Source organism: Bactrocera oleae, chromosome 5 (assembly GCF_042242935.1).
Source record: "Bactrocera oleae isolate idBacOlea1 chromosome 5, idBacOlea1, whole genome shotgun sequence".
NCBI classification, from domain to species: Eukaryota; Metazoa; Arthropoda; class Insecta; order Diptera; family Tephritidae; genus Bactrocera; species Bactrocera oleae.
In genome coordinates, this window is record NC_091539.1 from 29,198,359 (window position 1) to 29,323,101 (window position 124,743).

The 124,743-nt window shown below is 36.3% G+C and overlaps 5 protein-coding genes, 1 long non-coding RNA gene and 1 pseudogene across 8 annotated transcripts; 3 read left to right on the forward strand and 4 right to left on the reverse strand.

Annotated features, from left to right (window-relative positions):
* Window positions 1–16,983: 16,983 nt before the first annotated feature.
* Rpt3 (26S proteasome regulatory subunit Rpt3) lies at window positions 16,984–18,738 on the reverse strand. The gene is made up of 4 exons (XM_014243483.3): window positions 18,594–18,738; window positions 18,456–18,539; window positions 17,955–18,402; window positions 16,984–17,896 (listed from the first exon to the last, which is right to left on the reverse strand). The coding sequence occupies exons 1-4, from the start codon at window positions 18,615–18,617 to the stop codon at window positions 17,223–17,225; spliced, it is 1,230 nt and encodes a 409-aa protein (XP_014098958.1). The 5' UTR covers window positions 18,618–18,738; the 3' UTR covers window positions 16,984–17,222.
* Window positions 18,739–21,700: 2,962 nt separating this feature from the next.
* Window positions 21,701–51,432, forward strand: LOC106623859 (uncharacterized). Its single transcript, XM_014243484.3, has 4 exons — window positions 21,701–22,202; window positions 37,295–40,164; window positions 43,366–48,136; window positions 49,188–51,432. Exons 2-4 carry the CDS (start codon window positions 37,323–37,325, stop codon window positions 51,331–51,333), a joined length of 9,759 nt encoding a protein of 3,252 aa, XP_014098959.2. The 5' UTR covers window positions 21,701–22,202; window positions 37,295–37,322; the 3' UTR covers window positions 51,334–51,432.
* An 11,617-nt stretch (window positions 51,433–63,049) lies between these two features.
* Tis11 (Tis11 zinc finger protein) lies at window positions 63,050–86,303 on the reverse strand. The gene is made up of 3 exons (XM_014244384.3): window positions 86,109–86,303; window positions 66,371–66,693; window positions 63,050–64,708 (listed from the first exon to the last, which is right to left on the reverse strand). Exons 1-3 carry the CDS (start codon window positions 86,187–86,189, stop codon window positions 63,907–63,909), a joined length of 1,206 nt encoding a protein of 401 aa, XP_014099859.1. The 5' UTR covers window positions 86,190–86,303; the 3' UTR covers window positions 63,050–63,906.
* An 847-nt stretch (window positions 86,304–87,150) lies between these two features.
* Window positions 87,151–90,850, forward strand: LOC118682047 (uncharacterized). Of its 3 annotated transcripts, XR_011396732.1 has the most exons (5): window positions 87,151–87,293; window positions 88,632–88,707; window positions 88,757–89,173; window positions 89,481–89,611; window positions 89,677–90,850. It is a non-coding gene; the product is annotated as an uncharacterized lncRNA (long non-coding RNA). The 3 variants fall into 3 exon arrangements; XR_011396731.1 differs by lacking the exon at window positions 89,677–90,850 and having other exon boundaries at window positions 88,882–89,173; XR_011396730.1 differs by lacking the exons at window positions 87,151–87,293; window positions 89,677–90,850 and having other exon boundaries at window positions 87,306–88,707.
* A 1,419-nt stretch (window positions 90,851–92,269) lies between these two features.
* LOC138857452 (uncharacterized) lies at window positions 92,270–93,315 on the reverse strand (annotated as a pseudogene).
* Window positions 93,316–106,791: 13,476 nt separating this feature from the next.
* On the forward strand, window positions 106,792–108,183 carry LOC138857401 (uncharacterized). The gene has a single exon (XM_070109907.1). The coding sequence runs from the start codon at window positions 106,792–106,794 to the stop codon at window positions 108,181–108,183; it is 1,392 nt and encodes a 463-aa protein (XP_069966008.1).
* Window positions 108,184–114,975: 6,792 nt separating this feature from the next.
* Window positions 114,976–116,828, reverse strand: LOC138857502 (uncharacterized). Its single transcript, XM_070110276.1, has one exon. The coding sequence runs from the start codon at window positions 116,826–116,828 to the stop codon at window positions 115,437–115,439; it is 1,392 nt and encodes a 463-aa protein (XP_069966377.1). The 3' UTR covers window positions 114,976–115,436.
* Window positions 116,829–124,743: the final 7,915 nt, after the last annotated feature.

The window sequence follows — 124,743 nt, forward strand, 5'->3', positions numbered from 1 at the left end:
GCAGAAGGTCTATTCATCATAGGAAATTTTATTCCTCCTAACAAATTTTCTGAATCGGATCCTATATTTAGGGAACTGAAGGAATTGAACACAAATAAAGCTTTGACAACAAGTTTCAATTTTATGATTTCCCGAACATCAGGACATCAAATTTTATTCCATAATGTTCAGAGTCTTCACGCTCACATTATTGATATAAAAAGCGACTGTTTGATGCTATCTTCAGATATTTTATGTTTTGTAGAAACTTGGAGTTATCCTTGCGAAAGTTTTGATATACCAGGATTTACTCCAATTAACGAGCTGAGGATAGATGCACGGAAACAACCAACAGAAATAAACGGGGCATTATAATATATGCAAAGCATTGTATTGCTTGCTCTATAGAATCAAAGGCGGTAAAGAAAATTTATTCAGGCCGCAAAGTTTTAGAACCGGTTTTGTTTAAATGTTTCAATATTAATATTCTGGTTCTATATAGAAATTCAGCTTTCTCTGTCAGACAATTAATTGTAGAACTTCAGGAAGTCCTTACTTCTGAGTTAGGCAATCAAAATATCCTAATTGTTGGAGATTTTAACATTTGTTTAATGTCCACAGGGACTGCAATAAGAAATCTGCTCCAAGAAAAAAACTTTAGTTCCCTGCTTGGTGCAGAATATTCAACTACACCTGCCGGTACACAAATTGATTGGCCATTTTCAAACATGGATCCTTCCCGTGTAAATGCAATTACTTTTGAGACAGTACACAGCTATCATGACAGTATTTGCGTCTCTATTTCGAACTAAAGTTTTCAGACTTAGTGCAATAGTTCTTCATTTTTTTTTCCAAATATAATCGAATTGGAATGGTATAGGAATTTTGACAGTAGTTTTTAAGACAATTTTAAGAAAAATATGTAAATAATCTAATTAAGAAAATTTAAATTATATATATAATTTGTTATTATATATGACATTATTGTATAAATATATGATAGAAATTAAATAGTATAAGGAAAAAAGAAATATAATTTTGGATTTGGATTTCTACAAAAATTTATGTTTAATATTGTAAATATTATATACAAATTAATATAATAATATTATATCATTTTTAAAGTTGTTAATATTTATTATTTTTAAGCTAAACATGTATAATAATATCGATATAATAAATAAAAAATGTTATTCATTGTTCAAAAACGATTTCTTTTCATACTTCTCAATACAGTTGTAATGCATACCATATAAAATCAATTATAAGCGTATACAAAAAGCACAAGAACGATTTCTCATAATTTGAGTAAATTTAGTTTAAAAATTGCTCTAATTATTTTCACTGTGATCGAAAAGTAAATAACTAAGGCAACAGTTCCTTCTTCTAATTATTAAAATATATAAAGAAGCCTCAAACGAATATACCATTTAACTTTGCGAGAGTATAAAATGTTCGTTTACATCCGAACTTAGCCCTTCCTTACTTTTTTCCTCTAAAATGGAATATTCTTAGAATTCCCTTAAGGTTATGTCATCCTCTCTATCTCCTACAGTTACCTTAGGACGTTCATAAGTGATAGTGACGGGCGGGCACACCCAATCAGAGTCAGTACTAGAAGAGCTACGTTTTAGTTCTGACTCTAATCAGAAACATGGAATAGCCCCAGGCAAAAGTTTGAATCTAGAGACGTACTCAGGGTCAAAATGGTTACGACAAATAAATAGAGTATCGAAAGGCGACACGACAATGTTGCAAGCCTCTGCCCAACTCTGACGAACAACGTTCTTTTTAGGGAACTTACAGCGTCGCCTGCCTAGAAACGCAACTGCTAATGCAGCATCTTCTTCGGGGCAGTGGACCCGTCCCCAAATGCCTAGAAGCTTCGTCGTAACCTAATTACATAAAAATTTTATATTCAACACCTGTTCATGTTGTATGTATAAACGTATATAATTACAATAAAATATAAATTTTATATCGTCTTATTTTATTTATTTTATATAATTTTAGCTGACTCGAACTAAAATATATTAGTAAAACTAACAAGTAAGGAAGGGTTAAGTTCGGATGTAACCGAACATTTTATACTCTCGCTAAGTATACCATACTCGTTTTAGATTTCACGCATTTTCACACCGTCGATGAAGATGCTAAAAGCGGACGGACAGACAGTCACCCGGATTTCAACTCGTCATCCTGATCATTTATATATATATAACCCTATATCTAACTCGATTATTTTTAGGTGAACAAAACTATTATACTCAGTAGCAACAAGTTCCGAGAGTATAAAAAAGATAGTAAATAGACGATCTTTGGAGGCTAGTGAAGGCCGGATGGCATAAAATTCCAGCTGTTAGTACTTTACTAAATATTAATGTAACAGTTATTATTCTTTGTCCTTTCTATTGATTATTTCATTAAAAATTACAGTTTTGAATGAGTTTTTAATTTTTTAATTTTGATTTTACACTTAACACTTTTAATTGGTATCTTAATATATACTCCATGGATTGTTTTTTGTTACCAATATAAAAAAAACTGAAAAAACAAAATTTCATGAAATATATTGGTTTAAAAGATATCTATAGTGCTGGCTCTATTTCATCGCACATCACTGTATGAACTTATATTAGACGTATCAGCAAATATACTAATGTTCATATACATAAGTACATATATTAACATATGTACATATATAAACATTAGTATATTTGCTACTAAAATTATACTCTCAATATACATACATGCCTACATACACATCCAACTATATGTATGAAATATATTATATTATATTGCTACCATACTAATATTATATCATAAATTATACACATGTTTCTAATTAAAATAAAGTTTTAAAGTTTTTCTAATCCTAATAAAGTTAAACAAATGTATATTTATATAAACCACTCTATATAATTTTATATTATTGAAAGAAGAAGAACTTACCAAGGTTGAGGGTGAGCGCAGCATGTGCCACCAATCTTCTCACACCCACTGCACTTCTCTCGAACTGTTTAATGCAAACGAATGCATTGTGGGCGGGTAAATCCAGCGGTGGTGAGATTTTGAGGTTTTCCACCTACTTTTGGAGGTCCTCCTCGTTTTTTGGAAAGGAAAACAATCTTTCCGATTCTGCAATACACTCGCGAACGCGACACTTCCTTTTAACTGACATTTTAATTTTTTTTTAGTTTTATACAAATTTATAAACCAACAGCAGAAAAACGGAAACGAATTGATGTACTCGCGTCGAAAATCTTTTTAAACTAAAATTCCGTTGACAATTTCCTTCTTTTCTTTCATTTTGGCGAAATTTCCCCACTAAAACATATATTAACTAGAATTAGAAAAAAATCTAACTACTTACGTTTTGGCGCAATTTCTCCACTAAAACATATATAATATACAAGTACTTTCCAATCAAAAACCACCTGCTTATATTGTAAATACACATGTATTAGCTTCTGTGGTTCGTTTTGGCGGGATTTCCGCACTAAAACATATATTAGAAAAAGTTAGAAAAAAGCACCTGCATGTATGGTAATATATATATATATATATATTATCTTTTCGCTTCATTGGCAGTCTTTCACATATATTTTTCATTTATTAGCATTATTTTTCTCATTTAACACTCAAAATGTTCAATTCTGTTATTTTGCGCTCCGCAGGGATAAAATTCTGGTGAAATCCGCTTATAATTTGTTTGTGGTGAGATCCTCTTAAGTCGGCGAGTAACCCTCCGTCAAGAGGAACATTTTGGCACACCATGAACCTTCTCTGATATACGTTCTCTGCTTGAACTCACAAAAAAAATTTCATCAAAATCGGTCCAGCCGTCTAGGAGGAGTTGAGTGACATACATACGCACAGAAGAAATTTATATATAAAGATAGATAGACTATTTTTAATAGTTCGATTTTAGTTTTGAGCTTTTACATTATACAAAACTATAACTAAAATATTAAATGTGTGAAAAATCGTGTATACATATTGAACAACGGCAACATTGGTCAATTGAAAACAAAAGAGAACAGATTTCTACGATGCCACTATGGACATAACTTTTGGCAAATTTGGTTTGATACGGGCGGTAACTACGGAAGTGCGGAATATCCGTGCCTGTTTCCAGCATTACATAATCAAGTTTATCACACTAACTACTTGTCAAAATTTATTTAAATTGACAGCTTTGCAGTGGACTGCAAGCACATTGATAATCAATAATATTGCAGTTTCAAAATGCTGTCGTTATGGAAAAAACTTAAAATTCTTGAAAGTTTTGCACGAAATACATAGTTTAATGGGAAGATACTGTAGAATGGGAAGAAAGAGTAAAGTTGAGAAATGTCATCTCGTTGGACGAAAACATATATATTCAAAATCGAATTTTTTTCATCTTTACTTTTTGTGTACTATAAGCTATTCGTAAGACACATACATTTCTGCAGAAAGTGATTGATATGCTTATATTTTAATACTAACATATAAATATAACGAGTTGCCACACGGCTTGATTGGAAAAATGTATACCAAGCGACGTTCAAGTTCGTAAAATAGGCAGGTGGTAGTAGAAAACTATGAGGGTATGAACAACATATTTGAGATACGAATTTAATCTTTTTCTATTGGGAGGTACTCGTTTTTATTTTTTGTTGTCGTTTCACTGAGTCAAATGTTGTCATCGTAGTCTTTTCAAGATTTTGTTTCTTCGGTACAAGTATTACGCTGCAGTTAAACGATCAAGAACTTGCTTTCAAGTTGTTCACACAAACTACTTGCCAAGTTTATTTAAAGGCTGCAAGCACCTTGATAATCAATAATAGTTTGAAATTAACAATATAATGTATAGATATATTTATATTTTGATATCAATCCATAAATGTTCTTTGTTTGAAAACTATGTGATCAGCTGTTTAAAATTGATCGTCTACATGCCCCACGACTTGAATGGAAAAATTGATAACAAGACGGCGTTTCAAAAGTGACAGTGTGGTAGTAAAAAGTGTTAGTGTATTGCAACTTGAAAGCAATTGTTGATCGTGTAACGTCCGGTTTACCTCTTTCAGAGATCTTTGGCTTTCTAATAACTCGAGATCATTGTATTAATATACAATGGATTATACAATGCTCGAGATCATGACAGCTATCAGTTATGAAATCTATAAGAAAAACCAGCTGCATAGACGGCGTTCAGACGGGGACTCTTTTGTCGCACATTATCATTATATATTATGCATTTTTGAATTCACATATGCATATTACGTACAAAAAAAGAGGTAATAACATATAAATTTCCGAATATAATCTAAATATTCCTTTGAAACCGAGCATCAATGAAAAGAATTTCATAATGAACGACGTCCCCTCGCCTACGAAAACCGGTTTGGGCGGCAAAAATTATCCTTGTCTGAACATGCACATACCTGGCTCATGACGGTTACGGGTTGACATTGCAGGAATTTTCAAAATTTAAACCGTAAATGGCCATTGTTTGGCTTTGAGACTGGTTTATATATGTGACAAACATAACGTAGATTATGACAGTGTCATTAAGATACGTTGAATAGGACCATTTCTCCATGGCTGATGCGACTGACAATTCGATTTTCTATTGTGACCGTATCATTAATAGAATATATGACCAGCGGTCCAATCGGAGCAAAATTGGTTCTTTCATTTGATTTTGGTAGTTTAGTTCGTAGGCAATCTTTTTTATAAGTTGTATTTAGAATGAAAATTAATTTTAAAATTTGTACACATATCATTTTTTTTTGGTATAACAATAAAGTGCCTAAGACCTCCGCAGTAAGCGAACAAAATGATATCGACGTCAGGTAAATGAAAACTTCACCTTTTGCGACATGTCAATTAACAACTTGACAATAATTTTGTTGTAGCGGTTATCTGATCCCCACTTAGGTAGTAAGGTTTAAGTTTGTTGTCATCGAATTCATCTGATGATGTTCCCAGGAAATGTGCTGTTTCGACGTGGTCGGACTTTTGGGAGAGGGGAGTTAGATGAGTGGGATTAATTGCAACTCGGGCTCTTCATTTTCTACCGGTGGTAGTTTGACTTCAAGTCCGCCAATCATTGGGAAGGAGTCGTACTGTTTTGCATGAACATCCCAAAGCATGCAGGCCTCACTATGTAGTTCTTCGACATGAGCCATCAAGAGGAAACCTGTAATTGTACTGAGAGCAGTATTTTGACACACCTAAAGCTTCTTCGCCTGCGTTTCACTACTTCCAAGCGACTATATGGGTGCAGCGTAGTTGACGACCAGCCGACCAATTGCCTCCTATGTTGTCAACAACGTTTCTTTGTCCTTACGTTTTTACCGAGGAGCTGTTGGCTACTGACTCGAGAATTTTGTTGCGACTTTGTACTTTGGCAGTAATGGCGGCCGTCTGTGGAGTGAAGGAGCAGAAATGTAACGCTTAAAACATAAGAGGGTAGTTGACAGTCGGAATTTTAATCCATCCACTGTGATATCAAGATCCAGTCTGTACTCTTTCGAGTTCTTCGAAAATGTGGTTGCTGTTAATTTAGGTGGGGAGAGTGCCCTTGCAAAAAAGAAGCGAGAAATAATGATAAGATAGCGGTTTAATGTTGAACACATATCATCGATGCCATTGCCCGACGTCAATGTTTTGATGATAAGAAACTTTGATAGATTTGCAACAGATTTGGTAGGCATTTTGGTACTCAGAGATTTTCTCAGGTGGCAACACATGTTTTAACTTTCAACTTAGCACAATCTACTTAATGCAGCGGATAAGTACCTTACACCGTCATATGTTAGAATCTTACTGATTACTATAACCTTTTGTCAAATAGTAAACAAATTATTTGCAAATTGCAAAGATGTAAATTATCCTATTTTTTAAGTTGGACACAGTGTGCAAAATTTTAATAATAAGAAATATCTGTTCAAAAGTTCAGGAGTTTATGATTTATTTAATCTGTTTAAAGGGTACTATGTAGAATGGTAATAATGAACGGCATTTAATTCTTTCTTGAGGTTAGATTAAGTTATAATAATACTTATATAGCTGTCTAGCCATTTTAAATTCGTATATTTTAGCAGAAAAGTTGCAGAAACATTTCCATTGACGGAATCTGAAAATAATAAATAGAAGAATGAATTTTCATTTTGTAGATAAGACGAAATTTTCACAATTTTTGTAAACTTCGAGACTCTATTTCTCCCTCTTTGCTTGACAATTTATACTTCAACAACATAGCGGAGAAAGCAAAGGGTATGTCAATTTTGATTCAGATCATTCAGAAGAGAAAACCTGCGTTGACCTACCTTCGTCCATCTCTTTTGCTGCTGACAACTGTGCTGACAAACTCTCAAAAAACGATTCCCACGCAGCACAAATAACCTCTACTGAACATTGAGTCACTTTCTTTTCTTGTATCTTTATTGTCTCTTCCTCTAATTCCAATTGAAAGACATATTCGTCAACATTAATGTTTTTGGCTTCCATGGCTCTTCGTAACCGTGACTGTAATTTAGACTTTACTTTGTTGCCAAGCCACGTTTTTGCAGTTGTGGAATCTTCAGATCGTTAAACTTGGCCATGTTTATTCTCTCTTTGTGAGTTTATTTGACAATCCCACTTCTGACACCAATTGTAATGGATTTCTCGATAAATCGTCTACCTATAACTCACTCTTGAGTTCGATCACTGAATTGTTAAATAAAAGTCCCAATTTAATAACCATACACTTATCTTTATTTCTAATTTCAACTTAACACTTATTGCTTGTTATTCGAGCTTACAACTTCTTGCTTATGTCTCAATTGCTCTTAACACGACAACACTCTAACTAGAACTGTGTGTGCAGCACAAACTGGCAGCCCATATATAGTAGATCTTTAACAAAACTTCGCCTCTAGAACATTCTGGCTACTACGAATTCGCTGTCTAGTTGCTTCTGGCAATTTATTTTTGATTCAATTTTGTTCTATCATCCGTGTTCGTCACAAATCAATCACACTACGCTGCTAAAAAATATTGAACAATCAATGCCTTCCCCAGCTGAAAATACCGATTCATTAATTCATTAATTATCTAAGCGGTCGTTAATCATTAGTACTATTTTGAGTTCAAATTCATAGATATGAAAGCTAATCAGGAGGTTCCGGTGGTATTCTCTCCCCTCCAACCATTAGAAGGAATTTCAATCACCTCATACCCATATTGAACGATTGACGGTGATATAAAATTCCCCCAATCAATAACCCAAAAACTTTCGGTAATAGCCTTATTTTTTCTAATGATTAAAATTCATCTGCTGAATCCTATTTTTTCAATAAACACAGCCAAATTTACAGCGTGGACAACAACCCGCAGAGTTGCTACCAGTTTCAACTCGATTTATATTCGATTAAGAACTGATGTAGTAAATTAAGACTTTTATTTTGAATGGTACATCGATCTAAATTAGGGCTTTAGTCCAAAAAAGGCCAGTTATTTGATCAATTAACTCGTGTGCGAAAAAACTATTGTGTTTGACAAATAATTATTAACAACTTCATTGGCTCCCTCCCATCGCGGAACAAGAGCATGAACCAGTAAATATTCCGCCAAACCAACTCACCTAACACCCCTTTTTTCACTGGTTGCATACCAGTTTCAACTTGATATATGTACATATATTCGATTAAGAACTAATGTAGTAAATTACGATTTTTATTTTGTATGGTACATCGATCTAAATTAGGGCTTTAATCCAACAAAGGATTTGATCAATTAACTCCTGTGCGAAAATACTATTGTGTTTGACAATTAAATATCAACAACTTCATTGACTACCTCCCATCGCAAAACAGGAGCTTGAGTTGTTGCGTGAAACCAGTAAATATCCCACCAAATCAACTCACCTAACAATATTTTTCTACTGCCCGCACAGCTTTGATTCGGAGTTTGTGTTCGTTGGTTTTATGTCCTTTCCCTAGCGTTTCCAAATTGGATAAGTTGACCGATCGTCCTTATCGTTCTGACATTTTAAATTGTTCTAGTCTTATTTTATTCCTTCGAATATTCATCTACTTTGTCATGACATTTCTGACGAATCTTACCTGTTGAAAATAAAGTTGTATCCATTGTATCCATTTTTTTTCATAATGTTGTATCCATTGCTTCCCTCTTGTTAGGACACCCAATTAAAAAGTGGTTAGGCGTCATGGGTCATCTTCCTCCGATGACAAAGATACTTGAGTGAGCGGCCTCGAGTTATTTCTACTTTCAATGACTATAAGTGCGCTTCCTTTGGTACCTCCTCTTTCAACAGAAGTATTTTTACAATGTGGTAAAGTCGATCCCAGCATCTTCCACAGTTAGAATTGGCTGAGAAATTGAACTGCCAGTGAATATTGGGTGTGGTGACTTCATTAAATATGTGTCAAAAATCTCTCGCTGACTTTTTTGGCTCTCCTTATGCGCATATGAAGTTCGTACCACAGAACTGCAACGAGTAATCCATTTTTCTTCATTTTTTTCGAGTACTGATCCGTTACTCTGGCTGATTCTGTCAGTTTGATTTATGTACTCGAATCGAACGGCAAACAACAAGTTTGAATCAGTACCGATTAGCAATTACATGATTTTCTCATCACCGTTCGTTTTTGTAGGTAATAACCAAAAATTTATCATAGTCATACGTACTCGAATATTTGTACATGTATGTACGCATCGAAACCTTCCAACATGCGTTCATACCCAAGGCTCATACATTTTTACCAGAATATGCGTCACATGTTTTGAATCACTACTACATTACTTGAGTAAATAAGCTACGAGTACACAGCTTACTCCCAGGCATACATTGGTTCGACTCAAGCAAACGTCTCAACGCATTGAGCTGTTATGATTTATGTGATTACCTAAAAATGGATTGTTCATATTGCATTAAATCAGTTGACGCTGGGTTGTCGGCCGATCTCTTCAAATATGATGTCATTGGCTTCACGACCTTAGTTCGTAGCGTATATGTCTGGTTGTGAACGAGTACAAGCCGAAATATCTGCTATCATCAATTAAACAGTCACCGCATTTGCGACTTGGCTCATACGTCACTGTTGACAGTTATAACTTTGAAGTCGTAGATAAGTTCGTCTATATTGGAACCAGTATTAACACTAACTACAATATCAGCCTTAAAACCTAACGCAGAATCACTCTTGCCAACAGGTGCTACTTTTGACTGAGTAGGCAATTGAAAAGTAAAGTCCTCTCTCGACGAAAAAATACCAAACACTACAAGTCCCTCATCATTCCCATCCTGCTATATGGTGCGGAGGCATGGACAATAACAACATCTGATGAGTCGGCCGATGGCATAAGTAGTTCAGCGAAGACTGCGGCTACGCTGGCTAGGTCATATTGTCCGGATGGATGAGAACACTCCAGCAATGAAAGTATTAGATTCAGTACCTGCCGGTGGTAGCAGAGGAAAGGGAAGTCCTCCACTCCGATGGACCTGACTGTATTTGTATCTCGAATTAGCGTCAAACAGCGAAAAAAAAGAAACGATTTTTGTGCTGTTGATAACTCGGCTAAAAACGGGTAAGCGGTGTCTACGCACGTATAGAAAAAAATTTGCAAAATATGCACACTTCAACATTTAATTTAGGCAGTTGCAAAGTATGTTTACTTGCGTTTTCGGGCGATGGACAACAACCCTTCAGCGGCCTGCCGACTCATAGATGCGTTCACTTCCGACCACTTGTCATCAATTCCAGCACCCGACTTCAATCATCAGCGTAATGGAAATTCCCTCAAGTGGTTCGAGATATAGAAGTGAAAGAGTAGAGGGGAGAGACCTCCACTACTTCCACTTCCAATTCTTCTCATCTGGAAAAGTTTACTTCGTATTAATAAGATTTACGACCGCTCAGATAATTCATGGTCCATCTCTCCAGCCCTGCAGGATGCGTAGATTTTTCAATATCTTTTAGTGCCGTTGTATCACTGACGATGTCAAAACTTTTGACAAGTCCTAAGCTACTAAAATGTTCCTCTTTCATTGTGATTTTTAATTAAGGTCATGAGTTATCTGGGCGTTTATGACGCTAAGTGCTGGGGGGGTACTGTGTACCTCACGGAAACCATGTTGATGGCTAGGCTCAGATGGTGTATGAAGGTCGAGAGCAACAGCGCTTTAAATATTTTTACTACTGTGGAAAGGAGAGTTATCGGGCGATAAGACTCCCCCTGGTTTGGCAGATTTCCGTAGTAGAACTACTCATGACGAACCTAGATGCTTAGATAGATAGATGTAGGAGGATGTGCACCGCGACTATTGGTATATTCTGCTCTCTAATTCTTTTCATATTGCTTCATTTAGTTCAAAAGCTCTTATAAAATCTAGGATGCTTGAGGGATTGATGGCTTTAATACGACTGTGCTTCGGCTACATAACACTTAAATGCGGCAGCCTTCCGCATTCCAATGATATGTGCGCCGGCGTCTCGGGCTTTACCTCATTGAAAACATACGTTTCGTCAGAGCTCATTTATATCCTGTGCAGATGTTTGCGCAGTCCACAGTGTCCTGTAAAAGTCCTGTTAGTTTTCTTAAATTAATCTTGCTAAATAAGATGATATATTTAAATCTTTTGGTGTTGTAGTCATCTATTAGTTGCTTTGAGTGTCTAATTCCGTCGCTACTATAGCAATACTTATCTTTTATTTCCTTTTTATTCTGTTTTCGTCCTTCTTTTATCGTGTGAAGGTCTATTGAGAAAAAGGGCTCTGGTCCCGCCGGTGGGGCCGAGGTTGCTTTTGTCGCAAGTTTGACAGCTATTTTACTTCCTTCAATAAGTCCTTAGTATGATTTCTTCACACGTGGAAAAAGTTTTCTTTTGCGAAAGCTCTATAACTTCGTGAAGGGTTGTGAGGTCGAGTAGGGCTTCCAGTGCCATTGTGGTGCATGTTTTCATGCAACCTGTTGTACACGCGAACGCAAGTCTTTGTAGTTTTGCCAGTGCCGTTCTTGCTGAGTTTAGTTTCACTCTTTCCGACCAGGTAATTGCTCCATATCTGATTACCGGCTTTGCCAATATAGTATACATGCAGTGTATTATCTTGGGGGTGCATCCTCATGTCGTTCCAACTATTCTTCTGCATATCATCAGTGACCTTGTCGCTTTACTGATTGCTTGGTCCATGTGCCTTTTCCACATTACTCTAGAGTCGAAAGTAATCCCGAAGTATTATGTTTCGAGAATGGGTTCTATTACGATATTACTTATTAGTATATCTTTCATATTTATTTTATGTTTTCTAATATTACCTATTCCTATATCTTTCATATTTATTTTATGTTTTCTAGTAAATGGCACTATAGCAGTCTTTGCAGGATTGATGCTTAGTCTTGCTTCTGAGCAGCATTTCTTTATTAGTGTGAGCGCTCTCTGTATAATATCGCACATGCCGTTATTTGTCAGAAGGTCTAGCAAAATCAACTACCACTAGGCTCCATAGGATAGGGGATAGTACTCCTCCTTGGTGGCCTCGTCTTGTGGTTCTTATTGGAATGGTTTCACTATCTACTAGCTTTTTTGCTAACCTATTTTTAAACATGAGCTTATCCTGTTCCTAACTAGTTTTTCAACGCATTTCTTACGTGAGTCTATTGCATTCCTTAAAATGTCTGAGAGTTGGAATAACGCTATATTGATTGATCTACATTCTAAATAGGCATATGGCCATGGCCTCTATGTTAAAGGATGTTAAGCTTATTGGCTTGAAGGACTTGGCCATAAGTATGTATGCTCAAGCTATGCTTTCTCTCATGATGTGCACCAGCACGGATATTAGTTGTTGTTCTCCATTCTGTAGGAGAGTCTACTGTACCGGTCTGTAGGTGATTATCTTTTAAGCTAACGACCATGTATCAGTTGTTGAGATTAGTTCTTCACTATGACTGTTTAAGATACTTGCTGTGGATCCTGAAAAGTGTTCTTAAGCAGAGTTATCGCTCGTTCTCTTTCCATCCTCGCGGATGTCATTATATTCCTTGACCGAAGTCATGCTGGACTTCTCTCTCTCTTTTCATCCTCGTGGAGGTTATTATATTCCTTGACCGAAATCATTATTGGCCTCGTGGTGCAAATGTTCAACCAAAGACATCAAGAGGCCTCCTGTAATAGTCCGGAGTGCAGTATTTTGACTCGTCTGAAGCCCACAACGTTTCTTTGTCTTTTTGCCATGCTGGCTAGAGACTTAAGGATTTTGTTGCGGCTCTGTACTTTGGCAGTTGTCGTATGAAGGAGCACATGCTGTCGAATGTAACACCTAAAATCTTAGTGTTATTGACAGTCCGAAGAGTTTAGAGTCTTGACCTCGAAACCATCTCTTCAGTCCTGGAGGGAGCGTTGATTGCTCTATGTCCTCAAGTAGCATTGTATGATTGAATGTGTCCAAAGCTCTTGACAAGTCCAACACTACGAGGTCCTCTCACAGAGTGACTTTTGGTTTAGGCCATGAACTATCTGGACGTTTATGTCGCTAAGTGCTAAGAAACTATGTTAATGGTCTGCTAGAATCGGGTCACCCCGAGGAAGCATGGCCTTCGAATTAAATTTCCACCTGGTCGTCGTGTTTAATCGGATTTGACAAGGACTTGACAGTAGACCAAAGCTTACTCACACCGGTGAAGAGGTTACAAGACTTCAGGTGTTCTTCCCATTTTAACCACTTATGCTGATTCACAATTTTCCGAATCTTCGCATTGAGATCCCTTATTTGGAGATCACCTTACATGGCGTAAGGTGTCGTGCTCGCTGCTTCGGCTGGAAAATGTACTTTAGCTCTTTTTAAGTTAACAAAGGTGCGGTTGTATGCAGAGATAAAGTCGGGAGGGTTTTCGGTCAAAATATTATGGACAGATGGTCTAATGCGAGGATTAGCATAGGTCGCCAAGTTATGCTATTTATCAGACCACCACTAGGGATGGTAATATTCGACAAGCTACTGCAGGCGCCCATATTTTAGTGGAAGCTTCGTCATTCATTGTGCAGAATGTCTAATCGTCTATCTGTTCCGCCAGCTCCATCCCCCTACGATCGTTTGAGAGGCATGACTGCCAAAGATTGTGGTGCGCGTTAAAGTCGCCTAGTATCAAACGATTTTCACAACGAAGTAGCGCACCTATGTTCTGGTGATATTCTGCTTGGCAACATGTAACAGAGGGGATGTATATATGGTATTTCGAACATGACATTGCCTGATCGGATAGCTATGCCCTGACATTCAAGTGTAGTATCCCTGCGTCAATCACGCCATCAATGAGACAGTATTGCACGGTGTTGTGCAGAATGAAGGCTAGGCCTCGACAATTATTTCGCTCGCGCTCCTTACGTATTGCGTTGAAACCTGAACAACTCAGAAGATCTGAGCGGCGATTTAACTTGGTTCTTGGCCCGCAGGTATCGATACGCGTTCCCGGCTCATAAATGCAGTTATCTCCTCGATTGTAAAAGTCTAGTTTGTCTCGGGCGTCTAAAAGGGATCCTGGGAGTGAGGGAGTGTCGTGTAGGCGGTGGTTGTTGCAGCTGTAGAACCCGAAAGGGCGTTTATTGCACTGTGGTGTTGTTTGGCGACGCCACTGTAAGGTGTTGCGGGTGCAAACTCTTACAGCACGAGGTACATACGATACACTCCAATCACGCATGGAGCGCAGGCCGGAACATGTCGGGAATTGACACCAGCCGACACCTGAATTGCACTTGACTGATATGACGTTCCGACGTATGGCGGCCTGACGCACGAAACAGAGTGTACGAAGAACCAGGAGTTGGTAAGTGATTCTCGTACGAACATTACAACGGGATGAAGCTTGGGGCGGACTGATCAGACTTGCAGTCATTCTGCCTAAGTTAAATACTTGGGTCTCACACTAGACTCTACCTTGCGGTGGAGCTAACGCTATCCAAAGCCACAAAGGCACTCATGGTGTGCAGACGCCTGGCCGGCAGATCCTGCGGTTGCAAGCCAAGTATCACCAGGTGGCTGTACACCATGATCGTGGGGCCTATTGTTACATATGGAGCGGTGGTCTGGGCATCTAAAGCAGGGCAGACTTCGATAGGTCAGCAATTATCGAAGCTGCAATGACGTGCCTGCATCTGCGCCACTGGCAATGCGCACCTGCCCCACCGCAGCACTTGAGGTAATACTAGAGCTCACACCGCTCCATTTAGTTACTAAACAGACTGCGAAGCATACCATGCTGCTTATGACAGCATAGGGATATGGAAAAGGGAAGTTAATGTCGTCGCAACAACTGAGGGCCTTAGAGGATAACACGCCACTGGTCCTTCTCCCAAGAGACGGTGTAACGAAGAGGGTAAACTTTACGAAAAAGTTTAAAGTTGATCTCGGCAGTAAGGCGGACTGGAGTGATTCCACAATTCCACGACCAACAGCTGAGAGGCAACACACTAACACGAAAACACCGGAAGGAATTGGAGCTGGCATTGCGGGACCGCATACCAAGCTTTCCATACCCATATGTTGTTTTCCGAGCATCTTTCAGGCAGAAGTATTTGCCATAAGTCAGGTTGCAGTAATAAAACTCCAACGCAACTATCGAAATAAGAGTATTGCTATACTCAGCTATAGCCAAGCGGCGCTAAAAGCAATATCGGCCTATGAGACAATCGCTACTAGTGGAGGAGTGCATAGGAAGGCTGAACCGCCCAGAAGCTTGCAACCGTGTACACCTGATCTGGGTGCCGGGGCATAAGGGGTAACCGGTAACGAGTTGGCAGACGAACTTGCCCGCTCTGCTGCTGCTCTAGAATAATGGGGTCAGAACCATGCATTGCGGTGGGGCCTCATACAATAAAGGAGCTGCTCAGCACGGAGGAGAGAGCAAGCAGAGATAGTCACTGGCAACAACCAGCAGGGATGCATCATGCTAAACTGCTACTGGGAGTGTACAATCTAGCCAGGTTCAGAGCTATGATAAACCTCCCCAGAGACAAACTCCGGCTCCTTGTTGCGCTCTACACTGGGCACTGCAGTCTCAAGAAACATCTGTCCAACATGGGCATAGCTCCTTGTGGCTACTGCCGGTTCTGCGAAATGGGGCCGGCTCTCGGTTCCATTTATGTGGACAAGGATCACATTTCCTTAATAGCTCCGTGCAAGAGTCTGGAGTTTGTCAGGATGCTGGGACTTTGGGAATGCATGTGATGGAGAAGAGGGCACAATAGACCATAGGTCGCAGTGAAAAACCTCATATAAATCTATCTATCTATCTAAGGTTACGACTCGTAAGACAAGAATAGAGATCCTGCGCTCGCGGTGGGATATCTCCAAAGATGAAAGATTTTTCAACCTATTTAGTGTGTTGATCAAACGAAATACTTTCGGTTGATTGAAGTTTGGCGTGATTGCGTTTTGATGGAATGCAAAGTTTCGTATAAAGCTAGAACTACATTTTCGAGCAACTCCACAGTACGCACTTCAATTCGTTAAACTGAATCAATGCAAAGTTTAGTCGGATGAATGGTAAGTTCGAGCTACATAAAAATTACAGCAGTACAGCAACTGGGTTGCATATTTGCTGATACTCTGCTGATGTACAAACAAAAATTTAGTGTTGCCGATTATTTGCGTAAATTGAGCGCAAAAAGTGACAGTAGAACGTGATGCTGTTGCAAGGAATTTACGAAGAACGCGATACTTTGACAAATTTACAACACTGCTATGGTGATTGCCATCTCGAGCGCATCCGTATTCATGCTCATGGTTCACGCTTATCTATGTTCACGCTAGCTAGTGCATAATGAGAGTGGAAATACAACTTCCCTGCGTATTCGAATGTCTACGTGCTGGTCGCGTTAACTTTGTAATTTATTGCATAAGAACCATTGTAGAATACAAAAAACGTTTCCACAACAGTCGGGTCTACCTAACCGGAACGGATCCGGATTTTTATCAGGCCAAGTACTGTTAACTCTACAATAACCGCTACAATACAAAACAAAGTAATCATATATTTATTAAGTACATTCCGATTTTACAGTACTTATCAATATCCAGAAGTCTATTTTGTATGAATTTTGTGGTTTTTTACGTTTTATAGACGATAGTTACACACCAGTCATATGATGCAAATCTATTAAACAGCTTCAATAAAAAATTAAAAAAAAAAATTAAAAAGTAGAACAAATTTTAATACACAATTTTTAGAAAATATCTATGAAGTACTTATTTATAAAACTCATGTTCTTGCTCATCTTTTTTTATGTTATTTTTATATCCTTTCTCGAAATCTTTTCCTAAAACTATATATCGATTCTCTCTCACAGCATGCATTCCAGCTTCTTGACATATGGCATTTATATCCGCACCAGATATTTTATCTGGACGTGCCACGAAATCTTCCAAATCAACATCCTCGCTTAAATTCATTTTCGACGTAATTGTTGAAAATATCAATCTCTTTTGTCTTCTGTCTGGTAGTGGAAATTCGATTTTTCTGTCCAAACGGCCAGGACGTAAAAGTGCGGGATCCAATGTATCAGCTCGATTGGTTGCCATAATAACTTTAACATTTGTCGTTTGGTCAAATCCATCCATTTGATTCAACAGCTCCAAAAGAATACGTTGAACCTCCCTATCTGCACCAGTTTGAGCATCAAACCGTTTAGTAGCAATAGCATCGATTTCATCAATGAAAATTATAGCTGGAGCATTTTCCTTTGCCAAACGAAAAACATCTCGTACCATCCTAGGACCTTCTCCAAGATACTTCTGAACGAATTCTGAACCAACAACACGTATGAATGATGCAGTGGTATGGTGTGCTACAGCCTTGGCTAACATAGTTTTCCCACAACCAGGTGGTCCATACATAAGCACTCCACGAGGGGGGTCAATACCTATAAATTATGAATAAAGTTGATTTAATTTGCTATTTTAATTTACATTATTTATTACCAATTTGTTTGTATAACTCGAAGTGCGTCAAAGGTAATTCCACAGCTTCACGTATTTCTTGTTTCTGCATATCCATGCCACCAATATCTGCGTAACTTACGTCTGGCTTTTCATCGGGTTGAAGCATTGAAATAGAACTATCGGCTTCTGGAGGTAGCACGTCTACCAAAGCATTACTGTGTTTATGCAATGCAACCGATGCCGAAGGTTTTAACAATTCTCGATCGATCGTAGATAATATACGAACATAATAATTAGAACCTGTAGTAGAACCTACTATTCCTGTATTCTGGTCAACAGCTTCCAAAAATTGTCCGATAACCAATGGGACCGATTGAATACGTTTAACCTCTTCTTGGGCATGAAGGTATTCTTTCTTTAAGTTCCGTTGTTCGTCCTTAATATATTCTTCTTGTACTTCCAAAAATTCAAGCGTTTTTTGAAGTTTCTAAAGAATTAGTACAAGTAGTTATTAAAAATTTTCGCACATTATTTTTTTACCTTATATCGGACATATAAATCATCTATGTCAAGTTCATCTAAGGAACTATGCGCATCCTTTAACTTGAAGTCAAGTATATCCTCCTTAAAATTTGTAAATTATTAAAATTAAAATAAACAAATATAGAATATATTTACCTTTTCTGGAATAAGTACATCCATTTTTCAGCTCAAAAATTATTAAACGCACAATATGAAAAATTGTAATGAAAATGACTGGGTAAAATTTTATAGCCTTGCCATTTCGATTTGTACTAAATGATGATGCCATACTCAAAATATTATTGAAAGTACATCTGTTATACAGATATTTTTGATTGCGTACTTAATATGACAAACCATTTAACGATTTAACTCTGTTCAATATTTCAACGATCCAATGTGAGTAAAATCGAATAGAACGAATCTGAGTTCATATTAATGTTCCTGTAATTTTACTATGACTTCAGATTATGGATATCAGTTATGGTTAGCAAGCAGTCAGTCTATCCTAATATTCAAACATGATATTAGTTTACTGCCAAAAATATGCCATGCTCACATTTTATTTATTAGTTTGTAATCAAAAAAAAACCACTAACAAGTAAGGAAGGGCTTAGTTCGGATGTAACCGAACATTTTATACTCTCGCAAAGTCAAATGGTATACTCGTTTGAGATTTCTTTGTGGATTGACTGATATTTTCGGTAGAAGGTCAACTATAGGCACTGGGGTCAACATATTTAGTACTTAGGGGCTTAAACAGTTTTGGTTCGATTTAGACAATTTTTGGCCACATACTTTAAACGTATTATTAACGCAAAGTTTTACCCCGATATAATCATTGTTGCTTGATATGCATAGTGGAAAGTGAAAGAATCAGATGGCATTGAAAATGGTGTTTTATGGGAAATAGACCACGCCTATTTAGTCCGATTTCGCCCAATTTCGCACATAGAAATATGAAAAGAACGTTATGCACCGAATTTGGTTGAAATAGGTTAAGCAGATCCCAAGATATGGGTTTTCACCTAAAAGTGGGCGGTGCCACGCCCACTGACTAATTTTGAACGCGGTTCGTATAAAGTCATCTCATACAATCCCAGAGATAAAATTTAATGTGTCTGGCGTGCTTGGTTTATCGCGCTTTTAGCATTTTTTAACAGTACCGTTATATGGGGAGTGGGCGGGCTTGTCACCCGATTTCACCCATTTTCACACCGTCAATAGAAGTGCTAAAAACATTTTTTCCCAGTGAATTTGATTATTATATCTTTAGCGGTTTAGGAGATATGCACATTTAACTTATTAGGGGCGGGACCACGCCACTTTCTAAACAATTTTTCAACTTCAAATGCCCCTTCCTAATGTGATCCTGTATACCAAATAAAGTTTTTACTCAAGTTATAGCTTGCACGGACAGACAGTCACCTGGATTTCAACTCGTCTCTTCCTCCTGATCATTTATATATATATAACTCTATATCTAAGTCGATTAGATTTAGGTGATACAAACAACCGATAGGTGAAAAAAACGATTATACTCTGTAGTATAAATATGTACGAGACTGTTCAGGAAAAATATTTCTATTGTCGTCAACCAAATTTGAAATGATTTTAATTTAACGACAGCGACAACTAAAAGCCTGCGTCCGTGAAGTCGTTATGTTTTCTATAGAACTGTGCCCATTAGAACGAGTGTATTTTAATATTTGACAGATGCTTCTTGTCGCTTATCGTCGTCTATGTGCTTAGCGCCTGCTGCCCTGAAGTCGTGCTAATTTCTAAATAACTGTGCCCATAAAAACGAGTGTATTTTAATATTTGACAGATGCAGCTTGTCGCTTGTCGCCGTCTGTGTGTTTTATACAGAAGTTTCTATTCAGTTACACCATCAAGAAATTGCTTTCAAATTGCGAAACACTTACACTTTTCTACAATACTACACACTCTCACTTTTAGAACTTGAAAGTCGTCTTGATATCAATTTTCTCATTTAAGTCGAGTAGCAAGTTGACGATCAAGTTCAAACAGCTGATCACATAGTTTTGCACAAGGATTTGGAAACAAATCACATGCAACTGTCAGGAATATGAATATTTCATTATTTTCATCGATTGATATCAAAATTAAGTATATCAATTCCATTATATTATAAATTTCGTACAAAATTTTAAGTAGTTTCCATAACAACGGCATCTTGAAATTATTATTGATTATCAAGTTGCTTGCAGCCTACGTTACGACTGTCAATTTTGACAAATACAATAGTTTGTGTGATCAACTTGAAAACAATTTCTTGACTCACACTTTTCGAACTTGAAAAACCTCGAAAAACATCAATTTCATCTAATTAGAATTTTTGTAGCAACAATGCGCAAATCGTGGAATGTTGTGGAATCCAAAAGAGATTTGCGTAGTTATCAGAATTGAAAACCAATTCTGATTTTCAATGGTGTGACAGAATCTGATTGAATTTTCGTCTCTTCGAACATATATATGATTTACTAAAGTTTACAATGAGTTCCGCTATTTTAGCTTATATTTTATTGGAAGAAAATAGCAACGAAAAAATTAAAAGGAAGATATTAAAAGATCACAGTAATCCACTTGATGCATCAGGGGAGTCGTATGTGAAATTTGGCTTGAATGTTTTGTATGGTTGTATACATGCTTACTTTACAGATTTATATCAATAAGACTGAATAAAGACGCATTTTGTTGTTGAATTACGTTTATTACGTTTTGTAAATCCTCTTCAAATGTCTGGATTTTTCCATAAACTCAATAGTTATGACATTTTGTGTTTTATTCTTATGCTTTCGCTAATAGAAATAGAGATGAATTAAATCGTAACAATAATATAAATTAATTTCTTAACATTCATATGAAATCTGTCTGCGACTATCCTCTTGTTTTGTTTCTGATAACAAAACCGATAAAATTGGTTTTCGTGACACGCAAAACCAATACAATTTCTGTTTCGAACGTCAAACCAATAATATTATATCTGAGTTCATGGCACCTACTACATTTTTTTTATCGGTTTAAATTCTAATTCCGACAACTATCATATTCTACAACACCCCTGAATAAATGAATTATTTGCCAATTTAGTTTTGTTTTTAATATTAAAACGATGTCAGATTCATAAATTTCCCAATTGGATTTCTGTTTCGAATAAGATCGAATGAATATATATGATATAAGGATAAGACTTTTTCTAGGTAAAGTAAATGTTGTTGGCAACACTGTTACAAGTCGACATTTTGACGAAGTTTAACTCGTTCGATTTTTACACCTTGAGTACATAAATATTTTCTATGCAATACAATAAATGTATTCCAATAAAATAATGAATTTAATTACATTTCGGGTAGAATTGTGAGAGTATAAGTATTACAGAATGTATGAAATGTATTGTTTTTGATATAGAAGCCTTAATTACTAAAGGCTGGAACTGACTTACGTCCGTGTACTGCGGTAGGCTTCGCCGTCGCTCGCTGTGTTCGGTCGCCACTGTTCTCGCTCCCACAGCTACTACATTGCCATATCCTTTGTGTTTTGCGTGCTTGTTACGCATCGATTTGGGCTAAACGTTAGATACCACCTAACAATATTTAGGGTGTAGTGTTTTGCTATTAAATGTTATTTATGCTCGCTAAAATGTGAGAAATTTTGCGAAAGTTATAAATTAAAACTTAAAAATGCGGCGACATATCCAAGAAAAAAACTAGATTTTATTATCATCTAGGCTATTGTTTACTGGTGAGTTCTTTCTATATAGTAATACACGTTGTATAATACATAGTATTAGCAATTGCACATGCAAAAGTGGTATGTACATTTAAAATTTTCCAACGATAATAAGATCGATCAAAACCTTTTAAAAAAAGTTTAACTATTCAAACTTTATTCAAAAATACACCATTACCATTCATAAAAAAATGTTAAAGGAGTGAAGTGGATCAAAGAATAATTAAAAGAAAGTGTAATTTACAATTACTTCATTTGATTGTATTATACACACATAAGGAAAATCAGCTCTGTAGACAATGTTTTGATACATTGGAAGTAATTCTCAATTAAAACATACTATACGGCGTCAAATAAATATTAAGATCTGAGAGGACTCGAATGGTATTCGGTTACTGGAGTTTCAATCTCACATGTTGCAATGCTTTTTTTTCCTTCAACTCACCTCAAAACTTATTGAACGCACAAAATTTAGAAATGTGTATATTTAGTATGAAAAAAAGTAATTTTTATGACAATTTCCACCTTAATGCATATATTTTATAAATTAAAAAAAAAAAATATGGTTAATGTATAGTTTGTCCACCAATTAAGGAGGCCTCATAAATGGAATTTTTCTTTAAACGTTTTAATTTGACGCGAATATTACAAATCTATGAGCGGAAAGTGAAGCCGCCAGTGCTGAAAGGAGTTTGACGCGATTGAATTATGAACACCCCGGTTTGGACCGACCAGGGTTATTTTTTTGAAGCGCAGGCGAAGGCCGCCAGTGCGGAAAGGAGTTCGACGATCTCCAAAATTCGTCCATACCATCAAATCGCGGCGCAAAAGAAATTGTGGCAGTTACATATCTTCATTATTTTTTTTTTTTCACAAAAAAATGTTTAACTCGCTGAAGTGGTTATTACAGCTAAGTGATCTGAATTCTTCAGAATTTTGCTACCACAACAACAACAACAACAACAAGTGACTATGTGCAAAGTTCGTTAAATATATTTGTAAAAATATACATAAATTATTGAAAAAAATTACTTTCCGTTCACTGGCTTGTAATGTTCGAGTAAAAATAACCCGATTTACAAAAAAAAATAATTTATATAGGTATTAATAATAATTTTTGAGGCCTCCTTAGTGGGGGGACCTAACTATACATTTACCAAATATGTTATACCTATACAGTGTATCACAAAAATAAGTATGCAGCGTGGTTATCTGTTTTGTCATGCGAAAAAAAAACCTTAAAACTAATATCATTAACCAATTTCTTTTTATATTTTCAATTATTTCATATATTTATATGTCTCCAATAACAAAAAACCCAAACTTAAAGTAATAATTTTTCAAAATACAGAAAAGAATGTTCCAATAGCTTAAAATTACGTCACTAAAGATTGTATGCACTAAAAATAAATTGCGAAAAAAAAGGTTTATTTTTGAGCTTTGATGGACGGTTAATATTTCGTTGGATAGCCTGTGGATATTTTAATTGCACTCAACTTGGATGGCATGGACTTCACCAGCTTTTGGGTTACTAAAGGTGGAATCTTGCTCCATTCTTGGATTAACGCAGCTTTCAAAGATTCTTTGCTGGTTATTTGGTGTCTTCTGATTTTTCTTTCTAAATAATCCCAATCCTCAATAGGGTTGACATCAGGAGATTGGGCTGGTGTTTTTAATTATTTGGGAGTTTTATAAAGAAGCCGTTCCTTAACAATGCGAGCGGTGTTTTGGATCATTGTCGTATTGGAATACAAATGATCCTTCAAGTCCCAATCTAGCCGCACTTTCGGTCAAATTTGCTTTTAAAACGTTAAGGTTCATTGTATGCTCAATGAACACAAGATTACCTACTCCAGATGCTGCCATACATCCCCACACCATGAGCGACCCACCACCATGTTTTACCGTGGCAGTCGTATTCCGTGGATCAAGCTCATTATTCACTTTTTCATGTCCATCCGAGCCAGAAATATTGTATTTACTTTCGTCCGAGAAAATAACAGAATTCCAGAAATGTTCGTCTTTATTTTCGTGCTCTTTCACAAACTTCAATCTTTTTTGTCTGTTAATGTTGTTTATGAATGGGTTTTTACGGACATTACGACCATGGTAGCCAGCATCATACAGTACTCGACGAATAGTTAGGGGATTGCAGGTTTTACCAATCTTGTTTTCAATCTCTGTACTCACTTTTGGTGCACTCTTCTTTGGGTACATACTGAAATGGTGAATTGCATACATACTTATGTGACATGATTTTTGGTTTTTACTGAGAAAATCCAACGGTTCTTAATAACGGGAAACGTGAATGACATCGATCTATCATACTCAAGAAGGCGTAATTGTTATTGTAAAAAACACGAAAAGAGTTATTTTTATCTTGCAATTGATATGACTTTTTTTATGTATACATATTTAATTAAAAACGAATATATGAATGCTATAAAAAAATTCAATTTACATATTCTGAACCATTGAATATTTTGAGGTTCGGCTTTAGTATACAATTCCACAATTTCAGGGTATGGTTGGATAGAGGAGATTCTCCAAATTAGGAATACTGGAAACTTATAGTTTTCGAGATTTAGTTTTTGAGATTTATTGTTCTTTTATATTATGCACTTATTATTTACTAAGACTTCACTACATTGTTTATACATATTTAATTTATATCAATTATTTTAATATTTGCTTTAAATAAGCATTTTACTTTTTACACAATTTTTGTTATATGCACAATAACAAGAGTTTAGGTTGACAAATAATAAGTTTTTTCATATCTACATATTTTGCAAACGAATCAAAATGAATAAAAAAGAGGATTATACAAATACATGAACCATAATCCCTTCGTTCCCTTCTCTTGGATAAATCCCGGTTTTGGATCGTCCAGTAAATAGTAGGACGATAAAGGTATAAGGACCACCCGGTGTAGGATCGGCCAGGGTTATTTTTCTGAAGCGCAGCCGAAGGCCACCAATACAAAAAAGAAATCTAACCGAAAAAAGTAATGTTAAAGAGTATATGGCTACACTTATTATTATTTTTCAACATGGATCTCTTTTGTTATTGTGCATATAACTATATGTGTAAAAAGTAAAATGCTTATTTAAAGCAAATATTAAAGGAATTGGTATAAATTAAATACCAACCATACCTATTTTAAACCTGAGCCGTAATGGTTAACATTTTTAAGGAATCTACCAAGATAAATAAATGCAAAATGCTTACATTAGGTGTTATTTTTATTGCCATAAATTAAATATTTGTACAATTGCGTTATCCATCTGCATTTAGTGATATGAGTTTATGCTTCTTAAAGTAATATTGGGTAAATGTTAGAATAGCATCCCCTATTAATGAATTTGAAAAAAAATTTAACATTTATTTAAAATTATTTTTGTATTATTTAATGCAAAACAAATGCGTAGAAAAAAATAAGTGAAATTTTGGAGGAATATAAAAGTAACAATATAAGTTTAAAATTCATTATTAATCGCACTTTAAATAGTTGAATTTTTTAGCTTTAAATGCAAATACATATCTCAACAAGTAAGGAAGTTCTAAGTTCGGGTGTAACCGAACATTTTATACTCTCGCAACTTGCAAGGGACATTACTTCAAATATTGTCAAAATTTTATATTAAAGTAAGTATTGATCCGATTCAACCCATTTTTGACACAAATACATACTATTATCCAGAGTTTAATTTATTAATTTTATTATATGAATTTCAATTATATATCTTACACATTGACCGATATTTTCGCTAAAAAGTCAACTGGGGTCCACATATTAAGTACCTAGGAGCTTAAATAGTTTTGGTTCGATTTAGACAATTTTTAGTCACAAGGTGGCATACTTTAAACGCGTTATTCACGCAAAGTTTTACCCCGATACAATCATTGTTGCTTGCTTTGCATAGTGGAAAGTGAAAGAATCAGATGGAATTTGAAATGGTGTTATATGGGAAATAGGCGTGGTTGTAATTCGATTTCGCCCATTTTCGCACTATAACATAGAAATATATAATATGTACCGAATTTGGTTGAAATTGGTTAAGCAGATCTTAAGATATAGGTAGGCGCGTTCGAGATGGCAATCACGACAGCAGTGTTGATATTTGTCAAAGTATCACGTTCTGCGTGAATTTTTGGCAACACTTTCAACAGCATAACGTTCTGCTGTCTTTTTTTGCACGCAATTTATGCAAATAATCGGCAACACTAAATTTTTGTCTACACATCACCAGAGTATCAGAAAATATGCAACACAGTAGCTGTACTGCTGCAATTATATCGTAGCTCGAACGCACCCGTATTCACCTAAAAGTGGGCGGTGCCACGCCCACTGTCTAATTTTGAAGTCGGTTCCTATAAAGTCATCTCATACCATCCCAGAGATAAAATTTAATGTCTCTGGCGCGTTTAGTGCTTGATTTATCGCGCTTTTAGAAGTTTTCACACTGTCGATAGAGGTGCTAAAAACATTTGTTCTCAATGAATTTTGTTATTATAGCTTTAGCGGTTTAAGAGATATGCACATTAAATCGATTGGGACAAATGATGATGTCGCTTCCTAATGTGATCCTGTATACCAAATAACAGTCTTGTATCTTATTGTGAAGCTTAGTTATGGCAATTTGTTTGTTTTTGATTAATGGCGTTTTGTGGGCGTCCCAGTGGTTCGATTACGCCTATTATACTCTGTAGCAACAGGTTGCAGGAGTATAAAAATCATAAGTCGCGGCAACTATATACTACATATAGTATGTTCTTAATTTGCGCTTAAGTACTTGATTTATAATTGATTACTTACTTTGACATCTGGCGTCTACAAAATTCTATTCCTCTAAAAGCATCCACCACCATTTTAAATTACCTAATTAAATTTTTACGCATAATATTAATTAAATAATATGCTGGTGGCATATTAACTGACAATATTATCAAACCCATTATGGTAGTAATCCAACATATTATAAAATATTGTCTTAATTTTGTTTAGATATCTTCTACCAAATCAATTCGAGGCGCGGGTATCAATAACATATATTGAGGGCGTGTGGCTCTAGACCAATTTTACCGTTTCTCTGTTAGTTGGGTTTATGTAATCGGTACGGACTCGAATTTTTATCCGGCCAAGGACACTCAACTTGTCATAATTCCTCCATTATTAATTTATTAATACAGGGAAGCTTTCTGACGCTACAACAATAACATCAACAACCGATTTCCTTTATATTCAGTGGTAATGGTTAAGAAATTTTGTCCATTTAAGTTCAATAAAATATAACACACATTGACCGCAATAAACGGTTTTTAATGTACACATACCCAAAGGGCCAGATTTCAACCATTTTCGCCACCAAACTATAGTCTATGATAGATGATACGTTCACTTTTTGGTTAAGAAGCCTTATATATTTACCGATATGTTAGCATTTCCAGCAAAAAATATACCACGGATGGCAAAATTAAAAGTTTATAAACAAATGTTTTAATATTTGGGTACTTTTAGTGCTGGCTTTTCATTGTTATTTTAATTTAATAGTTGCGATCTTTCAAGGTTTTCCCTACCTACACCTACAAGCAACTAATTTAATTTGTTTTTGAAGTTTTGAAGTTCTAGTCGAAAATTAATATTTAAACAAAATTAATTAAGCTTAATTCCAAAATAAAAATTGCACCCTTTTGTTTTTGCTGCGTGGTCTTCAAAAAAATATAATATTTGCTGTAATTATTAAGTAGTGATAGTTTGAGCTCGTCATGGGTGCAGTCGATAGGATGGAATACGAATCCACGAATTACAATATTTTTGGAACACGTATTATATATTATATGTTGAAGATAGATAAATTGTGATTAAAAAAAATGGAAACGGGAAAAGGTAACGGAAGCTCAGAAAGCTTACTACTACTACTAGTACCCTACTACTATTACAATACTACTACTCCTACTACACTAATACTTCTACTACACTGCTACTAATACAAATACTACGAAGTAAGTAAGTAAGTACTTCGTAATATTTTTTTCGTTTACTAAACACTTGTTCTTTATTATTTTTATACTCTTGCAACATGTTGCTACAGAGTATAATAGTTTTATTCACCTAACGGTTGTTTGTATCACCTAAAACTAATCGAGTTAGATATAGGGATTGTATATATAATTGTTTAGGATGAAGAGTCGAGTTGAAATCCGGGTGACTGTCTGTCCGTCCGTTCGTCTGTGCATGCTGTAACTTAAGTAAAAATTGAGATATCTGTATGAAACTTGGTACACCGACTACTGTCACGCCCACACAACGCCATTAATCAAAAACAAATAAATTGCCATAACTAAGCTCCACAATAAGATACAACTCTGTTATTTGGTATATAGGATCACATTAGGGAGGGGCATCTGCAGTTAAATTTTTTTTTTATAAAGTGGGCGTGGTCCCACCGCTAATAAGTTTATTGTGCATATCTCCTAAACCACTAAAGCTATAATAACAAAATTCATTGAGGATAAATTTTTCCACTTCTATCGACAGTGTGAAAATGGTCGAAATCGGGTGACAACCCCGCCCACTCCCCATATAACGGTACTGTTAAAAACTACTAAAAGCGCGATAAATCAAACACTAAACACGCAGGAGACATTACATTTTATCCCTGGGATGGTATGAGATGTCTTTATAGGAACCGCTTTTAAAATTAGACAGTCGGCGTGGCACCGCCCACTTTTAGGTGGAAACCCATATCTTGCGATCTGCTTAACCGATTTCAACCAAATTCGGTACATAACATTCTTCTTATATTTCTATGTTATAGTGCGAAAATGGACGAAATCCGAATACAACCACGCCTACTGCCTATATAACACAGTTTTAGATTCTATTTGATTCTTTCACTTTTAATATAAAATGTTGCCAACACCTGAAGTCATTTCCCGGGATTTCATGACCCTTGCAAGTTGCGAGAGTATAAAATGTTCGGTTACACCCGAACTTGGAACTTCCTTACTTGTTTCACATGTTATCGCTCGGAATCTAGAATTCAACTAGTCTCGTCAGAATGATAAATTAGAAATATATAATTTTATAACTATCTCGATTAGTTTTATGTGTTGCAAACAACCACATTATACTCTGTGCAACATATTGCGAGAGTATAAAATCCGCGAAATCTACATGTTAATACACATATTTACTGTTTTCCGGCGACATGCCTGTCTCAATTATTTAGAAAAGGCGTAATTATGTATGTTGCTTGAATGACATGAATAAAAACAACAAATCCAAATTTGTTTGCTGCAAATCTATCAAAAATCGTAGGTTTATTCATGTGATCTGAAATGTTACCAAATTGTATAGTCTGTCAACTTTCGAAAAAAATTGTACATATGTATACCCGCCAGAAAAAGTCTGCGTACACTTATCCCTTTTTTTTTGTTAAAAATAACTTTTATATACTAAATTTTAGAGCATAATCATATGCTATATTACTAGTATATTGCATAATCTCATAGCATTTAAAGCAATGAAAATCTGACACCATAGTTTTAAAAAGAAAAGGCTGCGTACAAGTAGTAAAATGGGGATATTCCCTACGTAATAACCAAACGTAAAAAGGGCGGAAAAGTGATAGTAATACTTGTTTTCGTAAAAGTAGTAATTTTAAAAGATTTGGTTATTAAATTTAGAAGATGGAATCTCGCCTAAAAGAGAAGAAATAAGCTTCTCTGAAAGGGAAATAATGGTTAAATTTTTCGAAGAAGGAATACATTCTTTCATACAAAGATTAATAAAAAAATTACAAACATACTGGCGTTTTGTATCTCGGCGCCTCCAGGGCGGCAAAAAATACTAGCACAGCGTGAATCTCGTAACGTTTTGTAAAGTGTGAAGCAAAACCATCGAATTACTGCATCCAGAATTGATCAAAATGGTAAGAAATCCTCTGCATCCCTCTGCACTGACACCATTCGATTCGCAAAATTAAAAAGGAGGCTTTATGGTCAAGTCGAACACCCCGGGAGTTTTGGTAGAAAGTTAAGAATGATTTTATGGCGAAAAAACGGACACGACACTCGATAAGGAAATATTGATGCGTACTGTGAGGAACGGTGGTGAAAAAGCAATGATATGGGCGTGCATAGCTGGTAATTATGTAAACCAAATGAATTTATAGAATCCACCATGGTTAAATATGCATACCTTAACCGTTCCCACGACAGTCGGGTCTACGTAACCGGAAAGGACCCGGATTTTTATCCAGCCAAGAACTGTATACTCGGCAGAATTACTACAACAACAACATGCATACCTTAATATCTTAAAAATAAATTTGAATCAAAGAGCGGAAAAATTTGGAACATTGTCTTGGATGCGACTTTTATTTTCTACAGGATAACTACCCGAATCATACAGCAGACATAGTTGAGATTTATCTACTCTACAACGTTCCCAAGCAGCTTCAAACACCACCTGATTTTAATCCCAAAAAGCGCATATGAGATTCACTGGGACGTAAAATCCGCCAACACACAATTACCTCAATATATATGCTCAAGGATGTACTTATATCCCTTCCATAGAAACCTCTAAGCTTGTCTATTCCATGCCAAAACCCTTAGGGGAAGTTTTAAAACGTTGAGAATATCAGACTTCCTATTAAATTTTAAGAATAATTCGTAGGAAGACTTATGTACCTTGTACGCAGACATTTTCTAATGGATTTTCTATTCGTCCGTATGTGTTGTTTTTATAAGATATACGAACACAATATAAATTAATAAACTAAATATTGCAATTTATTGCAATATCTAAATAAACAATTCAATCGACCCAAAACATTCCCACAGACAATTGGGACCCTGCATAATATGTACATAAATGGCAAGCATTGGCAAAACGTTTTACACCTAAAGATAGCAGATGCCAACTGCAACACCCCGCTCAAATAGATATACTAGTATGCAGCGACCTAATACCGGTAATAATTGTTGAAGGTTTTGAAAAAAGTTTAACTACCCTTTATAAAATACTATATTCGGTTAGATTCTAAGTGGACTAGTTACAGAACCAGTTTCCACATCAACAACTCAACTTGACTAAAATTCAAAAGAATACCATAATTCACAATTAAGGGAATTTAATTAAGACCCCAGAAAATCAGTATTGTGAAGATTTCTTCAAAGCCGGAACTACTAGAACAAAAAATGGTACAAATATATGTAATTTAATCAAATCACATGAATATGGTATATTTCAAAAAAAAAAAAATGTTGTATCCTACTTTCCTAAAATTTGAAAAGAAATGTACAACAAAAACACTGGGTATCCAATGGAATCCGATATCTGACCACTTTTCATCCACTACTGTCTACTAATATCCGAATTATCCACTATAACAAAGAGGTACATTTTATCCTCTGTGGCAAAATTTCGCTAGGATTTCGCACACGCCACAATGCGATACAGTGACGCATCTAGATTTACAAAAGCAAAGTTCGCTCTTATCGCATCTATCTAAGCGCTTCTCATATGGATTATGATAATCAGTTGTAAAAACCTTAAAAAAAAGTAACTAGAAATTACAAAACTATGACAAACTGACAGCCCTAACCTCAAGGCAGGTTCTCAAAAGGTCTCCCATTCTGGCCATTCTAAATAAGTCGATAATCAATAAATTGTAAATAACCGCCAATAAAATGAATAAATAAAAAGACCGCATATATAATACAATAAAAAGTCGTCAACATGATAAATAAAATGAATATGCAAAATAAGTTACTTATCTCAAGCTTTAATCTATGTACATCAAAATACAAACTACGATTAAAACCAAAATCGCATCTTACAGCTAATATTCGTGCCCTCGGCTGCTCCACCAGCAGCTCGAAGAAATACATATAACTTTTACAGCTAATATGTGTATTACTAGGCACACCTTAATAAAACACACCACACCTGAGAAAACTAACAGGATTAAACCATGCAGGAAGATATCATACCTGTCTTCAACACAATTCTTTGGATTCACCACATTCTTTTCATCAACAGGCCTGAGTGCTACGTCAACACCCGACTACGACAACGATACTGCGCGCTACTCCGGAATCCTTTTTTCGGCCGACATAGCGAACCATATATTATTTTTTCGTTGTCATCTCGATGGACAGCCCCATTCCAAGTCATTTCACTATACTTTATTAATTAAATTAAAAACGTGTGTATGTGTATAATAATATAGTAGTAGAATATTCATTTTACTTAAACATTAATTGCAAAGGTTTGTGTTAATAATAGCATTTTAAACTGCGTCCTTATTTATTCAGAAATGTTACAATTAATTGTTATTATCAAACTTGTTTCCTTTCATGATTAATTAAGTTTTATAACTTTTGTACCTTCTTAGTGATTAACCTTATTTTAAACAAATAGTTCAGGTATTAAAATTTTCAAACGGGCCAACCATATACTCTCAAACTGAAAATAGTTCATTACCAAAGATGACATGATCAAAACAAATTATTTCGTAATATACAAGTAGTTGTCAAAACAGAATTTTTGTTATTTAAAATAATGCAATTTTATGGTGACATTACTGTGAACAACAGGTTATATTTACAGAGTAATAGAATATGTGAAGCTAATAGTTTTATAATCACCTGAAAATTTGATTGCCCCTTCCCTTTTTTCTGTTCTAACAAAGTCTTCATATAAAGCCTTTGCGAGAGTATCATCGTTCGGTTCTGCAATAACATATCACCTTATTTACTTTATTAAAGTTCAATTATTTAAAATTAAGAAATATATCAAAGAATGTCTAAAGTATAACCATTTTTTCTTCATATAATATTAAATTTGAAGGACAAAAAAGTATGGAAACTTAAAGTGTTTGTGGGATGGGCTAAGTTTACTAAAGACTTTGTGTTGTTATTTTATTTTGTTTTGAAGTAATAAAATATGTCAATAATTCTAACATGAATTTTGAACACATGCTTATGATTTGAAATCTATTTTTTTTAATTATAAATTGTTTTGTCTTAACATAATTGAGGCATAAACTATCCTATCTTTTAAGTTGAATCAAATTAGACATATTGTGCTAAATTTTACTAAAATCGGTTCAATAGTTTAGGATTTTACCCCAGACAAGCAACGTGATATGTAATTTTTGTGTATATGGATATGTATATTAAATATACATATTTATATTAAAATCAATACAACAACTAACACAAATCTCAATATTCATCATATTAGTTCTGTGGGAAGTAGTATATCCATAATTTGCATTAACGAATGACATAATGCTAATTAATATATTCTCACTTAATAAATTTAGATAGCTTCTACTGAGGTATAAGAGATATGAACTCAAGCAAAGGGACGAAAATTAACTGAAGGTGCGCATGCCGATAAAGGCCGATTTTATTTATATTCAGCCAGTGGTTAGGAAAGCACTTAATTAAGTGGTTAAAGAGCACTGAATTTTTGTAAATTATCGCACATATTGACCTTGATAAACTGTTTTAAATCAACTGAAAACTCGAAAATAATTTTATTAGGTATTTAAGGACTCCACTCCCACCTCTTATTAGAGGCGGGACCACGCCTATTTTTAAAAAAAAATTTTAACTGCAGATGCCCCTCCCTAATGTGATCCTGTGTACCAAATAACAGTCTTATATCTTATTGCGGAGCTTAGTTAGGGTAATTTATTTGTTTTTGATTAATGGCGTTTTGTGGGCGTGGCAGTGGTCCGATTACGCCCATCTGCAATACCAACCGTCTCACGGTACCCACAAACATGTCTACCAAGTTTCATAAAGATATCTCAATTTTTACTCAAGTTACAGCTTGCACGGACGGACAGACGGACGGACAGACAGTCACCCGGATTTCAACTCGTCTCTTCATCCTGATCATTTATATATACATAGCCCTATATCTAACTCGATTAGTTTTAGGTGATACAAACAACCTTTAGGTGAACAAAACTATTATACTCTGTAGCAACAGGTTGCGAGAGTATAATAAACCTCAAATCAGATATAGATGATACAAACTGAATTAAAGGAATTAAATTTAGTATACCAATTTTGTTCATATTCAGCGCTAACTCATATTATTTTAGAGTCTGCTAGACTCGATTTCACATATTTTCGGCATTAAACTATAGTATATTAAATTTTGATATTGAACCATAATTGAAGTTCGTACAACAAAGAAAGGTGTGTGCGACGTAATATTGTGAGGTGTAATAATAAAAAGCATAACAAACATTATATCTTATTTTCCTGTATCGTTTACTTACAAAATGCCACCCAAAAAAGTAAATACAACACAACAGATTTGTGGTTATAGCTCAGACATAATCCGGGATAAAACGCAGCCAAGTATTCAATGTGCGGCTTGTCGACGTTGGTTTCACTCAAAGTGCACCAACCTTTCATCCGATGAGTTTAAATCCATCGCCAACAGCATTAAGAAAAAAGGAACAGCTTGGAACTGTGACTCATGTGCAAGTGACATTAGTGTTAAGACATGTGATTTATTGGATTCCGATGAGGATGCATCAGATGATCCGCCACCGTCAAAGGATATTGAAACCTTACTCAAGAGAGACTTTGAACGTTTTACAACAAATAATAATGAACGTGAGTTCAGGGACCTAAAAAAATCAGTTCTAAGTGAAATCAAGGACTTAAGAAAAGAGGTAAGCAAACTGTCAGAACAAAACGTCTCGCTATCAAATCAATGTTCTGCCTGGATGACAAACTTACATCAGTTGAAGACAAGCTAAACGTAGATATGACGCTGCCTACCAGCCAGGAAGAGTTTTTCACTGAACTGTCGGAACGAAAACGCCGTGAAACCAACGTGATTGCCCTAAATATTCCTGAGTCTGATAAAACTGCTGGAAAGGACCGTTTAGAGGATGACAGAACAAAGTTAGTCACAGCTTTGCCTCCCAGTCTCAAGGATGAGGCCACTGAACTCAAGTTACGTAGACTGGGTCGTCCTACACCTGGACGTACACGTCCTCTTCACATTACCACCCGCTCAGCAGCCGATGCACTTTCCATTATCAAATACAGACCAACAGACGAAAACTCAGGTTTTATTTTCAAGACTTATCTAACTCCCTCTCAACAACTTCATCTGAAAAATTTGCGTCAAGAGCTTGATTCAATCGTGAAGAGCGGTGATGACAGTAACACAATTAAATATATCCATGGTGTCCCAAGAATCGTTAAAAGAAATTTTTCGTTCGCTCAACGAGCAAGAAGAAAGTATCTTACGTCCACCTGTGCTACCAGAACGTCAGAGGTCTGCGTACAAAACTCTCAACATTTCAAACAGCATTAGCGGCTAACCAGTACGACGTTGTATGTATTTCGGAATCCTGGCTTCACTCCCTACACTAACACGACAATCGATAAAGTTGAAAAGGTGCAGAGTAAATTCTGTCGCTGACCTCTGCTTTTTCTACAAATTAGTCAATAAATCACTGATGCTCATGAGATCCTAACGAAATAGATTACTAAAAACATCGAAATCCAAGAAAAATTATGTTATCCATGGTCCTCAGAATAGACTGGCTAAATTAGTAAATTCACTTCAAGGTGAAATTGATTTCTATGGAGGAACATACGCTGCTTTTACCGAAAACACCAAGAGACACCTGCTCGTCTGAATTACATCTAAATCAAGTCTGAATTACATATTAACTTACAATTATTTGAATAATTTCCAGATATTACACTAATATACCCCAGCTACTTTTGTATAATACTTGAATTCTTTATTATATCTATGTATATTGCCGATTGGCGTTTAAATAAATAAATAAATAAAATATTCAGAATTTCAATTTTACTAATATATTTTACACATTAAAGCAGACCGCAAGTTTGTAATTCTTACAATAGGTATATGGGGTTAATGGGTAGTACTATTTGTGCAAAACTTTATTCCGATGACTTCATTGTTGTTAGATTTGTATAATGTAAAGTAAAAGAATACGATGGAATTTTACATATTGTTATGTAAGATTCCTATTTCGCTCATTTTCACACTGTAAAACAAAGATGTCAGGATAGTGTTGTGTACCAAATTTGAATTTGAAATAGGTGCAGTAGTTTCTGAGATATACGATTTCAAATAACACTCTTTGTCCAATTTTGTCACCGGCTCTTATGATTTTTGTACTTTTCGGGTGAGGGATTTAATGTAGTTGACGCATTTATTTATTGAGTTATCCCACTTTTAGTAGTTTTCAACATAACCGTTAAAGGGGGAGTAGGCGTCGTAGTCATCCCGTTTCACCCAGCGTCACACCGTCTGGGAAGATACCGAAAGGATATAGAGATTAGTGAGATATGAACATTAAACCTATTAGTGGGTGGAGATACACCCACTTTATGAAAATGCGCTTACTGCGATCCGCTGTACCAAAATCCAGTTTTATTTTTGTGGTTGCGAAGGAACACGTGTACACTTTTTGCTTAAGTTATCGAGACAGACGGACGGACAGACGGTCTCCCGGATATCAACTCGTCTGGTCATCCTGATCATTTAAATATGCATAACTATTTTTATCTCGACTAGTTTTAGGTCATACAAACAACAGTTAGGTGAACAAAACTATTACACTCTGTGGCAGCATGTAGCGAGAGTGTAAAAATATATATAAAATTTTTTTTAATTATACTAAACGTTTACAAGTTTATAAGACTTACAAAAAACTGTTTTGTATACAAATCAGTAGAGCTTACTCCCTTTCTGCGATGAAATTTTCAACGATTGTTTTATACTTCCATAACAAAGTTTTATTTTTTTGTATGTATTAAGCACCCATGGAACTCGAACTGTGGATGAGATTTTAAGACACATATACATATGTAACATAGACTTCTGAAACACTTCTTATAAATTAGTTGATTGAAGTTGTATTAAAATTTCTAATTTTTGTAAATATTTTTGGATAAATTTAAAAGGCTTCGCAATTTCAAGATAATTTGTAAAGTTAAAAAAAGATGTTTCTTACTTGCATATATATATATATGTATGTTCAATAAATATATTTAATTTTTTGTTACAGCTAAACGGCATCATTGCGGATCTACAAAATGTCTCGCTTTGGATTGCGAAGCAGTTCGGATATATTCAAAGTCTCTGAGGAACAAACAAATCGCAAGAAAATAAGTCCCGACAGTAAAATGTCATCAAAACGAAGTTGTCAGAAGAAAAAGAAACTTATTTACTTGGATAAAGATGAAAGATTGAACGAGTCTTGCCCTAAAAAGGAAGAAAATAAGTCCTCGGTTTCCATTATGTGTAGTTTGCCTCTAAACCGATTAAGTGGATTTATAGAGAAACTTAAAACAAACAATTTGAGTTTTGAAATTAAAAACCAATATAGTAATAGTAGTTCCCATAAAGACGAAAAAGGAGTAGATGGAATAAATTTGTGGAACAAACAATATACTGGAACTGTCTGTGACAACGTTGGTTCGAATCATCAGGAATTCGACGACTGCACTTCATCTGTTGAAGAAAGTATAAGAATTCTTTGCTTGTACTGTGATAAAAAGTTCACGTCCTACAAAATGCAATTGAAACATGTAGAAAAGTTTCACATTCAACATAAGAATCGCAGATGTAGTGGCCGCAATTCACAGGTGGCAGTACTAAGCGATCCAAAGAAACAGCGAAGAGATTCATGCGGCATCGTAGTAGCCAAATATCCGGGATGTACATACTGCAAACGATCTAGGACTAATCAAATTGAAGCATCGATTAAGGATTTAAACGATCTTTTCATTCATTTCATTGATTGCCATCCGGACAAATATTTTGGGTGTAAAACATGTGTACAACGCTTTCCAAATATTTCTAAATTGTCCCAACACTTGCAAACCATTCATAAGGATACACAACAGACAGATGATAGTTTAAAAAGCAAAGATTATGATTTAACTATATCGGAAAAGTATGATATTGAAAAGAGTTGTCGAGACAAATTTAAACTGACAAAACCGCGTTGTTCTAAAGCACAAAAGAATGTCAATGCTATTAGCATTGCGACTACATCTACTGAAGACCCTATCCCTACGAATTCTAATACAATAATGGGTGCTGAAGAACCAATTTTATCTAGATTAGGACTAGCACAAAATCGACTACCCAATAGCAGAAAAGGTATTCGTTCCCGAAAAGATAGTATCCTCTCAGATTCTATACTCAAGCCTGATCAGCCATCTGTTTATATGACAGCAGTTAAAGCTCGTAATAAATCTGGAAAAAATGCCATCAGAGAGAGTGGTGATGCCGAAGTGGTTTTTCGTATGCCGACAAGAACGGAAATCTTGTCCAGTGTATTTGATGAAAACTTTTACAGAGATGTGGTTTCAAATGTTCGACATAATCTATTATATTTTTTGGATGGGAAGCTTTCGGGAAATGTGGGCAGTGCCATTAATATGAATCCATCTATTTCTTTGATTAAACATCAAATGCCAACTATTAAAAGTACGGTAGCTGAAAGTCCTATTGTCCCAGGTGATCGAAATATTATAGATAGTGAGATTCATGCTGCCACAAGTCTGTCAACAACTACAGCTTTTCCAACGCTCTTAACTGCAGAACAGTATGGTGGCGATGTGGCTTTATCCAAAATTCGGAGACCACATACAAAGCATTCTTGGAAGTGGAAGTGGGATAGTGTCAAGAAATTTAAGTTAATAAATGAAGGTGGAAAAATAGTAAAGAAAATGAAACAACCAATGCTGGGACTGCGCGATTTATCAAAACTGGATATGTGGACTCAACTGTCTATGCGGCGAAAACACGAAATACAACAATATATTTTAAATGTTGGTTCCCATTCCAATGAAACTATACGAGAAGAAAAGCAACGTATAAATGAACAACTTAATTATATTCTGGACATGCGCTTATTACCTCACATCATTTTGGAACAAAATGAGCAAGCAATAATCAAAATCGAAAACGATGAGTTTGGAATATTATCACATATGCCAAATAGTGAGGAGGATGGATCGTATAACATTCTGAATCAATCATTTGTCGATGAAACCTTTTTTTCCATACTACAACTTTCACCTAATCACGAGCCTCTTTTTAATCAAACACAGCTTGTATTGAGTGGAGAATGGGCGCGGCCACGATGTTATCTCTGTATGTGTTGTGGCGCGAAGTTCGAGAAGTTAAAATCATTGGAGGAGCATAAAATGTTTCGCCATTCGCACGTTCTTTCTACTCACTATGAGGTTGTTGGACGTGAGTTATTGGCAGGAAACTCGCTATGTCACTTATTTATACCTACTCGAGCACTCAGTTATTATGGCAATGAAAGTTACAATAACTCGAATATTGTACGTAAAATTGGTTGGAAAAAGAATGAATTGATTCACATTAGTCGAAAACTGTTAACAGGTTCAACAGGAGATGATGACTCTTCTGATAGTATACAATCGACTTTAAATAGTTGCACTTTAAATGTTTACAGTGTAAAACATAGCACAACCACAGATGAGTGTGACACTGATACAAAAACTACTTTAGACATTAATACCGGATCACCATCTAATAGTATGCAATCGTCGAATTCCCTTTTTACGGCACCGTCAAAAATGCATCCCAAATATAAGGAGGCATCTTTAATTTCTACAAAATGCTCCAAGTGCACTCGCAGATGTAATGGAACTTTGGATTTGTATCGGCATATGTTGGATTGTTCAGGTGATTATATTTGGTCTTTAGCGAAGAAAAGAAAATACCGTTATTATTGTGGATCGAAAAAACGGCGCTCGTGGAACAAGCATAATTTCGCGGAGTTGCGAAAAAAGCCTAAAAAAATTTCAAAACCATCGCCGCCATCAAATGACACTGAAGAAAGCGTTTCTTCTTCTAAAGTTAAAACTCCATCAAGACAGCGTCCCAGTGATGGTAAGCATTCAGGGAGACTAGATTGTATTGTATAAATAATTTTTGTGCTACAAAAGGCTTCTTCAACAGTAAAAAGATTCAAAGTCAGTTTTTATACTCGCAACATGTAGCTACAGAGTAGTTGTCTGTCCGTACATGCTGTAACTTGAGTAGAAATTAGAGAATAAAGATACAAAACTCTAATTTGGTACAACGAATCGTTTTAGGGAAGGACATCTGTGGTTTGAAACTCTTTTTACCAGTGAGCGTTGTCCCGCCCCTTATAGTTTTAATATATATATCTCCCAAACTCCCTTCTCCCTTCTGACCCATTCTGGCATTGAGTCCAACACGGGCTCGGAACAATTTTTCTGCTGTATTTGCCCCAAATTCCACCTTGGTTAGGTGTAATACATGCACTGGATGGAGCCATCTTAAGACCTGCTCAGGCTTTAAGACATGCAGCGAGGGGAACACAAGTTATGTGGTCCCATGTTGCAAACTCACTACTGCGACCAGATGGAATAAACATTTTAATTCTAAAACTTCTAGGATGGACGGGCGTAAGCTACCTAACCAAGATCCTCAACCTGTTGCTGACCACTCTTCAAATACCCGTAGGGAAAGTCGGAAGAGTGGTCCCACTACTGAAACCTGGAAAACCCCTCAACCAAGAGGACTCTTATCGCCCAATAACTCCCCTTTCCCCAGTAATAAAGACACTTGAGGTCTTGCTACTCCCGACGTTCACTCACCACCTGGGTCTAGCAGACAACATGGCTATCGCAAAGTGCACAGCACTACCACTGCAATTAGTGTCATAAACGTCCAGATAATTCATGGCCTAAACCAAAAGTCACCCTGTGAGAGGACGATCCTTGTAGCGTTGGACTTGTCAAAAGCTTTGGACACATTCAATCATACAATGCTACTTGAGGACATAGAGCAATCAACGCTCCCTCCAGGACTGAAGAGGTGGACCATTAACTACCTGAGCGGTCGGCAATCATCCGTACTGTTTCGAAGTCAAAACTGTAAATTAAGAAGAATTAAACAGGGGTGCTGGGTAGTGTTTTCTCCCCGTTAGTATTTAACTTCTATAATTCGAAACTGTCTTAACCACCAGAAGGAATTTTCATTTTATTGACGTCGGGTAATGGAATTGATGGCATGTGTTCAAAAGTAAACGTCTATTTCTCCTTTCCCGCACTGCATACTGCACTCCGGACTATTAGAGGATTCCTCTTGATGTCTCCGGTTGAACATTTGAACCACGAGGCCAGCATGCTTCCGGTCAAGGAACATAATGAGCTCCTCTCCAAGCTGTTCTGCTGCGATCTTGTCGAAGAAACAATCTTTGCTGTCGTCTGCTTGAAGCGGAGCCGCCTCCTATTAACATCAAGAGGTGCCACTAACACTTTCACCGAGTCCCTCTCAGTGAATGGCGTACGTGGAGTCAAACCACCACCCATTGCAGACGAAGAGCTTGATTTACCAAGTGAATCTAGAGTGACCCTTGCGCAACTTCGTTCTGGATACTGTAGCAGGTAAAACTCCTACTTATTCAGAATCTACTTCGACGTACCAAATATATGTCCAGCGTGGAAAGAGTCCCCAAATGACTCTAACCACCTCTTTGAATGCCCAGCGAGTCCCACTCATCTAACAGCCCCTCGAAACAGCACGTTTCCTGGGTCTCCCGTTAGATGACTTCGATGACAACCAACCCGAACCTTACCACCCAAGCGGGGATTAGATAATCGCTACAACAACCACACAGTGTGAAAATAGGTTCATATAACAAAAATTGATTCAATCAAAGTAATAGGTCAATACTAAACCTAGCTCCCATATACCTAATATAAGAAATTCAGCTTACCGGTGGTCTCTAATAGCAAATATGTTTTCGAGTAAATCCCCAATATACCCGATATAGTGATTCCGACTTTCCAGTTTGCTTCAAGCCGCCTATGCCGGTCAATATGTGTGATATTTTAATGAAACTTAGTGGACAAGTTTTCTTAAAAATAATGTGGTTTAGCGCTGAATGCGAATGATATTAGTCTATTCCTTGGTCTAAATCCTCATATCCCTCATATAGTGATTTTCATTTTCTGGTTGATGTTTTTCTCATATACAAAAAATTATATTAAATTTAACCTCTTTGGTTGAATTTAATATAAACATCCCGGAGACGAAACAAAACGTAGTATTGAAACTACAGGAGTATATCGTCTAAAGTATACCATAAATTCATAGAATGTCCAATATGATTGTAATTCTCTTATGCTTCTTGAATCTTAGAGAGTTATACGTAAAATTAGTATTGTAAAATCAAACTTTTGAATCGATAAACTGTTTGCATCTTTTGATTTGATGTGATTTTCTATGATTCACTGTGACAAGAGATGATATGTAGAATTTAATTATTTTTATAAATATATTTTTCTTTTGTAAAATTACTACAAACAAGAAAAAACGTTAACTTCGGTTGACCCGAAGCTATAATACCCTTCACAAATACAAAGGCCCCTTACAAGAACTTGATTCCGAACGTTCAATTTGTATGGCAGCTATATGATATAGTGATATGATTTGACCAATTTCTTCGAAGATTGAATAATTGCCTTAAAAAATAATACACGCCAAATTTCATGAAGATACCTCTTCAAATGAAAGAGTTTTCCATACAAACACTTGATTCCGATTGTTCAGTTTGTATGGCAGCTATATGCTATAGTGGTCCGATATCGGCCGTTCCGACAAATGAGCAGCTTCTTTGTTAGAAAAGGACAGGTGCAAAATTTCAGATCGATATATCAAAAGCTGAGGGACTAGTTCGCGTATATACAGACGGACAGACAAACGGACATGGCTAAATCAACTCAGCTCGTCACGGTGATCATTTATATATATACTTTATATGGTCTCCGACGTTTCCTTCTGGGTGATACAAACTTCTTGGCAAAATTAATATACCCTGTTCAGGGTATAAAAATCAACATAAGTTACATGCGACTACTTTATGGCGGTTATCCCTTGAAAATATGTAGAATTGGCAGATTAATATGAAAATAAACTGATTTAGGATAATTGTTTACCAAAAATTTTAATTTATTGGAAGTGTAATTTAAAACATTAAGCTTTTTTATCTTGAAATGTAATGTAAAACTGGTTGTTAAGAAGTACTAACAAGAATTATTTTTTTTTCTCTTTCCTTAGCTGAATCAATTAAAAAGATGCTGGAAAACTTACCGCCGAAACGCATTTGTAAAAAAATATTCCCGGCATTGACCAAAACAAAGAAATCGAAGTTTATAACGAAACATAAGATATACAATAGTCAAGGAAGGCTTAGATCTACACGGGCTAGACAAATTTCAAAGCTATCAAAGTCCAAAGTAAAATTTTCCAATACAACTACTAAAAGTAAGAAAAGATTGCATCATAAATCCGACAAAATGCTCTTGAAACACAAGCCCAAAAATTTACTTATAGTGAATAGAAGTTCAGAGAGTAACGACAATATAAATATTTTTGCAAGTAATCTAGAAAATGAAAATCATAGAAATGCTCAAATTTATAGCAATACTTTACGTCAAATCGATGTATCCTCTCAGAAAAGCGAGGCGATAAATAAAGAAACAGTTTTGGAAAAACGTAATACGCAATATGTTGTTGAATGTACGAACGAACCGGCAAAGAATCCAACAGATAATGTCACAATTCTGAATGAGAGTAGAGTCTGCGACAGCTTACGTTCAAATAAATTTGGGCAACAAACAGATCTTCAAAAATCGACGACGGTAGATATTTCGGTAAATTATGAGGCTAAAAACAACTCACAATGTATTGAAAATCTTACCTGCAATAAGAAAAGAAGCAAAAAAATTAATGACTGTATTGCGATGCTGACCGGTAAATTGGAGGAAAAACTAAAGACTGAAAAAAATTCATTAAACAAAGATGAGTCATGCATAGAAAAAGAAATTAACAGCGAAAGCAAATGTAAGTTAAGCAGTGAATGCAAAACGCCTAAGAGAAAAGCAGTTTCGCGAAAGATAATAAAAGTTGACAGTATACCCTCTCAGTCGTCAATAGCTAAAGCTGAGGTAGTGCTGCAAACTACAACCACATCAGCACCGATTATATCGAAATTGCCAAGTACTTCAATCGTAGCAAATACATCAAATGCAAAAATGTTAACAGTCTCATCATCAACAGTGACAATAACAACATGTAAACCAACGGTCAAAAATAATGTAAATATAAATTACCTCCCGAGACCTGCAAATATAAATCTGTTGCAAAAAAACAATAAATATTCTTTGTTGAATAAACAGTCCACACTATTGACATCAACCAATTCCAGTTCTGTTTTATCCGTAATGCCACCAATATCTTTGGCTCCATCAAATTCTAATTCTTTATTGCTACAAAAACCTTCCACATCGTTAGTGGTGGAAAAAATTAAAAAAGCAACGCCAGCACTGGTAAATACGAACACAATTGCTGAATTGGTACCTTCATTTCCAACACTGCCACTTAATCTTCCATTGCAAGCTATACAAGTCCATCCAACTCTTATACCGCCGTCGCCCCAGCCGCCTGTCTTAACAGTATTACCACAGCCATCTCTTTTATCAACGTCGATGCCTATCGCCCCTGTTGTACCTGTTGCTCCTATGGCGCCCATTGTACCCGTCGCACCAATGACACCTATAGTGCCTGTTGCGCCCTTATTCAATTCGGAACCACTCAATTTATCCAATACGAAAAATATCAAAAAACCAAAATTAAATGATTTAGTTTGCTTACCTTCATATCGGGGTGGAATACCAATGAGAAGACAAACCATTTGTGGTTTTGAAGTTAGAAATTTTATTCTAGAAGATCAACCTTTGGACCTCTCTAAAAAATCTAACAAAGATCAATCACAGGTTGTAACGCCCGCGATACCACTACCATCTATAATTAAGCCCATGGAGGTCCATAATATTCCTCCAATTGGCATGAATATGGCTATTGCGCCACATCAAGATGCTATTTTAAATAAGCAATTCTATTCAAATCTTGAACTGTTGAAGATTCCACAAATACGCAATCCTGGAAATTCCAACAGCAGTGAAGTAAGTTTTGTTAATTCTATCCCAAAATGTCCATCAAAGAAACGTAATGTGGGTAAACACAACAACGAACCGACTTCAAAGACAGAAACCTCGGCCAGAAGTAAGTGCAGTAATAAAGAAGCTTTAGTGAACAAAAAGGATAATTTAATGAAAGGGAAAAACTCTCAAAAAATGGATGATGAAGTTATTAATCATATCGATGATGCTATAAATTCGGTGATTAATGCTGTTAAGGCAAGTTTGCCAGATAATGAAGATGATGTTGGTGGCAAAAATAATAAGTGCAATAGCAATATCAATCAAGTGCAACCAGTAAATCTAATACCTCTTGCTAATCAGAGAAAAGCAGTTCAGACAGAGCCCCCTACAACGCCTACGCAAATTCTTATGTCGCATTTACAATTGCCTGAAACATCCTTGAATATTCAAAGGTGTAACGAAGAAGTAGCAAATGCCAGTTCAATGAAGCCTTTGGTGCTTCTACCTCAGAAACGTTACGTTCGATCGAAAACTGTAGATTGTCGTCCAAACGCGTTATTTGCCCCAGAAAATACATCCGAAAATATACAACAGCAAACTGAGTTACCCCTGGCTGAGTTCAACGTAATAAGCGCAACAATTACAGACCTTGTTTCTAAAGTCTCGGAATGCTCAAAAAGTGTTATGCCTAAAGATACACTTGAGAACCCAATTATAGAATGTAAAACGAAAAGTTCAAGTTGTGAAACCTCTTTTCAAAACTGCGAAACAGTATTATGCCAAAAAACAAATAACGATTTAAGTGTTTCAAATGAAACTGATAAGGAGCCTTCAAGTCTTCCGTCTGAACCTCAAAAGAAATGCATTTCTCCAGCAGTCGAAGTTTCGAATGAAATAAATCCAAACATTACAACTGAAGAAAATATGAGCAACATTAATAATACGTCATCTGGCTTCCACAGTTGTGGACAAGTTGATAGCACCGTGGAGGCCACGAAGAAACAGAGACGTAGACGTAAAAATGAGTTGGCTGCTATTGTCGCTGACCAACTTTTGGAAAGCTTTAAAATTGACAAAACCCGTCGTGATAACCTTAAAAAGTTAGAAAATTTAGCGTACGAAAAGAGTGAGGACCTGTTTGTTACAGGGATGTTATTAATGTCAAGTACAAAGAGAAATGTTACATCTGCTAAAACCGATCAACTAAGTAATGATGTAAACTCGAATAAAAATACTGATAGCGTAAATCGGCAAAGGCAAGAGCAAAGCAAAACCAAAACAGCCAAGGTGAAACACAAACAAAATGCTAGTAACAATAGAACCATCCAGCTTTCAGACTTAATACCAGCTCTCGTAAATACAAACAATAGTCCGAATGAGAAATGCAGAGACGATAAAAATGCTGTAAATAAAAGGAATAAAAAACGACAATCTCGTAGCAAAAGCAAACCTTTGGACAATGAAAATATAAGCAAATTAAAGTCATCTCTAGAGTCATTTTCTATTGGTATAGAAAAACAGCTTACCGAATTAGAAGCTAGAAACTCAACTACTATTAACGTTCCTGAAACAAAAGTATTAAATACTTCCCCAGCTTCTATGAGGCTATCTCTTTTAAGGCCAAGTATACTATCTGCCAACATTGAATCGAATTTAAATGAACACAAAACACCTATTATTGAAAGTAAAACTGCAATTTCCAGCCGTGATCCGCGGCTCAATAAGAACATACACAAAAATGATCATAATGAATTTTCTGAAACGGCACCAGCAGAAAAGGATAAGAATTTGGAAGAAATAGGTGATGTTGAAGAAGATAATTACCTTACAGAAATCGCTAAAAACGTAAACGAAAAGATAATGTCTTCAGAAAATGAAGAGTTTATGTTCGTAAATGATGGCTTTGAATTAGCTAATGAACTGCAAGATGATTCAAATAGCAAATTTTATAGCCGTCCACCAACATCTATGAGTGTTCGAAGTGCTCCAAACTTTAACGATGATCGTTCGAATTTCGGATCTATTTGTGATGAAAATACGAATACAGAAGTTATGGACATGGATTTAGAAGACGAAATGAGTGTGTACACCAGTTATTCACAAGATGCAGGAAGGAGTCGTGGCAGAAGAAGGCGTCGACGAAGAAGTATTTTGTTAAAGCGGAGACCAAAAAAACGTGTAACTCATGATAATACGGCAGAAAAATTCGAGTGTACATTGTGCAAAAAAATTTTCTATTCGCTAAACTCATTGACGAAACACAACATGACATTAGCCCATGTATCTAAATTATCTGCACAGGAGTACCTATTATCCAAAAAATTGGAGAACACATCAGTTCAGATTGTCCTTACCAATAAAGATACACAAAAGTATATTTCAACAAACTCCACTGTTTCTCGAAAAACAGTGGACAACAGTGATACAAATCGAATTTCTGAAGTGAATGATACAGATCTCCCACACCCCAATCGCTTGGAACAACGTATTCATATTGTCAATAGCATGGAAAAAAAGGAAATTATTGATAATGGCAAAGGTAAATCACCTTTTAACAACGCCCCACGCTTGAATCTCAATCCAGATGAACGATTGTTTTTCGAATGTTGTAACATATTGAAAGGGGCAGAAACAACATGTGTAAATAATGGCGAAGATAATAACATTGGCGGTGCATTCGATTACAACTTCAAAGACAAAAGTCAAATATGCATGATCCCAAGCAGTACATTCAAATCATTACCTGGTGAAATATCCAAGAAGCAGATGACAACAGAACCAGTTAGTTGCAAATCCAAAATCCCTCAACAAGAATTTAGAAGTCCTCCTGTTCAACAGGCAACAATTTTAACCAAAATTGGACCCACTACTTCCGCCCGAGATCAGTAAGTATAATTATTATGCACAAAATGCATTTTTGTAGTATAATTCACAAATTATAAATTTGTATTCCGTATTTTATTTCATTATGTTTATGAAATGCTGTAAATACTCTTCTTCAGCACAACTGTTACAAAACCTGGAATAATTAGTTTGATTTTTTCCACTAATCCTTCCAGTTTAAGATTCTACAGTGCTTCTCAAAAATATTAACTCAGGAATGTTAGCTGCGTTTTCTAGTTTACTTAGATCAGTAGCATTATATAATGTATAATCTTGTTTCATAGCCAGGTCAAGTAGTCAAGCCAGTACACCAGTAGTCTTACACATTAGATGTGAAAGATAATACTATACGGAATGCGGCCAGTCCATTGACGATTTAAACCTTGGTTCCACTATGCGAGTATAGATTCAGTCTAAATCAAAAATCAGTTATTAACCATGCCACTCCCCATATAACGGTTATGTTGAAAACCACTATCGCACTTTTGATAACTTACTGAATAAATGAATCATTTCAATTTCGCAGTCATGCTGGTAAGGGAGGGCTTTAATGGGCGTGGCACCGCACACCTTAAGGTGAAATCCTATACCTCAGGGAGTATGTACCTGACCGATTTCAACCAAATTTGGTGTGGGAGATTACCCAAACATTCCTATTAGACCCTGTGAAATTGAGCGAAATCGCGTCTACTTCCCATATAACAATTTCCATCTGTTTTTGCACTTTACAGCATACAAATCAAGCATCGATAAAGTTATCAGAATAAAACTTGGCACAGTTTAATATAAAGTTTGCCAACACCTGAAGGTGTTTCTCAGGCTTTGATCCTTCAAGTTGCTTTAAGTTGCTCGGTTAGCCCTTCCTTACTTGCTCTCATTCATTTAGTTGTATGAGTGTGTATTTCGTAAAAATATCGTAAGTAAGCGAACATCCATTAAGTTCCAAGTATTTCGAGTAAGGGGTAAACCTTAATAAAAGTTTAATATCACTTGTTATCTGTGATCAACAGAGTTACCATGTCATACTTAATAAAGTCTTTTGGTTTATTTCAGACGTGCTGCTTCTCCTAATTATTCCGCCATTTCTCAGTTTTCAGCTGTAACTAATGCAACGTCTAGGTTTAAAACTAAAGCTGCCATGAAAGGTTATGAAAATACTAATGTCGACTTATCAATTTGTAAAGAATTGGAAACAAAATCGCCAGCTGTGTGTAAATTGACTGAGTTAGCTGAAATCGCCTTGGGAAATGAGAAATCCAATTCACCAGAATTTACTTCCATATCAAATAACCAAGAGGGCTCCATATATAGGCGGTTAGCAAGTCGAGAATATATAACATCGTCAATCGCTGTTGATAATCCGAAAAATTATAGTGACGGTAATGGCAATATAGACCGAATCAAAAGTAATGAAGCTCAAAGTTCTACATCATCGAAAACCATAATGCATTCTTCCAAAATAAAATCTGTAGTGGGAGAACATAGTAAAGAAGCCTGCAAAAGAATTGTTATACCTGATAGGCCGTTCAAAAATATCGGGCTCGAGGAAAAGGAAACAATTACTTTTCAAAAGCCCAAAACAACTGTTAATTTGCTAACAGATGATAACAGTATTTCTACAACTAGCTACTCGGATCGTGATGATTTTGATTTTGCTTCTTTGAGTTGCGATGAAGAGCCTAGTCCAAAGGTGAGTAATGAAAGAAATATCAAAGACAACTCGGATAGTAGTTCTAGTCGAGCAACAGCTAAAACTTTTGAAAATAAATCACTTATAATGGATCGCATATTTAAAAATATGGGTACTAAAGCGAAAACATCTGTCAAAGTACAAAGTATAGGCATACAGAAAGATCCGTCACCGAAAGCTGACATCAATCAATTGTTTGATGAATTACGTGGTGATTGTGGTCCTAAAGTAAGAGGATCCGAAAGTACTTCAAAAAAGCATACTAGTTTAGATAGTTCTGAAAACTTGCAACTTAAACAAAGGCAAACAATCTCTCAAACGGAAAGGCCATTATCGTTTACTCGTGGATCAAAGGAAAGCCGAAAGAAATCTAATGTTAGTTCGAAAAGCCAGAAGGAAATAACGAGACTGCAATCGGAATTAGGTATGAGCCAGGAAGAGATTGTCAAACTAATAAACGAAGGGCAGAGAAAATCGAAAAGACGTTGTGCGACAAATAGACCAAAAAAGCTGGTGGAAATGTGGAGCTCAGATGAGTATGAAGAGTTTTTGTCTACAAAAGATATAATTGCCTTAATAGAGGAAAAGGAAAAGCAAGAAACACGAAAAAAACGAAAGTCCTCGAATCATTTAAATACATGCAATAATAAGAATAAAATTATTGAAACTCCTAAGCTAATAACTGGTAGGAGAAAAAGTGTAAGGTGTGTAGATAATAAAGAAAGACCTATAGAGACCTCTGTAGAGTTGCAAAATTATCAATGCAGTAAATCGAAGGCACAGAGCAATCATGTGCCGATACATTTCTTGGAGAATAAAGGAAAATATACTCGTAGTTGTACAACAGTTGACAGCGATATTAAACTTAAAAATAATATTAGTAGCGAATTAAACCATAAAAGTACAACTAATCGCATAAATAATAAGAAAAAACGGCCGGCTAAGTCCAGTTCCGAAACTGCTGCACCCAAATCGTTAGCATTAATTGGGGAAGATAAAAAGATGTCTAAGATGGATATCACTTCCGCAGACAATGTTGAAGATATGCAACAAGGAAAAGAGGAAAAGCTCGAAAACAATTTGAAGCAAATTAATTCTAGAACTAGGAGTAATAAAGATAGAAAGCATACTGAATGTAAGGCAATTGTAAATAACACAAAAACGTTACCTAGGGAACCTGGCACTAGTGTTGTAGTTAATAAGAAACACACTAATAATCAAAGTTATAAGAATAGAAGAAAAAATCAATCACATCAATCGCCTCCTCGTCGAAAACGTATGGCATCTGAAAAACTGTACTACTGGTCATCGTCAAGTGATGAAGATTTTGGTAAAATTAATTCGACGTGTGCCCAAGAGTTTGATGGCGGCGAACAATATCAAAAGCATGGCTGGATTGTAGGAGATTCTCATAAAAAATTAGTAACTTTACTCGCAATAGCAAAAGGAAACAAAAAAGTTGATAATAGTTGTGGAGTAAAAAAAAACGTTTGCAGGAAGAAAAACTAATGTTGAATAAGCATGTAAATGTAAATATATAGTTTTAAAATTAAGCTAATGTAATATGTCTAACGGATTTTTTATTAAATATATTTTTTAAAAAATAAAGCCTAGCTTATGGTAATTTTCAGAAAATGTTGAACTTAGTTAATTGGGTTTTCATTGAATAAAAAGTTGTATTGACATCTAGTTCATTTTACACTAGCTCTGAAACAATGTATTTTACAATTGTAATATTTAGTAAAGTTGTTTGGTTAGGTTTAGGCGATTATGAGTTGGTTAAAAATACTGAGAAACGAAAATGTTTCCCAGTAAATAGTAATTGTGTTGGTCATAGAGGAGCAGTTTCTATGATATATATACCCTGGGACGGGTATATTAAGTAAGTTACGAAGTTTGTAACATTCAGTAGGAATCGCTAAATACCTTATAAAAAAAATATACATATATAAATGATCAGCGAGACGAGCTGAGTCGATTTAGCCATGCTCCTCTGTCTATATATATGGAAAACTTTTGATTTGAGAAGATAGCTTCACGAAATTTGACAGATTATTATACAAGGTAACGTTATAATCTCCGAACGAGTTTTTCAGGTTGGACTACAATAGTATAAAGCTGCCATACAAACTGAACGAATAAAATTAAGTCCTGGTATCGAAAACATGTTTATTTGTCGAGATATTTGTAAAAGGTATTATAGGATCGGTGCAACTGAAGTTAACGGCTTTTTTCATTTGTCTATTTTTCAACCATTTAACTTAATGAATTGAGAATAGTTAATAATACAGAATATTAATTACGGCGACGACCGTCTTTTCATCACCCGGGTGAAATAATTCGGTTTCGTCACGCCTACCCTTATGCCCAAAGGTTACTTATAGCTTTATTGTGGGAGTATAGTAGCCGATGGCCAGCTACATATACCGGCATATACAATATAACAAGATTCCAATAACAGGCAACTGAGTCGCTAGTTCCCATATTTTGTTTGTTATTTATTACTACTACCACTTATTAGAATATACAGGATTATCAATCAAACATTGAATATGTTAGGCACCTATTATGGTTTTCAACCTAACTGCATTTTGGTTGACCCGTCAAAAGTGTTGTCAAACTTCAACTTTTTGTGGTATTACGGTTTTCAACTCTGTGCCAGTGAGGTTGAGAGTATCAAAAAATTTCAACTGCCACCAAACAGTTGTAGTTGAACAATATTGTCTTTATTATTGATAATGGAAAATGGGTAAAACAAGATATTTTATTTATAATTTTAACTATTTCAATCAGTTATTATTTAGAAAGGTGAACAATTTGTTAAGCTCGTGGGTTAAAATCCCGAAACTGGACAAGACAAGCTATAACTTGGAAAGTGTAAAAATAAAATTTAATAAAATTAAATTCTTTTGTGTTTTATCCACTACGTACCAATAGGGTGTTCATAATATTTATAAGGAGAATTTGTAACAACCCTATATATTGTAGGTTGTGCCAATCCAAAATTAAAAACATTTAAAATGCCTTCTTGATAACTACCAATAGCAAGGAAATGGAGAGTTTGTAGTAATGTTTCTTCATCTCATTTAGTAAAAAACAAAATGATTCCCCATTTGAATGAAAATAACTTTTTTATCTGCAACAATCATTATTTAAAAGCATCAGTCTTGTTTTGAATGCTCCAGTAATCAGCTATCGTATTTGAATTCTAATGACCCTGGTATCGCTTTTCCATACTGCGAATATCTTGATGAAAGCGTTCCCCTTGTTCTTACCTTAAGTCGCCTAAATTTTCTGAGAAGAGACCGCTTCTGGCTGAAGAGGAAGTGCATCTTGATGCTCATGTTACATCCTGTCTCTGGAATTGCAACATGAGCTGCTCCTTGTGTTGAATGTAGTTTGTAGACTTTATATTTCCTAAGAAATTTTGCACAACCCAAATAAATTCAATCCATGCAGATTTCTTCGTATCTGTCATACAATCAGTAAAATGTTGGTCTTTTATTAATTCCCTGCTTTGACGACCGTCAAGAATACCAGTTTTAAGTTTTTCTGGCCTCAATTTCGAAAATATTTTACTGATATATTTCATTCCTCATCCTTGTTTTATGCTTTTACAAACTGTTTTATCAGACCTAACTTTATATGAAGAGGGATTAATATAATGCGCTCTCTGGTTGCTAGAGGAGCATTTATCACTTTCATACTACTCGGTCTCGGTACTAAATTCATTCTCAAAGGCCAAACTTTTGTAGTCCAGTGTTCTTTCTTGGGTCGGCTATCCCATAAGCACTTTAAACAGGGGTATTTCGTATATCCTCAGCCCTTGACGCATATCAGCCAGTTATTATCTATGTATTTTATTTTATGAAATTTATTTATTTTTTGCCCTAAAAACTAATTCAAGTAATCCAATTAACGATATTTCAAAAAGTAACTGTATTACTAAAACTAGATAGGTCCGCTAGGAAGATAAGATAGTAAGAAACAGTTTAGAAACTTCATAAAACAAAAAAAGTGTCATCTATCAAATGTAATATATTGTAACGGATTTCTCGATAAATCGTCTACCCGTAACTCACTCTTGAGTTCGATCACTGGATTGTTAAATAAAAGTCCCAATTTAATGGCTACACACTTATCTTTATTTCTAATTCCAACAACTTATCACTTATTGCTCGTTATTCGAGCTTACAGCTTCTTGCTTATGTCTCAATTGTTCTTATCACGGCAACACTCTAACTAGAAATGTGTTTGCTGCACAATCCGGCAGCCTTTATATAGTAAATCTGTAACAAAACATTGCTTCTAGAACATTATGGCAACTACGAATTCGCTAACTAGTTGCTTCTGGCAGTTTATCGTTGATTCGATTTTGTTCTATCATCCGTGTTCGTCACACTGCCCTCCACCTAAGTCTGATCGTCCTGATTAGACATATTTGCGATACCAAACACAAAGCTTTTATGTCCCCCATCTCGTCTTCTAGGCTGGTGCTGACATCGTTAGCCGTCCTTTTCTTCTTGGAGTTAATTCCATCCGTTTTCCGGATACACAGTTTCTGGTACATCCCTTGACTTAAAGCTGACTCGAGATTCCATTCTTGATCAGAACGTAACTCTATTGGAACACCGAATCTCGTTACCCACTTGTTGATGAATGCCTCCGCCACTGGTTCAGTCTCTTGGTTAGGAATTGTGTATACTTGTGGCCATTCGTTGAAATGGTCCTTGACTACCAAAACATGACTATTTCGTAATTTATTGGTGGGGAATGGACCATCTTCACACATGCCTATTTTCTCAACTGGCGCACGCGAATTGTGCTGTTTCATCTGCCCATGACTCCTGGACCTTGATCCTTTAGCTACAATGTTCTCAGCATATTTCGCAATCCTTTCTATAGTTGACTGACAACCAGTCCAATAAAACCTTTGCTTCAAATTCTCCGAGGATTTCATGTCTCTCAAGTGCCCTCCTCTTGGACATTTGTACTGCACGTTAAGAACATCCGGAATTCCAACCCTTGGAACAACTATAAGTACTCGGAAGGTTTGCCCATTTTCGCCTTTCCATACTGAATGCAAGCAGCCATACACTAACTTTAAACTGCTCCGTTCTGCCCAATATGATTTTGTGACTGGCCTTCCTGTAGTTATTTCTCCAATCGTTGTACATTGGTTCAACTCCACTTCATGTAATGCACCTTCCAATTCTGGATGTTCTTGCAAAGAGTCATCCGTTTCAGGTTCAATTTTATGCTGATCTTCCACCTGTGATGGTATACACGCTACCTGCTCTTCCAACTGTAAGGACACTTGTGTTGGTATCCAAGCTTCTTGTTCTTCTAACTGTGAGGAACGTTTTACTGGTTCACACGCTTCCTCCTCTTCCAACTCCCCTGACAGACGCAGTTCCAGCTCTTTCGACTATGAGGACCCTTGTACTGGTACACACGCTTCCTCCTCTTCCGACTGTGAGGACACCTGCGCTGGCATGCGCCTGTTCATTTCTTCCGACTGCGAAGACACTTGTGCTGGTATACAAGCTTCTTGCTCTTCATACTGTGAAGATCCTGGTTCACATGCTTTTTCCTCTTCCAACTGTGAGGATACCTGCGCTGACATATGCACGTCGAGCTCTTTCGGTGCTGACAACTGTCCTGAAAAACTCTCAAAGAAGGATTCCAACGCAGTATAAATAACCTCTACTGAACATTCTGGACCTTTTTGCAAAGAGTCATCCGTTTCAGGTTTAATTTTATCCTGCTCTTCCACCTGTGAGGACACCTGTGCTGGTATACACGCTTCTTGCTCTTCCAACAGTAAGGACGCTTGCGCTGGTATACAAGCTTCTTGCTCTTCTGACTGTGAGGACCCATTTACTGGTTCACATGCTTCCTCCTCTTCCAACTGCGAGGACACCTGCGCTGATATACGCACGTCCAGCTCTTTCGATTGTGAGGACCCTTGTACTGGTACACACGCTTCCTTCTCTTCCGACTGCGAGGACACCTGCGCTGACATGCGCCCGTTCAGTTCTTCCGACTGCGAGGACCCTTCTGCTGTTTGGAAAGTCACCTGCGCTATCCGTGCTTCTTGCTCTTTCAACTGTGAGGACACCTGTGCTGATATACGTGCATCTTGCGCTGCGAACTGCTCTTCCAAATGCGTTGACAATCGCGTTTCCATTTGAGATATTGCGGCAAAAACCATGTTTATGTCCACAATCTTTGACGAGCATTGAGCCTCTTCCTTTTCTTTTATCTTTGTTGTCTCTTCTTCTAATTCCATGTGAAAGACATATTCCTCCACATTAATGTTTTCCGCCTCCATGGCCTCTCTCAACCGTGATTGTAATTCAGTTTTTAATCCATTTGTCGCCAAACCCCGTTGCTCCAGCTCTTTTTTCAGTTGTGGAATCTTCATATCGTTAAACTTGGCCATTTTCAAATAATTATCTCCTTGGGAATTTATTTGACAATCCCACTTCTGACACCAATTGTAACGGATTTCTCGATAAATCGTCTACCTGTAACTCACTCTTGAGTTCGATCACTGGATTGTTAAATAAAAGTCCCAATTTAATGGCTACACACTCATTTTTATTTCTAATTCCAACAGCTTAACACTTATTGCTCGTTATTCGAGCTTACAACTTCTTCAGATATAAAGAGATGCCCTACTCGTCTCTCACTGGAAATTAGAGCGCAATTGATAAACGTCAAAACCTACTGAACTCAAGCAACTGTCAAAGTTCAGTAGGTCTGACGTTTAGCAATTGGAAAAAGAGGGACGGCCAGATTAAAATCCTACAGAAAAATATGTAAACAGAGAGATTTGTGCTGCTGTTGAAGATCACTAACAAAAATTGGAAAACAATGAAAATGAAAGAAAACGCGAAATTGAAATGTATGTGATGATATCTTTTATGATGTCATGCTAAGTGGTATTGATTTTCAATTGAAAATTTTTAAAAACATTTATTAATTGAGAGCTGATACATTTGTTCTTTTGATTACGTATTGAAAGTTCAAAAATCAACTGTTTAATATCTCACAAAATCACAAAAAAAGAGTATAAAAAGTTTCTGCATATGTTTAACGGATACATGTATAATAACATTTAATCTTTATAAATGATGGGTATTTTAATTTAAATTCCCAAAAATTATTATTTTGTCCGATCTGGCTACAATGGATAATGTTATAAAAAACGCTAATTTTGAGGCGCTCTCACACTGGAAAGAGTTGGGCATCCCATTATCCCTGACTTCTTGCTTATGTCTCAATTGCTCTTATCACGACAACACTCTAACTAGAACCAAGGATGACATGATACGAGACTCTCATTTTCCCTAATTTTTCTGTTATTCTCTTTCACTGATTATTAAGATCAGGGAATTTTGAACAGCTGATATCACAACATCCGGAATGCCAGAAATAAACTTGCTAAAAATAGCTAACAAAAGCAGTGCGAAACGAAATTTCAAGGAACGTGCAACTAAAGTTTTTTTGCAAATTTAATTTAAAACGTTAGTCATAAAACCAAGATATATTAATATGACTTGTATTGTTTCTTTGTTATTTTTTATTTATTTATATAATACTTTTTTATGATATATGATGTTTTAAACATTTTATAATATGAATGCACGTATTTAGGGATGTATATGCGTAATATAGGCCTACTCGGGAACCGATCACCTAAGAATAATATCGAAATGCAAAATATCCAAAAGTTATTTTTAAAATACCCAATCCATTTTCTTTCGACATTGGCATGATTAGCAAATGTTATAAAAAATGTGGGTTTTGACAGCTCTCTCTCGAATCAAAGAGTTTCACATCATTTCATCCTTGCTAGAACTGTGTTTGCTGCAAAATCCGGCAGCCTTTATATAGTAAATCTGTAACAAAACATTGCTTCTAGAACAATCTGGCAACTACGAATTCGCTAACTAGTTGCTTCTGGCAGTTTATCGTTGAATCTATTTTGTTCTATCATCCGTGTTCGTCACAATATATATATCAATAGATCCACAAATTATGATATTTTATTAAAAATAAAAACATGCGTTTAAGCTAAAACAGTCGCATAATTGGCTGTATAAGTTTGCAAAGTTTTTTTCAACCACTCAAAACAAAACGTTACAATAATAACGAATTTCCTAATAAATCGTTTACCTTGTAACTGATTTTTGAGTATTGTTAAATAAAAGTCCCAATTTAATGCTATACACTTATATATATTTCTAATTCTAACAACCTAGCACTTATTGTTTGTTATTCAAATTTACAACTTATTGCTTATAGCTCAATTGCTTTTTACACGGCAACACTCGAAATTCGAACATTTCACAATTTTTAAGTCGGGTAAAAATATTTATTCACACGAAGTTTACGATAAGGCTGATTAATAGAGTAGCAGCCCGGACTTACGCGTTATAGCATAAACACAATACTTTCGGCGGTGAATATTCGTCGTACTCGGCGACGCTATCCGACGGATTTTCGTTGAGTGTTGCCGCCGTGTAAAATACAATACGGACGATTTTCGTCGCAGCTAGTGTATATTCAGCGCTCAGAAATATGACAATAAATGACGAAACCAATCATAAACAATCTTAACATTGCCAACGCAGAAGTTTTTTTTCCTTTCTTTTTCGAAAACCCTTAATATTTTTACTGAAAATAATCTTTCTTTGATATGGTGATGCCGTTTTTGAGAGAAATAGCTCTATCTCAAAAATCGTCAAGGTATATATTATACAATCGTGTGTTCGAATCACCGACGGCATCGCCGAATACGACGAATATTCGCCGTCGCCCGTATTGTGTTTATGCCAAAGATAAAGAGATGCCCAACTCATCTCTCACTGGAAATGAGAGCGTAATTGCTAAACGTCAAAACCTCCTGAACTCAGGCAACTGTCAAAGTTCAGGAGGTCTGACGTTTAACAATTGGAAAAAGAGGGACGGCCAGATTGAAATCCTACAGAAAACTATGTGAACAGAGAGATTTGTTGCCGCTGTTGAAGATCACTAACAAAAATTAGAAAACAATTAAAATGAAAGAAAACGCAAAATTGAAATGTATGTGATTAAATCTTTTGTGATGCCATGTTTCGTAGTATTAATTTTCAATTGAAAATGATAAAAAAAACCTTCACTAATTGAGAGTTAATACATTTTTTCACTCTTTAAGTATTGAAAGTGCAAAAATCAGTTGTTTTAATATATCACAATATCACAAAAATGGATTTATATAATTTTTCCATATGTTTAACGCATACATGTAAAATAATATTTAATCTTAATAAATGTTCGGTATTATAATTTAAATACCCAAAAATTATTATTTTGTCCGATCTGGCTACAATGCAAAATGTTATAAAAAACGCTAATTTTGAGGCGCTCTCACACTGGAAAGAGTTGGGCATCCCATTATCCCTGGTTTATGCCATTGTATAAGCTTACAAGTAGCCAAAGAATCAGCTGTTTTCCTATGTGTGTGAAACAGCCGTGATCACCTGATCGAATATGCCTTTTTTTGACACAGAGTTTCAAATAAAAGAATGTAGTTTAACAATTTGTTTATGAACATGTATTTGTAATGAAAATAATAATGAAAACTTTCAAGAATATTTTCGAAACAAAAGATTATTATATATTAATTGCTTTTCCTCACCACCTCTGAGGTTGCAATATAGGCGCGTTACCAATCTCTTTTGGGTGTTCGGTTCCCCAGGAGGCCTATATTCACCCATATAATATATACAGTTCTAAAACAATCTACTTTTCATAACAATTATAACTCGAAAAGATATATACATAAAATCAGGTACATGAATCAGGTTCATGAATAATAATAACATTTACAATAAAAGTTGAAATATTCAACAAAAACGAAAATAAATATATAAAAATCAGGTACAATTCAATTATAAAATAATATATTTGATATAATTGGAAACATTTAATAATATTTCAACACAATAAATAATAATTTAAATAATAAAATGTAAATTTATTCTTTAGAAATTAAAACAACCGAAAAATATTTGAATATGTAATAAAAACATTCTTAAAGTTATAAATTTTAAAACATAACACGGCAACACACTATAGCAGATTTCTGTCATTTGGACGTTTTAGTAGCAGAATAATGGTTGGCAACCCGTACAAAGTGTGACTTTAGTAGCAGAATATTGGTTAGCAACCCGTACCAAGTGTGATTTTAGTAGTCGAATTTTCGATGCAACCCGTACCAAGTGGGACATTTTTGCGTGTATATTAGTGAAAATCTTAGGATTGGCTACTTGTAGATTTATACAATGGTTTATGCTATTAGGTGGGTCCGAGCGATTTCCGTGTAAGTCGAGTTCGCGTAAGGCGGGACAAGAATCATGGATAACATGATACGAAACTCCTCCCTTTGCTTTCTGAGAGAGCTCATAGCTGCCAAAGCAAACCACAAGATCATGAGCTACTGAACAGATGATAAGCAAAAAAATTAACTGCTAGATTAAATACCGTTAAAAATAACTGACAAATTTAGTTCATTATTATTTTTCATAAGAAAGTTATATGCTGAAGCAGCAACAGTGAAAGTGATATTTTTTTTAATAAAATATAAAATATTTGTAAAAGTGTTTTTATATAAAACTAGGGGATCCGACACTTACGCATTTTTCGCAAAAACCACTTTGATTGAGATGTTTTTCCAGCTTATAGCGTTTTCAAAGGTTCTGGTGGCGGATTTAATGATGGCAGTGAAATTTTTCCAGATGCGCAACATAAACTGGCCGATTCACTATTGTATTCGAAAGCATGACAATATTGACATTCTTTGTCCATACTACCAATCATGATTAGCGAATGTGATGAATAGTCTATTTCAGGGTCATATTCAATCGCAAGGCGATTAAACGATACTCGTGCCAGTGCTCGATGTTTTGCACCCGCTGTCGTTCATTTACTCTGTGAGCGTCGGTCACTCGTTGACGCGCCTCTCGTTGCCTTAACGTGTTAGCACGAAGACGTTGATTGCATTGCTCTGAATTCTCATGTGCCAAAGAGATCAGGAGATTAGTTATTTAAAATATCAAATGAAAGAAATGTCAGAGAAAATAAATTCTTTAGAGAGGGAAATTAAAAATTTAGGAGTGGGTTATAGTTGTAAAGAAAATTTATGTAGAAATCTTCCTCCTCATATAAAAAGTATTATAAAAAATAGTTTAGTAAATTGTAGCCGTCAACCAAAAGGCCATAGACAATTATTTCTTTAATTTTGATAATCTTTTGTGATTAAAATATACATATACATATACTTAAATTTAGACGTCAGATAGGAAATCTAGCTTGTTAAACTAATTTTAATTATGTATATTTTGTGTAATATGGAAACCGAAAAATACCCAAGAAATATATTTAAAAATCTCAAAACTTATTTCATATCTTAGTGGCACCACTGTCAAATGTTATAAAATATGTAGACTTTGACAGCGCTCTCTCGTATCAAAGAGTTTCGAATCATTTTATCTATGATGTCTTGCTCATGCTTACCATATTATCCCTGCTTACCATGGTGTTTGGTGGCCAAAATACAACTTCAACTCATGGATCGAAATTAATTAGAGTTGCGGGAGGATGACCTGGTGCATTGTAAATTAGAAGCATAATTTTAAATAGTATTTCTTTTAATTGGCAGTAGCGTTCGATTTCAGGAATAAAATGATGGCCAAACTAGTCTTCAAAAAGAGAAGATGTCACCTAAGCCTTCGCATTAGCCTTCCAAATGGCAGGCGAACCAGCTTTGGATTTATATTTTAAGGCTCTTGGATTTTCTGAGAGATAAACTAAGATAGGTTTCAATTTACAATCTTCTCCTGCATTCGCACCAACCATCACTGTCAATCGATTCTTGGCGGCTTTAAAACCTGGAATTTCCTCTCCACGTGCAATAAAAGTTCTTTTAGGCATTTTATTCCAAGAAAGACCGGTTTCATCGGTATCTGTTTTGAGTTTTTCTGAATAGAGAGATGCAACTCTTTATCAGCGCTTGCCGCTTCTCTACTCTCTGCGATGCTATGCCAATTACAAGGGCTCTTAATCGGCTGAACCATCCGTTACTAGCTTTAAACACTTAATTTTTAGCCGCCTCCCCAACTTCTACTTTTTGTTTTTCAAAAGTCTGCTTTGCTTGAACGCACACCGTATTTTGATTAACAGGACAATTTTAGCATAAAACGGGGTATTACTGTATAGTAATTGTTTTATTTTGTTTTTATTTTTTTATGTAAATTTTTGAGGGGCTATGCAACTGAATTTTCTAATATATTTTACAGCTGTCATTAAATGTTCTAATAAGAAACTAATCAATACTCCTTATTTTGGTAAAGCTTAAGAATTTAATTGACAAATGGTTGCTAACCAGATATTGAGAAAAGCATTTTTCAAAATGTTACCGATAAAGTTCTAAGCGCTTAACCAGACAATGAGAAAACGGTCTTAAGCAGCATTTAATATTTCGTGCATTTAAAATTGTATTTAAGATAAGATTATGGACGAGTTGATAACGTTAATTATTTTATTAGTAAATCAGTTATTTCGGTGTTCAAAATTCGTTTTTCTCGTGTGGCATTTCAAATCCCAGGTGTTCAGTTGGCGGGATATATTGGAAAAATATTTAGATTTATTGAAACAAGCATTGGAATATTTTCAGATATACTGAGCACACAGGGTGCACATTGGATTGGGCATTTTCAAAAATTATTTTATTAAATAATTATGTATGTATGTATGGGTACGTTCAAGATGGCAATCACGACAGCAGTGTTGCAAATTTGTCAAAGTATTACGTTCTGCGTGAATTTTTAGCAACACTTGCAACAGCATCACGTTCTACTGTCACTTTTTGCACGCAATTTATGCAAATAATCGGCAACACTAAATTTCTGTCTGCACAGTATCAACAAATATGCAACACAGCAGCTGTCAGGGATCTCTGGTAGTTGTACTGCTGCAATTATTAGGTAGCTCGAACGCACCCTATATCAACAGCATTAAACCAATTATAGGGGTGGTAAAGTATATTTAAAAAAAGGTTAGTAATAAGGATTTAATTTTTTTGTTTTACCCACTATGTATTTCATCCAGAAAATATATGCATGGATATATAATAAATCTCAATAAAAAATTTGCCAAGAAAAAACAGTTGTAAACATTTTAATAAGAAAAAATTAATGTATTTTATTCAAAATTTGTATAAGCACATGTAAAAATAAATGGAAGCATTTTTTAACGAAAGTAAAAAAGGAAGACGACTAATTCGCGAATCATCTCTTAACCAATTAAATAAAAATTGTATAAATACTAAAATATCTACATATGTATATATTTAATTAACTGTAAGGCACTTTGAGAATTTTCATCAGTGTTAACCATCTTCGAGTTTTTGTAACGTATTGGAATAAATATTTTTCATTTCATTTACACGTTATTATTATTGTGTAACAAGATACAAGTAGGTAATAATTTACGTTATACAGGTAGTTACGTTAATATAGTATCCAGTTAAATATATTTTTCAATTTTAATACTACAAAATATTAATTTCTCATCTCACATTGACTTCATTTCATTAATAATTTTTATAACTGCACCTAATTTATTACATTATCCATTGTCTTTAAGTTATAAATTAAAAATTTTATATGGAAGTTTTATAGCGGCATATAAAATATTTCTGCAAACAAAATGAAATGATATATTGTATATATTAAATAAATATTATATATAGATAATTTAATAAATGCAAAAGCATATTTTGCCTATTCATCTTTCTCCAACTCTTTCCTATGAACTAAGTCCCCTTTCTAGTATATACCCATTTTCTGGATAAAGAGATATTTAATATAAAATATATAAATTATCGTAAAATATATTTTTTGTTTAATAATTTAGGTTGTATATATATATATAGTATATATATACAATATATATATATATATATATAATTTAAAATGTAAAACAACAAAAAACTAGAAATTTTAATTATATTCAAATAGAGATTTCGTCAAATTATAAAGCTTTGTTAGGAAACTTTTCAACAGCTGAGCTCAATCTGTTAAAAACTGGCAGACGTGCATCTTCACCACTGTTAAGTGATGAAACAGAATTAACTTTGGTTGGAATTTTATTAACATTCCTGATTATAGCGATGGGAGAGCTTGAACTCTTTTGTAGGATCTGTTTGCCTTGAATTGTAACAGGCTTTATGTACAACGAAGTCTGATTTTGTATTGAACCTAATATTATATTAGGTGGTGGTGTATTCACTGGGGAAATTGGAGTGTTTGGGCTTTCGGGTGGAGTGTTTGAGTAAGGAAATGTGTTCTGGAAAACCGAATTTACCGGGCTAATTTGATCACCAAATGTAAAATTAGTCATAGAACTGGTAGGACTTAAGGATAATGACCCTGTGGGTGACTCTCGATCTGAGCCTGTTGACATGCTCAGGGGAGGACTCAAAGGTAGTGAATGATTTAGATTAGCTGCGTTGTTTCCTGGTTTAAGCTGCAATGGATAACTTGTGATGCAGTTATGAAAACTGGAATGATTTTGCAATTTTGTTTGTTGCTGTTGCTGCTGCTGTTGCTGCATTTGTTGTAAAGCTCTAGCTTCATCCGCGTTATGTACAAAATGACATCTTGGGCCATAAGGACAAAATCCAACGCTGTGGAATGTGCGACAATATTCGGTTTTGTACTTTGGGTGTCTTTGTAAGTTTCGTAGCTCATGATATCCATGAGCAAACTGGCACTTTTCTCCATACTTGCATTCACCGGCTTCTTCAAACGGACGACAAAGTTCGGTTTTATATCTTAAACAAAGAAAACATAATATATAAATAAGTACATATCAAAATTATACAATTGATATAAATAACTGTGGTAAATTACCACGGTCGCTATTATATTTATTCAAGAGTATTTTCAGAGTTTTTTTTTTTTGACAGCTATTACTTGATTTATACTGTTTGATTTGCCATTTCATAATAAATAGACTTACTTCGGATCAAGCGCTCGCACGTTTCGTGAATGAACCCAATACGAGATGACCACCGATCCCGGAAATGAAGCCGGCCATAATGTTACAGTCAATAGGGAACTCTATAGAGCATTGAGTAATGACTTTTTTGTGCCTGCCCAACAAGGCGGCGTTACATGCTATACAGCCAACGTAACAATCAATTTATTGACGGAAACTTTTGGTGAGCGCATCATCTGTGGCGTGGCTTTCAAAATCGTGCGATTTAACACCGCTGAACTATTTTTTGTTGGGTTATGTGATTTTTTTTGTCTACGGGCATAAATCCGAGACGATCGACGCCTTGGAACGGAATATTCTGCGTTGTTGTGGTCGTTTTATTTCTTCTTAAAAACCACATGTCTAAAATAAACACCCTTTATAATTTACTAAGAAACAAATGGGATTTGGGATTTATCGGCATTATAAATTATTCAGTATATAATCAACTATCTCATGCTTTAATGAAGACTCTTGTCCCCTCAGAGTAAATTATTTGATCTGGCATGGATTATTGTCCAAGGCAATGCGACAATATCCGAAAAAATTGTTTAGATCGGACCACCATAACATATAGCCATCATACAAATTGGTCGACCGAAGTTAGCGTATTTGCGTGTTTTTGATAAAATTCTTGACTCTTCTGCATCCTATTTAAACGTTAATTTAGTGTACAGTGGGTTGTTGCTAGCAAAGATATGGATAAAATTCGAATTTGAAAATTGAGTGATATGAATGTTATGAAGAAATTTATATCTCAACATTTGGCACAACTTTGTTAAACTTAAGGCGGAGGATATAACGTAAAATTTTTGGATAATAAGATATTTATGACTCTGTTTTTGTATCAGTATATCACAGAAATACTTATAAACACGTTTTCCTCTTACATTTCTTAAGGCTTCTCAAAAATGAAAATTTAAAAAAAGCTATGGGTTATTTTTTGCGGCACAGAGGCGGTTAAATTTCAAGATTTCGCTCTAATAATCCTAAAGTGGATGATTCCAAAAAATACATTCCCTTCAAATTGGGTAAGCTAGACTTAAACAAACTTTCACATTCATATTGTGTGTTTAAGTCTATCTTAATGTGCAATGAAGGAGAGATATAGCAGATGATTTGAACAAAAACCCGTAATATTGCTAATGATTTTATTTTTCAAATTCGTCCTACTGCAGGTATTACGATGTTGGATTCATGACGTCAACAGTTGTCGTAACCTTGTATTTTATGAAAGTTGCGAAAGTTTTACGTGCAAGCACTTGATTCAGATCGTTGAATTTGTATGGCAGTTATATGATATAGTGGTCCGATATCGGTTTTGACATATGAGCAGCTTTTTGGGATCATATATATTTATATTTATATACGTCTCCGACGTTTCCTTCTGGGAGTTACAAACTTCTAAACAAACTTCATATACCCTGTTTAAGGTATAAACATTATATTATATTACCTGGAAGTATTAACTTGCTGTGGTAAGGGTTCAGATTGTGTTCTTTCCAGTTTACGATGTAAGTTCAAGTTTCCGAAGTTTTCTAATATGGTTGTTACATAAGACTCAACATTTGCCTCATGTTGTGCCTGAGGTTGTGGTTGCGAAATTGTTCTAGTCAATGCAGTGTGGGGACGGCATTGATCAGAATCTTTCTTGATGTCCAGCTTCACTATCTGGTCGACTACTTTGACAGAATCATCCATTTCGGAAATTATTATATCACCATTGTTGCTAACTGACCGACTTGAACGAATATGTTGCTGTTGATCATTTGATTGGTTCTGAAAAAACATAAAACATATGCTGTAATTGTAATCTTTCATCTCATGAAATATAATTATATTAAAAAACATTTATTATAGCAAGTAATTATAGAAAGTTAGCTGCATAATATTATTGTAGTATTCCGTTTTTTTTTTTTACCTCACAAAAGAGACTTAAATTGTTTATATTGTAGTTGAATAAAGTCTCGATATAACTTACGTCCAAAAATTTATAATAAAAAAGTATATTTCCAAACTACCTTTTTGTTGTTTAAAAAACTTCTTGATTAGTATAGTCAACAAACAAAAGCAAATTTCTGAAGGAATTCTGATTGCCCCTCACATAGTAAGCTATCAAGAGATATATTATATCACCAATATATATATAAATATATGGTATATATACATTGTGACCAGAAATTTTCCGGAAATTGTCATTTAATTTGCCCGCGCTGAATATTTATTTTTAAGCACTTTTTATTCGTTAAGTTGGTAGCACTGTCCTTAATTACTATACCAAAAATGAGCGGGATCTGTCAACCAGGTTGTTTGCAGTAGCTGTTGAAATCAGTCGACCTCATAAGTGCTTTGCGATTCTTACAATGGAAAAAATATCGTAGAAAGAATTTGCATCAAATTTTGTGTTTCGAACCAAATTTTGTGTGCGGAATCATTGCGAAATAGAAGGCCTATGGTGAATCTATTCCATCGAAAACCCAAGTCTACGACTGGTACAGGATACAAGGATGGTCGAGAAACCGTCAAAGACATGTCTTTTTCCAGTCGACTATTGACGTTTACCACGGACGATAACATCAATAAAGTGAAGGAAATCATGCTCGAAAATCGTCACGAGTGTTAGACAGATAGCACGTCTAAAGGCCGCACCGCGCTGTAGTTGTGAACGATTTTAAGACCAAAAACTCGTTCAATACTATCGGTCAACCACCGTATTTACCGGATTTGGCCCCATGCGACTTTTTTTGTTTCCAAAACTAAAGTTACCATTCCGTGGAACCCGTTTCGACTCGATTGAGGCCGTAAAAGAAAGTTCGCAGAGCGAACTGAAGGCGATCCCGGACAGTGTCTACAAGGCAGTTTGGAAAAAGAGGATATGTATTTGGGATATGTGTATCGCTTCAGAAGGAGCATATTTTGAAGGCGACAAAATAAATATTAAAGATTAAAAATTTTTTGTTTTATTTACAATATCTGGAAACTTTTTGGTCACAATGTATATAACGAAAATATTTTCAACTAAAACTAGTTATCAGAGATAAATAAGAGTAAGAATAATACCTTCAGATTTATAACCAATTAGAGCCTGGTTTTTCTCTTTATTAAATAGAGATAAAAATACAATAGCTAATTTACTTCAAGTTTCCGAGAAAAGTGCCTATGTTGTCAAACGAGTATGTGCACAAAAGCTAAAATTTGTTTAAAAAAATACAAACCAAATGAACCAAAAAAACTTATACAGGGAGATGGTTTAATTTTGAAATGACTTAACTTCTTTCATAATGATATTGAATATATATTTTTCAGTTTTTAAAATTCAGTTTTCTCCAAAAAATTTAAAAAAAAATTAAATTTTTGATTCGACATTCTGCATAATGGCGAAGCCCCCACCAGAATTATGGGCACCTGTATTAGCTCGCCGGACATTATCATCGCTAGCGGTGTTCTGATAAATAGCATGAGTAACCCTTGCATCAGACCATCTGCCCATAGTTATCTTGATCGAGAAACCTCCCGCCTTTATTTCTGTAAACAACCATACCATTGTTAACTTTAACAAAGCCAGTTAGGGTCGGCTTCATAGAATTTACCGAGAGCACCTTTACCGCACAACCCATTCCTCAAACCGTCATCGTTGGCGAGCGTCAATTCCGCAAGGTGATCGCTGCTACTACTGCTCGCTGCATCCCGACTGGAAGAATCGCGGAAGTCGGCCCATGACGATCTGGTAGAAATTTAATTCGATGGCTATGCGTCCTCGGATCCGAAGAAGTGCGCGAATATTTTAGCCACTGTACCCATCGACAGACAAGGAAAAACGATGTGTTACTCAACGGCTGCGCGAAATGCCAAAAGACCGCGCGCCACTTACTTTCATCGTTGAGGAGATTCAGAGTGTCATCAGCAAGGATAAATCACCCAAGTCCATTGGCTCAGATGGAATCAAAATGCTGATGCTAAAGCATCTAGGCTCGACGAGACTAAGGTCCTGACCAAGGTCCTCAACTCGAAACTCCCCCAACTACCAGAGGAAATTACCTCGTACGCTGATGATTGCACGATATTGACGTCAGGAAATGGAATCGATGGCATGTGCTCAAAAGTAAACAGCCTAACACTCTCCCAATCAAAATTCACGACCATTTTCACTAACTGGACAAAGGAACCGATGGCATTACAATTCCGACGGTCAATAACCCTAAGATGTTAGGTATAACGTTTGACAGCCTGTGCCCCTTCACTCCTCATACGACCACGATAACTGCCAAACTACAGTGCCGCAACAAGTCGCTAGCCGGCAGCTTAGGGGTTAAATACAAAGAAACGTTGTTGGCAACATACAAGACACTCGACCGGCCGGTCATAAGTTACGCCGAACCGATATGGTTTCCAAGCAGTTATACTGGGATGTTTTCAGAATCAGAAATCACTCTTGCAGTCGTCTGTTTGAAGCGGAACCGCATGCACAGACATGTGCTGACCGCCATACACAGTGGAACTATTAACACCTTTACCGACTCCCTTTCAGTGAATCGCGTACTTAGAGTCAAACCACCACCTATTGCAGACGAAGAAGAGTCTTCGCATGACATCTTTTTGCATACCCAATGAACTTTACCACCCAAGTGGGGATTAGATAACCGTTACAACAATACCAGACGGTACCTACTTGATAACTGCACTTAAAGTGTTGCTAACGTTGAAAAAAAAATTATGATCGAGGTATTCATCAAATAAGAAGACCGGAAAATGCACCGTTCCCATGACAGTCGGGTCTATGTAACCGGAACGGACTCGGATTTTTATCCAGCCAAGGACTATCAACTCGGTAGAATTCTGCCGCTACAACAACAACAGCCGGAAAATAGAGCATACAACCATAAATACATGAAACCGTTAAAGATGAATGCGGAAACATAATGGTTTGAGTATCGTTATCATACAACGGTCTACGTAGCTCAGGACATTATGTTGTAATACTACGGTCTGTAGCATACATACGCAGAAGATAATACGCTCTTGTGGAATACAATCCGAAAAAAAATATACTAATATGGAGGAGAGATGTACCGGCCGATAACTACTTATTGCGTTTTCTTTTTCAGAATTTTGCCTAGATAGATTAACAATATAGATCAAACCTTGTTTCGCACGTCCAGTTTTGTTGAGGTGCCTTGAAATCAACTGACTCTGAAAATAACGTGACAAAAGTCTACGAACTCATATTGGCAGAACGCCGATTGAAAGTGCGCTAAATAGCTGAGATAGTAGTGTTATAGATAGTTTGTTAACAAATGCTACCATTTTACAAGGAGTGTTGTTTCTCCTCGTACATATCAGATACCATGTATCAATCGAAACAACACTCGTCGAAGAATGACTGGTACACACCATACACCATACAACAGTAGAAACGATGGACTTCATCAGGCGAACCTGCTTCAAAGAAGTTGAAGACTGTCTATGTCGCATTTTTTTCAAAATTTTCGTTTTCTTATCTAAACTGAGTACTTGGCAGACCGTCTTGATCGATAGTTAACTTTAATTTTATTTTTCAGATTCTTAAAACATTTGCTGCCAGGTTGCACGAAATCGAGCGACAATGGGTTGTTTGAGACTCAAATTTGTCATGCTTTTTGTGCGAATGATTTTGATAATTTTTTCTGGGTACGCTGATATCTGCAGAAAAATTTGGTCCAATTTTAAAGACAATTCTTCAGGTTTTATGATAAAAACTATTAGGATAATATGGATTTAACGAAAATTGGCTTGGCAATCAATGTGTTAAAGTAGACAATATTAAGTACATTGGTCTACAGTGGTATTGTTGCCCTATATATTATATAAGATCGATTTTAGATCTACCATTATATGACGATACTTGATAACATACTTCCATCATTTTTAAATCCTGGTCCTCTGTTCCTCATTATAATTTCCATAAATTATTGCGAAGATAGCCTAACTTGATACTCAAGATACTCCTAGAATCTGAAAATGTGCCAGCATATTTTTCGGCAATGAGAAAATAAATTTGGTGTAGATGTTTCACCCTCCCGTTCACATGCAGTGGTAAACTGTACCGTATTGGGTATTTGGCGACGTCATTGTTTCTGAGTAGTTCATGCGAATTACTTTTGATGCCAAAGTGAGATTTTCATTGAGTCAAACTTCACATTTTGTAGACTGTAATACTAGATATATCCACCTTTTTTTTTTAGTGAAACCTTCCGTATAACTATTACTTGTATATTTTCGGAAATTATTGCGTGAAAAAGGTGCGCAAAACTCTAATCATGACTGGAAAAATAAATTTTATTGTTGATGAGCCGATAATTAATTAAAATATAAGGTATGCATTAATCATAAAAATAAGACCACATTCAATACTTTCATAAATAAATTCGTAATATGGGCATTTTAAAAAATCTAACATATCTAGGCCAACAAAATTTTTGTTTGTAGAGCTATTTGGTTTTGACACTACAAATTGAAGTGAAAAATATTTAAACAAACAAATAAAGTAAAAAGTGAAAAATTAAAGCAATATCCAGTAAATAAGTGAAAATATTAGAAAATAAAAGGAGAGTAATGTGGAGTGAGGCTGCCGAAGCGCATCTAATACAGTTGTGGTGAGAAAAATGTTACAACTTCGATCGGCTAGTAAAAAACAGCTATTTTATAAATCTCAAACGGCATCGAAGACAGTCTAGATTAGTGAATAGGTTAAATGTAAATTAATCACTTCAAATTTTTGGTGGGAACATGGTATTAAAAACTAAGTGTGAAAATCACTTCTTTACTAGATTTGCTGTTATTGTAAATGTAAATGTGCTTCTCAAGTACAAAAAATATAAATAAACTAGAGTCCTCTTTTACAGAGTGGCGCACGAATCGTGAGACAAAAACAAACCGTAATACATTTTTTTTCTGCACCAACTTTTTTTTTATTTGGAAGGTTATTATTTAAATTTTTTAAAAAAGAATGCTTGGGATACCAAAAAGAGGGTTTGGATAGTGCACCGGTACCATGCTTTGCAGTCCGTCATTGTCGTCCAAAGGGAATTCAGACGGAATTTTGGCGGCAAACTGAGATCCGTATGTTCGTGTTCAAGAAACAATCGCGGTTGTTGCATCGTCAATTCAGGCAAATCGAAGAGTTAGCAGACGGTCATTACAACGGATAATTCATGATGACTTAAACGTGTTTCCGTACAAACTTTAGACCGGTTAAACTCTCTAGATTTGCCCATTCGACTGGAATTTTGCCAAAAAATTATTGAAATGGTCGCAGAAGACAATAACTTGATTAATTGACTGTTTATGTCTGATAAGGCCCGTTTTGATCTAAACGGAAATGTAAACAAGCAAAATTGCCGTATGTGGAGTGAATGAAATTCGAAAATAATCCACGAGATGGAATTTCACCCAGACCCAGTCACTGTGTGGAGCGCAATTTCATCAAGGTGTTTTGTCGGGCCATACTTCTTTGAAGAAAACGGTGTAACAGTAACTGTCAATGGGTATTTGAAGATGTTGAATGAGATTGTTTACCCGGGTTGATGTATCCATTTCAATTGCGTTTGGATCCAGCAAATAGAGCAACTGAACACACAGCCAGACCGGTTATTGCGGAGCTCCATAGAAAAATTGAAAACAAATTAATATCAAGAAACTTCACGTTTATAAAATATATGCCCTTGCGATAACACGCGAAAATAATGTAAACGCCAACTAGTAAGTTTTGCTCAAAGTAAATCTGAAGACGGATATATTATGTATGGAACATCTTAAAAATATTTTTTTGTGTTGAAATCCCCCAATGAATATGTTTGAAATATACTAAACTATAGGACTATAAAAAAACATTCTCAAGAAACTTTTATTTTGACAGTTTCAGCATGACAATTATCCGAAGCATACCTCGGGTTTCAAAAATCGATGTTATGACTTGGCCGGAGCAGTCTCCGGATTTACTGTATCTTTTAAACCAAGTTCGCTTAGTACAAATTCCTTAAGCACCCCTTCCGACATACAAAAAATGAATGAGATCGGATAAAAGCGTGATAATAATCGATCATAGCTCCCAGGTACCGAATATATGGACACCCATTCCTTTTGCGAACTTTTTAACACAAAAGTCGGACAATCTGTGATATATTATAGAAACTTACAGAGAATCCTTATCTGATAATAATATGTCCGTGCGCCAAAAACGGTTTGAATCGGATCAATTATTCCGTTAGTCCCTATATACCTAGTAGAAAAATTTTCGAACTTCCAACTGCCTTTATACCACAAATATCGATCTAAGTTATTTTAACGTAATTGAAAAAGCGTGTTTTTCTTATGGCAATGAATCTTTGTGCATAAAATGGATAAAATGAAAAACTTGCCCAAGCCGCCATAACTAATATCAGAATTTTAAAACATCCGTGATGGTATATGAGGTACCTTTAAGGAATTCAGAGATCATCTTATATTTCTGTTAATAACATGTGGTAATGACAAAAATGGATAAAAGCGGTTCAATTCTACCCCTATCTCTCATATACCTAATACTTGTATAAGCTTTTCAAACTTCGGGTTAGCTTTACACCGTATATATCAGTCAATATGTAAGCTATCTTAACAAAATTAACTGAACGTATAATATTAGACATACTATAGTTTAATGCCGAAAATATGTGATATTGGACTACGAATTACCCAAACCCAGTTATACTACAAATAATTATTTTCGTTATTCTAACAAAGCCTATGCTGAATATGGCGGTCAGTGTATGGATTATATATTTGTAAAATTTGCAGAAAATATGTTCTAAGCAATGTAAAAAGTTAGTGAAATCAGCCCAGATCTTTACTGCCCCCAATGTACCCTATATGATTTCCGCCTTCCCATCTGTCTTTAAACCGTTTAGATTAGTTGAAATCACACATTTATTAAATTTAAGGGGACAAGCTTTCTTAATGTATAATTATGTGGTTAAGCGCTGAATATAATCAATTCCGATCCTCTAGATGACGTTTTGCATATCAACTCTATATATCGAATTTAACCTTTTCGGTTGAGTTTATGTCTGATATATTATATCTTATTTCAAGATAATTTTGATATAATTTTGGCTGACGGCAAATAAAATATAGTAATAAAACTAATTGAATTTATGACCAATAATATAAGTTAATCAGATACCAATATGGTTGTAAACTATTCACTAATTCTTTCGTAACATTTTTGGAAATAAAGGAGAATATCATTAATCATCTCCATTTGCTTCATTTAAAGAATATTTCATTTGAATATAGTTTTAAGACTAAATTATTCGTAATGAAACTCTTTTGGAATATATTTTTTTCACAAAATGACTTGAAATCATTACATTTATTCAATGGTACATTAATTCTGACAAATTTAACCCGTCTGGGTTTGATTACTGTCAATAGTCAAACCAATTATTGTAGTTCACTCCCTAATAAATGATTCGACGATGCAAAGGCACAAAATCATCAGGCATCATTTACCGATTCAGTAAATGTGGCTGATTTTTTAAAGAGGCCAACCGTGGTTAATATGGTTTGTTTTATTGCGGCTTTACTCTTACAATGTATTTACCTAATATGTTCGTACTGCTGATCATTTTCTCATGTTTTTCGGTTTTTTATGAATATTTCTTACTTCAAGTTATTTTCGCAGGACAGAGGGAGCTTGTTTGTCGCTTGAGTTATAATTGTTAGGACAATATATTACGTTATTGGCTTTTGAAATTTTTGGTGTGAATGCATTTGGTAATTGTCAACATAATTGTATAAAAAAAAATCGAAAACATGTCGCTCACGTTGTTTTTTCGCTAGAAGAGCTAGGTACATATAACTATATCAGTTTTATTGTTATTGTTAAATAAATAGACAATAATATAATTGTGAAATTTTGGTGATAAGCGACATCGATAACCATTAATATTAGCAGTAACCAGAATCGACCCAATTAAGTAGAAATAAAGGGGTTAGGAGTAGTCAGAATTTTCCAAAAATCAATTTTTTTTGCAATTTTCATTTCAGTACAATACGTATATATTAGAAATATTCTCTTAAAATTTGAGGTAAACTCGACATATACAAGCAAACAATTCTCGGGCGCTCTGGACTGCTCGAGAGCAGCAGCTGCTAGCGATCGCTTCACTTCACTGAAATTAATACAGTTTTTTGAAAACATGAAAAACTAGTGCGTGATCGATTCTTTATTTCGATTTTTATAAACAATTAACTGTTAGGTTTATCAATTTTGTCAACAAAATAAAACTTCGATCAGACACTAGAATATTTTTTTACTAGTAAATTATTTTATTTTGTAGAATTAAAAACATAGTATCATTAAATACGATTTCAACTTGAAAAGCCAAAAAATGGAAAATATTCATATGTATATGTAAATCGCGACCATTTTAGCGCGATTATTTTTCACAACTTTCGAGGTGGATTAACTTAGCAACAGTGCATCGATGAACTTAATTCAACTATATGCATTAATGGGACTAGCACACATTCAATATTGCATAAACATTTGACTGTAAAAAAATTTGTTCACGTTCAATCGCTTAAAAAAGGCTCGTGTCGATTGGTCGAGAGAAATTTTAAAAAAATACGAAAGCGGTGTTTCGAAATACGTCTATTCCTATGTTCGCACCGACACAAAACTCGTGTTTTCATAGACAAAAGAGGTTTTCACGCGAAAACTTGTGTTTTCATCCATACAAAATCTGTCAAAGGAAAACACAGTTTTCGCTGAAAACCCCTTGAAAACTTACATACCACTCATTATAATCGGTGCCTGCTCTAGTTTAATCGATATTATTAGAAGACATATTTTGCCAGCCCTAAATGACAGTTGACAATTTGTTTACATTCCATAATTGGCCTAAACGTACCCTACAAGAAACTGCTGATGGGTTCACCAATACACTCACATTTGATATGTCAGTTCTGTTAATTTACATTTGCATTTTTAAATTCAGAATTATCCACTGATTGGAGAAAGACGTACGCAGAGCTATTGAGAGGAGGAGATGGCATCAAGTGAAAATTTATTTTTATATTTTCATATTTTATTATATTTTTTGTTGCATTCCTTTTTATATTTAAGTATATTATTATAACTAATTTTGATTGAAAGTTTGAAATTTATTAAAGAAATAAAAATTATATTATCTACTGTGCAAAAGAATTTTTCACTTCTGATAGCGTTTCAGTGATAACAGACAATTTTCAGCTATGACGGATTTATGGTCAGCAATGACTCAGAAAAAACAAAACAAACAAACAAAAGGAAAACAAGGCTCTTAAGCTTTCAGCTATGACTTTCATATTACCCATCAGATGACCGTCACTGTTCTTGTAGGGTACATAACAAATGTAAACAAATAGATGTGTGAACTGTCAATGAAAACTCATCGAAAACACACAATGTCGGTCAGAACGACTTTGGTTCCACAATCCACAAATTGAGTTTTCAAGAGGATTTCAATTCGGTGCGAACATAGTATATGACATCGTAACATGTGATGAATTGTGGATTTACGCGTATGAACCCAAAAGTAAAAAGCAGACGACTGGATGCGTGTTTCCAGATGAGCCGAATCCAATAAAAGTTGTTCGCGCACAAAGCACTTCCGTTTTTTTTTTTTTGAAAAACTGGACATGCCGCAACCTTACCAATAGAGCAATGCATAAAAATAAATTCTGAGTGGTCTTCAACCATTTGTTTGCCAGTTGTTTTTCAAGAAATCAAGAAAACCAACTGCCGAAGATGGATCACTCTTCACCACAACAATGTAAGCTTTCACACATCGATTGAAACAACTGCATTTTTAAGCACTCAAAACATCGATTTGATTAGTCATCCGTCGTATAGTCCTGACTTGGTTCAGAATGACTTCTTTTTATTCCCGTACGTAAAAAGTAACTAAGTTGTCAATATTTTTTGACACGTGAAAAGGCGGTTGACCCGTTCGGAAGACATTTTTTGGAATGCATGCAAAAGATTATATATCTTAATAGAGAATATTTTCAAAAACTAGATTTTCGATGATTAAGATTTGTTCTTAACCTCTAATCCCGAAATATAAAAGGCAACCCTCGTACATGCTGATTTTAAATACCCAATCCTTTAATTTGAGTAGATTTAAATTTTTACAGGTTTCAACTTTTTTATATGTAGTCCGGAAATAAAATATTTATTTTCAAAACCAATTCGATTTTTAAACAAATTTAATTTACAATACATATTTCAGTTTGGTAGCCAAATGAACACAAATTTTATATAATTATGCATCATTTTTATTCGCCCACACGCGCTTTGAAAATATTATCGAGTCAACTAGGATTTTAAACAAAGGCTCGGTTAATTTTGTTTAAATTATTCGAAAATTTATAAGTAAGTTCGTTTATATTCAAATCTGTTAAAATTTTCTTTTGTATGCATGCACAGTTAACGAAATGTACATATTATAGTTGTGAAATACATAATTTCATAAATTATATTGTCTAATTCATTAACAAATTCTATTTTACAATTTACTTTATATCTACGAAGATTGTTACTTTGCTCTTAAGTTGAGATTGTAAATTTTAATAGTACACAATCTTCCATCATTTTAGATTATATGTCCATACATATGTACAAGTATGTATATGACTGCAGACTTATTTTGGAAATGATAAACCAACCGTCAAAAATACAATAAATGGAAATAAAAAAACAAACAAAATTATTACTTTGATGCTGTAACACATTATGCAACTTACCAATTATGTATAGAGCTCAAGTTCAAACCACTACTATGAAGACACCAAACGACAAACCACTCACTCCACAAAAAGTTAAATCACAAAAACCCAAAGCAAATGCCTCATCCAATAACCTGCTGAGCAACCATGCAAAACTTAAGCGAAGTCAAGTAAATGAGGCAAACACATCTACGGTAACTCGGCAAGACACAGCAAATAATAACGCAAGCCAACAGCTTATTTTTATTATTGCAACCTATTCAGCCAACACCAACCGGCTGAAATACCTTCACTTCAGCTGAGTCTGTGATCCGCAATCTTTAACTGCATTTTCTGTACGTATTTTTAATCGTATTCATGTGAAGCAATATATATACATATAACATGCAGCAAACTGAGACTCAAAAATAAAAAAACAAAATTGGCTAAAATTGTAGTTTTCGGAGCTGGTCCTATAGCGCTAACTAAGTCTAACGCCTGACTTAGGTAAGCTTGCTTTATGGGTATATTATTAACATCAAAATATTTTACCTAATTTCATATGTAACAATTAACAATCTCTTCTGGTGTTTAAAACAAGCAATGGCCGATTTGATTTGTAAATTTTAAAATTAAAAAAAAAAAAAAACAATGAAACCAGGTATCTACATATGAATATACATATGCACATTTTCCTTCCATGTACATATTATAAAACAGAGGTAGTTGTCTCTTAACCTAAAAATTTCCTAGTTTGCATTGATTAATTTTCCTTTTCAATGAAAATTGAGATTAGGGAAGTCCAATCAAATGCTCTCACTCAGAAAAAAACCCAGATAACAAATTAAACAACTCTGCCATTCGACTGATTCCCGCATCTTGCGTCATATCGCATTACTACACTACTTTGTGTTGTTTTGAACGTTATAAACTGGTTTACCACAATCGCATCTACCCTGCAGTTTCGCTCTCCGAATCTACATTTTCTCACATATTGCACTTTCAAACACATATACATTCAGACATAAATATACATATATCCAAAGTATCTTTTCCTTGTAGCGTGTTAAAAAACCTGTACGCAACCCAAAGTAATCACTAACTCTCCAGTTGTAGGCTCTCAAGAAAAATATCAACTTTGTCTCTTTTCAACCAACAAATAACTTGCAAGTTAAATTTATTTTTAAGCAACGTTTGTTAGCACTTATCTCCACATGTATGAACAAACAGATTATATACCTAAACGTATATATATGCATACATATACTAAATATATGTGTATGTATACATATATATATAAATATGTAGATAGATGCTACAATGTTAAAAAAGTAGAAGTATTTAATTTATACAGTAATTTTATATTAAACACAAAATTATATACTTAGATTTATATAAATATATACATATAAACATATGCTTGTATGTACACAAATATATAGTTTATAAATACGGCGTTCACGTATACATATACATAATCTTATAGGTTTATTTATATGTTAATGTATGTGATGTTGTATCACGCTCGTATGGGCGCTCATGGACAACAAATACCGGACATGTGAGTGAGTCAAAGCCGAACACTGAGTGCTGGCAAAGACTTGCTTGACTCTTGTTTTCAAGTAGATATACTTGTATATATGTGTGTGTGAATATATATAAGTATAAATATTGAGCAAACACACAATCTAAACACACATCATATAGATATGTACATTTAACGCTTACAAAACGACTACTATGATCTTAGTTCCTGTTCAGAAAACGCAAACAAAAGTGAGTATGTTAAGAATAATATATATTATAATATTACAGGTTTTGGTGCTAGCTATATTTTCATACAAATAACTTAGAGTGCATAAGTATACCTATACAGATGAACGATTTAATTAACTATTACAAGACGCAAAATTGCAATCAGTCTCAAAAATAGAAAGAAATCAAATTTAAAAAAATTAAGTTTTAGTGAATTATTTAATTTCCAATTACGATAGCAACGTACGCACTATTATACCCTGCGATATCAGACTATCTTTATACAAAGTTGGTAAAAAAAAAATTTTGTTTCCCTCCCATCCATATCTGGTAAAACCGATAAAGATAGGAAATAGTGATAAACGATAGGTTCAACGAGTTCATTAAATACCTATTTTATTAACGAAATAGCGGTAAACTAATACGAATATATAGTCCGAAAGGGTTAATTGTACCATACGTTAAATTTATGTATGCTGCTGCTCATGTCAATGTGGAAATTTTCTTCAATGTACATACATACATATGTATGAATTACACGCATATACGATATGATTTTTATCAGAAAAACCCGTGACTTCCATTCGGTTAGCTGTGTGCGAATGAATTTAGTCAATGTTATCCAACCGAAGATATAACTGTAAGACGCGACCCTCCATTTGGAGCCTAGATAAAAAAAACATTATTTCGTCGATTCTAGATGGATTCACTTAACAATTTGAATTAGTTATCGCCTTTTTAATCGTTTCGTATATAACGGATATATAAACGGTGGGCGTGATTATCTACTGATTTTCGCCAATTTCGCTCTGTACCATTATATGATGAAACAAAATATGCTTAACGAGCGATTTACGCTTTTAGAAGGCGATATTTTTATTATTTAATAAATATCCTCCGTGTCAAATTTGTATTACCAAGGGCCTTGAGCCAAGATTCATAAAGATTCCACAATTTTTACTATTAGCATTTACATGTACTGACGGAAAGGCAGATAAACGGAAACCAATTCGCCTATTCACGTTGATAACTTTTATTTATCTTTATGTATAAATATCGAATATTTATTCCCTGAACACAGTATATTAATTTTGCCATGAAGTTTGTAACTCCCAGAAGGAAACGTCAGTGACAAGCTGAGTCGATTTAGCCATGTCCGTCTGTCTATACGCGAACTAGTCCCTCACACGTCTTGCACATGTTCTTTTCTCTGCTGCTCATTTGTCGGAACCGCAGATATTGGACCACTATAGAAAATTTCGCATGTATTATTGTTCGAGGCAACGGTACAATCATCGAACCAATTGTTCATATCGGTTTTCAATAGGCCATATTTGCAATACAAACTGATCGATCAAAATCAAGTCTTGAATTAAAACGTTTTTAATTGTGAAGGGTATAATTATATTATATTAACGTTTTTTCCTGTTTTGCAAACAACAGCTCTATTATATGTATTGTATATTACTTTGAACATGTTGCGAAAGTAAACAAAAATTTATACTCTTGGGTCGCTAAACAAGGGTTTCGACAATGGTTTATTATTTTTCAAAGGCATCTGCAATTTGAATTTTCTCGAGAAGCTGTAAACACATTTAACGTACATTCTTATACGAAACTTGGCTAGTTTAGAGCTATGTGAATTTTATGTAACCATTGCGTATATTTCGATATAAAATGTATGGTATTTGACCAGGCCTATGGAAATCATGTTAATAATTATTCTTATTCATTAGGGTGGTTATACAAAGAAATTTTCATAAATTTATAATAATTAACTTTAAATAATTAATATATCTCATTAGACTTTGTGATACCCCAAGATTAGCTAAAAATTTCAAATTTTGTGTAAATAAAGTTTATACTTTAATTTTTTGAAGTTATGTAAATGCTGAATTCAATCCAATTTCCAGTTGAATTTTGTGGTAACTATAACAATTTTCGCCTACACAAAGATATCGTTTTAATTCATTTAAAGGTTGTTTGCCCAATTAAGACGTAAACCTTATGTTATTCTTCTATATACACTCATATTAATAATGTGTGCATGGTGTTTATATTGATTGTCTACGTTAGAGGTTCAATCCCTTTAATTTGTTGGTACTTTTGATTATACTCGCACACTGTCTCTGATTTCAAATACCGGTTTTGTATTAATGATGACTTCGGAAAAGTAACAAAAGAAACGAGCAAAATTTTACGATTTATATACCCACCATTAGGTAACCATGAGGTATTTAAACTATGGCATAGCAAAAGAGTGGCACAATTTACATAACATACAGTGATTGAGGTCTAGGTCGATACGGCTATATATTGTATTACTATATACTGTCAATTTTAGTATTCAGAGTTCATAAGCCCTTATCTGTGTTTTAATATGGTGATGGTGTATTTAATATACGATATTTTAAATGCTTTAGTTTTTGGGCAACCAACTCAATTTAAAATGAACTAAATAACTGATAAACGCCAAGCTACCTGAAGAGCCTGGTATGGAGCCATATTCATTTCAATTAACCTTAATTAATGGGCGTTCCAATAAAGCTTGCACCTATCAATCGTAATTCTTTTCTATGACATTTAGATTTTATAAAAGATTCATATTGAAATGTTTAATATTTTCCACTCCAAATTAGATAGTTAATGTCAATGTAATAAAATTTGTTTGTCGTTTTATTTTTAGTGGAATTGTATTTTATTGTAATTTTTAAAATAATGCAATAAATAAACTTTTTTAAACTTTTGTTCATTGTTATCCACTTGCTTAGCTCAAAAACATAATTTTTACCATATACTTCATTTCAATCAAAGTTTCGTAATTACAAAATGCAACCAAAATAAGAAGAATAACAGGAGAAAATTAAATGCCGAATAACAGATCATACAGTCGACTGTTGTTTACTTTCGGGCTTATACGAGTTAAGCTACGATTCACAATCGAATGAGTTTTTTTTTTAGCGATTGACAAATTGTGTGGGATGAAATTTGAACAACTGTGCTGGTCCCGGAGTGATCTACGACCTCGATTGGATTCACCATACAATCGATAAACACTGATCCTTGATTGAGTTTTACGCAAACATTTAATTAAGTTTATCGATGCACTGTAGCCAAGTTAATTCACGTCGAAAGTTACAAAAAAAATAATCGCGCGAAAACGTTATCGATTTACATATATACTTTCCATTTTTTGGCCGCGATGAATATTTGAAGTTACTGTAAAGACAAATAGCGCTCGTATGTCAAAACGTTCCGAGTATGTGTAATACTATGTTCGCACCGACACAAAAATCGTGTTTTCAAGAGGTTTTCACGGGAAAACTTGTGTTTTCATCCATACAAAATCTGTCAAAGGAAAACACAGTTTTCGCTGAAAACCCCTTGAAAACTTACATTCCACTCATTATGATCGGTGCCTGCTCTAGTTTAATCAATATTATTAGAAGACATTTTTTGCCAGCCCTAAATGTCAGTTGACAATTTGTTTACAATGCATAATTCGCCTAAACGTACCCTAGAAGAGACTGCTGATGGGTTCACCAATACACTCACATTTTACTGTTAATATACATTTGCATTTTTAAATTCAGAACTATCCACTGATTGGTGAAAGACGTACGCAGAGCTATTGAAAGGAGGAGATGGCATCAAGTGAAAATTTATTTTTATATTTTCATATTTTATTTTTGTTGCATTCCTTTTTATATTTAAGTATATTATTATAACTAATTTTGATTAAAACTTTGAAGTTTAATAAAGAAATAAAAACTATATTATCTACTGTGCAAAAGAATTTTTCTGATAGCGTTTCAGTCATAACTGTTTTTCAGCTATGACGGATTTATGGTCAGCAATGATTCAGAAAAAACAAAGCAAACAAACAAAAAGAAAACAAGGATCTTAAGAAAATGATAGAAACTTTGTTCTGCGCGCTGACAAAATTTTTTCAGCTATGACTGTCATATTACCCATCAGATGACCGTCACTGTTCTTGTAGGGTACATAACAAATGTAAACAAATAGATGTGTGAAGTGTCAATGAAAACTCATCGAAAACACACAATGTCGGTCAGAACGACTTTGCTTCCACAATCCACAAATTGTATTTTCAAGAGGATTTCAATTCGGTGCGAACGTAGTATAACATCAAAAATTTCAAACTTTATGATAAAGTTGTGAGTTGCCAGATTGTAACACTTCGGTTGATAAATTCCGAAATATAAAAGGCAAGCTACCCACTATATATACTATAAATATAGAAAACAAAAATTTGATATAAGCATTAATCAAATATTTATGACAATGTTTCAAAAGTTCCACTGAAGTCGTCTCTACACTTACATCTCAACTAAAATTATAAGGAGTGTCAATAAATTGTAGCGTAAATCCATATAAACACAGAGGTCAAAATAAATATGCGATAGTTTGGTCTGTAGACAATTCAAAACATTTATATCAAATTTCAATAGGAGTAAATTACACATCAACGCGGCACACATGTCCGTTTTCTTTCAGCAGTGATTATGGAATAGGAATCGGATCTTCATTCATTCAAGGATATAAAAACATATTTAAACATGTGTGTATGTACCTTTCCAGTACAAAACGTGTCATATTTCGGTCATGCCTTCAGTTGCCGTATACCATTGAAGTCTTGTACGATGTTTGACTGACGAAGCAATTTTATACCGCTACATTAGCTTGCTTATGATATAACTATACTAATGCTTATGTCTTATTGTGAATATAAAAGGTATTTATTCCAACTTAAATGTAACTCAAACAATGAGGGTGTATTTCAAACTTTTTAAAATGTGATCTGTAAAATTGGTATTTGTTTGCAAAACACTTTTTTTTCAATATTTAAGTATGTTTATAATATTTGAGCAATACTTGAATGCAATCTGAGCAATTACTTAAGTGTAATTACCTTATATTATATATACGCAAGTTGGTGTAAACTATATTTACAACAATTAACCAAAATAATTTTGAATTCACTTCAAGGTTTCAAATAAATAAATTTATTATCAAATGAAGATTGTTTTATTAAAATTGTATAAACGAAAATCTACTAAGTATATGTATGTATGTATGTATATATAAAATGGAAATATACTAAATGCGTCATTAACATATATTGTAATGTCAATGACAAGTAAAAAATCATATAGTACTAATGTATTATAAATCAAATCATAGTTAGTGGTGTGTAAGCTGGGAGTATACAAGTACAATATAACGATCAGTAAACCTCCCGTGTATACTATTATGTGTATTATATACAAATAGCTCCAAGAATAAGAATTTGTACAGATACCAATGAAGTGTTCATATGTATATTTAGGTTTTTCTTATCTCAATTCAAAAATGTTTACGCGCACACATGCATATGTAGTTATGTATTTAGGCACTTAGACAAACTCTTTAAGGTTAAATTTAAAGAATTATTGCTACCCATAAAATATACAAAAAGGACGAAATAAATTAGGGAACAAAGCTACAAACTGTTCGTTAATTTAAGGTTAGTGAGAATGTAGTGTTTGTTTTAAGTTTTCATCATTCGTTCTTCAACTACATTCATACCATTTGAAGGCACAAGAGTGAAACAGCAAATCCATAATATATTGGGAATTTACTTATTGTGCCTGTATTTTTTTTTCTCAGCTACTCAAACGTCCCGGATGCCGCTCACGGTTTTATATACACTTGTCTAATCTGCTCACAGGTTTTGTTAGTGTCCATCATAAAATATGTAAATACGTTCCACTATTATCAATGCTTTACTTCACATTAACAAGCGTATATATTATTTTACCGTTGTTATTTATATATATATATGTTGAAAGCGAATTAAAATGAACAATAAAAGAGGATTATACCCCAAAACCAGGAGCTATAATTTTGTTCATTCCCCCCTTCTATTGATAAATTATGGTATTGGATTTGCCAGGGTTATTTTTTTAAAGAGCGGCCGAAGGCCGCCAGTGCGGAAAGAAGTTTGACGCGATTGAATTATGTATATTTTTAATATTCTCTTAAGACGATATATACATATGTAGATATACCCTTTATATCTTCATATTTTTCCTCAATATATTATATATCGCGGGAAAACTTTAGTTAAGCATCCCACGATTTCAGGGTTAAGAGGGGTATGGTTGGATAGAGGAGATTCTCCAGATCACGAATATATATAATTATTGTCGCCGGAAACTTATAGTTATATAGGGTATATATAAATATATATATGTTGATAATAGATATGGCAAGACTTGTTAGTTGTCAACATGGAACCCATTTGTTATTGTTCATATAACGAAAATTGTGTAAAAATTAAATGCTTATTTAAAGCAAATACTTAAATATTTAATATAAAATAAATATGTAGAAACATTGAAGTGAAGTGTTAGTGTGTAAAATGCATAATATAAAAGAAAAGCTAACCATAAATCGGGAAATAGTAAAATGAAATTTGTGTAATTTTCAACTAAAAATGCAAATATCTTAAAAACTATAAGTTTCCGGCGGCAATAATTATATATATTCGTGATCTGGAAAATCTCCTCTATCCAACCATACCCCTCTTAACCCTGAAATCGTGGGATGCTAAACTAAAGCACACCCTATATCGCTTATAATGTTCCAAGTACTGCATTTATGTTACTTACCGCTTTAAAAATATCACCGCACTCAAAGTAAATTAATGAAGAATTGTTTGTACACTTCTGCTGTATAATAGCTGCAGACATTATCGAAAATAAATATCGTTATCCCAAGAGGTATAAAATATATAATTTATGGGGAGAAGCACGCTTTTCCCGTTGTTCACTATGGTACGGAATGAATACTCAATAGTTCCTCCAGGCAAAGGCACAAGTTAAAACAGAGATGTGTGTGCCTTTGATAACGTATTATGAGCCACTTTTTCGATTGCAATATTTAATTATTTTTAATTTGGTTTTCAATTGAGCGTATAACTAAGCACAACAAAATAAACCACAATGAAAGTCGCAATTACAGCACAAAAATACACTTGATATAGCACATGGGCGAATATTGCTGTTTCGTTTATAATTATTCCAATGTATGTGTATATGTGTTATGTTTTATTTTGATTCTTATTTTCAGAAGTTCTCTTCTCTCGTACTAGTTTCTTATAGCGCTGTGGTTGGTGACGTCTTTTAGCTTCCATTTATTTCATATCGAATATTATCAGCCTGTTGCTGCGCCGATTCTCGTTTTTCTGGTGTAATCGTTTGTGTTGGTAGCGTTAATGGCGGCGCGAATTTATACTACAAATTGCTTGCAGGACAGTTATGTTGTGCGGTTTTTTGCGTACGAAACAGTACTATGTTTTGTGTACAGTTCTTTGTGTGGGTTTACAATTCTTCTCGTTACTATGTTATCTGATTCGGCCTACGGTTATATTTTTATTCGTTCACAGTATATTAAAATCTAAAACATGAATTTTAATCAAAACATTGGAAGCATTGATAAACTTAATTCAAACTTTAATATCCTTTAGACATTCTTTTAAAACCGTCAAAATATTTTTTCAAATTCTATAACACATGTATTGAATAAGAAAAAATATTTGAACACTACACAATGAACGGAGATCTAAATAAATTAATCCAATAACTATAGTTCCAATTATCTACACAAGGCACTTAAAAACAAATATGGCAATACAAAATAACATCAAAATAACACCAAGACACCAACCACACTCGTCAAACTCGATTAGAAGACTGAATAAAACCTTGCTTCAAATAAGCGCTACGGAAGTATAAATGTAATCGACTTTCGATATACTATTTAAAAATCTTATCAAAGAAACTACCAAGCTGCAGGTTAGTATCTGCCGCCGTCACAAACATTTGCTATTCGAAATTATTACAAAATCAGATAGAATCAATTCGGACAAAAATAATATATAATGACAAATTAACAATTACAAGGGTTTCATTACTTTTAAAATTTTTGAGCTTTATATACAAATATCTCGTACACTAGAAGTCTAAGTCGAGTATGTGTGTGCACATTTCTAATCCCGAGGACCTCCTCTACTCGTCCATATTATCAAATCGCGAAGCCAAAGAAATCGTAAAAGTGCCAAAATTCAAAATTGTATGTACAAATCTTGTTATTTTTATGGAATAATAATGGCAAAATGAGTTTTAATTAAACAAAAACACTTTAATTAAACTAAACTAACTTACAGAAGAATAGGACTTTCAACTAGTTAAATTAACACAATATAGGTCCTAAATGGTCCACGTTGATTGTCCTCGCTGTTGAGAGTTTCCGACTCACTTACACAAGGTTTTCAGAAGCGGTAACACAAATATGATGCATATCCCCACAAATACAACCAACAAAAGAAATTCAATGCACATAATTAGTACATGCAAAGTATGCTGAAGTTTCTGTGTAGATATACTTTTATCAGATTTGCTCACAAGAGATTTTAACGAAGATCAGTTGCAGAAATCCTGTATCTTGACATAACCGTTACTTTCTTCGTTCGTTGTTAAAATATTAATTGTTAAGCAAAGGAAAGAAAGTTGTATGCGAATCGGCCATTATAGATCTTCGTATTAATTAACGAAGACAAAATATGTGTCAATTACGATTCATTGCCGAAGCTCCATTCACCTAATAAGAGTTCTGTAATCAGTATTAAAATCGTTGTATAATGAGAATTTATAGCAACGTTGGTTAAAGACCAGAAGCCAGGGATAATGGGATGCCCAACTCTTTCCAGTGTGAGAGCTTCCTCAAAATTAGCGTTTTTTATAACATTTTCTATTGTAGCCAGATCGGACAAAATAATAATTTTTGGGCATTTAAATTATAATATCCAATTTGCAGTTTCCATACCACCCAGGAGGTATGCAAAATGGAGCGTTACCGAAGTTATTTTTGGGTGCTCGGTTCCCCAGTAGGCCTATATCACCCATTATAAATTTATTTGTATAAAAAAACAAAAGCAAAAAACAAAAGATAACAATTCACAGATAAATACATATAAAATAAAATTAACAAAAACAATATCACTTCATATCACAGATAAAATAAAATATTTAGTAATATAAAAATATACATATATACAAATGCCTACATTTAAACCCCAAATTCTAATTTTACTTATAAAAAATCGCATTATAATTTTAGTCTCTTTGTTCTAGCCCAGTGTTTTTCAATCTTTTTGATTTCGCGACCCCATTTCAGGTTGAAATATTCTGGCGACCACCTTGTGTCATAGTAAGTCAAAGAAATACTTTAATTTTAATTAAAAGACTACATACGTTAGGTAATAAATTTTTCCTATTTTGGCAAATTTATCTATTATTCGCGCGGGTCATACTGCGTCGGCGACGGCGACGTTGCCACACCGCACGGCATGATTGTTCTTTGGTTTCAACTCTCATCACTCAGTTAAGCGTAGTCGCCTTCAGCATCTGGTACTAGTATCAATAGCGGTGGTGGTGAATCGAATCCGAAAAAAAATAGGCATTACGATGACAGTTATTTGAAATACGGGTTCACAGTCATAAATAATAAACCTCAATGTGTAATTTACGGCGATGTTTTATCACGTGAGAGTATGAAACCGTCAAAGCTTATGCGGCATCTCACAACCAAGCATCAAAAAGAAGCTGATAAGCCGTTGGATTTCTTTGAATGAAAGTTGAAAGCTCTTAGTCAGCAGCAAAATACTATAATTCAGGTAAGTAAGAAAATAATGAAAAAAGCGTGTTGTGCACTATAAATCAGCTCTTTAAACCCTTTTTTCACAATAATACTATTTTTCTTTATATATTTATTTTCCATATTAACAATTATTTTTGATTTTTTAGTTTACGTTATTGTCAAAGCGTGTTTTTTAGTTTTTTTATACTATATTTTTACTGTTGGTGTTTATTTCTTTGTTATTTGCATACAACTTTTGATTATACTTAATTTTGGTGTGCAAAGGTTTCGCGTCCTTAATTTTTATTGGCTGTTCACTTGTATATTGTTTGGTTTATTTTCAGGCATCCAGTGTCAACGAGTCAACATTATTAGCTAGCTACAAATTCACATATCGAGTTGCTGAAGCAGGGAAACCACATACAATTGCCGAAATCTTATTTTGCTAGCGGCACTCGATATGGTTGAAATTATGGTCAGTAAGCAGGATGCAAACAAATTAAGAAAAATACAACTTTCTGACAATATTATTTCACGCAGAATAAACGATATGGCCAAGGATATTCAAGAACAAGTAGTTGAAAAATTAAAAAATAGCCAACATTTTGCTTTGCAGTTCGATGAATCTACAGATGTTTCCGACTGTGCACAGTTTTTAGTATTTGTGCGCTTTGAAGCAGATGACAGTATTACGGAAGAAATCTTATTTCGCAAAGCACTTCCTGCAAACACTACTGGCCAGTGTTTGTACGATATGTTTTTAGAAAGCACTTGCCACTACGATATTGATTGGAAAAAATCTATCGCTATTTGTAGCGATGGCGCTAAAGCTTTGACTGGCAAAAATAACGGACTCATTGCAAAATTAAAATCGATAATACCAAACATATCCTGGACACACTGTTTTCTTCATCGACAGGCTCTAGCTGCTAAGGAAGTACCTTCTGATTTAAATGACGTGCTGAAGGAGGAAATAAAAATTGTGAATTCTATCAAAGGTAAAGCTTTGCAAGCCGGGCTATTCAGAATCGTTTGTGAAGATATGGGCTCGCTTCATCAAAATCTCCTTTATCACACAGAGGTCAGGTGGCTATCCAAACGAAAGGTATTGACAAGAGTTCTGTAACTGAGAGCTGAATTGTTAATGTTCTTACAAGATGCAAAATCAGAATATGCTTACCGTCCTTCTGACCCTATTTGGCTCTTGAAATTAGCATTTTTGGCAGATCTTTTTAGCCACCTTAACAATTTGAACAAGAACCTTTAAGGAAGAGAAGAAAATATTTTAACAGCTAAAGATAAAGTAAAAGCATTTTACGCAAAACTTCGTTTATGGTCGACCTCTCTGCAAAACAAAATGTTTGAGTATTTTCCGTGTGTTCAGAAGATTGTTGAAGATAATGCATCAGACCAAAGTTTTGCAGTATCGGCTCATATTCCCTGCATGATACAAAGCTTGCATAATTTACAAGAGAAACTTTTGGCATACTTTCCAGACTTGCACTCTGAAGCTGACAATGGGCGTAGATCAGCTGGCGACCCTCCGAGTACGGCTTCGCGACCGCCTTAGGGCCAGATTGAAAAACACTGTTCTAGCCTATCTGTTTAAAAAATTTGTTTGGTATAATATGGTATATTAAGTTCACTTATTGTAACCACTAAAAAATAAATTTAAAAACCTATAGGTGTGAAACACACAAAATTTTATTTTTAAAATTAGGGACAGAAAGTTCTTTAATTAATAAAATAAATAAATTTAATTACAATATAAATTCTTATTCGAATGAAAAGGGCTTTAACTATTTTCGGGTCACAATTTTCACAACACATCATTTCATTAAAAAGAATGTCTCCTATTCCTATCTTATGACAATTACTATCGAATTCTTCTAAAAATTTTGTTTCCAAGACTTTTACAAATGCACCAAACTCCTGAGGCGGCTTTACTAAATTGCATTTGTCCATTTGATTTTGATAAATGAAGATGAATTCGTCCGAAGGAATTTCATCTCTTAAATAAGGTAATGGAAGGAAGCATGAGTGCATTTTGAAAATTTTTAAATAAAGATAGCCGCAAAAAGTTAATTTCTAAAGTACTATCTAAAGAAATTGATCTAATGAGGAAGTGTTCAGGCCGTGGTAAGCCTTGAAAATCCTGCCAAGAAAGGTCGTTCAAAAGTGAATCATTGCACACATTAAGTAGAACATTATTACTATGTTCTGAAATTACTGTAGCATCAGGTTCTAAAGGCAGCTCACATTTTCCTTTTGTTACGGTATTTACGTAACGTAAACCCCACGATTTCCTAAATAAACTAAAGAACATGTAAGGCGTTACTCTAGTACCTCCTCTGCTTCTAATATGCCCAAAAAATTGTTCCAAACTGTACATACATATTCGTCTCGTCTTCAAGTATGGAAATCCTGAGTGTGACAAAAATCGCCACAACCGTCTTAAACTCTTTATATTTAATACCCATCCCTTTAAAAAACTAAAATTATTGGTTGTGTTGTTTTCTAACTCATCTATGACACGATTAGTTTTTAAAATTTTTTCGGCCCCATATAAAAACTCTAACTGTTCTGGGGAACCTACAAACACTTTTTAGTGGGTGCAATAGCCTCAACGAAACTGCTATTAAAAATGTCAAATAATTTATTAAAAAAAGAAACGAATTCCGCGGTATTAATAAAGCTCCCACTGTTCAAGCTTAAAGCTCCCGAGCTATAAAGGAACAACATACTAGAAGCGACCGTATTACTCAATACCTGAGATGCAAATTTAACCTTCATTTTTTTGAAGGTATTGGGATAAATATGAGCATCGGTTAATTTATGCGCACACCGATAACTCGACTTTGAGTCGATTTCATAAAAATGAATAACATCCGACCAACTTACGCGACAATTTTTAAAGAAAACCGTATTTTTCAAATTTTGTAAACAGTTACGACTACTTTTTATTAAATGGAGCCCCCATCGTATAAAAAATATATTTCCTTGCCATTAACATTAAAAAAAAGGCCGTTACGCTGAAACACTTAACAAATTAGCAAAATTCTGAAAATTGGTGCCCTGGTCGCATACAAAATGGCAAGGAATTAGTCCTATATTTTGGAGTTGAGTAATGACTTCAAGAATATATTTCTTGATGACATCCTCTTTGCAGGCTCCTTTAACGAAAAATAAGCTAATGGGTGGAACCAAGGCTCCCCACCTATACCTTGCACCATTATGGTCATTGCAGTTGTGGCTAATCTCGAAGTGCGATTTTCATCGCCATAATCTTCAATACCTATTATCCTATCGAATTTCCTATCATACTGCAAATGACATTTCAGTGACATTTCATCGCATGAAATCGACACGAACTTTTGTTCAAAAGAGAATCCCCTACTCCTAATCTCTAACGATTTTATGCTGCTTTAGGTGCAACCTGGGAAACGAGGTCAGTCGGTAACAAAATTTGCCAAAGTACTTTCGGAGGGAAAATCTAACTGGTGCTTTAAGTGACGATAAGCAACTGACGACAAAAAAAATACACCCAAAGCTATTGTTTTAAGAAAAATTGTCATAACGCCGACCGTGGTTACGGCGATTACTATTTATAAAACTACTTCGAATACAAGCACCTAACTTTGCTGCAAACTATCTCAAGAGGATCTGACTGTTCCCTAAATGAACCACTTCTTAACATTTCCCTACATCTTTCTAATTCAGTGGCCATTTGGACCAATTGAGCCTTTAAACTTCTATTCTCCTGTTCTTTTTCATCTAATTTTACTTTTAAAATCCTATTCTTTTCCCTCAATTTCTTCTTCCTATCTGTCCCTGCTGTCAGACCCCTACCTGTTTGCGCGGCTTTATCAGTACTGTTTAATAGTTCCTCCTCAAGAAGTGGAAGAGGCTCTAAAATTATTTCGCAATCTTCCCTTTCTAAAAGCGGAAGGAGCTGCCTCGATGCACCGTTTGCATTTGAGGCAGATTCTTCCATTTGGGGAGCGAAATCTTCAAAACCCAGTTCTATGGGGTTTTCAAAAAAAGAATTTGAGGCGTTAAATGTAGGCTCAACAATTAAATTAATGTCGGAAACGGCCCTCGGACGCAATTTTTTTGCGTGGCGCATTTTTTCGGAAAAATGTCGTTCACAAGCAAAAATGTGTTTAGGTGTTTCTTCATTAAATCTTTCAGAAACATCCAAAGAAAAAAAATTATATACGTATGTTATAAAATAATATATTTAATATAAAATATATATAATTATAATAGTGCAAAAAATGGCAAAACACGTAAACTTTTATTTTAATAAAGCCGTATCGATATTTAATTTAGTTAGTTATTTTATATTTATCATAAATATTCAACGATAAGTCGTTACTTCAAAATAATTTAAGAATGAAGTTTAGGCAAATCGTAAACTATCGAAACTCATATTTTAACACTTGTTACAATTATTTAAAACTTTTTTGATCACTTTTGCACTTAAATATATGCAGAACTACAATTTAAATTGTATTATTAATAGCACATCCAAAATAATTAGTGATATGCGCACAGTCGTTACTTCAAAAAATTAATTATCTAAATTTTAATATGTCGAAAACTATCGAATTATATTTTAACACTATTTACAATTATGTAAACTTTTTTAAACACTCTTTGGGAATATTATCACAAATTTAACACACTTTTTGCACTATTTAATTAACTAATTTTTTGATTTACTCACCGTTCGAGATCCGTTCCCTCATTCGGAAAATTGAACACAAGTCCTTCCTCGCTGCAGCCAGCAACACTTTTCTTAAAATATACTTACATGTACACAAGCTGCGTGCTATTTTTCTTTTGTTATTCTTCGTAATAACGGCCGTTATAAATGAAGAGCAAAATATGAAAAATGTCTCCATTCGAATAATAATTTTTCAGGATTTCAATCTGGCCGTCCCTCTTTTTTCAATTGCTAAACGTCAGACCTACTGAACTTGACCTATTGCTTGAGTTCAGTAGGTTTTGACGTTTAGCAATTGCGCTCTCATTTCCAGTGAGAGACGAGTTGGGCATCTCTTTATCTCTGCCAGAAACAGTGCTAAAGACCAGAAAAAAGGTGAGTGCGCAGGTGGAACAAATAAGCATGGTCCTTCGAGCCATAGTGAGCGGCACAAGCGGTGTGGAGTGACACAAACATATATAAATTATTTTTGGGCACTTGTGTGCTTTATTGAGTCTGTTCTTAAACTGACTATTCTACCCTAATTTATTTCTATCCTAAGCTACAGCCATCACCGTCGTCGCCGCTGTCGTCGCTGCTGTTACGTTTGTTATTAGTATTCACCTGTGGGTATGTTGACTCAGCGATTCCCACGGTTTGAATTGTTTGTTATGACTCGATTCCACAAGTGGAAGTATCGGGTATCGTCCTCTATATTTTGCTAAGTTGCGGAAATGACTGCAACAATGTAGTCTAAACAATTTACATTTACGGAACATTAGACTGTGTTAACTCCTCCCCTCCTAAGTGAGGGTCGTCCGCGATCCTCTCAGTAATTTTTCGTATAGCACGATCCATCATCTTTTTTGCGGAACGTTTTCCTTGGATGCTTAGGATCAGCCAGATCACTAGGAAGGTAGCAATGGTTGTCACTGCACCAACGAAGACCACTGTCTTTAAACTGACCTCTTGTCGCAAAGCCTCTCGTGATTTGCTGTGGTTGAGCAGTTTGCCGTTTCCCCCGCAATGAGTTGTTGCCCGCAAGTAATGGTTTTTAGCATTTTACAAAAGGTGGCAAGGGTTGATTTTTCGCATTTTACGGCATGTGTTTTGCTGCCGCATTCAGCAACGATGTTTGTGTCTCCAAAATGAAGTAACAGCCCCTGGTGTGGTACGGTGAATAGGCTAAGCTTTTTACAAAATATTTTAGGTATGGGATATTTTATTATGGAGTATAAATTGTCCTTATTTTGTAATACCTTAATTCTAGACATTCCTAATATTTATATTGTTGATACGTTAGTCGAGTGCTCGTTGATTATTTTGTTTATATCGCTACTGTCCAATATTACAGGACTAACTAAATTTAGTTTGGCTAATGTTATTGATATTGCGACAGCTTGCAGCTCTAGAGTTATTATCCTATTTCTTGCTAATATTGTTTCATATAGGTGGCCTGTATCTATTTCCTCTTTTTTAGTGGAAGTAATAATTTTGTTTATTTTATCTGTTATCTATAAAATCTTTTGCTGAATGTGGGTATTTATGCTGTACTGTTTGTTGTTCGAGTCGACAAGTATGTCCTGTTTCATCTGAAGTCTCTGATAGCCGTCGAAGTCGGGGGTGCCGGCAATGACCTTGAGTGCCGTACCCAAAAAATCCAAGCTTCGTGCTTGCCGATGGTGAATCGACGGTTCGCAGCAGTGTTTCGATGTGTTTAATATCTCCATCGAGAAGCACTCCCATATGCGACTCAAGGAATAAATTAATTAGATCCTTAGTCTCATCGTTCATTGTTTCGTATAGCGTCATGTTAGTGAAGTGTGTCAAGTATCCGTAATGTTCCCATACTATCGCCTCCCCGTCTACAAATGGGATGTAGTTGGCGCCAGTATAGTCTGTGAGTTTTTCAGTCAAAGTGTTTGTCGTCAGGAATGCCAATATTATTATCCTGTAATTAAAGAAAGATAGCAATTAGTGACTGGGTCTCTCAAGGGGGCCGAATGTTGTCCTTATGGACCCTCCTCCCCTTTATAAGAACGGTGATGCCTAGGTCCTGTTCAACTACTTCCTCTATATATAGTGCTGAGAGCTTATTTCCTAGCCTTCGATTTACCTTCACCAGGACCCTGTCGCCAGCGTTATACGACATATCCTGACGGTTCCTATTATGATAATCGCGGTCAGCGGCCTGTGTTTTTTCAATACGGTCTCGGATTGATTCCAGTTGAACTTGAGTAAAGGACATCGATTGGTTTTCTGTTGATTACTGAGTGAATAGATTTGTTATATTCTATAGTAGCCAGCAAAATTAGGTCAACGGTGTCGCTAAGATTTCTCTCTAGTTTAAGGCACCTAGCTATCTCAGTCAAAGTACTGTGGAAACGTTCCACTTGCCCATTTGAAGTACTATGAAGCGGGGGTGCATTTGCGATTGTTACATTATTATAATCCAAAAGTATTGATTTTATGGTATGCGAGTTGAGCGACTTTTCATTGTCACAATAAATTGTTTTGACGTTTGGAAAAATGTTTATTAGCTGTAAAATTGGTGGTTTTATGTCAATGATCGTTCTCGATGAGATCTTCTGCACTATTGCAAACTTCGAAAGCTTTTCGATGCAAGTTAAAAAATATTTTTGATCAGTAGAAAAAATATCTGTGTAATATTTGTCCAATGTGAGATGGTATCGGCGTTGCTGCAATGACATGTTTTTTTGGATGGCGGTCGTATTTGGACTTTGAACAGATTCGGCAGTTTGCCACCACCTCTCTTGCTTTTTTATCCATCTTTGGAAAAAAATAGTCGGCTAGGATCTGTTTCACATTTTCTTGAGCAGCTCTATGTGCTCGGTTGTGTTCAGCGACAACAATCTCATGTTGGTCACCTTCACTAAAGATATCAGGAACCATTTTTTCAGTGTGGCGGAACTTCACGTTGGGATGAAGCTCCACCAGTCGGTGCTGAATCTTCACCAGAACTGGTAGGCTACAGTGTATTGCATTAACCACACCGTCATTAATCACTTCTTGTAGTGTGTCTATTAGCGAATCTGTGTCACGGAATGAAACAATATGTCTAGTCTTCGAACTGAACAGGATAAAGGTCTGTTTTGACGCACTCCTGAAGCACAATCTGATTCCTAAAGCAATTAACAGGTTTATCCACCGTTTCGATAGTATACGTCAGGGACTCTTCGCTATGTATGGTGGCAGTCAGAGCTTGGTTCCATTCCAACCTCCACCATATTCATGTGTTGTCTCGACAATGCGTCAGCAACATGGTTCTCCTTCCCTGGCTTGTAAAAAATTTTTGCATTGAAGCTTTCCACTAAGGATTTCCATCGCTTGATCTTCGCGTTAGGGTTTTTATCTGAGACTGCAAATGTCAAAGGCTGGTGGTCAGTGAAAATGTTCAACTGGTTTACACCATACAAGTAGTTTCTCAAAGTGTTGAGGGCCTACACGATTGCCAGGAGCTCTCTTTTATTTGTTGCCAAATGTTCTTCCCTATCTCTTAGAGTTCTTGAGATCATGGTAATGGGTTTTCTTTCTTGTGAGAGTACAGCTCCCAAACCTCTCGAAGATGCATCGGTCGTCAAGTCAAAGGGTTTTGTGAAATCTGGATATGTCAATGTGACGTCTTCTGATGCTAAAATTTCCCTTAGTTTGTTGAAGGCTTCTACACCTTCTGGTGTTAACTGAATTTTAATTTTTTTAGACTGTGTGGCACTTACTTTGCCATTTTCCCCCTTAAGCATATCGGTCAGTGGTTTTGCTATGCTAGCAAAATCTTTAATAAAGCATCTATAATAGCTCGCTAATCCTAAAAAAGAGCGGAGCCCCCGAAGAGTGGTTGGCTGCTCATAGCATTTTATACTGTGGACCTTATTAGGGTTTGTTTTTACAGTTTTAAAAAACTTTGATTTTTCCACAGAGACTTTCATATTAGCTTCGCAAAGCCTACGTAAAACCCATTCAACGTCCTTTAAATGGTCTTCTGCAGTCTTTGAGTAGATGATTACATCGTCGACGTAAACATGACAGGTCCTGCCAATTTGCTCCCTCAAAACATCATCGATCGCTCTCTGAAATATGCTTGGAGCGTTTTTGAGTCCAAAGGGTAGGCGGCAGAATTCGTATTTGCCGTTGTTTGCAGAGAAGGCAGTTTTTTCTCTGTCCCTCTCTATCAACTCAATCTGGTGGAATCCAGATTTCAGATCAAGTGTGGTAAAGTATTGTGCTCCCTTTAGGTTTGACAATATCACCATTGGATTAGGCATCGGATACTTGTCCTCAACTGTGACTTCATTTAGTTTCCTAAAGTCAATAACTAACCGTTTTTTTTTATTTCCTGCATCGTCTATCCCTTTTTTGTCAACAACCCAAATCGGACTATTGTAAGGTGATCTGGAAGGGCGAATGATGCCATTAGCCAGCAAATCGGCTACCTCCCCGTTGACGAATTCGGCCACACTCATAGGGTATGGGTAGAGCCTAGAATATATCGGCTCTTCGTTTTTTGTTCTTATAGTAGCAACTATATTTGTATTGAACTGGAGGGACTCATTTTGGTCTGCGAAGGCCCTCTTCCTACTCTCCATCATCTTAAGGAAATCATTTCGGACACCAGAAGGAATTTCCTCACTTCTCATATCAATGAAATTTACATTCACGCACTCGTGGAACAACAATTTTTCGTTTCCAAAATCGTGTCGTATTACTCCACTACTCAGATCTATTTGAGTATTTACCCGTTTTAATAGATCCAGTCCAATAATACCATCGAACGTTGCCATATTAGGCAATATGAAGAAATCCTCCAGTGACTTAACCAGAAAAGGTGTGGATGCTGGGATAACATTTTTAAACTCGGTTTAATATAGTTTTTAGACGCCCCTGTGTCCACTAATAGCTTTATTTTATTCCTTTGGTTCCCTACTCGTTTGATCCACGGAAGCAGGGACTTCCCCCTAAAAAATTTAGTTCTTCCTCTTCGAGATTTTCTATTTCTTCTTCCGCCTCTTGATTGTAGGCTGTGTCTTGGTTACCTTGGCTTAAATTATTTATTCTCTGGATTTTAGGTCCAGTATTCCTACCTGATTTTGCCTGTCGCTTTCCAAATTGTTGTTGTTGGTTAGAGTTAGGGCTCTGTTTGGAATTGTTTCGGTACACCTGTTGATTTACTTTTTGTGACTGACGCCAATTTGAATTATGGCGAAACCGTGATTCTGATGGATCTATTTCCATTGGTACTAGTTGATCTTGTTGATCATTTTCGTTGCCGTTCCTTTTCGGCTGTCTATTGAAAAAATGTGGATTTTTTTGGGGGGTTCGCAATCTCTGTTCTAAGTTGTTATCACCGATCTTCTTAAATCTGTTTGGATCTTCAGCAGACGCAGCGAAGTTTGTAGCGAACACATATCGTTCTCTATTTGCCTCGACCTCCTGGGCCAGAGAATGTCACACAATGGTCTTTTTAGACCAGAAATGAATTCCCTAAGCGCGTCTGCTCTATACTTTGTGCAGATTGATTCCGCAATGGGACCCTCATGTGTCATTATGGTGTTATTTGTGAGAAGAGTTAGCTTCTTCTCCACTTCGTGGAAATATTTCAGGTCTGACAGGTTGCCCTGTCGAAGCGTAGAAAGTTTCTGTTCTATGAGATATATTGGACGCTTGTCCGAATAGGTAAAATCTAATCTGGCAATGATCGCCTCGAAATTCAGTACAGTATTAAAAGATGCTAAAACGGCATCAGCGGAGCCCTTTAGCTTATTTCTAATTATTCCTACGGCTTGATAATGCCTAGAGCTGCCCTGATGGCTTCGAAACACCTCGTAAGCCGTGTGGGTGGCCTGACGCCTGGAAACGTAGGTGCTGACTTGACCGTCAAACTCTGGCAATGACTTCACCAGGTCTAAAGGTTCTTCACATTTAATGCCTGCAATGATTTTCACAGGCTCGTAAGTATGTGGCTTTTTTACTGTGGTTAAAGTGGCAATTTGCTCTGTCAGTCGTGTCAATTTGTGTTCAAAGGACTCCTGTTGCTGTTGTAGTGCGCCTTTTACGGTAGCCTGTACTAAAGCGGTTATTTGGTTTGCGTCCATTACACCTATATTTCTATTCCTTGCGATCTGCAAACTACCGATCTTTTCTAATAAACCCTCAAGATCACTATCGCTCATCAAATCGTTGCGAAGACGAAACTACAAATTAGACCACCAGCAAAACTCTATACGTTTCTCTATTAGAGCGCAACACTGTCACTATTAATCAATTTTCCACGAATCACTTTGAAAAGAAAAAAAAATTGAGCACTCTACTTACGCAATTATTATTAAGCTATCCATTGAAATTGATCCAGTTGTTGGTAATTCCTTTTAGCCTCCTTCAAGTTATTCAGTTGTTGGTAATATTCTTTCAGCCTCCTTCAAGTGATTCAGTTGTTGGTAATATTCTTTCAATTATTCGGTCGTAGGTTCAAACCGCGGTTGGGCGCCAATTATTTTTGGGCACTTGTGTGCTTTATTGAGTCTGTTCTTAAACTGACTATTCTACCCTAACTTATTTCTATCCTAAGCTACAGCCATCACCGTCGTCGCCGCTGTCGTCGCTGGTGTTACGTTTGTTATTAGTATTCACCTGTGGGTATGTTGACTCAGCGATTCCCACGGTTTGAATTGTTTGTTATGACTCGACTCCACTCGACAAGTGGAAGTATCGGGTATCGTATTTTATATTTTGCTAAGTTGCGGAAATGACTGCAACAATGTAGTCTAAACAATTTATATTTACGGAACATTAGACTGTGTTAACTTATACATAAAAGATGCAAGAAAAAGCCCTAATTAAGTACGGGCGCGAATTTCAACAAAAAACAACAAAATACATACCATACAGAACGGGCGCGAATTAAATCAAAAACCTCAACAGCAAACAACAACAACCACACCAACTCACCGAAGCCACCCACCGCAGCTAAGCAGCAAAGGACTGGGCAACAGAACGAAAGGCACACGCACAAGCACATATACAATATTGTCCCCAAAACCCATTGGCCCCCCTAAGTGAGTCGTATCGATTCCATCTAGTATCAGTATATATCCTATTATTATATGTACGTTAAAATGTATGCCTTTGCGGTTTATTTATTACATAAATCCGTCTTAATAAAGGCAATAACAAAAAAGAGCGGTTACCAAACTGTTTCTATATTTCGGTTTATTTCCCGGTAAAAACCGAAATACCGCTAACAGATAAAACAGTTTGGTAAAAAATATATATCCAACGAACTCTTGATTGCCTAACTGCTTACCGTTGTGTTCAAACACACAAAAATATCTCTACAACAAAATAATTCAAATATTTACTTGCACCTATTTCCAGCAATACCCCTTATACTTTATCAAGTATAAGCAGGATTGCGTAAAATAAGCAAAGGCAAATCAAAAAAAAAAGCGAAAACTTACAAGATAAATTTAAACATACATACATAAAGGCCAATGCAATTTATGATACATACACATACATATTATATTTAACATATATAAATATATACATACTATATTAGAAGAAAACCACCTTTTTCAACATTAATATATGTATGAAAACATACAAACATACATATAATACTAATAATTGCTATACATACAAGTACATATATTCCTAATAATTGATATACATACATATATACATAAATTTTACGAGAATACCTGGGGTAAGTTATTTTCCTTTTCGCGGTCTTTTCGCACTGCGTACATATATTCCGCACAAATATTATATATTACGTGATATCCATACATATATACATAAATTTTAGCTCTCAATTGCGTATAACGACAAGTACATATGTACCGCTTATAGGTATACCCTATAGGAATTACGGACGCATAATACATACAAATAAAATAAAAAACATTTGCGTTTATTAATAACGCGTAATTTATTATTTTCATTAAATAAAAGCTCTTATTATCTTAAAAGAGTTCAGTTACTCATACGAGTTTACAAACGTCATTAATTTATTAATTTAAAAACAAAAAAAAAAACAAAAAACGCTTCTTTTCTTAAAAAAGGTTTCAAACATATACATATATTTCATAGAAAATATTTTATTTTATTTCGCACATCAGACTTGAAAGATTCTAAAACAACTCAGTCGCTAAAAGTTCCAAAAATGATTTCTGACGAAAGAAGTCCATGTACACCTGCAGAAGCTACACGCTTAAAGCAAGGTGCTACCAAGCAAAAAAGGGGGAAAGACATTACATACAGTAAACTCATTGCTGAGAGTGACAGTTTAATAAGATACTGAACTCGATTTTCATCTTCGCCGATTCAGGACAATTCTGAATCGGTATTAGAAATCAAAAAGGAAAATCTTGATAGTTTCTGGACACGTCTCCAAGCTGCATATGATGAAATAGTAGAATCTGACGACTCAGATCTAACTGAAAATTTGAAATCCTCGACTTACTCCATGTACGAAAACTGCGTACACCAGTTTGAAGAAACAAAAGCAATGATTTCGGATCGATTAAAATTATTTAAAGCAATTGCAACAGTCAAATTCAGGCATTAATCTCACATAAACGACCCAAAATTATCAAATGCACAAAAATTGTATCACCTCCGATACAAAACGAAAGGTCAAGCAGGCGTCATAGGCAAACAGTTCGCACTAAATGACGATAATTTCAATCTGACTTGTTAAGCTCTGAAAGCAAGATACGAAAATTAAAGAAAATTGGTCGATAAGCAAGTAATGATACTAATGAACTTGCCTAAAATTAAGAAAGAATCAAGTGATGAATTTATTAGACTACAATCCACTGTTTCTAATTATTTGTCGGTTTTATCGACACAAAATATTCCCACAGACAGCTGAGACCCTATTATGGTAAATATATGCACCGCAGCATTACGGAAAAATCGTTACTTTTGTGGGAGCAATCGCTCTCATCTCGGAAAAAATGCCCAACGTGGAAGCATATGAAAGAATTTCTAACTACCCAATATGAAATTGCACAAAGGGTAGACATAAAACTAGTTAGAACTAAAAACGTTCAAAACGACCTCAAGAGAAGCGTTTGGGGTCTAACCAGTAGCGACAACAATTTAAATAGAAGTTTTTTTTAAACTTAAATCTTGCGAGAAATTCAATTTTGTCGATAGGAACAATTTTGTGAGAACAACAAAACTTTGCACAAACTGCTTGTCACGTTCGCATACACTTAAAGAGTGCGAAAGAAAATTTAATTGCGTTTATTGTCATAAACGACGCACATTTTCCAGCTCACCCCCAAACAGCGCAAATATGAAAAGAGCTACGGGTTTAGCAACTCCCGAAATTTGCCAAGAAGCCTCATGCTGCTCAAAGGCATTCAAAACCCAAACGCTACACAGCGAAAATCAAAGTAGAGTACTACTACCCACAGCAGTCGTCTTCATCGAACACCGAGGAGAACTGTTTAAGCTTAGGATCATAATAGACCAAGGATCACAACGATCATTTATAGCGTCTAGGGTTCAAAATAGGCTACAACTGCCAACAAAACTAGCTAATTTTGAAATCACGGGAATGGACGGAAGAGTAGTCCAAAACTCAAATAAAATCTGACCCATTACCATAATTTCCCCCCAAGCGGATAAGCACATACAAGCAGAAGCTATAGTCTTACCACAACTTACAAATATGCTTCCAAGCTATCACATAAATAGCAAGCATTGGCAAACGATTTCACACCTAAAGCTAGCAGATCCCAACTGCAACACTCCCGCTCAAATAGATCTTCTATTAGGCAGTGATCTCATACCACAGATAATACTCGAAGATATTGAGAAAATTTCAAATACACTTCTGGCACAAAATACTATTTTTGGTTGGATCCTAAGTGGACTAGTTACGGAACCAGTTACAACCATGACCACTCAGGTTGAGGAAATCTCAGACGAATACCTCAATTCACAATTTAAGAAATTTTGCTAGTTGAAGAGATCCCCCCTATATCAATTACAACCCCAGAAGATCAGTATTGTGAAGACTTTTACAAAGCCACAACTACTAGATCAGATAATGGTCAGCACGTCGTACGACTACCACTAAACACACTCGCCTTAGGTCACTCTTGCACCTCTGCAATACAGCAGATTTTAAGTATAAAAAAACTTACTTAAAAAAGGTGAGCTTAAGCCAGAATACGATGGCGTGTTAGAAGAATACCTCCATTTAGACCAGGTGGAGGAAGTAAACGCAGGCGAAAAAATCATAAATTGCAAATATTACTCAATTTACTTACCTCATCACCCAGTAGTAAAGCTAGATAAAAAAACAACAGAGGGGTTTTCAATGCCTCAAGATCCACACTCTAACCAGATTTAATGCTCCTCAATTGGCGTATATTCAAATACGTATTCAACGGAGACGTCGAAAAAATGTATAGACAAATAGTCAAACATAAAGACGACCAAGATTTTCAGCGAACTATTTTCCGAAAGACTCCCAATAGTCCACTACGCGACTATAAACTAAAAACAGTTACCTTTGGCATCAACTGTGCTCCATATTTAGCCATTCGAACACTCCACGAAGTCAGAATTTCCTCTGGCAACCGAAGTGTTAAAAACTCAAACGTATGTAGACGATTTCCTGTCTAGAAGTCACAGTCTTTCACAAGCATACGAGTCACTAGCACAAGTGACACAAGCCCTCAAAACCGCAGGGTTTCCGGTAAAAAGATAACGGTGAACCACCCTAATATCTTAAAGGACATAATCTGTTGGACACTAATTTCCTTAAATTCGAAAAGGAAAGTACAACAAAAACTCTGGGGATCCAATGGAATGCGATATCTGACCAGTTTTCATACACTACAAAGTCAATTTCAGCATTATCCGCCATAACGAATCGTCAAATTCTATCCGCTGGGGCAAAACTTTTCGACCCCGCAGGATGGCTTTCGCCAGTTATGATACAAGCGAAAATCTTGATACAAGAATTATGGCAATATGGAACCGACTGGGATGAACAAGTGAAACCTCTTCGCTTAGAAAAATGGTCCCAGTTTGCAAATAATCTGGAAGACATTGCCCAGATACAAATCCCACGATGGGTACACTATTTCCCCGAACACAAAGTTGAATTACACGGCTTCTGTGATGCCTCTGAGAAGGCATACTGTGCCACTATCTATGTGCGCACACAAAGCGATACCGCGACCACAAGCCACTTATTAGTAGCAAAAGCGAAGGTGGGTCCTCTAAAAACGCTAAGTCTACCTCGACTTGAGCTCTGTGGCATATATGTTCATAGAGCGACTTAAAATTAAAGTTAAAGGAGTTCTCTCAGAGAACCCCCAATGCGATACATTTACGCACCTAGAATTGCAAAAGGCAAAGATCGCTCTAATCGCATCAACTCAAACGCGCTACTTCAGCCGCGATATAACACTATAAAGAGAATCAAATCCCATTGACAAAAGGTGTTCACTCTTAGTTCTTAACCCATTCCTAGACACGAATGGTCTGCTTCGTGCGAATGGTCGGCTTGCCAATTCAAGCCTCATGTATAACGAACGCCACCCTCTAATCATACCAGAGAAATCTCGACTTGCCTCTTTATTCCTCAATTATATCAACTTTCTTATGCTCCACGCAGAACATCGCCTAATGCAACATATAGTCCGCCAAGAGTTCTATATTCCCCGACTTAAGCCCCAACGTCAGCAGGTTGCCCAAGCTCACGGACACAACCTCAATTGTTTGGCTACGATCCACACGACTCCGGAGTGTACGTCCGTTACGTTTTGCCAACTGTGCGATAGACAGCTCCACACCATGCTGCACCGCACCCCAAAGCGGGCCGTCGGACGACAACTCGCCCCAAGCCGCAGATCACAGCAGAGCAGCCATCCGGATCGCCTCCGAAGACCGGTAGCTCCACCTCCATCCAGACCGAGGCGACAGGAGACATCAACGCGTGCTGGGCTCAGCAGCGTTGTTGCCACGCAGCAGCAACTACAGCAGTTGCTAGGCTAGAATTCGCCTAGGGGGGCCGGGATGGCTAAATGAGTTACGCCTCCCTCCTCCATACACGCCACAGAGCGCCAACACACCACATCAACACGATCCACAAAAAGACTCCACCCACTAACACACACCATCCCTGCAGACATCATACCACGCAGACATTACACCACTCAGACTACCCACACATACACATCACATCACACCACAACTCTACCCCGGTTGGGTTTGCTCTGGACTCTTTAGCTGGGCTCTAAGCTACCGGAGGGTCGGCAGGTCGCGGATAGCCGAACGGCCTGTAGTAGCAGGTCAGTTGCGAAATAAGTTAAAACGAATAAGCAATCCCCGACGATGAGCGGCAGGAGTGGAGGATGCGGTATAAAAAGCTAGCAGATCCACTGAAGCTCCTGTGACTGTGGCGAATAGACACCGCCTCATAGAAATATGTGTCCCTCTCATCATGCATGGGCATGACGAGAAATATAAAAATCCAGGCGCGACGGACCCACAATTGGGCGGCTTCCTGGTCAGCGTCTGTTTACCATGTTAGGTGCGGCTGTCAATATGAACAGACCGGTACACGGCGCGGCGCACTGGGAGTCCCTCGAAATGCCGCCAGCAATTTCTCTGCTGACGGGATGGAGAGGATGATGTGAGCTTGCTCTGCCGATGTGTCTGCCGCGGTGTGTATCAGTAACCAGCCCCTTCGGGCTCTGGTCAAGGAGTGTACATTGGACGTGGGAGTAGTAGCCTGCGTTGCCCCGGGCGAGCGCCGGTCCGTCCGAGATTCCCGGGACTGGTAAAGCGAAGGACAGGCCTCAGGGAACTGGGGTAGGGGCAGTGTCTCCGAGGGTATAGCCGTTCCTGCCTATTTCGGCCCGCCCCCCCTGCACACGATGCGCTGGTAAAACACACAAAGAATGGAGAATAACATGAGAAATAAAACAAATTCAAATAGCAGTAGCAATATATTCGGTATCATTGCGAATAGCAGCACAGGAAATGATAGCAGGAGGCAAGAGAAAACCACAACTCAGAAGACACCAATCGTGGAAACAGACCCCTTTAAACGCTCACCAAAATTGGGCAGGTCCCCAGTCAAGACCCTCGGCATTGAGAAACCAGCGAGAGCGAGGTCGTCGCCACCAGCATTGTGCGATACCACGCCTCTGACGAAAGCGGTACAATCTTGTGGAGACTATATGACGGAACTAGGAGATGCCATCAAGAAGTTGATCGAAATTATGCGTCCACCACAGCGTTCCATAAACAACAACATGAGGGACCTTCTTGGCTTGATATCCAAACTGCACGCAAGTGCTCAGGAGGAGCACAGTGAAAACAAGGAGACAAGACCAAGTGTCCTCGCCATGCCAACAACTACCGAGGCGACACCAAAGAGGCCCCGAGACGAAATACAGCCGAAGCGAAGGACACACAAGGAAGCGCTGAATAAGCCTGAAGCATCTTTGAATAAGGATGCAAAGAGTGACCCCGCCAAGGGCATAGCGGAAGAAGTGAGCAAACAAAATGGTTGGATTACAGTCAAACGCAAGCCACTGAAAAAGACGCCGCACAAACCGCCACCTCGTCCCGATGCCATAATCATTGAGACAACCGGTGATATGTCCTACAGCGAGATTTTAAGGACGGTCAGGACAAATGACACACTGCAGAAACTGGGAGAAAATGTGTCAAAAATTAGGAAGACGGCCAAAGGACAAATTTTGCTGGAACTAAAGGAGGCTCAAATGAAGACCACGGGAGATTTCAAGACTGAAATAGGGAAAGTGCTGGGAAATAACGCGCAGATAAAAGCACTAACCCATGAAACACTGGTAGAAATTCGAGACATGGACGAAATCACTAGCAAAGAGGACATAGCCGAGGCCATACGCAGTCAGATAATAGAGATGAAGCAGTTTGACACAAACTCGATTAGGAGCATCAGGGCGGCGTACCGAGGAACACAAACTGCGGTCATAAGCCTACACGCGCGGGAGGCAAGGACGCTCCTGGACGCACATAAAATCAAAATAGGCTGGGTAGTGTGCAGAATAAGACCGAAGGAGAACCTGAGGAGGTGTTTCAGGTGTCTCGAATACGGGCACCTTGCGAAAGCATGCAATAACCCCGACGATAGAAGCCAGTGTTGTGTCAAATGTGGAGAAAACGGGCATTTTGCAAAGGCATGCAACAAAAAACCGTCGTGTAGCGTATGTAAGAGTAAGGGAAGGGAAAACACTGACCACCAAATAGGTAGTAAGAAATGCCCCCAGTTCCAAGAAGCGTGCAAAAATAACAAAAAATGAGAGTCATGCAACTAAACTTAAACCACTGCGAAGCTGCTCAGGAGCTCCTTAAACAGACGGAATACGAACAGAAAGTGGATGTGGCCTTACTCAGTGAACAGTACAAAAACATAAGCGACGGGAACTGGATCTCCGATTGCATGAACAAAGCTGCCTTATGGGCATGTAGAGGAAAAGCTTTCCAAGACAAGCCGCTGTTAGGGAAATCATTCTACACTCGAGCAAAAATCTGTGGGATCAACTTTTACAGTTGCTATATCCCACCAAGCGTATGTCAAAATGATTTTGAAAGAATATTGGAGGAATTGGTGAGAGAAGCATTAACTACCACAAGGAACGTGGTCGCAGGCGATTTCAATGCATGGGCAATGGAGTGGGGTAGCATCTATACAAACAGACGTGGAGATGCGCTGCTAAAGGCGTTCTCGTTGCTAGACATGGTGTTGCTAAATACCGGAAACAAAAACACCTTCGAGAAAAACGATCGTGGCTCTATTATAGATATAACTTTCGTTAGCAGTTCCCTGATGCGGACAGCAAGCTGGCAGGTGTGTGACCTCTACACGCACAGTGACCATCAAGCTATTATGTTTGAAATCGGGCACTCAACCACCCAAAATCGAAGGAGAACGCCCGCAAAACGGGTACAAACGAAAGGGTGGAAGGTCGAAACCTTAGACGAAGAACTATTTAAGCTATTGTTAGACGGCAACATGAGTTGCGCGGAAGACGCAGATCGACAGGCGGAGATGCTGGTAAGACACATTAGCAAAGCATGCGACGCTTCTATGTGCAGAAGGAAGAGCGGACCACACAGAAAACCCCTATAATGGTGGAGTAATGAAATCAATACTCTAAGAAATGAATGTCATAAAGCGAGGAGGAGCTGCCAAAGGAATCGGGGATCAACGGAGCATACGGAACTACGCGAACGCTACAAAAGGAAGCGCAATGCCCTTAAAAAAACAATAAAAAAGAGTAAAGATGCTGCTTCAAAGAACTTTGTGGAAAAATCGATGAAAATCCGTGGGGCGATGCTTACAAGATAGTAATGTCAAAATTCAAAGGCGGCAAAGGGCAAACACCGACCTGCCCCAAGCTATTGAAAATCATCGTGGAAACCCTATTCCCGTCACAGTCACAAGAAAACCTACAAGCTCAAGCAGAGGGACATGGCTCACGATGTGGATGTGGCTCAAGCGGCACAGAGATTTGGTAATGCTAAAGCGCCAGGCCTGGACGGCATCCCAAACAAGGTCTTAAAGATTGCCATCAATCATAATGCAAAGCCATTTACAGAATTATTTACACAATGCTTCAGGAAAGGTGTTTTCCCGAAAATTTGGAAAAGGCAGCGACTTGTCTTATTACAGAAGTCTAATAAAACAACCGGCGAGCCCAACTCTTATCGACCTCTTTGCCTGCTGGATACGCTTGGTAAAATACTAGAGCGAATTATTTGTGTACGATTAGAATCGCACTTAGAAAAAGAGTACCAGGGCCTCTCCGAAAATCAATACGGATTCCGGACGCTGAAGTCTACCATCGACGCAATAAAAAAGGTCACTGATATCGCTAACAAGGCAATCGAAGGAAATAGATGGATGTATGGGATAAAGGAGTACTGCGCAGTGGTAACATTTGATGTACAAAATGCATTTAACTCGGCTTATTGGCCTCATATAATAAGCGCCCTGGAACGTAAGGCAACACCGGCTTACCTAGTGAAAATTGTAGCCAGCTACCTGTCAGATCGACAGTTGCTGTATGATACCGATGACGGACCGAAAAAGTATACGGTATCGGGTGGAGTACCACAGGGTTCTGTGCTTGGCCCACTGTTGTGGAATGTACTCTACGACGGTGTGCTGTGCCTGCCACTACCGAAGGAAGTGCAGATCATAGGATATGCGGATGACATTGCGGTAACAGTGGTAGTAAAAGAACTGGATGAAATCCAGAACCTATGTAATCAGACGGCAACAAAAATCAAAGATTGGCTCGCAACAACAAACCTCCAGCTTGCGGGATAAAAAACTGAAGCAGTACTGATTACAAGCAGGAAGAAGCTGGTAGGCATCACCCTTAATATCGACGGCTATAGTATCACGACTAAGCAGTCATTGAAGTACCTAGGGGTACTTATTGACACTAGACTTAATTATAAGACCCACATTGACAAAGTCTGTGAAAAAGCGGCTCGGGTAGCGGCGGCACTAGCTAGGATAATGGCCAACATAGGGGGGCCAATTCAGAATAGGCGTGAGCTATTGGTCAAGGTGAGCCAATCTATATTGATGTACGCAGCGCCCATATGGGGACCAGCACTGCGGTATAAATCCTATGTCAAGAAGGCGAAATCCGTAATTCGGCTCAGTGCCACTAGAGTCATCTGCGCATTCCGCACAGTATCTCACGAGGCAGCAGGGATCATAGCGGGTATTATACCACCGGACATATTGGCCATGGAAATAAAAAGAGTTTACGATAGATCCAAAAGTTTAGGAAGGCGACTAACAGTTGCAGAGCGGAAAGACGAAAGACAAATAAGCATCAATGAATGGCAGAAACGATGGGACACAGCAACGAAGGGAAGATGGACCCACAGGCTTATTGGAAGCGTGCAAGCATGGGTAGAAAGGAAGCATGGAGAAACGGATTTCTACCTGACGCAGTTTTTGACGGGGCACGGTTGTTTCAGAGAATACCTCCACAAATACGGCCATGATGACAGTACTAATTGTTCCTTCTGTGACAGTAGCGGGGAAACATTTTCTTCTCCTGCCCGAGGTATGGAAATGAGAGAGCAAATGTGGAGAAGCTAATAGAGGAGCGAGTGACGCCAGATAACATTGTGCGTCACATGATTAAGTCGAAACTGGTGTGGGATCGAGTGAGGATGTTTTCTGCGATAGTTCTGCAAGAACTTAGAAGGAAAGAGTGGCAACGGAGCGAAAGCAGAAGGATGATCGAGAGAGACGCCTGAAAGGAATGACTGACGAGCCAGATGGCTAAGCTTGACCTCACGATGTAATGCCTAACGGTAGTTCCGTGGGCCGTTTACTAGCACTGATGATGAAGTTAAGGGTTTAGTACGTAGGCGCGTTGTTCCGCAAGTCTGGATGGGCGTGGTCCCGAATGAGGTGCACCATTAGCGGACAACTCGAATCGTGCATGTCGTCCGCAAACATGACGATATCTTGGAAGATTCCCCCTCCGAACAACAAAAAAAAAAAAAAACACCACAACTCTACACAACCCAACACTCAAAAAGGACTAGCACAGGAGCAGAGGGCTTCTTTTTCTTTCGCAAATCGAGTCAACGAAACGTCGCAATTTAACGTTTATAATTTTCCAAAAAAAAAATTAATATGTTCCATATAATATACCGGTCGTATCTGTGGTATATCAAATTTTGATTTTTTGTGTGTCGTTTAAGTGCTAAAGATCAGAAACAGCGCTAAAGACCAAAAAAAAAGGTGAGTGCGCAAGTGGAACAAATGTTTCCCATACAAAATTGAAATAGGACAAATACAACACGACGAGGTATGTTTTTTGAGTGTGCTATTCTATCAGCTGTATCTGTTTACTTTTTTATTGTTTACTTTTAAGTGTCTAATAGGTAGGTAGGTAGGTAAAGTGGCTGTCATTCGACACACTTAGGCCTTTAGGAGGCCCATTGTGATACCACTGGGACTGTGATCCCCTCACTCTACTGGCTCCTCTCTGAACCACCCCGTACTTCTGATGAACTTCATCAGTGTGACAAGTTTTATCTGTGCAACCTCCGAGACGTCGTCAAGAAACCCACGACCCATGGTTACGATTCTTTTCCTATATAGTGCTGCGCAATCGCATAGAAGATGTTTAATAGTCTCCTTCTCTTCTACTTCCTGACAGCTTCTACAATAGTCTTTATATGGCGCGCCAAGTCTGCTTGCATGTCTGCCTATTAGACAGTGGCCTGTTAGTACTCCTACGAGAGTTCTTATATCATTCCTCTTGAATTTTAACAGTCGGCATGTGCGGCTCATATTCCATTCTTCTGACACTCGGCTATATTAATGACATGTTTGTCGATTAGGTATCTACACGTAGCCAGAGGCATATTTATGTCCACCTTACCAGGATCTAGTTGTAGGGTGGTGCCTGCTCTGGCTAGTTCATCTGCTACGCAGTTACCAGGGATGTCACTGTGTCCTGGAACCCAATGCAGATTTACAGTGAAATAGGATGACAGATCCGCTAGAAGATCATGGCAATCCTTCACTGTCTTCGACGAAATCCTATGAGACATCAGAGATTTCAAAGCCGCTTGGCTGTCTGTATATATAAATACACTTCTTGTTGTGATTACGCTTTTTGTTAGTACAAGAAGGCTTTCTTTAATTGCAGTGACCTCTGCTTGGAAGACACTACAGTGGTCTGGTAACCGGAAGGCGATTTTGGTATCTAATTTAGCCGAGAAGACACCGCCGCCAACTCGGTTATCCAGTTTGGAACCATCCGTATAGAAGCTAATCCCTTCTTCCTTGTCCACTACATCCCGTTCCCACTCCTCTCTGGAGGGAAAGGTAATATTGAGGACCGGATTTAGGTTCAGCTCCACCGGATTGCGAAAATCCGTAGTTATGGGAAGAACCGGGAACTTCCTAAGTATCCTAGAATGTCCCTTGTTACAGGCGACTAATAGGGAGGCTTCCCTCAGTCTTAGAGCTGACTTCGCTGCCATTTGCTTGCAATATAAGTCTGTTGGCAGCAAGTGTAAAATTATGTTGAGTGCCTGGCTTGGCGTAGTTCTGAGAGCTCCACTGATGCAAATACTAGCTGCTCTTTGTATACTTTCCATGCTTCTAATCGCATATTTCTTTTCTGTAATTGGCCACCATACTACTATCCCGTAGGTCATGATCGGCCTTACAATTGCTGTGTACAGCCAGTGAGCCACCCGAGGTGTCAGTCCCCACCTGGGCCCCACCATTCTTTTACATGTGTAAAGCGCTGTAGCAGCTTTCTTTACCCTCGCTTCCAGGTTTTGTTTCCAAGAAAGCTTCCTGTCCAAAATTAGTCCCAAGTAGCTTGCTTTATCCCCTATCGTTAGCCTGGTGCCATTTTAAAATGGCGGCGTGATTTCGGGAGTACTGTGTTTCTTAGTAAACAATACTAGTTCTGTCTTGCTAGCATTTAAATTCAGTCCGCATGATACGGCCCATCGATTAATCTCGTTTAGTATTGTCTGCATGAGACTAGCGAGGGTGTTCGGGAACTTGCCCCTAACCGAGACTGCCACATCATCAGCGTAGGCCACAACATGTACCCCCTTCTTTTCTAGGTCCACAAGCATTTTATTCATTGTCAGGACCCAGAGAAGTGGGGATAACACGCCTCCTTGGGGTGTACCCCTTCGGACAGATCTGTACATCGTTGAAGCTCCCAGCGTTGAAATAATTGACCTGCCCAAGAGCATCTGTTGAATTAATTTCCGGAGAGGCTCAGATATGCCCAGATCTTTAAGCGCGCTCAATATGGCCTTCGGCTGGATGTTGTTAAAGGCACCTTCTATGTCTAGGAAGGCTACGAGGGTGTATTCTTTTATTTCCAGAGATTTTTCAATCTCTGCTACCACTGAGCTTAATGCCGTTTCTGTGGATCTACCCTTCGAGTACGCATACTGCGAAACTGCCATTTTTCTTGGGTTTAGTATGTCCTTTATATGTATTTCTATTAGTCTTTCCAGCGTTTTTAAAAGAAATGATGAAAGACTAATTGGTCTAAAATCCTTTGGATTAATATGTGAGCTTTTGCCCGCCTTTGGGATATATATCACCTTAACTTTCCTCCATGTCGAGGGAATATAGTTCAATTTCAGCGCCCCTCTAAACATGGTTGTTATCCAGTTTATTGTGTAGCTCAGGCATTGCTGTAACTGGGCCGGGAATAGACCGTCTGGTCCCGGCGTTTTATAAGGCTTGAAGCTGCCTATTGCCCAATTAACATTAGCATCTGACACTATGTCTAGCGGAGGGGTCTCTGAGCTTACTTCACTCCCCATTATATGCCCCCCTGTGAGGTTCTCGGAACTGTCTGGGAAGTGAGTGTCCATTAGTAGGCCCAGAGTCTCTTTACTGGATTCCGTCCAGCTGTGATCTGGCTTCTGAAGGTATCCGATGCTATGTTTCGACGGTGTCATTATCTTTCTCAGTCGGGACACTTCTGCTGTATCTTCGATGTCGCTACAAAAAGATTTCCACGAATTTCTTTTTGCTTTTCTTACCTCCTTTTTGTATGCCCGAAGGTGGTTGTGATAGTTATCCCACTCTACATCTTCTTGGGATAGTTTGGCAGAATTGAATTGCCTCCTGCAATTCTTCTGCATGTTCTTAAGTATTGGGGTCCACCAAGGAGGTCTAATTTTTCCCCTACTGTGCGTTAATGGACAAGCTACCTCTAGTGCTTGACGACAAGTCTCTGTGAATCGTTTAACGAGGATGTCTAGGTCCTCTTTCTTTTCCGGTTGGAATGGTGGAATCATAGGAATACGCTTTTTTAGCTCCTGCATGTGCATCTGCCAGTTCGTTTTCCTATGATTCCTAAATTTCTCTTCCCTAACTACAATTTCTTCAATTATACACTCAATGTAGCGGTGGTCTGAGAAGGAGTGTTCTTCCAATACCCTCCAATGTGTTATTTTATCCACCAGTTCTTCCGATACCAGTGTTATATCTAATACTTCCTGTCGGTTTCTGGTTATAAATGTTGGCGTACTACCTTTGTTACATAACAGAAGCTTACTTCCTATTAGATAATTAAAGAGCAACTCACCCCTTTCATTAATGTCCGTGCTTCCCCATAGATTATGGTGCGCATTGGAGTCGCATCCAAGTATGATCGAACACTTGGATGCTTCGGCGTCTCGTACCAGCTCCTTGAACAGCTGCGATGGTACTGCTACCTCGTCGTACGGCATGTAGCATGATGCGAGCCGGTATTTCCTCTTGCTCGTCTCCCAGCTTACCACCGTAGTGTCGTTACTATTGTAATTGTGTAATAAAAAGACATTAAGCTTTTTGTTAGCCAATATACATGTCCTAGGCTTACCTACACAACCATTCGCGTATAGATTGTAACCTGGTGTCCTCAGACCGCAAATACGCCCTCCGTTAACCCATGGCTCCTGAATGAGGACAAAGTCAGGCCGTTCTTCTGCCATGCGGTTAACTAGGGCTAGAGACGCTAGTTTGCTGTGGTGTAAATTAATTTGGAGAAGACGCATTAGTTATGGTCTTCTCTGCATCATCATGAGAGTCGCTTAAAAGCTCACTCTCAGTGTAGAGTTTAGAGAGTCTGTCCGCAAGTTCAGACCCCGAAGTACACTCACCTTGATCCGTGATCTCTGCGTCGCTCGAGGACTCCACTGGATCTTCCTCGACTTCGCACTCCGATTCCGATGCCAAGTTTTCTCCTGCATCGGCGTCTGATTTGTAGGTCATGACCTTTACTTTTGAGAATCCGTAGTTGATCTCTCCACCACTTTTCGTTAGCGGTTCTACGGATTCTTTTGTTAGAAGCAGCAAAATCTGCATTGTGGCTCGCTTCGTCTCCACTCCAGATTCTGCTGCGGAGTCGTCAAAGGCCTTGACGAATCTCCATCCCTCCGTTGGCAGATTTGGGTTGCAGGCTCTTATGAGCTGCATTATTTGGTCCGGCTGCGATGGTGTAGCCGGGATCCATACCCTTGCTCTCGGTCGGGATGGGATATCTTTCCTGTCTACCGCCACCAATTTGGCTCCGGGGTAGACCTCTCCCACCTTAGCTATTGCTGCTTTATATAGCTGGACCGATCTCTCGTCGTCACACGCTATCGTCTTTATTTGCCCTTGATACCATCCGGCATCCGCACATGACGGGGGTGGACCAGGATTGCTAAGTAGCACTTCCAAAGCCACATTCGTCAGTGCGGCTTGCACCCATTTCCATTGGGCTCTGGGGATTTTTCCTTCGGGATCACCCTCATCCAGTACACCAATGACAATGCGGTTTCGGGCCACATCAGCAAAAGATCTTACGGGCGTCACGCCCTTAGTTTTCGGTCTCTTAGCTGACGGCTTAGCCTCTTCAGCGGACCTTTGTCTTTTTGTTGCCACTACCGGCGCTTCTAGTTTGAAGTTAGGTAGGACAGCTCTCGCGCAATCAATGGACTCTCGGAGCTCCTTTGTGAGCTCCTCACTGTTTGGCGGTTGCAGCTCCACCTTCTTCAACAGGTATGCAGCGCGTCGCCTCTCTGCATACTTTGCTTTTGCCGGGTCATCAATCCTGAAGGAAGGCCACTCTCTGGCTGACCCACTACTGGCAGCTTCGCTTTTAGCATCTCCCACCTTCTCCTTCTTAGCTGCCAAGCCTTGGCTACAGGGGTTGGTATGGGCTGCCTCCAGCGTTGCTGTTTTTGTGGCGCCAGCCTTGGCTACTGCCCCCTTAGTATTCGCCTTTGCTCCAGGACCAAGCTTCGCTCCTGTCCTCGCTTTGGCTGTTGTCGAGCTCGTGCCAAACGCTGCTCTTCTCTGGGAGCAACCCGCTCCCTCCGGTCTTTTTGAAGGAGGTCCGGACTCCTTTTTGTTTTTATTTATAATGTTATTGTTTTGGCTCATATTTTGGACCCACAAGTGTAGGGGAAAGTTTGCCCGCTTGCGCATAGCCCTCGCTACGCAAGTAAGGCTATCTTATTACGGAGGGCGCCAGGTATCCGTAAGCTCCGTGCGAGACTGGGCTATTTAAGGGCCCCCAGCCAGGTTGATCTTGGGCACGGGTCGCATGACACCTTGATCCAGCCCTTTACCTCCTACCATGGTAAGACCTCCTATCTGGATGCTGCACTATCGAAGAGTACCGAACACCCAGATAGGAAGCCTGACCTTAGCTAGACACCTCACTACTAACGACGTGAACCTGTGGTATCTATTTCCAGTCGGCACCCTCGTGGAGGGTTCAGCGGAGGATTTTTGCCAACCAGTGTCTAATATTAATAAATTAAATAAATTTCATCAATTTCTTTAACAATATGGAAGGAAGCCACGATATTCAGGTAAATTAAGTTGAAGAAAAGTAATAAATAAAAATATTTTGTTGTTTCTGTGGTTGCAATGTGAACCAAAATGCCGCTGTTTCAATATAAAGAAGCTTTAATTTTATTTTTGGCACTTTCCCGTGGCATTTTTGTATTCTTAATTTTTCATTACCAGCTGGTGAAGTGTAGAAATATTACATAATATGACATACAACAATTAATCACAAGTGTCGTATTTTTTAAGCTATTGAAATACGACATAAGATGAAGCTTGTGAATTGCATAATAGTATGTACATCAATATGAAGTTCATTTTCTCATTCTCTGGTATGTACACATGGAGGAATAGAATTTTTGATATTATCACTTATCAATAAATACAGTGCGCGCACTGCTCTATATGTAAGTATGTATGTACAAATATGCGTATGACATTGCAAAATAAGTAATGTATACACAAATCTACATATATATAAGCGTACAAATGTAAGTATGTCAGCCGATAGGAAAAATACAAACTGAAAGCCAAATTGACAAATCCTAAATTTGTAGTAAATCACACAACAACAACATTTTCATTCATGAACGCTTGCGCACATTCAATACGCTAAGTCGTTTCATTCATAAAAGCAAACGCCTTACACATCTCCCCGAACATGCGTTTGCCTACAAGCGTGTTTTCGCGGCGATAGCAAAAGCTAGAACTCATAAATAGAACAACTTTTTTATGTTCCCTCTAGAAGGGAAAAGTGACAAACTTGCAAGCCCACAAAACACAGAAAAAAGTGACAAAAGTGGCTTTTGTTGATTTAAAATATTATTCCGTGACTCGCAAAAATCTGCATCAATATGTATGCATGTTCATATTTACAATGATTTGTTGCACGGCTTTTACACACAGACTCTTTTGATCCTCGTTTTCGTCAAATTCTCTTTTGGTGTCGCTCTGTGCATTCACATGAGCGAAAAGAGTCCAGCAACTCGAGTCTAGCTTTTCTGCATTCCTTTTCACAAAATTTTCGTAAATATTTGTGCGGTTCGACTGCGCAACACTTAGAGCGTGTTGCATATTTCAATTAGAACAATATGCATAATACCTACCCGCTTAATAGTTTCAAAGAAGTACTTAAGACTACTAATATTTTCAAGGCCAAATTTATAACAGGAATTTGCTAATCTTTAAGTATTAAAAATTTATAATTTCTTTACTAAATATTTTTGTCTATTTATTATAAAACATCCTTGAATTAATAACAATTCTCATTTTAAATAAAATAATATTCCAACTAACTCCTTTGCGGTTAAATGAAATAAATATGAAAGCATCTTAATATTTTATGATAATATAAAAAGGTAAAGTTACCATTTTTATTAGAATTCTTATAACATATTTTTGAGTATATTAATTTTCTCCTTATTTACAATTTTTCAAAATATTTCTATTATTCTATGCATACATATTTGCATATTACATACAAAAAATAGATAATAGGATTCAAATTTGTGAACGAAATCATTTGGAACCGAGCGCTCTTGCAATCGTTCAAAGAATTTGAAAGTGAAAAGAAATGCTGAAAAGGCTAGCAGCGAGCTGTTACGAACAAGAACACGAAGCGTGCCACCCGAACACGAGTGGCACCGTTCCTTCGTCTTTCCTCGTCGCCACCTCGCCCACAATTAACCGGTTTGGGTTACAAAAGAGTCTGTGTGTAAAAGCCCACTTGGCAAAGCTGTTTGAGCGGCAAGGAAAGTGATGACAATCGGCGAGCGTTCGTTTATTTTTTCGCCTCATCTTGGATTTTCTACCAACACACAAACAAAAATATGTCTATAGAAAAATTTTTTATGACCGCAGAAATGCGCTTACGTACAGCATTTGCTTTCGCAAACATACATACAAATGTGCAAACGACATAATAAATGTATGTCCTGTTGCACATTTGCTTTTACGCCAGTCAAATTTCTATAGGAAAATCAACTGAAATTTATATTGAAATAAAATAGACTTTTGAGCACCAATATATTTTTTAAAAATTTATCAAAAATAATATCATAGAAAGAATAAATTTATTAATAGTATATAATTTTATTAAAACACGACTTTTAGAATTTGCTTACCAACATACAACAAATTCTCACACAACCTAATCATTGAAGATTAGATATTTTCACCAGCTTTATGGATTTTGGCGGAATTATTGACACTTCTCTATTTTATATAAGCTTAAAACATACATAAATGAATATATAATGTATTTGATTTTGGCGCAATTATCGACATTTGACAATTTCACCTGTGGAGAACAAAGAAAACTAGTCATTTTCAATACATATTTACATAGAACATACAAGAAGAAAATTGTTACAAGTTCTCTCTGGTATGAATGTGATATGTACTTAAATATTTCTTTGATTTTGGCGCAATTATTGACACTTGCTTTAATAAACATGTAAAATGGACCATAACGAAAAATAAGAACAAGTTTACGTACATAATTACTTTTACACATGGAACTCCATACTTGAAAAGAAAAATTGAAGCATGAATGTGAAAAGCCGACGGCAAAACACAATTCTGTACTTTTGTGACTCCATAATGGTGTCAAGTACATGAATTATTTTAAGAAATGTTAAATGAGCTAAGCCTCCCCCTCGCATATATGTATACACCAACCAAACAGGTACATTATTGACACACCCCAATAATAGACACCACTCCTAAGAACCCCATACAGGATGTCACCACACACGAGGACGCCTCACACCACCAACCAACAAAAAGGATTGGATCATCGCTTCTACACTCATTCGTTTCGTCTACAGGCCTGAGCGCCAAGTCAACATTTGATACGAAAGCTCCTGTGTGCAACTTTTCGATCGACCGCCGTCATCGTAAACCTGCGAAGTGAACATCGTTTTTTCGACTCTTTCTCTGCGGAATCTTCAATTTAATTTGTTAAAGTTCAATTTACTTGTGTTAAAAGATCTTAATAAATTTTAAATTTGTAAACTTTTTTCATCACATTTTCTTTGCTTTATTCGGAAATAAGTGTTAAAGGCTTTGTGCAAATTAGTATCAATTTAATCATGGTCCTTCGAGCCTTAAAGAAAGGCACCTCGGAAAATAAATGTGGGTCATATAAAAAAAACACTTATACAAACAGTGCGGTGTGGTGATAAAATATACATAGTGAAAATAAAATACATAATTATGTACACCCATAGTTAACGCAAAGTTCAGTGACCACACAAAAAATACAAAAACAAAAAGAAAACAACAAGCTAAGCTATAGTGACAGAATAGATAACAAAAAACAAACGAAAAGAGTGCAGTGAAAGAAAAAGTGGTGTTATTAAAGAAAAAATAAAAAAGTACATATATGCATATATACACATATAACTAAAATAGTGTTACCGAAAACCAAATATAGTGACACATATAAATATGTATATATAATATAATGCAAAAGTGCGAAGAAAAATAATACAAAAAGAAAAGAAAAAAACATATTGAAAAACAAGTATACATAAAGTGCGAGCCAAAAACAAAAAATACAAACATTTTAACCAACTAAAACACAAACCGGGCGCGAAACCCAAAGACAAAATAGAAATTAAAACAAAATAAACGGGCGCGATCATTTAAACAAGGGATTAAACATACAAACACACGTCCTTCAAAAGAGCCCCTTGAGGAACATGAAAGTGAGCGTATTTATTCTATTTGATGTTACTTTATTATATGCATATATATATATATATAACTCCATACTAAAACACAAACCGGGCGCGAAACCCAAAGACAAAATAGAAATTAAAACAAAATAAACGGGCGCGATCATTTAAACAACATACTAATATGCATATATATTTATATGCATATATATATATATATATTATTATATTATTATATAACACATACATAATTGCATTTGTGAAATACCTGCATATTTCCAATTTCATTTCGCGCTCTCTTCGTATTGCGAACATTTGTACGCATATTATATATAATCATACGGCATAGAATCTGCCTGTCTACCCTACGCTGGGTAATATTAAACTATTAAAAATTTTAAACATTCACTAAAAAAAAAAAAGATTTTAATCTTGCGAATAAATTACCATTGTGGTAAAACTATATAAAATTGTCTTGATTGTATTGTTTATTAAAATGCAAACAAAAAAAATCTATCAAAAAGAAAAAAAAACATTAACATAAGTACATACGCATATGTACATCTTTTCAAAGTCCACATTGGCATATATTTCGCAATACCCCTTGTAACAAACAAGCAGGATTGCATACAAAAAAAAGCACATTGATCTCTTCAACGAGCTCTCAATTGCATTAAAAAATAAACATACATACGCACAAACAATCCGTACATACTTATGTACAAAGTGTATTGATCTCTTCAACGAGCTCTCAATTTCACGAGCACATAAATATATAATAACAAGTCCGTGTAGTAGGGAGTACCTAAATACATCAACATAAGGACATAATTAGTATTATTAAATTAAAAGTGCCATTCTTAATAATTAAATTAAGAAAATTTAAATTACGCTCACAAATATATATTTAAAATAAAAGAGAAATTAAAAAATTATTTCGCAAGTAAATATTTATCTAGTCCGAAAAAAAATCGTATATACGTAAAATAGTATTCGGTATTAATTATCATTTATTGCTGCATTTAAATCAGTTTACACTGAGAAAATTTTAATTAACTTTGACACATATAATAATAAATAACATAACAAAAATGGTTAATGACGACAAAAATCAAACTTCACCTGCAGGAGCTATACGCTCAAAACAGGTTCAACAAATTCGTTTCCGAGTGTGACAGATTACATGATACTGCACTCGATTTTCATCTTCACCGATTCAAGACATCTCTGAATCGTTATTGACAATTTTTGGACTCGTCTCCAAACGGCTCATGCCGCCATAGTAGATTATGACAATTCAGATCTACCACACGATTTTAAATCATCGGCTTACGCACTATACGAAAACTGCTTAGACCAGTACGAAGAAACAAAAGGTATGATTTCTGATCAATTAAAGCTAATAAAAGCGATGGCACCTACTTTACATCCGAGAGTAGAGCTGCTACAAATTCAAAGTCAAGAGGCAAGTTCAGGCATCCATCTCGAGGTGCCCGTATGTGACACAGAAATATTTTATGGAGGTTATGAAGAATGGCCGTCCTTCCGGGACATGTTCACTGCCGTATACATCAACCATCCAAAATTATCAAAAGCGCAAAAATTGTATCACCTCCGATACAAAACTAAAGGTCAAGCAGGCGCAATAGTAAAACAGTTCGTACTAAATGACGACAATTTCAATTTGGCTTGGGAAGCTCTAAAATCCAGATATGAAAATGAAAGAATATTGGTCGATAAGCAAGTAACGATACTAATGAACTTGCCTAAAATTAAAAAAGAAACAAGTGAAGAATTTGTTAAACTACTATTCCCACAGACAGCTGGGACCCAATACTAGTAAATATATGCACCGCGGCATTACCAGAAAAATCGTTACTTTTGTGGGGGCAATCGCTCTCATCACGAAAGAAATGCCCAACGTGGCAACAAATGAAAGATTTTCTAGCTATCCAGTATGAAATCGCTGAAAGGGTAGACCCAAAAATTATTAAAACCCAAAACTATCAAAACGACCTTAATAGAAGCTTCAATAGACCCCAAGCTAGTAGCAAAAACAATTTCAACAGAAGCTTGTACAAAACGCAATCGTTCACATACGAACAGAACAATCATACGTCATGCGAACTATGCACGAGAGGACATGAACTACAATCTTACGAGAAATTCAAAAAATTAAAAATTATAGAAAGAAACTATTTCGTGAGATCAAAAAAATCATGTACAAATTGTTTGTCACATGCGCATTCATATAAAAATTGCAAAAGCAAATTCAATTGCTTATATTGTCACAAAAGACACCACTCAAAGCTTCACTACAGCAAATTTCCTATATCACCCCAAAGAAGCGCTTATACAAAAAGAACCACAGGTTTGGTTGTAACAACAACTCCTAAAAACCAAAATCCCGAAAATTGCCAAAAGACACCATGTTGCTCAAAAGCACAAAAAACTTAAACGCTACACAGCGAAATACAAAATAGGGTATTACTACCCACAGCAGTCATCTCCATCGAATACCGAGGAGAACTGTTTAAACTTAGGGCCTTAATAGACCAAGGATCAAAACGATCATTTATAGCGTCTAGGGCACAAAATAGGCTACAACTGCCAACAAAACAAGCCAACTTTGAAATTATAGGAATGGACGGAAGAGTAGTTCAAAACCGCAGCTCACAAATATGCTTCCAAGCTATCATATAAATAGCAAACATTGGGAAAAGGCTTCACACCTTAAACTAGCAGATCCCAACTGCAACACCCCCGCTCAAATAGACATTCTATTAGGCAGCGATCTCATACCTCAGATAATACTCGATGGTGTTGAGAAAGTTTCAAACACATTATTGGCACAAAATACTATTTTCGGTTGGATCCTAAGTGGATTAGTTATGGAACCAGTTACCACTATGACAACTCAAGTTGAGGAAATCTCAGACGAATACCTCAATTCACAATTGAAAAAATTTTGGGAGTTAGAAGAACTCAAAGCCACAACTACTCGATCAAATAATGACCGGTACTTCATACGACTACCACTAAATTCCCAATGTTCCAACACTCCACGAATTGGCAGAAAAAACCAAGTCAGAGTCCCTTCTGACAAGATCAGGTTTAAAAACACAAATATGTAACTTTTCGACCCCGCAGGATGGCTCTTGCCATAAATGATACAAAAATCCTGCTTCAAATTTTGAGTTATGTGGCGCGCTACTAAATAAAGTTAAGGGATCACCATATTTACAATGTGATACAGTGACACACCCAGACTTACAAAAAGCAAAGGTTGCACTTATCGCAACTATCTAAGCCCTCATCAAACGGGTAGTTTATGGGAAACACTTGTAAAAGTTGTAAATCTAACTTCAAAAAGTGGGTGAAAATCATAAATCTCACTCATGCAAGATCCCTCTTCAAATGTTTTCAAAGGAGTATTCATTCTGGCCATATCCGAGCCAGGCGTGAAGTCGCTATCCTTATAAGCCGATAATAAAGAGATTGCAAATAATTGCTGATAATACAGAAAAGCCAAATCGTAAACAATCCTCATAAAAAAATTGATAAAAGAAAAAATCGTAAATACAATCACTACTTATTGTATTGCCAACTATAAAACCAAAAAATTGTCAGAATATAGTTGCGTATCTCAAGTATATATCAAAATACAATAATATTCGCGCCCTCGGCTACTCCATCAACAGCACGCCGAAATGCATAATACAGCCCATATGTGTAATCCTAGGCAAAATATTCGCCTAGGGGGCCCAGGATGGTTAAATGAGCTAAGCCTCCCCCTCGCATATATGTATACACCAACCAAACAG

What these genes read in the sequence shown, in the direction of transcription:
- Rpt3 (XM_014243483.3), bottom strand. Translation starts at nt 18,617, where the DNA reads ATGGATGTACTTATTCCAGAAAAG. An exon ending in ATGTACTTATTCCAGAAAAG is followed by an intron (nt 18,540 to 18,593) that starts GTAAATATATTC and finishes ACAAATTTTAAG; the next exon opens with GAGGATATACTTGACTTCAA. An exon ending in ATTTATATGTCCGATATAAG is followed by an intron (nt 18,403 to 18,455) that starts GTAAAAAAATAA and finishes CTAATTCTTTAG; the next exon opens with AAACTTCAAAAAACGCTTGA.
- Tis11 (XM_014244384.3), bottom strand. Translation starts at nt 86,189, where the DNA reads ATGTCTGCAGCTATTATACAGCAGAAGTGTACAAACAATTCTTCATTA. An exon ending in GCGGTGATATTTTTAAAGCG is followed by an intron (nt 66,694 to 86,108) that starts GTAAGTAACATA and finishes ATGTTTTTTCAG; the next exon opens with AACCAATCAAATGATCAACA. An exon ending in CAGCAAGTTAATACTTCCAG is followed by an intron (nt 64,709 to 66,370) that starts GTAATATAATAT and finishes TCTTTGTTTAAG; the next exon opens with ATATAAAACCGAACTTTGTC.
- LOC138857502 (XM_070110276.1), bottom strand. Translation starts at nt 116,828, where the DNA reads ATGAGCCAAAACAATAACATTATAAATAAAAACAAAAAGGAGTCCGGA.
- LOC106623859 (XM_014243484.3), top strand. Translation starts at nt 37,323, where the DNA reads ATGTCTCGCTTTGGATTGCGAAGCAGTTCGGATATATTCAAAGTCTCT. An exon ending in AAGACAGCGTCCCAGTGATG is followed by an intron (nt 40,165 to 43,365) that starts GTAAGCATTCAG and finishes CTCTTTCCTTAG; the next exon opens with CTGAATCAATTAAAAAGATG. An exon ending in ACTACTTCCGCCCGAGATCA is followed by an intron (nt 48,137 to 49,187) that starts GTAAGTATAATT and finishes GGTTTATTTCAG; the next exon opens with ACGTGCTGCTTCTCCTAATT.
- LOC138857401 (XM_070109907.1), top strand. Translation starts at nt 106,792, where the DNA reads ATGGAGAATAACATGAGAAATAAAACAAATTCAAATAGCAGTAGCAAT.